This window comes from Pelecanus crispus, chromosome 1, assembly GCF_030463565.1.
Source record: "Pelecanus crispus isolate bPelCri1 chromosome 1, bPelCri1.pri, whole genome shotgun sequence".
NCBI lineage: Eukaryota > Metazoa > Chordata > Aves > Pelecaniformes > Pelecanidae > Pelecanus > Pelecanus crispus.
Window position 1 is genome coordinate 126,785,541 of NC_134643.1, and position 119,292 is coordinate 126,904,832.

Below are 119,292 nucleotides of genomic sequence, written 5' to 3' on the forward strand. Positions count from 1 at the left end.
GTTGAAAGGAATGAGGGATAAAAGACAAAACTTTACCTATGAAATATACCAATGGTTACTAAAAATATAATTTTATGCAATCAGCCCTGCATGTACAGGTGGTGAGTTTTCCAAAACGATTGATGAATCTATCTAGTTTCCCTGCAGACTCTGTATTGACATGTGCTGAGTAAGCTCAACTCATTAAAGCAACTGCAGTAATATGAAGAGAGAGCACGTACTACTGCCTGGGATGCAGGGCATCATCTTAAACTTACTGCAGTTAATGCAGTGCAGGAATATGTCTGGAAGGTGTAAAAATGGTTGTACAGGATGTAGGATGCGTGCTCAATTGCCTGGGAGGTCTCTTCCAATATCTGCGTTGTTAAAAAGCTAAGTTGTTGTGTGCCTAAATGCTTGTAACTCTGCAGAAATAATGCAGATATGAATCAGAACCTCAAAGAATTTGCAAAAATAAGGTAAAACCTGAAATGCACGTGACTTTTGTATCTACTTCTCTTTTAGATTAAACACCCACTGCCTTTACTTACAGTTTTGATTGAAAAGGGGGTTCTGCATGTTCCGTATTTAGGAATCATTTCATTCACTACTACAATAAAGTTTCAACTCACTGTTAGTTGCCTACCCTCAACATAAGCCTGCTCCAGCTGCCAGCCATAAGCCTGAGCTGTAAATATGCAAAGTTTTATCTGTGTTTTAGAATAGTCCTAAAGATGAGCTTAAGGATGTATACTTAAGTCTTTTAGAATAAGAATATTAGTCCTTTACTGCAATTTGGAGGATTGTACTTCAGTCATAGAAGTCCTCAGTGGTGAAGATGATGACATTTGTTTTATAGCTAACTCTGAAAGCAGCAGCTGTTTAAGACATACAGCAACCCTATCCAGCAATTTAGGATTGTAAGTGGGAGACCCCAAATGCAATCCAATTCAGATGCCAGGCTGGAACTACCTATATTTGAATTTGGCCAGGACATATACTTCTTGCAGAAGGTGCCAAGTCATTTCTAAGGGCTAAAGATCTTTTTTATGAGTGCTAGCTGAAAAATTTCAATCAAGATATTTTTTCCAGAAAATTTATATTCTTGAAAAAAAATATAGACCATGAAGAGAAATATTTCTATCTGCAAATTGAACTTCACTGACTCATGTCCTCTCTTTTTTTTTTTTTTGTTTTATTTATTAGTGGGGATTTTAAGTCAGATGGCATCCTCTGTACAGCCTACAGCCAGGGTCTCTCTGTTGCCTCCCTGTGCTGACAGGAGATGTAAATGGTGTACCTTGGGGATACAGCCTGACTAGACATCCTGGTGCGTGTAGAAGGGGTGCTAAGGTACACATTCTCCTTAGACGTAGCAGAAGTATTTCCAACCCAAATATTTTTTTTTTTTTTTAAATGTTCTCCTCTACCCATTTTCACATTTTCTGCAAAAACATTTTTCAACCGAAGTTTGGGCAAGCCTTAATTTTCCTTCCCCCCCCCCCCCTTTTTTTTTCCCCCCCCCCTTTCTGATGAGCTTAGTATTTTATTTTCCAAGACAGAAGAACAGCACACAAGAGCCCTGGCTCTGCCCTCTGCCAGAGGATCTGAACCATCCAGCAACTCCCCTGTTGGCCCCACATGTTCTCCAGGGCCCCAGCTCTCCTACCTTGTGAGTGCTAACACAGTGATTGCCTAACAGTGTTTTACAGAAGTGATATTACTGATATTCTGAACATACACAAATGAGACTGTGGTTCTGGCTCCCTTACATCTGGCTCTTTCATCCACATGAAATTGTCTACAATACTGTAATAAGTATTTAAGTGTTGGTCTGAACATATTACCTCAGCTCCAAGAACTGTACCTGTGATTTTCCATACTTCAGTGTCAGCTCCTCATAAAATATCATAGTGTTTACTCCTTTTCTTTGCATGAGCCAAGTGATATTGCACTGAAGTTACTGTCCTGCATTGTAAAGCTGCAGGCACATCTATCTTGGGAACATGCCTTCATGATTTACATAATGAAAAGAAAGGGATTTTGGTTTCTCAAATCTCCTGACTCATGCCCTGCCTAATAAGGTTCTTGTTTGCCTAGCATTGCTCTGGTTTATGTGATGCTGAAATTGCAGTGAAATGAGGAGCACAATGAGAGCAGCTAGTGCAAAAGCTTAAATTCAGGAAAAAACATTGACATAGACATTTTCTTTTACTGTTAGTTTGTTTTCAAAGTACAGAATTAAAGACCTAAAACATAGTATCACCTGATGTGTGGACAGAAACAGAATTCAAGATGCATATACCTGACATTTGAGGTATGTAAATCTGGCTCCTAGCTGTCAGGTGTTCAAGGTGTGAGAGGGAATAAGTGCTCAGAAGGATAAACATGGACTAAACCAGCAATTTTGAAATGCCTTTTTCTCAAAATGAGGTGGGGGGGAGGGGGCAAGCTGAGCAGGTAGAAGAGGCAGCTTCCCCAGGGAGAGCATGAAGGAGAGATAACTGGCAAAATTCCCACCGGAGCCTCTTTGTTTCTGTTGCCAGTAGTTATCAGCCACCTGCAAAAGGTAAAAAAAGAGAGCACCTTTTCCCCTAATCCAAAAGCCTGCATGTAAGGACAATCGAGCTCTACCGCCTTGGAAACGATGCGATAAGAAGGGCTTATCCAGGACAGGCGATACAATGGCGGGGATCATTCTTATTTCTGTTCTCATCTTCTGGGCAGCCACATGGCAGGGAAAGGGAAATGAAATTACAGGTGAGTGATGCAAACCTGGTCAGAGGACCATGACTGTTATGTAGGACAGCTTAGTTTGGATGTGGGCTACTTCTTTATTTGAAATAAACTGTCCAAGGGGGCCGCTCTCTGGAGAACTGGCAATGTCTCAGTGACCATTTAAGAATCCCGTGTTGATAATTAAACAAAGAAAATCTAACCAAGCCAAAATACAACCTTTGGCCCTAACGCTTCATCCCCAGGCAAAAGCCTTGTCATTTCCTTTGTGCCAGAAATGAATGAGTAGGATCGCTGCTTTGTGTTCAGTAATGTGCAAATTTTTTATGAAAATTGTCTTTAAAATATACTTTGGGAGGAAATTATGTAGTAAGGTACCTGGCAAATTCCTAGAGATGCATAAAATAAAGCTGTAGAAGACATGTTTAACTTTCATCTATGGTATGGGCTGTAATTTTGAAAAACCTAACACAATTGCTAGGTTGTAACTCCTAAATTAAATCCCAATTTGCTCTTAATTTCTGGTTTGATTTATTTAGATGAGAAAAGATCATGATTTTTGGCTGCTTTTTGTTGCATTTTTTTACTTAAGTGGTTTTGCAAGTCTCAGTTAAAATACAAGCTGCATTTCTTAAAGCCTTGCAGACTTTTCTGTTATTCTGTCAAAGTCACAGCTGAAAAAGAGGTTTCTACAGATTGAGGGACAGCAGAACCCCCATTCTAGTGCCATTTAAAGTCACTGGTGTTGACTTTAAAAAGAATTTGGAACACCCAGAAAAATTGAGCCATTAATCCATTTTTCTTCATGTTTTGGAGCCTTTGCGTTTTAAAGCTGAGTTTGAACCTGCTCTCCATGAAGCTGTTCCAAAGGATTACTTTTAAGGTTACATCAAGACAAGAAAGGGGCTTGTCTTTGGCTCTTGCTGTTCTCCAGTGAGAAAAGATTTTGCAGATCCCAGCTCACAATGGCTTTTCTGGCGCCTGAGTAGTGAAGTTTCCAGAATTGCAGCTAAGTCTGTGGCATAAATGCTATCAAGCATTTTTACTGCTGATTTTTTGATCATGCTCGCAGTTCTGATCTGGGTTTGACCTTGAGTTATAAGCAGCCTGCTCCTATGCAGACTTTACTTTCAGCCTTTCCTCTCATGTTTGTTTATATTAATAAAGTATTTGCTTTGATTGTTTCTGCTCTTGCTTAACATAATAAAATTTATACTTTCCCTGACAGTGCTGAAAGCTGGTGGTTGCTAAGATAAAAACCTAAAGTCCAGAGTTGATATGCGTAATGTAGCCCTGCTGATGTCAGGTGACTGCCTTCTCCTGCTTTGCGATTGACTTCAGCTTTGTGTTGCTGGAAACAACAGCCAGTGCATTTTAATTCCTTTTGATAGTGCCATAATCCCATAGATGGGGGTAATGAGAACAGAAAGCCAATTTGCTAAAGAGCCCAAATTGATCTAAGCCACATTGCTCAGCAGGAAACTGCTGTCAGCAAACAATTGAACTCTGTGAGTGTCAAAGCTTGTTTTAAACTGTATGGAAATGATGGATGATGGGTGATGATGGTTGGTGGAGCTGCACCTTTCCCTGTCACCTTCGGTCTAACCTCTTTGAGCGAGGGTATCTTTTTGTACCACCATAACCATATCTCAAACCTTCTCTTTTGGCTTTGGCATCCTCATTCTATACCTAGTATCATGTTTAAGTATGAAATATGATTTCATACGTGCTCTGACAGCTGTAGCTTCTAATTATAAACTGTGTCTAATTCTATGCTGTTTTATTCTCAGTTTCATACCTGTATTTATGTTGCACATTGCTGTAGAGCCTAAGCCAGCTCAGCTGACTTTGGAATTTTTAGCTTTCCAGTGCTATGTCCTCGCTGCAGCCACAGCTCTGCATGGACAACACAGATCTCTGTACTCAGTGGTTCTCTTCCAGTGTCTATTTTGCTCTAGCCATGCTAATATGTGAGCTCTGGAGAAATGGAGGGATCACAGTGACAAGGAACCAGGCTGAGCTCTTCTTCCTTACCTTCCCTACCCTACTCTAATATCATTTGATACTGTAACAATATGATTCCTTAGTTCAATAGTTTCTTTTTCTTGTTTCCATAGAACAAAATTCATCCTGCTCCTCCCACCTTCCCTGATCACCAATAGATGTTTGTGCACTTTCTCCAGATAGAGGCTAGATCCAAAGTGATTTAGGTACTCTTCCCATCCCACTTTGGGTATTTAGCCATTAAGGTCCCAAACTAATTAAAAAAAAAAAAAAAGCTGCAATCGTTCCTCTCCCCCCCATGCCTACATGTCTACAAATATTTGCTGGGATAGATATTCCTGGAGCACTCCTAACACGTGTCAAGGGAATGCTTTACAAAATGCAATGACAGCTACCTGTTTCTTGTAAGGCACTTGTGCCTCATGGGAAGTGGTAATTGATCGAATACATTGGATAAAAAGCAGCCCTTGATCTCTGATTTCTGCTCCAGAACCCACATTTGTTCTCGTTTCCCCTCTCCCAGAGGGATGTCCTGAATTTAAACAGGGGAGGCCACCTTACTTTCTCTGGCTCACTTCACCTCCAGTTCCCTCCGGCACAGTGATATACATGCCACAGCTGGGTACGGGCTTTCATGGTCCTGGCCAGACCTCTATCCCAGCCATTGGGGTCCTCTCCTGGGTCAGGCAGGGTATGGGTTTCAGCCCCCTGGCTTCAGACAGGCTGGGCGTATTCCTTCCTGCCCCTCATGTCCATCTTTTTTCACTCTCTTCTTAAGGACAAAGAACAGCCCTGGTGTTTTTTAATGATGTGAAGGACTTTCAGCTGCTGTCTCTGGAGCTCTTCATGGTCCAGACACAGAGGTGCCCTGCTTCAGGGTGGGGGGGAGGAGGAAGCAGGGAGTGGGATTTTCAGATATGCCCTTATTCTTGATATTTTCCTGCTGACTTGCTCTAAGCAGCAGCACAATACTCTCTGGAGCCTGCTGGGAGGTCTCTTGCTCTCGCGTGCACCCTCTGTAGCACCCCCCAGCATCAAACCCTGCCTTTTGCTGCAAGATGAAGGCACAGATGGGTTAAGAGCAGGGCTGGACTCCCAGGGGCCCAATGTTCTCCCTGGGTCTGGTCAGACAGGAGTTATTTTGAGTTGAGAGGGAAGGCTGGGGGCGGTCCATGGTCAGTCCCAGCTACCCTCTCCTTCCTTCTGCTCTTCCAAAGTGCCCTTGTCCGTAGGGAGGGTGTCTGTGTGTCCTGGTTTCAGCTGGGATAGAGTTAATTTTCTTCCTAGTAGCTGGCATAGTGCTGTGTTTCGGATTTAGGATGAGAATACTGTTGATAACACACTGATGGTTTAGTTGTTGCTGAGCAGTGCTTACACCAGTCAAGGACTTTTCAGCTTCCCACGCTCTGCCAGGTGCACAAGAAGCTGGGAGGGGGCACAGCCAGGACAGCTGACCCAAACTGGCCGAGGGGTTATTCCATACCATGTGACGTCATGCTCAGTATAGAAACCAGGGAGAGTTGGCCGGGGGCCAGTGATTGCTGCTTGGGGACTGGCTGGGCATTGGTCAGCAGGTGGTGAGCAATTGCATTGTGCATCACTTATTTTGTATATTATTATTATTATTATTTTCCCTTCCTTTTCTGTTCTATTAAACTGTCTTTATCTCAACCCACAAATTTTACCTTTTTTTTCTGATTGTCTCCCCCATACCACTGGGGAAGGGGAGAGTGAGCGAACAGCTGTGTGGTGTTTAGCTGCCTGCCGGGTTAAACCACAACACTGTGTCTCCATTTGGGAACTGCACCAAGCAAATCCGTTTTTCTTCATGGCCTTTTGAATATCTAAGGCAGGGGATATCTTTCAGGCTGTTCTTAGTCAAGCAGTTACTAGGATTAGGGCTGGAGGAAGACCTTCTGGGTGATTTGATTGAGCCAGCTTGAGGGACGTATTGTGGCCTATGGTATCTATCCCATGCTTTCTTCTGGACTGTCCTTGCACTACAAATGGATTGTCCTGTTCAAAGCTCTTTTACCAGTCCTGTTCAAATTGCACAGATATCTTTTCTTTAGCTGGAAAGCTAAATATGATAAAAGCACATGATTCCTAAGAACCTGACAGGTTTTCTTTTCTTGAATTGTTTTTACATGTTTCATCTTTTCAGGCAGGAGATAAGCTGTAGAAATAGGATAAGCTGTAGAAATAGGATAAGCTGTAAATATTTTAATTGTATGCTTGTTGTGTATACTATGTTAGCTTCAGTCTGTCTGTTGACTGGCTCTGGTCCCCTCAGAGCTCTCAGAAATAACAATCCTGCCATACTTGAATCCCTGCAGCTAATTCATATTTATCCTTATTAAAGTTTCTTTTGCTTTGTGTAAAGGATGATACAGGCATTTTAATTTTATCCCATCTATTTCCCAAATGGGACACAGGGTGACTCAGCCCCTCTGGCTTCTATAACATCTCATTAGGAGACAGCCTGATGTCTGTGACATGATTGTAGGTTGCTTACTGCTAATTCTTAAACTCCATCTGGTTTTGTTGCTGCTGTTGTTGTTGTTTGGGTTTCTTTGTGGTGTGGTGGTTTTTTCCTGCTCAAGTATTTCAGTTTTAAGTAAAGCATGTGACAAGTCCACTCCTCATCATAACTGGTTTCAGAACTCCAGAAACTGAGTCCTGTTCCCAGACCTGCATGAAATTGTGTAGTTAATGAACTTATTACTGACTTCGTTTATACTGAAGTCAATGCAGCTCTCAAAGGGCCTGGTCTAATATGGTCTGCTACAAATGCAGATAGGCAACATAGGAGCTCCAGGAACACCTTTTGTGTCAGATAGCTGAAAGTCCTTCCCAATGATGCATGAGTACCCAGTTTTACCCTAGGGCAATGTCTGAAGGATGTCTTATTCCAGACATCTACTGTGACTCATCTGCCCATGAGTTCCTTGCCCTTCCTTCCCTTCATAGTCAGTGGGGAAAGATGAACACTTTGGCAGTGTGAGCCTAGAGTGGACGTCTAAAGTACTTGGATGACTCTGCCCTGGAAGTGCCTATTCTGCTCTGCTGTTAATTTCTATTAACATATATTAATTTCCTTCATATTTACTTGAGTTAAATTGCCCTTTTTCTGCTTTGCACCTGAAGGCACTGAGAGCTCTTTGAATTTTCTGCCAATCTGCATCCTTTTATGACTGAAGTGATGCCTATGACAAGCAGTCACTACTTATTCTTTTTTCTGTCTGTTTTCTGAAGCGATGTTCTTCCTAACATCAGCCTTCCTGGAAATCATTCATCTGTGTTGGTTCTGTCACTGCTTTCTCATAACACTATTTTTAACTAGATACTGCAGGGAACTTATGCTCTGAGGTGACAAGTTAGTGCTGATCCCTTTCTTTCCCCTTTTTTTTTTTTTTTTTCCTCCCTAGAAAAAGGCCTCTCTTTGCTAGGGTACCATCTGTGCAACTATAGCCTGACCAAAAATGTGTTTAAAACGGTTGCCTACCAAAAGTCCTATGAAAAAAGCACTTCTTGTGGAGGATGGATACCATGGATGGTGTGCCCCCGGACGTACTATAAAACACAGTATCATACCGTTGAAGTCCCTGAAACCATCACTCTTACAGATTGCTGTGAAGGATATGAGCAAGTTGGACTCTACTGCTCTTTAGGTAAGTTTTAGTCAGATTAATAGTTGAAATAAATGTCTGATGGAAGAGGATTCACTTAAGCTGAGACATGCAAAGGCTTAATTCAGTTCTGGGCAATAGGTTCCTGTTCACTGACATCAGTGAGTCTGCAAAAATCTGCAGTAAACTTGGTCCAACATGGTAAGGAGTAGACATGAAAGACTAATGCTCCTGATTCTTGCTCCTTGCTGTGCCTAGTCACAAATTCACTAAAGTTCCAGGTGAGCATGAAGAAGACACCTGCTTGTTACGCCTACAAGGGCTCATTACTTGTCCTGGTTCAGGCCAATACCTGTGGCAAAGTGCAATAACTCATATAGCCTTGCCTGCTGCTGTGTGTGCTCTGAGCGTGCTTGCATTTACAGTAGGAGCTTTCTTCTCAAAAGTTATTCAGGATGCACGAGGATAACATCTCCTTTGATTTGGAGCAGGGTCAGTTCCCAGGATGCAAAACCAGTTTTGGTGTTAATTTAAAACAACCTGTGACCTCAGGGCAAATTGGTACCAACTGCTTTCCGATCAAAACTAAATTAGGGCCCATTTTCTCAGGGCTTCTTTGGTTACCTAGGGCTATGTTGGAGGTGTGGAAACTGGTGGACCTTTTGGTGGATCTGATCTAACTTCTGAGTTTTAACAAGACTCTGCTTGGGAAGACTTAATCATCTTTGACTCAAGATGGAATCTTTTTCCCCTTCCCACATCAGGGCTACCAATTGTCAGCAAGAAATTGCTAATTTTTAGCAGAAGTCATAGGTGGAAGGGATTCCTTGGGGAAAAGGAACTTTTTTTTTTTTTTTTTAATGGATAAAGCCACATGCTTTTAAGCTGAACAGGCATCTTGGATTAGCTAGGCCATAACTGAACTATTCCAGCATCCAGAAAAGTTCTGCAGGACATAATTTTGTCTCCTATTTTCAGTATGACATTGCATTTTCTCCATTTCCCCTTTTCAAGTTATCATCCTGGGAATTTACATAGTCTCAACACTGTAACAAAAGATTGAAAAGGAAAGGTCTTATTGCAGCCCTGGTCCTCGCTTTGGGTCATAAGACTTGGGTGACTCAGTTCTATGGGAATGTCCCTGAACCTGCTTCTGCATCGGATCATATAATGTGACATGAGAGGGTATGAGCCATATGTCTTGTCATGGGATCTATAAAGAACAATGTGTTCATCCTACTTTTAAGTTACTTCAGAGCATTGGAAAATAAACCTCCAAAGAATTTTTGCAAGGTATTTTCTCAACAGTTACTAGTAGAATATTGTGTCTAGCAGGAAAATTCCTTTAACAGAAAGATGGGAACACAGAAGTGGTCGTTGTGTTTTACTTGTTCTTAAAATGATTTGCTAAAGAAGAGGAATGAAAACATTAATTAGATACAAATCATCCCTCATTTATTGTATCCTGCAATTGTTTGGCTCTGTGGCTGTTGTGGAGTGTCAGCCAGGGCAAAATTTGACCTGCAGGTTACAGTATGTCCAGGCAGTCTTCTCAGACTGGCAATGGACCTGCTGTTGGTAATATGTATTTTCCAAGCAGCAGTTCCATGCTGGGGAAAATCTCCAGGAGATCTAATTAGTGTTGAATAGTCACTTCAGTAAAGTCTTTTTCATATACATACATGTGCATACATACGTGCACATATGTATCAAATGACAAGGCTGAGAAGCAATGGGAGAAAATTGCTTTTTAATTCTGTAGTGCAAGGAAATAGCTGTGTCAGGTAAATGTTGAAGAGTCACTAGCTAGTTATGGTTGCCTCTATTTGCACAAGAAATGCTATGAGTGATCAGGATTTTCAAGGTGTTCCAGAACCTCTGAAAATCAAGACCGTCTTCCTGGGTGGGAAAAAAGGCATCCTGGTAACACTTTAAATATTTTTTCCCAGTGTAATTCTATGCCTTTTAAAAGCATCTCTAGGGATATTTTAGGCTTGAGAGCTGTTGATGAGTTTATTTCACCTAACATTAACAAATCTGTAAATCCCTTGTAAAGCTTAGCTGCAGAATTTCCTCTCTGCCCTTGCCACATTGTTGATGGGCACTCTGGGCAGGTTTGTCTGTGAAATACTGTGGTCACCTTGACTCTTTTTCCTGTCAAAGTTAATTTGGGAATATTTTAAACCATAAAAGGATTTGTATAGCTTCTAGGTGATTTCTGTGTTTACATTATTCTGGTATCTTTGCTTTTCAGTGCATTAGTCATAAATTCTGTGAATGGTAATGCACTGTCTAGACACAGTCTTAAATAAATGATGAAAAGAGAAACTGGAACTGCTGAAATTACTGCACAGCATGCTGTTGAACTACTGTTATTTTCTTCTTAACATTATCCATGCTGACATGCTCTCCATCCTGCTAGGAGTGGAAAGGTCTCCATGACCTTTCACAGTAACCTGCTCCTGGCCACTCCCTGTCTTTTCTTCCTAGAAGGAAACATTTACCCCTGCCTGGCATATGGCAGGCCCCGCTTTTCTTATTTCTTTACTGTTGGGGAAAAAGTGTATATATCATTAGTCAGGTTGCTCTGGTAGCTCTCACTGGTTGCCCATCAATCCATTAGGATAGTATTAGGCACACACAAAAGACTTCAACTTTTTTAAAATAAAAATTGCAAAGTTAAGTGTCTAAAAGTTATGAAGTGCTAGAATTGATTATAAATGTAGAATTAAATAAAACCAATCTTTGTTTCTTTGTGCCTATGCATGCAGATTAGTAAAATCTTTTAATTACCTGATCCTGCCCTGCCTTGCTTCGAGGACCACGTTTCCATGTGGTGCTCAGGGACGATGGAGCCCCTCTAAGGAGCTTCCCAGCAGCGCATCATCCTGGACTCCATGTTCAGTGCATGGTTCAGTGCTCTGTTGAGCCTCTTTCTGAACATAGAATTATTTATCACCTCTTGAGGTGAATCCTAGGGCGATTCACAGACAGCAATTTGCCTTCACGAAGCCTGCGGGAAGGGAGGGAAGTTCTCTGTCTTTCACAGCTGGGCAACTGAGCTGCAGAGAGACTGAGATCAAACCATTCTCTGTGCCCACTCTCAGACACCTAGGGTGTGGTTTTACTTTTTTTTTAAATTTATTTTGATTTTGATTTTCAGAGTGCTTAGCACTACCTTTAACAACTTGCGTAGTTGGAGCACAGAGCCCCATGTCCTCAGTGGTGACTGTGAGCAGTCCCATGGTTACTAAGCAGGTCCCAGGGCTGCAGGTCAGGTTCCGGGACCTGCAAAACCCATGGCTCTGAAAGGTTGTTGCAAGTGTGTTGTATGAGATTTTCCCAACATCCTGCAGGAATTTCTTTTAGGCAAAGACAGGGTCCAATTCTCCAGGCTAATTTCCAGCTGCTTGAATCAATGGTGTGGTTACTTCTCTTGGTGGCTGGTTTGCTGCCCACCTTCCACCTTACTGCATAAGATGAAACCAGAGAGCTTCCTCATCTGCCATCTAACCCTGCTTGATCCCCGGCCAGGGAGCAAACGAGTGCATCAGCATGTGATGAAGGCTGGTTTTTAAGCACACAAAAATATTTTGTGGTAAGAAGGCCCAGACAACCTTAATCCTGGAGGTTCTTAACTTGAGAACACTTAATTTGCAATGTTAAGGCTGCACTTTAATTAGGGTATGCTTTGTGTGCATAGCTTCCTAAGGTTTTTAGAAAAACAGCTGTAAAGTAAAAAACCCTTCATTTTAGGTGCCCATGTAGCTCCTCAGCAGGGCTGGGACCTTGCAGAGCCTGCATGCAAATGTTTGCATGTTGGGTCTAACCACAGCAGCAGGGAGCTGCGGCACGGCTGTCCCCCCTGCTCGGGCTGTCACCAGAAAGCCATGGGACAGCGGTGTCACTGGGGCATGTGGGCAGTATTGCAGCATCCCCCCAGGGTGGGAAGGGGGTGATCTTACCCAGAAGCACGTGTCTCTGGCTGCCCTGCAGTTTCGGTCCCTTGTGTGCCCCCAGCAGCCACAGAAATAGGATTACAGGTGTTGGAGGGTAGGTCTCTGCCATTTCCCCATGGTGTCTGCTTATGGGCCTCCTCTCCAATAGTTGTCTTGTCCCTTTTTGAGCCCACCAAAGCTGTCAGCCTCCGCACCCTCCTGGGCTGACACATTGTGGAAGTTCACTCCCCTTTGGGTAAAGAAGTGCGTACTTTTACCCATTTTATTGTGGGCTCTGATGAACAGCACCTCTGCTTTCACCTTACTCTGCATCTTTGGGATTTTGTAAACCTTGATTACATCCCCCTCAGAATTCTCTCACAGCAGAAAGTCCCAGCCTTTTTAGTAGTGTGTCCTTGCAAGTTGTCTGCTCCATTCAGTTATTCACCCCATGCCTTTCCAACCGCATTAGAATCACAGAAACATAGAATCATTTAGGTTGGAAAAGACCTTTAAGGTCATCGAGTCCAACTGTTAACCTTGCACTGCCAAGTCCCACTAAACCATGTGCCTAAGCACCACGTCTACATGTCTTTTAAATACCTCCAGGGATGGTGACTCAACCACTTCCCTGGGTAGCCTGTTCCAATGCTTGACAACCCTTTCAGTGAAGAAGTATTTCCTAATATCCAATCCAAACCTCCCCTGGCACAACTTGAGGCCATTCCCTCTTGTCCTATCACTTGCTACTTGGGAGGAGAGACCAACATCCACCTCACTACAACCTCCTTTCAGGTAGTTGTAGAGAGCGAGAAGGTCTCCCCTCAGCCTCCTCTTCTCCAGACTAAACAACCCCAGTTCCCTCAGCTGCTCCTCATATGACTTGTGCTCCAGACCCTTCACCAGCTTCGTTGCCCTTCTTTGGACATGCTCCAGCACCTCAATGTCTTTCTTGTATTGAGGGGCCCAAAACTGGACACAGTATTCCAGGTGCGGCCTCACCAGTGCCAAGTACAGGGGGACAATAACTTCCCTGCTCCAGCTGGCCACATTATTCCTGATACAAGCCAGGATGCTATCGGCCTTCTTGGCCATCTGAGCACAGTGCTGGTTCATATTCAGCCAGCTGTTGACCAACACCCCCAGGTCCTTTTGCAATGGGCAGCTTTCCAGCCACTATTGCCCAAGCATTGTTGTGACCCAAGTGCAGGACCCGGCACTTGGCCTTGTTAAACCTCATACACTTGGCTGCGGCCCATCGATCCAGCCTGTCCAGATCCCTCTGTACAGCCTTACTACCCTCCAGAAGATCAACACTCCCACCCAGTTTGGTGTCATCTGCAAACTTACTGAGGGTGCACTCGATCCCTTCGTCCAGATCATTGATAAAGATATTAAACAGAACTGGTCCCAGTACTCAGCCCTGGGGAACACCACTTGTGACCGGCCAACAACTGGATTTAACTCCATTCAACACAACTCTTTGAGACTGGCTATTCAGCCAGTTTTTTACCCAGTGAAGAGTACGACCATCCAAGCCATGAGCAGCCAGTTTCTCCAGGAGAATGCTATGGGAAACAGTGTCAAAGGCTTTACTAAAGTCCAGGTAGACAACATCCATAGCCTTTTCCTCATCCACTAAGTGGGTCACCTTGTCAGAGAAGGAAATCAGGTTCGTCAAGCAGGACCTGCCTTTCATAAACCCATGATGACTGGGCCTGATCACCTGGTTGTCCTGTACGTGCCACATGATGGCACTCAAGATGTTCTGCTCCATAACCTTCCACAGCACTGAGGTCAGGCTGACAGGCCTGTAGTTCCCCGTATCCTCTTTCTGGCCCTTCTTGTAGATGGGCCTCACATTGGCGAGCCTCCAGTCAACTGGGACCTCCCTGTTTAGCCAGGACTGCTAATAGATAATGGAGAGTGGCTTGGCAAGCTCCTCCGACAGCTCCCTCAGTACCCTTGGGTGGATCCTATCTGGCCCCATAGACTTGCGTGTGTCTAAGTGCTGTAGCAGGTCACTAACCATTTCCCCTTGGATTATGGGGGCCTCATTCTGCTCCCCATCCCTGTCTTCCAGCTCAGGGGCATGGGTACCCCAAGATCAACTGGTCTTCCTATTAAAGACTGAGGTGAAGAAGGTGTTAAGTACCTCAGCCCTTTCTTCAGCCTTTGTCACTATGTTTCCCCCCGCATCCAATAAAGGATGGAGATTCTCCTTAGCCTTCCTTTTGTTGTTAATGTATTTATAGAAACATTTTTATTGTCTTTTGTGGCACTAGCCAGATTAAGTTCTAGCTGGACTTTGGCCTTTCTAATTTTCTCCCTGCATAACCTCACGACATCCCTGTAATCCTCCTGAGTTGTCTGTGCCTTCTTCCAATGGCTATAAACTCTCTTTTTTTTCCTGAGTTCCAGCCAAAGCTCTCTGTTCAGCCAGGCTGGTCTTCTTCCCCACTGGCTCATCTTTCAGCACATGGGGATGGCCTGCTCCTGTACCTTTGGGATGTCCTTCTTGAAGAATGTCTAGCCTTCTTGGACTCCTTTGCCCTTCAGGACTGCCTCCCCAGGGAATCTGTCAACCAGGCTCCTAAACAGGCCAAAGTCTGCCCTCCAGAAGTCCAAAGTAGCAGTTCTGCTGACCCCCTCTCCTTACTTCTCTGAGAATGAGAAACTGTATCATTTCATGATCACTGTGCCCAAGATGGCCTCCAGCCATCCCATCACCCACAAGTCCTTCTCTGTTTACAAACAACAGGTCCAGCAGGGCATCTTCCCTAGCTGGCTCACTCACCAGCTGTGTCAGGAAGTTATCTTCCACACACCCCAGGAACCTCCTAGACTGTTTCCTCTCTCCTGTATTGTATTTCCAGCAGACATCTGGTAAGTTAAAGTCCCCCACGAGAACAAGGGCTAGTGATCATGAGACTTCTCCCAGCTGTGCATAGAATATTTTATCCATCTCGTCATCCTGGTTGAGTGGTCTATAACAGACTGCCACCATACTTGCCTTGCTGGCCTTTCCCCTGATTCTTACCCATAAACACTCAACCCTTTCATCACCATTGTCAAGCTCTAGACAGTCAAAACATTCCCTAATATACAGGGCTACCCCACCGCCTCTCCTTCCTTGCATATTCCTTCTGAAGAGTTTATAGCCATCCATTGCAGTGCTCCAGTTGTGCGAGTCACCCCACCATGTTTCTGTGATTGCAACTATATCATAGTTCTCCTGCTGCACAATGGCTTCTAACTCCTCGTGTTTATTGCCTATGCTGCGTGCATGGGTATAGTTGCACGTCAGTTGGGCTACTGATCCTGCCACCTTTTTTGGGGGAGAAGACCTAATTCCTATGCGACCATTCTCAGGTGCTTCTGTGGTTTCTAACACATCAATAACCCTTGCATCTTTGCTGCCATGTGGATCACCATCCCCTACCTCCACTGAGATGGCAGACCGAAGGATCTCGCTAGCGCACTGTCCCTCAAACATTGGCGTGGTGTCCCCAGGCTTATCTCTAGTGAGCCTGGTTTTATCCCTTTCCCCCTTCAAATCTAGTTTAAAGCTCTTTCAACGAGCCCTGCTAAGTCCTATGCAAAGATCCTTTTCCCCCTTTGAGACAGGTGTACCCCATCTGTTGCCAGCAGGCCCCAAGGGAAGCAGGGGTACCCAGAGTTGCATCCAAGCTGTGAGCTCACCAGGGGCCTCTGCCAGCTCTCCACTGATTGCCAGTGTGAGTGCCGACAGGGCAGAGCACGACCACATTGTGGTGCTGATGGTGGGATGAACTGGTTGGAGGTGGCAGTGGCTAAATTTCATTAAGTTTATTCTGAGCATGCACAGACTGATTTTGTGCTTCGAAGGCCATGTTCCTCCATTGTCCGACACCTGTGTCCTTGCTGAATTTCAGCTTATGGCTCCTGAAGATGTTCTAGTGAATGATATTTCTTTTCAGGGAAAGGTATTAAATATTTGTCAAATGCTGAGCCAGCACATGCCCTCCATGCCGGTTAACCCCTGGACAGGCAATTGGGATGGAAAACATCCATCTGAGCAGGTAAAGTCTAGCAATGCTCAAAGACCCCCCAAATGGGGTCATGTGATGAAAACTGTCAGTCTGCCTTTGTAACAGGCTTTGCCAGGAGCTCTTTCTATAATATCATAGATTTGTCTCCACCTTCTGATGCCTGAGACAGATGCAAAGTTTTGGTCCCTGTGTCTCCTGCACCCTCTGGGTGAAACCCAGCCCCTCCAGGTGGAAGGAGAGAGAGGGAGGGGGTTACAGCTGAGCTATTGTTGTCCCTCAGCATCTGTCTTCGGGGAGATGCCCCCATCCTGCTGTCACAGCAGACCCGGCAGCTCTCATGCAGGCAGGCTGGTAACTGAGCTTTCGTTGCTAAGCACTGGGTACTGCATTTCTACTTCTGTACGTTTGTACAAATAATGGAGGAGAGAAGCCTGTACTTTATGTGACTGACAGGGGAGTTGGCTGGCTTGCTCCCCAGTGCTGTCAGTGTTGCTTGGTAGGTGACTGTCCCCAAGATGATTCAAGTGGAGAGCATAAATTGAATTTTCAAAGTGCATCTGTACAATTAGGCAGAAATGTGATGTGAATCCATCCGTTTCCACTGATGCGAAAATGATGACCTTTTGATTTTAGATAAATGGCTAGTGTGGCACTCAGCCAGGATTCAATAGTGTTTTCTGAGATTGCATGTGACTCATTAAATCTTTTACACCACAGTTAAACATGCCAAAAAAATACCCAGATGGAAAAAGCTGCTTTGAACCTCAAACCTGCTTGAACAGCACCTGAAACTCAGAGCTGGAGGGATTTAGATGCTTGTGTCAAGCTTACCAAGATCCACCTGGTTTGAATAGTAAGGAGCACTAGTGACATATTAACACAGGGAAATCCCTTGGTGCTCATGTCTGTGCAAGCTCCCGGTGTGAGAGGCTGCGTGGGAGGCTGGGATGGAGCAATCGCGTGAGACTGGGAATGTGTGGGGGACTCATCTAAGGGCAACTTGGCGTGTATCACACATTATTGTGGCTTTAGACTAGAAATAGGGAAGAGGCTTTCTAGCAGTAGGACCCATTTGGGAGAATGGCCCATAGTGCCACCCCAGAGCCAGAAGCAGAGGTTCCTGGACCATGCTGGGAAGCAGAATAAGACTATTGGGTCTTGCTGGACCCAGAAGTAACTTAAGTAAGATTGAGCAGGGTTTTGGGTTTTTTTTCCTTTTTTTTTGTCTTCCCACTGCAAACCTATGCCTATGACTCAAAATGAACTTTGGAGGCAGAGCTGGTCCTGGGGAAGACTAAGGAGGGCAAGGGCCCTTGGTTTGCAGGCATGAAAGGGCCCACACTAGGCTGCATTAGGTAGCAGGACAAATCCTTCTCCCTGTAGGGCAGCCAGCCCTTCATTGGGGTCAGGGGTGGGGATAGAGTTTCCTAATTTGCTGCCCAGAGCTCTTGTGGGTCTAACACCAACTCTACCTGAAAGATACTCACAGCCCTGTTAAAGCTTGTGCTCATTGACTGTGTGCACACAAAATACGCACACACAGTGTATTGTTATAGAAGAGTGTGGGAAAGTGCTGTCCCATGTATTCTGCATGCAAATCTTTGAAATTACACATGCAAGGAACCTGCATGCTGCTGAGAGGTCTCAACTCAGTGCAATGTTCTCCAGCTTGTGGGTTTTGGCAGGTTTTTCAGTGGAGGTGTGGACCCCCATCGTTAAGCTATGCTTACTTTTCTTAATTACCTTTCAGAGACCCTTGACAAGCATACTTTGGCCCCCTCAAAAAACACAAACCACAGTCTTAAAACCACTGGTCTTAATAGGCTATTTCTTTACGCAAATATGATTGCATGTCCAGTCGATGACTTTAATTGCCCACTAACGAATCAAGATTTTGTAGGACCAAAAACCTGTAGGCATAAAATGAATAGAAAAGAGAAATCTTTTAGGTTGATTGGAAAGACTAGCGTTGAGCATTACTTGGCACTGTGTTTGAGAGCATGGGTGAAAGCAGTGTTCATAGAGCTTAGAAATATTTTCTCTTTTCCTTCAGGGAAGAATATGTGCTGGCACTGAGCCAGGACCATCATCTGCCCTTGGCTTGGGATGTGGTAACCTTCTGCCTTAGCTGCCCTCTCTGCAGGGCTGTCAGGCATGGGCTACCGACCTCCTGGGCTGGCTGGCTGGCTGATAGGGAGCAGGTGCTGCCAGGCTGCAGACGACGGGCTCAGTTCTGATCTCCTGCCCCTCTCTGTAACCCACTGAACTGTACCCAAGAACAGCATTTTGTCTCCACTCTCACATAACGTCTTCAATTACTATAACTAAAGGTTACCTTTGTTGCAACAAAAGGTTAAATGAAAACTCCCGATTTCTAGCTTAGACATTACCTGTTTCCTTTGATCATTGTATATTACTTGGATTAGTCATCTGAGATCGGGCACATTTTCTGTTTTGCAGTGCTTCAATGTCTCCACATTCAGAAACAAACAAAAAACCAAACAATCTATCTATCTATCCACCCATAATTGTTAATGGAAAATTATAAATTCAAAATTTCTGTAACAGAAATGTCATGAACGAGATGATAAAAATCTGAGAACATTTATACTCTTGAAATGAAATAATGGTATTTTAGGCTGCTCTGTTCTCCCCATGAAAATCTCAGAACAGATGCACTTCTAAAATGAGGAGGAGGTGTTTGCTGTAAATTAAATAGCACAATTTTGTGGAAACAATTTTCTATATTTTTGTTCTCAGAAATGTTTTTATTCTTAGCACTCAATAGATCCAGTGTATTTGCCTCAAGACCTGGTATTTGTCCAATGGAGAATATGGAAACATCTGATTATACTTGCACATTCGATACTGAATGTCCAGGGCTTAAAAAATGCTGCAACTCATCCAAAGGAGCAGGCTGCGTGGATCCAATGCCAGAGGGTATGTTACTGATAAACTCAACACTGCTTCTAATAGAAATATGCTTAATTTTTCCTTCTGAGGGTGGGAGTGGTCAGGAAAATTGTTACCATAGCTCTTCATAAAACAAATACGGAAATCTGCCTTGGATCAATTCCAGGATATTCATTTCCAGTACTTGCACCCATGAGCGCTGAACCACGGGTGCTGCGGGTCCAGTGGACCTTGCTCAGGTTTTTCTCCTTCGCTGGTGTCCCTGCCTGCGGCATATGGCAAATGAGGCCATAGCCGATGGCTGTACGTCGGCCCTTCATATTTGCTGAGTTAAAGCTTGCTTCGGTTTCTCAGAGCCTTCCTGTAGCTCTGTCGCTTTCTATAGCATCAGACCTGAGATGACTTGGCTTTTTTATTTTGTACGCTTCAGGAAGAACATTCTGGTACAATGTGACAGTGCTTGTGAAAATGGATTTTAATGAATTAATCAGAGTGGATTCCCACCTTCTGAATCATTCACGCCTTTTGCACTCTATGGTACGTATAAACATAAATGCTCCTGTGTGTTGCTCGTTGTGTCCATGTTTCTGTTACTCAGTAACCATCACTTGCTCCAGCCCAGGAGGGATCTCGTAGTCCTCTGTGCTGGACATAACCTTGCCAGGCAGTCGCTGCCCCTCTGTTCCGCCAGATAATTTTTTGGGGCCGTAATTTATCCTTAATTGGTGAATGTCAGCCTCATCCTCAAGGAGCTCAAGTAACATTGATTTATCAGCTTCTTTAGTAAATTCTTCAGGTCTCTTCTGAGGGCAATTTAAAGACATTCTGAAATATAGGGTTTTTTCCTGCTTATGAATTGCTTGCTCCAGCTCCGGCTCAGTTCAGTTTTGGGTTTATGACCAACAGGGTCTGGATTTCAAGACCTGCAAAGCATGATGTTTTCTGATAAGGAGTTTTGAGTTAAACCTTTCAAGACACAAACCTGATCTACGGCACTGGGATCTACATGGCAGGTGGGCTCAGCAGCACCAGAAGTTTCACTGTGAAACCCCAGGATTATGGCAGGGGACTGTTTCTGGGTCAAGGGCATTTTGTTGTCATTCTTGCCACAGAAGCAGTGCTGGAGGAGACAGCAGGGTGTTGCTTTTGCTGTAGGACCAAGGCTGTGCCTTGTGCATGTATTAGCAGCAGCATTGGCAGCAACGTGTGCACGGCCACGTGACAGCAGCACGGCGTGCCTCTCCCTATCCCCGACATGGCAAGTGGGAAGAGTCTGAAGCAACCAAGACAAACACAGCCCTAGTAGAGGGGTGAGGCACACTTCCCGAAAGGAGGGTCCGCAGGAAGAACCAGGCTGCAAACTAAAGCTGCGCTTAGACAGGGGGGCTTGCTCTGTCCTCTAAGCGGTATTTAGGAAATGGATTGCTGAACTAGGACAAAGACCCTCCAGGCCATAAACCTGAAGCATTTCCCTAGTACATATCACCATGCCATGGAGAAAACCAGGCTTGGATGTGGCCTTTGAAAGGTACCCAAGAGGTCAGTTCCCTGTTTCCCTCCATTTTTATTTCTAGTCCTTCTCAGTTTCCAGCTGGAAGTGGGCTAGTAGCAAAGGAAACCCTTCTCCCATCATCAACTGGCACTGACAGGCAGAAGAATACAAGGTAGCAGCAGTATGGGGACGTTGCATGAATTTACTTCTTCCTCCTACCTGAATTCATGGTTCTCATATCCTAAAAAAGTTCGAAACCCTGGTCCTGTTGCTGTATGGTAAGGAATAGAGGGCAGTGATCTATGAAGACTTTCATATCTTGGTCTAAAGCAAGTTATGGCAAAGTCAAGCACGCAAAAAATAGGAAATATAAACTGAAGCTTTGCAGTGAGCTGCTACTCAGAGGAATGTCTTCCAGGCCCTGTCTGCCCCACTGACTCCTAATGATCAGCCCACCACCGTGTTCCTTGTCTGATCCCTGACTCACAGTTGTGACAGCTTGGTCAGTCCTGGGGTCTCTCTGTGTCTCTTACTCCCAGCCTTCTTGTTCCGTCTCTTGCTTTTCTTCTTTATCTTTCTATTCCCTTTGCCAGCAGTCTTTTTAGTTGCTTGAAATAAGAAGTGTTGGATAGCTTTATTACAGATGAATTGTAATAGCATGTCTAAAGTATATTCTGTCTACTGAGGTATTGATGTTTAAACATTACAAGCCAAAGAGACTTCTTCCTTATCTTCCTGGGTTGCATCCTCCTGCCTAAGCATTTGAGATCTGACACGATGCTCCACACCTCCCTTAGCTTGGCATTACTGTCCTGTAACTCTGCTGCAAAATGTGGTAGTTAGAAGAGCTCACCTTGCATAAATACAGACCTAAATGTTGCCACTTTGCTATGGTTTCTGAACTGGTGCTTTCTACACTCAGATTATGATGATGATCGCTGCATTGGTTGTGCCTCATTGGCATACAGTTGTGCTGATAAAGAAATGAGATACCAAAGTGTTTGTTCCCCTGTTTTCCAGATTACTGGTGCATTACAGCCCTTGAGTGCCTCTGTGTACCATATCCAGAGTAACCGTGCAGAAGTATACACTGGGACAGTGGCCTCCCAGGTTCTCATTGGACTGCATCAGCCAGTTCCACTAGCAGAAGTTTCTTCTTCCTTGAAGGACATTGTGAAGCGTGTGTATGAAGTGATTGACACAGAAGTGCAAGGTTAATTATTATAATCCTGTCACGGGGGGAAGCTTTTTCAGGCGGCTTCATCCATCTTCACTAGGGATTTCATCTGTATGACTATCAATTTGCTTTCAAAAATAGCGTACTGAATCTTGTAAACCTTGCAAATATGTCCCTAACCTATCCATTATAGGATGGAGAGAGTTGTAGTTAGTTAATAATTATTCTGGAGTGAATAGTTTGGAGGGGAATACTCCTCCTTCCTCAATTAAGTTTATTTTCTCCTAATAGCATAGCATAGATCATCTTCATATGAAAAATCAAAGGTGTTCAAAATTTGTAGCACAGTCATTAGTTGTATTAAACAGGCTCTTAAAAAAAGTATTTAAAGTATTCTTGGGAAACAGATTTAGTCTGTTTTTATAGACATGTATTACTTCCAGTAGGTTGCATGAAACAAAGAGTATTTATAGAGTGTTAACTACTGTAGTGTATTACTACCTACTTTTTAAATGCTAGGTAAATATTTAAGTATATTTGGTGTAAATTATTTTAATCGACTTATTACTGTGTATTTATCCGAACATCTTCACTCCTGAAATGCATCCGTAAGCACTGTTATGATTTCTTATTCTGTGTTTACTTTTGAAAACTCAGTCCAACTTTCAGTGAAATCACTGGGTAGATCTCCTTTGCTCTGCCGCTGACACCTCTTAGGTTTGGATGACATCCTGCAACTGTAAGAAAGAGCTGCCACTAACTGTCCTCTTATTCCAGTGAACTGGAGTAAAAAGTGGTACGGTTATAACTGAATGGGGGCTAGTTTCAGGGACGGGCAGCATTCTGATTTCATTGCACCCATGTACACCCCGAATTGCTTCAGCAGAGTTACTGCAGATTTACACTGAATTTATCATATCCAGAGCCTAGTCTACACACATTGCAGATCAGTCTTGATGCTGCTGTCAATATCTGTGCAAGGTGTGTTGTTCTTCATAGATGTCAATGAGTGTTCCTATGTTGAATTCAACACTTGTCCTGAGAAAAACACCTGTGTAAATCTGGAGGGTTATTACAGCTGTGACCCTCAACAAAGACACGGAGATGTCAGCCCTCACCAGCTGAGCCCAAGAAAGGAAGGTAAGAAGCTAGGTCTCACCTTGGGAAATACTGAGAACGCTTCCGCAGGACTATCGCAGGAGCCACCTGCAAGGCAAAGATTTCTGGAGCACACAGTGCCCCTTCTCCTCCTATTGGGAGAAGATGCCACATAAGCCAGCTATTAGCTATTTCTGATTAAAATGCAGTGTATATATTTCAGAGTACCTGGCAGTTTTCTCCTATCTCACCCTCAGCTGTCCTCACTCACCTGCCAAACCCTCTAGCTTCAAACCCTGAGTGCTTCTCAGAGCAAAGTCAGTGTCAGTACACCTCCCCAGCCCCCGGGGAAATATGATTAGTGACACTATTTGTACATGAACTCTCCTTCCCATTTTGACTGTGTGACTGCAGCGGGGACTCAGTGGTTGTGTAATCCCACCCTGGATTATACAGAGTCCTCTGCTGGAGGCAGACGGAGTTTGGCAATGGGTGAAATAATATTTTGCGGTACCAGTTCAGCAAAATATAGGGCATGTACTTACAGCCCGCAGACATCAATGGGCCCGCTAATAGGCTTAAAGATAATGAGATAAATAAGTGCTCATAGATTCAATGCTTTAGTTAGAAAACAAATTTACAATCCTTTAATCTCAAAAATTAAGATAATGTATTACTTTATGCTTTTGTGATATGATAATACGTTTATTTTCACTTCTATTTATATTACTTCTGTTGCTGCTTTTCAGCTGTGGAAAACATTAATGGTATTATTTTGGACTTGCTTTGTTAGGAACGCTTTAACTCTTTGATAATACTATTTTTCTCCTAGGCATGGCAGCATCTACTCCAAGTTCAGCATTGGATCTCATTAACATTAGCAATAGCTCTCCGTCTATAAGTAATTCAAGTCTCTTGTCCATGACTAACCAAGCTACAGATGCTGGGTGCTGTAAGTAACCTTGGCTTTGAATGAATATTGTCTTGCTTTTAATTCAGCCACTTTTTGATCCCTTTGTCCTGGGGCTGGTTGAGTTACATGAGGGTGTTCACAGAAGCTGGTAATGATTTTGGAGTGAATGGAAATTGAAAGAGAGAGGGTCCCCCAACAGGACATTTGAATTGGGGTCTGCAGTGCTGTGACCACTGGAGAAGCCCCACTGTTATTCCCATGGCTACTGGCCTCCTGGAAATGGAGGTGGCTGTACTGGCTTCTTGACCCTCTTGTGCCTGGTGAACCATTCAAGTGCAGGTCCCATCATAGGGCTTGTGCTGGATAATCTTCCAGCGCAAGAAGCCCGCTGGTGAGGGCTGTGCAAGGCCACCACCACTTACTCGCCCTGGACCCAGCTTACTGCATGTCCCAGGCTTGTCCTGGAACAAGGTATGGGAGGATCTGCTACCAACCACAGGAGCTCCTCCTGGCCACAGCCACTGGGATGCGGGCCTCTTGCTTTCGCCTCTGTGAAGATGTTGGTGGGGGACATGAGTCAGGTAGGTTGACCAAAGCTACTCTACACTGGACTTAGCCTTTGCGAATACTCTCCCTGCTATACATGATAGCTGTCTGAGGGACTACGGTGGGAACAAACCCCAGCAGATTTGTCTTTATATGGGTGACTTCAGCCCTTTCAAGGTGAGAGTTGTCACAATGCTTTTATAACAGCATCCTGTTCTTCTTGTGGGAGGAAATAGCTGTAAGTATTCTTTGCCTAGTTCCGAGAGACAGGCTGGATATTCTTGATCTCCATCCAGAACTTCTAATCCAAGCTGAAGCTAGAGGAATTAAACTGAAGTCCCTCTGGAGCAGGGGCAGTATTGCTTTGGGGGCGTTTGGCAGCCACCTGGCTCAGAGGCCTGGAAACAAGTGTGCCCTATTGAAACAATTTAAGAAAACAAACTTCTTTCTCAGGCTAGCTATTAGCATGAAAGAACTGAAGTTGTGGCAGCAACATGCCACGGTCTCTAGGTTAGCATGGGGAATGGTGTTCATCTCACCTGACCCCAGCTGTCTACAGGAGAGGTGTCTACTCTGGGCTCTCTTTCTAGTTAGTGGAGACACACAGGCTCTGCTGGAGAGCAATTAATCCTACCCAATTTAGACACCTCCTCCTCCTTTGAGGAGAGGGATCATCTCTGAAGGCTCCTGTCTTTTCCCATTGATGTGGCAACGATTGCACTGGACTAGAATGGCATAAATAGGTGCACTGCTGCCCACCACTCTGCCCCCAGCCTGTAAAAGCTGGGGTCTGTGGGGTTTTTCCAGGCATAAATCAAGGCAGCCTTTGCCTGAAGAGGTGCATTTTGATGATTAAAGTGACAAGAGGCATAGCAGGTGTCAACATATGTAGGGTACACAGACTGACTATTCCAAACTTACTTCTGTTGCTTGAACCTGTAGCTCACTGGCTGATTATTAGTGTTACTAGAGATTCAACACAAATAAGTATAGTAAAAGGAAATAAAAAGAGTAAGCACCCAATTAATCACCCTAATGGGATTGTTCATGGATGAGGGTACCTGGTACTGTGAGAGGGACAGAATCTGTCCTGATGTAATGTAAAAAGGAGCTTCCCCTACTGATTGTCAGAGTGCTCTAATGGATTTAGAATAGCACAATGCTTTAAACATGAAATGCTGATTTTTCTCTGATGAGTCTTCCTGGGACTGTGATAGATCCCTCTGCAATTAGAAACCACCAAATCTTCAGCGTTACCAGCAACAGTTTCGAAATGTCTTGGCACGTCACTTCTACTTTGAACCACACGTTCCAAGTCCAAGTGTTCAAGGGCAAAGAGATTATACAAAACTTGAAGACAGAGGAAATGAAAATGGATGTGTCTGGACTGGAAGCAGGTGTAATGTATTCAGTAGAGATCAGCTATGAAACCTGTGGAAAAACTAGCATCTTCCATCAAAATGTCAAAACAGGTAAATAGTTACTTAAAAAAAAAAAAGGATCTCTCTCCCCACTCCCCACCCCCCTTTCCTCCCTACTCACTTGCAGTTCAACAATGATCCATTTGGTCCTCCCTGAATTCCATATTCCACCCCCTTCAGCACTTATTCTCTCCTCTACCCCAGCATTTATGCAATCCAGAGTATCAGGCAGCAGAACTCTGGCCTGAGTTGATACAGCAGTGCTGGAGCTGACTCAGACTGTTACAGATTTCAGACTAAGCTAGAATACTTTGTCTTTTTTCTTTTTTTTTTTTTTTTGGGTGCCTGGCACTGCATTCTGCTGCCACCCATCTCCCATCAGGCCCCATTTTTCCTGGTTGACGGCTGTGGCCAGGGAGAAATCCAGTCAACTGGTTTGTCAAGGGCTCAGCTGAGCTAACAAGAGTGCCCAGAGGAAGGCCAGATTCAGTTGAATATTTATGAATTACCAGGATTAAAGGGAATAGCAAGGGCTGTGTAAGAAAGCTTGCAGAATACCTGCATAATTTTATTCAATTATTTATTATTTAGTGATATTAGTTCCCTAAGACCCTGCTGTGTTGATTGAACATAGTTTTGCTTTTCCTTTATCCTTGAATTATTTCCTAAGCCTTCATGCAAATATCTTAAAAAAACAGACAGTGAACTATTTAATACTGGCCACAGTGAGAATGCTCCTGTTTATGTTTATCCATAAGAGGCTTCCCTTTGATCAGATGAGGGATGAATTCAGTTTGGTTCAGAGGGAAATTACTCCCATTGTAGAGGGCAAGTAGGAGGTCTATTGGTTACAGAAACAGGGGGCTGAACTTCAGAGAATGAAGTTGGAGCCCCTGAGAAAAAGAAATGTCCAAAGTTCAGTCCAAAGAGTAACAGCCCCAGATTGTTTGAAGTGGTTAATAGATTCCTTAGCTCTTGGTTTTGGCTCATGTGCTCTGTACGTTATCTGCCAGGGCTCACCAGACAGAGAAGTGGCATGCACTGGTTTTTGTTATTGTTTTCAGTCATACTATCCACACTACCAAGATCAGGATAAAAATAGTAATTGTGACTGGTGGACCAGAGATGAGCTCACAGACAATTCAACCCTGCATGTAACTCAAATGCAGGAGTTATGTAGGGTCAGGTCCACAAGGATATGTGTATACCCAGTTCTCATGCAGTTGTAATTAGGCATCTAAATATTTTTATGGACCAGATGTATGTGCATCTCCTCAATGTATAGGAAGCTTGTAGTAGAATATTGGCTTTATTTTCTTGGTTTAACACCAAACTTTCCTAACCCTTTTCCCTCCATCATCTGAGATTTTGGTCTGGGTACATCAGTTTTGACTGAATCCTTTCCTCTTTTGCTTTATCAGTCTGTGTTTTAATATTGTGTCCTACAGAGGCCAAGATATTTGGTGTTACTCTGAGGATTCTCAACTACAACTTCACTGATGATTTCCATAACGCCAGCAGCTCAGCATATGAAGAATTTTCAAGACTGTTGCTTACAGAGGTAATGCTAAAATATCTGTGTGTAATGTATTTTCTTTTCAATTTAGAATTTATTTAATGTAATACAGGATTTTATGCCTGGCTGGAATATCCCCTGAAAATCATCATACCCTTTCCTATGACCTTTCTTTATAATTAAAACAAAATTCAACTGACTAAACAGATCAAACCCTTGGCCTTATTAACAATGGAGCCAATGAAAATTTTCCCCTACAGAAGAGTAAAGGAATTAAAAATGCAGGCATGCAACAGGGACTCCTTTCCTTGGATCTTTAGTTTGGCAATAAACTCACACTAAATTGACTTGAGGCTTTTTAATGGATTATTGAAATGACATTGCTGGCATTCATTTCAGCACTGTCTTCTCAATAAACATCTGACTGCTATCAAATGTCTTTCTTCTAAAGGAAAAGTGACCGGGTCAGGCTTTCTTCTCCAGCACAGTTCATTACATGCACACATGTAGCGACTGTCCATGTTCAGATGTAACCAGCCATAAAGAAAACTTCAGTCATGAAGTCTGTTACCAGCTCTCAGCTTCCCAAACAGGGCGGGTGTGTTTCAGATGCAGCAATCTCTTACAGTTTGGCTGTAGAGAACAGGGTCCATACAGAGGAATTGGACTCTCCATCCAAAATTAGACTTTCCCAAAACAAAGGGGGACTCATAAACACATGTGAATATAAATCTGAGGAAAAAAACCACAATGGAGCTATACTTTCAAAGGCAGCACAGAAGAGGCATTTGCTTATGTGAAATTGCAAGTTGAACCTTCTGACATGGTTTTATTTCCCATAGCTTCAAATTGTTTGCTTTTGTTGTGCATGAGGATTTTTGTCACTGAATCTTCTCTGAGACTAATGCAGATCTAATTGGCGTCACGATGTTGGGAAGGAAAAGGAGCGTTGACCATCCATGTTGCTTTTGCCTCCTTGAGAGATTGGGAGCACAACATCCCCCCCTCATTTCCTCTCTCCTCTCTTTTTCTTGCCTCCCCACCCTGATCTGAACTTAGACTAGTTAAACAGCTTGTTTGTAGGAATTTTTGGAGCACACTCTGGCTGAATGGGAACAAAGCTGTGTTGCTTTATGGTGCTGCATTGCATGCTCAAAGGCATGCTTTGAGGTGTATGTAGGAACAAAAGGCTCAAGCACGGAGATGCCTTCTAGAGATGTAAGGCAAAACTGCCAACTCCTGCACAGCTCAAATATCAACAGCAGTATGCCAGCTTTAATGTTCAGAGTAACACCACTTGTTCAATTGATGTGTCTACTTACTGGATTGGTAATCAACCATAATTGTGATATTTCCTTGAAGGTGGGCTGTCTCAAACACATTTTCTTGAAGTTATCCACCCCCATTTTTCTTGTCTCTCATCCTGAGATTTCTTTGTTGTTAGACTTGGCTGCAGGCTGGACTTGGACTGGTGAGTTCCCTGGGAGCTAAAGCTATGCCCATACTGGTAAATGAAACCTCCTGAACCACTCTGACACGGACACCGATTGGCACAAACCAGCCTGCATCCATGTGGCTGGGTCTTCCAAAGTTCGGTGGTCACATTCAGATTACTTGTTGGGACTGGTCCCTGGTGACTCTGCCTGGGTACTGCCTGGGGGACTGCTAGGTGGTAGCAGCCAAAATCAAGCCAGAGTCTGCTCCAGCAATAGTGGAGATGACCAAGTTCCAGGGTCTGGGAGTGCAGAGGTGAATATATAGGAGGCTTGGGACAAAAAGCTCACATGACATACAGAGCTAACATCAAGGGTCTGATGCATGCAGACTTACCGGACCAATTCAGCTGTGATGCATGCAAACAGGAGCAGAAGGAATTATGCTCCCTTGAGCCAAAATGAAATTTGTTTTGTAAGACCAGTGGTCAGATGGGTACCATTTTCAAGGGTACCTAGATGCACCAAGGAGACTCACACTTCTCCTTGCCTCAGTAATCTCTGAAAATTAAGATTTCTGAAATACTTTGAAACCTTTCTTTTTACAACATTTTCTACATTGAGCTTATATAAATCTTTAAAATGGTACCACCATAGTTCAGTTATAAAGGAGCTATTCCTGTTGGGTTCCTAATTGTCGATGCTTCTCTCCCTTTGCTCAGCTTGAAAATTCATTTCCAGCCAACATTTCTGCTTTATACAAATCTGGGAAGCTGAAAGTGCAGACCGAATCCCTGCAAGCTGGAAGTATCATTGTGAGGCTCAGAATCACTGTGCAGGACCCCGAGTTCCCAGTCGATGCTTCCACGTTTGCCCTGGTGCTTTCTCACCTGTACAATGGCTCTGCGCTTTTGGTGGATCAGCAAAACACTGCAATAGAAGGTAATTTTTTTAAAAAATTTTGTTTCCAAGCAACAAAACAGGGTTTGTATTTCGATCACGCACAGTATCACCAGCATTTTAATGCAAAATACTTTACAGAGAGACAAAGCATGTGGAGCTTACAGTGGTTTGTTGGAGGGAAAACCACGACATGAGAACTCCTCCATGGGCTTTTGCTCATAAGCCCAGAAGGTTTCAGAAGAAGCAACATTGGCTCTCCCCAGGTACCTGCAGGCACTGCTTCACTCCACTGTGTTTAAGGAGGAGTGGAGCCCTTGATTTCCCTATTAATTTTCCTCTCTGCTCCTTGCGAGCAGTTGGAAGCTTGCCATATCTTTCTCGCACTGAATTGCAGATAGGATTACTGTGGAATATTTGTAGCCTTTAGCATACACATGTCCTCTAGACAGTTTTGTGCTTCAAGGCTGTGGGGCTGTATTTGGGCCAGGGTTTAAGAAATCTAACATCTTCACTATAGAAATCCAGCCAGAGAAATTCCCAAATGTCCTCTCAGTGAATGGGATTAATGTATGGAATTTATGTTAAACCAGGCCTTTGTTTGATCTTCAGTAATCACCATTTTTATCTTCAAAGGACTAAGTTCTGGCTTCAGGTTTCCCAGCTGGCAAATCCAGCCAGAGTTCAGAGAGTTGCCAAAGCCAACAGAATGGGTTATTCTTCTCCCCCAGTGCCTTAAGCCCTTAAAAGTTTATTTACTGTGATCAGGGAGAACTCCCTCTGGAGTTGCAGAGCATATGGAGGTTAAGGGGAACAGGGCAGGAAAACAACAGAAGAGACAAATTGCACCTGAAGCCTATAAATATCACAGTGGTAGCAGATACTGAATTGCAAAATGCTGATGTGTGCCAAAATACTTTACAAACATTATTGATCCTGGGACCGAAAGAGTGGGGAGGAAGAAGGCAATAGCTCTGGACTGTTACTTTAATTGCAGAAAGCGAGGTGGCTTCCAGTAGCATCACACTTAGCCAGGAGCACAGCCAACTCCTCCTTAGGGGTAGAGAAAAGGGGTCTATTTCTTAGGTCTGCCCAAACAAGCATTTGTTTGACAGGAGTTTTCTAAAGTCAAATGTGGAAAATAAGGCCAAGGAGTGCAGTCCATGAAGGAAAGATTTGTATAATGGGCTGTATTGCTTCCTGACCCCTGAGAGCCCTGGGATGTGCCCTTTGGCAGTAAGCCCACACAGCTTGTGCCAGTGGAGAAATGCCACCTGAATCCTCCATGGAGCCTGGCCACCAAAAGGCTAAAAGGTTGGTTTAATGACAGTGTCAGAGCAGGGAATTCAACTTCGAAACAGCAAGGATGAGAAGTCAGAAGGGATAGTGCAAATGAAGGGAGTGGAGCAATTACACCTCTCTTTGTAGACTCATAAATTATTAAGTTTACTGCCATGATAAATAGAGACACTAAAATGGCTGTCTGTTGTGTGAGGCATGGTAAGGAAAGAGGGACGTGTGCTGAGTCAGGTCCAAGATCCATCTAGCACAATATTACATCCTCAGTAGCAGCCAGGAGCCAGTTACTGGAGAAGTGTCAGCATATGGCAAGTGTAGACAATGCCTGTCACTAAAACTCTCTTAGCCACCAACTATTTTCAGCTCCAGGACTCCCTGAATCCAAAGTGATTTCTTTGGGTTTCTCCTCCATGGGTTCCCCGTGAAGTCATGCAAACCTTTAGCATCTGCAACATCATTAGGCAAGGAATTTCACAGATTTTTACCCATTGCATGTACCTCTTACAGGAATAATGGGTAATCAGAGCGAACACAAAGGTGGTTTTTTTATAACTCTTGGAGTAGAACTGTTGGTTGAGGTGTGTATATGGGGAAGCCACTTGCCAAGCATGAAAGGCTAGAGAGATGCCAAGAGTGCAGGAAGAGAGCACAGAGCATGCCTTGGCTGAGATATAATGGTTATAGAGGAAAAAAGCGCAGTGTGTGTGTGCATGTATGTGCATGAGTGATGTACTAGTGCCAGTGAGCGCTGAGAAGAGAACTCAAGTGTTTTGGCCTGATGCGTGACTGAACATGGCCATCAGGGGTGAAGGAATTTGCTTAAAAAGCCATGCTGAGTGATGAGAAAGGAAACTCTCAGAGACAATGGAGCCAGTGAATGTAAGTTATTTGACAATTAGCGTGGGAGCATCTCTCAGATGGTGTTTGAAGCCATCAAGAGTCACAATTACCTCACAGCATAGTAAGGCATTAAGGAGAGTACTTTCATTGCTCATGCTTTAGTCAGTCCTGCATACTTCTGTATTCCCTCTAAGTGTAAGGCTGTAACATAATAGGCTGATGCTGGCCATAGGTGCATGAAATTGTCTAATGGAAACAGTCATGGATAAAACAATTGTCTAATGAGGAAGAAAGGAAAAAGAATTTAAATATTAGCTGGAAGGAAGTAAAAGGGGAAGGCTGTCTGCAAGCAGAAAGATGAATGCGTGTATGCGCATGCACACACCTGCTCTGTGCTTTCTGTTTCTAGAAGGGGACTTTCTTTTGTTTTGGAGAAATAATCACAGTGATTAATCTCTGCATGTTTGCAGAATGAGCACTTACGATAATGCATTGTTCAAAACAATTTTCTAGCCTGTGATCAGAATTATTTGTCCCAAGGCACAGTTTTGAGTCTAGTTTTCTGCTCTCCCTCACTTTACGGCCTTGAGGCAGTGAAGGTGTATGCACAAGGGAGTGCACACAATGAGGGCTCACATGGGATTCAATGAGATTATTCATGTCCAAAGCATTAACTTGGTCTTTGCACATTTGCTGGAACAGGGTGCGAACGGTAATATAAGACTCCAGATCTAAAACCCTCAAGAGTGAAGAGACTTGGCAATAAAATAGGTCTATAACTCCATGAAAGAAGCATCTCTAAATGATTCAGAGCTGCTGAAATTAGACATAAGGAACACCCTTAGAGCATATTTATGCACTGATGAACCAGGATCTCTTTTCTGAGACTGCCAGAAATAGGGTCAGTTTTACAGTATTACCTTGGAGAAGAAATCTTCTCTAAAAAGAGTTTTTGCCCTTAACACTTCCTCTGTTAAGAACTGAAGAGTCCTTCTTGTGGGAGTTACTTGCATTTACTTTTTATTGGAAGCAGAAAATTATTTGGATTAAGTCTTTATTTAATATTCTTTCTACTGGTAGCTAGTGGTAACAGATCTATTCATTACCTGATGTATCAGTAGGTACTGTACACAGAACTTGGTATAATGTATGCTTTCGATATGGCTATAGTACAAACTTACAATATTTTTTTCACTTCAAATAAATATTTACTTCTAAAAAAAATTATTAAAAAAAGTCTTTACCTGGAGAAAATCTATGTCAGAGTACAAGGACAAAGGTTGATTTTTATGTGAGAGAATAACAACACAGTGTTCTGCATCACTGAGTGCTTGGCAGTCAGGTAAATGATGAAAAAGGAAGACCACATTCATAAATTCAAAAATTGAAGAAAGGACTACTTCATGATTATTTCTAGCTTAGTGCAGCCAGAATGGAGGCTGTCTGACCAGTGTTCTGGTTTTGGTCTTACAGACTGGGATGAATGTGCTTCTCACACCGAGAATGACTGCTCTGTGTTTGCAGAGTGTATCAATTTGATGGGCTCGTACCTGTGCAGATGCAAGACAACCATGGATACTAATCCATCCCGACCTGGAAGAAACTGTGAGGGTGAGCAAAAGACTGGCATGTAGTTTCTCTTCACCATGAAAGGTTGGAATAAGTTGTGGTTTTCCACCTCTGCTTTTATTGCAACTGTTTATATAGCACACAATGTGTATATAGATGCACCTTTGCGGTCTCTGGCTGAAGGAGTATATATGATCTGTCTCTGAAAATGAAGGTGAACCTTATATGTGTCTTCAGATTAAATCTCTCTGAGATCCTTCTTGATTAGCCTAATGACTGACTGCTAAGAAACCTGACACGTACTTTTTCCTCTTTTGGTATGTCTGTGGCTGATTTCCTCCCACTGTAATGATCCATGCCCTCCGAACCAGACGAGGAGACCCAGGAATCAAATCTGCTTCTTTGTGTAGGCACAAACCAGATTCAACACTGTTAAAATCAAATATGCTACAATGTGTTAATGAAATATCCAAGACCTGTTTCTGTAACACTATTACACATGGCTGAGCGGTCTCAACCCCGTTTTTAGGTCAGACCCTGGTGCCTCCTCATCCAGTTTGAGGTCCCATTTCAATGTGTGTTTGCTGTGTTGCAGGTGAGATTGTGGACCCTCTCACTGAAACAATGGCTCCTGAAGTAACAAACAGCACAGAATTTGCTCCTGAAGAAGGAAGCCCTACAGCCCCTGCTTCCCCTGCCACCACCGAGATGGTGGCTGCTGTAGGCTCCGAGACGAGCACCGCTGTACACCTCCCTGCTGCACTGCCCGTGGGTGACAAGCAAATGCCCCACGGTCGTTCTCCCACCAGCACTCCTCCAGCCCCTTGGAGAAAAAGCCTGGAACCACAGATGGGCTTTGGCAGGGACAACAGCCCCATGGGGGTTGCAGCCAGCAAGGAACTTGCTGTGAGTGCAGAGCGGCAAGCAGCTGTAACTCCATCGCAGCAAAGCTCTGTGACAGAGGCTTCCCCCGGTGCATCACAGCGAGCGGCTGCTCTCACAAATGCGCCCATGGGCGCAGCTGGGCAAGAGCAACTCAGTTCGCCACTGCTGTTGTCTCCAAATCAAACAGCCTTTGCTACCGCTAGAAATCACACAGCTTTTGGTGTGCCTCAAGCCAAGTCTCAAGGTGGTCCTGGTACCGCTCTGCCGGCCACAGGGGATGCTGGCATTCCCACCCTCAACACCACTCTCAGAGCACATGTAGAGACAGGAAGGGAGAACAGCTCTTGGTCTGAGAAATATGCTGGAGCCCTGGGGTCACCAGCTCTGCCAGGCGCCTCTCCAGCTCCCAGCCCGATGCCAGGCCCAGCCATGGACCGCAGTGAGTATGCGTCCGGCAGGGGCAGGCACGCGTGGTAATTTGGCCGCATGAGAAGCAAAACCTCGCTCCGAGTACAGAAAAATGCACAGTTCGAATCAGTGGTCCTGGGATGAAGGCATCTGAAACTAGTTTGTCTATGTCAAAATTATTTTCTTGCAGGAATTGGCACTTTTTTCTAAATCAGCATGTGTAAGTCATTTCTTTTTCTGATTTGGCAGTTAGTTTTATCGATGTTACATTTCTTCATCTCAAAGCAGATGAAGCAAATCATACAGTGCACTGAGTGTGGCTCATCGAAACATATGCTGCTTGTCCTTTTACCACACATCTTGGTTTCTCCTGCATGCTCTGGCACAAGGTGCTGTGGCAGCAGCCGCCTATAGAGTTACCTTAGAGACCCGGGAAGGCAAACGACCTGCCTTCCTATTCCTCTCAGTGGAGGATGGATTAGGCAGAGCCCCGCAAATCCCCTGTGTGCAGGAGCTGTGTGGAAACCTGTGAGCTGCTTGCTTTTTCAAGAGCTGTAATTGAGAGTAACTAGGCTGGCAGGGAGGGCTTCATCTGTTTGGGTTTGGGTAGATGTTTTGCAGCTAATTAGGGGATTTTTCTGTTGATTGGAGCTGAATCATATTTCAAGGTTAGAGTCAGATTTGGTCTTTAAATTATGGTTTTATTTGGGATAGGAATGCTGCTGTCTGCGCCCATCACTAAATGTATTTTTTCTTCAGTGTGCCAGTGAGTGATACCTATTTCAGTTTTGTTTCTGCTTGTCTTTATTCTGCCTCTCATGCCCTCCACTTGTCTCCGATCCCAGACTGCACTCCCCTCTGCTCTGTTCTCTTCCCCTCCCCTATGATCTCCTGTTCCTGGGGGTCTCTGCTCATCCAGCCCCACTTCTGGTTCTCCCTCATTCCTTTCTCCCTGGAAAACCTCTTTTTCAGCCATGTAAGGCCAACTCCACTGCTTCTCCATCCTCTCTTGTACCACCAGTCCTGATCACCAGTGCCACAGTGTCCACTTCTCCAGCCCTGATAAGCTCTGGGCAGCCATGCCCTGTTCAGCTTTTGTCTTCTCTCTTAGAATCATAGAATCATTTAGGTTGGAAAAGACCTTTAAGATCATCCACTCCAACCATTAACCTAACATTACCACCACTAAACCAATTAAGGGTAGAGTAGTAATTTCACGTTTCCTGGCTTGGTGGCTGGATTATTTATTAGTAAAAACTAGGAATCATTAAGGTTGGAAAGGACCTCTAAGATCATCAGTCCAACCATCAACCCAACACCACCATGCCCAGTAAACCACGTCCCAGAGTGCCATGTCTACCTGTTTTTTGAACACTTCCAGGGATGGTGACTCCACCACCTCTCTGGGCAGCCTGTTCCAATGCTTGACTACTCTTTCCATGAAGAAATTTTTCCTAATATCCAATCTAAATCTCCCCTGGCGCAGCTTGAGCCCATTTCGTCTTGGCCTATCACTTGCTACATGGGAGAAGAGCCCAACACCCACCTCACTACAGCCTCCTGTCAGGTAGTTGTAGAGAGTGATAAGGTCTCCCCTCAGCCTCCTCTTCTCCAGGCTAAACAACCCCAGTTCCCTCAGTCGCTCCTCATAAGGCCTGTGCTCCAGACCCTTCACCAGCTTCGTTGCCCTTCTTTGGACATGCTCCAGCACCTCAATGTCTTTCTTGTATTGAGGGGCCCAAAACTGGACACAGTATTCAAAGTGTGGCCTCACCAGTGCCGAGTACAGGGGGACAATCACCTCCCTGCTCCTGCTGGCCACACTATTCCTGACACAAGCCAGGATGCTGTTGGCCTTCTTGGCCACCTGGGCACACTGCTGGCTCATGTTCAGCCAGCTGTCAACCAACACCTCAGGTCCTTTTCAGCCAGGCAGCTTTCCAGCCACTCTTCCCCAAGCCTGTAGCATTGCATGGGGTTGTTGTGACTGAAGTGCAGGACTCGGCACTTGGCCTTGTTAAACCTCATACAGTTGGCCTCGGCCCATCAATCCAGCCTGTCCAGATCCCTCTGCAGGGCCATCCTACCCTCGAGCAGATTGACACTCCCACCCAATTTGGTGTCATCTGCAAACTTACTGAGGGTGCACTCAATCCCCTCGTCCAGATCATTGTATCTTTTAGTCTGCCTAACCTTGGTGAGACCTGGGAATAGAGCTGGGCAAATAGCTGATTTGGGACCTCAGTGGCCAAATGGAGAAAACAAAGGATTTTGGACTGAACACCATGTTGACCTTAATTGAAAAGCTCCATTTACTGCTTTGCTTTTTTGTTCGCCCTGCCCCCTTTCAGTGTAGGGAAGAGAAAAAAAAAGTGTTGTTTTTTTTTTAAATGAAAACAAAACAATGTTTATTTTGAAAAAAAAAATCAAAATAGCTAATTTTAACTGACAAAAAACCAAAGGTCGTTTTCTTCCATCTGGAAAACAAATTGAAGAATTCTACACAAACAAGTTGAGTTTATAAAAACTTGTTTTCTTTTCCTGATGACTCAAATATTTAGCCATGTGCTTTTGCTGGGAAATAAGCCTGTGAAGGGATTATGCCTGGGCAACAAGAGGAAGAGCCCCCATAGTGGTATCTCACTAGTCCGGGGCAGGAAATTCAGAGGGCAAAAATCCATGTTTGGTGAAGTTTAATATATAGCTCCTCCTTGTGGCAACATCTCTGACCTGGAGGGTCAACCTCAGCCAACCCTTCATAGCCTGTCATGTCTTTTAAATGCTTTTTTTTTTGTTGTTGTTGTTGTTCGAAAATTGTTCAGAACATTTTCCCTCTCACCATCAGATAATCAAATATGGTTTATCTCCTAGATACCTATGTTCACATGACAGACAAGCCATGGCAAAAAGCAATCCCAAATCCTTTGGTGTGACTGGTGGTGGTGAGGGTTCCTTTGGGATCACAAGTATGCTGGGATAAAGGACACCAGCTTTGGTGGCTTGCTTTAAGCAGGCATGACTTTCTCCTCTCCCCTGCAAGGCTTTACTTGATGACTATTTCTTCTTTTCTTCTAGTACCTGTCCCAGCTCAAAGGATTATTGTCCCAGATGTGACTAGAACCAGCTTTGATGTAACATGGTCCACAGAGTTTATGCAGAGCCCTGCTTTTCAATTCTTGCTGCTTCAGAAAAAGCAGCTAATATGGGAGACTAAAACTCCCATAGTATAGGAGTCTGACAGTCTCAGAGCTGGAACGTGGTGCCTTATATACTGTTGAAATCAGGACAGATGTGAGCAGGGAGGAAAGCAGTCTGGTACACCAGAAAGTAAAGACCGGTAACTCGATTCAGAAAAAAACTTAAACGGAATCCTTAGCCAGATAATAGAGTTCTTGAAGTCTTTGGTGAAGACTATCCTATATTCATAGAAAACATTGAGATGTTAGATCTTGGTACGCTAGGAGTGATTCATCTCATCTTACAATACCTGCCTAAAACATAGAAGTCCAATCTCAGGCAGTGGTCTAACCTTCCTCTGAGGTTGGAGGGAGGACCTTGGTGCTGGAATTATTTGGAGGGACTGGTGTCACCCCGTTGCATGTAGAGGGAGCTGGGACAGCTATCTGAGTCTGAGAGAGCAATTCAGGTGCCTGAACATAGCCACAGAGCAACATTTCAGATGCCCCAGAGCATCCAAGACAGAGCTGGCAGATATAAGACCTGCGGGAGGTCTGTGCCCTTCTTGAGAGGCATCCAGGGGCCAGAGAGAGCAGACTAAGGTGGTGGATCCCTATGTTTAGGCATTTGGGGTTTTGGCTACATTTCAGAGGGCTGGCCTTCTGCTGTTACGAGCTGATGCATACCTGTGTGGGCAGGCATGCCAGTGACTGTCACACACTTGTCCATGGACCACAGTCCATGGAACATGTACTTAAATTGTCTTTTTCTTACTTTGCAGCTGTCCAGAAACTTAGTGGCACAGTACGGATAACAAATGTGAAATACTCTCCAGGCTTTAGCAATACAAGCGGTGAGGAATACCAAACCTTTGCACAGCTCTTTGTTGATGAAGTAAGTGGGTAAGAAGGATGTGGTCAGTTACCAGTCTCAATGAAACCACGTGTATGACCTTTTTCCCATGAAGGCTGTAGGCCACATGTGAGTCTTACATGTGAGACCTTACACCCGTAAGGTCTGAGTCCCCCTGACTGTCTGAGACTGCAGGATGAGCTTGCAGCCGTGTTTCAGAGTGAGATCAGGATTTGGGGATTCTCTGGTGCCTCCATTTCCTCTGCTTCTCATACTCAGTTATACTGGCTTATTGATTTCCTCCAGGGATGTGGTGAAAAGTTAATGGATATTTGCAAAGTGCTCTGATATCCTTGCCCTGCACAGCAGCATATTAATGAACAGTATGATTGTTATTACCCTTTGTCGTAGTACCTTAAGGCTGACATTTCTTATAATCATCCTTGGTTTTGTAGCCCCGTGTGTGGAAAGGGAGTGGTTTCTTGCTAAGTCACCTCTGCCCTCACTTCTAATTAGAGTGCAGGATATCAAAGCACATTGTAATATCAGCTGTGCCTTTAATGCTCTCATAATTCTCAGGCATTGCCTTTGACAGCATTACTCTCCTAATTTCTTAGTGAATTTATCAGAAGTTTGTTCCAGCTGGTGTTTATTCAAACACACCTGTGCTTGGAAAAACCACCGGTTATGCTGGGCTGCTTTATTGTCTTCCCTACCTCCCCTTAACTGTCTGTGTTTTTAGAGGCCTTGATAACAGTGATGATAAATCCATCTCTGACAGTCATATGAATTTTCAAATCCTGCAGAAGCCTGCCCAAACTCTCACTGTGTACAGAATTACAACCTGTCACTGAAGTACAGCTGCCCGCAGTGGGGGCACTGACAGCGGCGTGTGTTCGGGCAGAGGTCAGGCCAGTGTGGAGTTAGAGGCGTCTGCAAGGAGGGAAAAGCATGATCCTTTTAGCTGTGCATGATGTTGTCTCGGCTATCACATAAGTTTCCCACTGGTCGTTACTGGTTTTCACTTTTCTGGATGTGTTAGCGGAGTAGAGCTTTCTCAGAGTTGTTTTGGCCCCAAGCTGTCACATCAGAAAACAGTCACAAAATGAGAGTGACGTGATTAGCAAAGTGAAAAGGGAACAATTCTCCACTGACCTCACTCTCATTCAGCATCACTGTCTGCCTGAGGCTATTTTGGAATAGCATAGTATTAAAATGGACTAAAATGAATACAGTTTCTTCATGAGCCATTCAGTCAGATATCTTAATCCAGAAAATAATTGATACAAATATATTTGGAAAATCTGTAAAATGTTTACATAAAGGAACTAAAGTAAGTGTTTGTGTCAGTTTTACCCAGTTCTCAAAGTTTCAGGCAGAAGATGATCACTTGTGATTATAAGGAGCTAACTCCTTTTTCCAGCACACCGGTTTTGTGGGTCAGCCAGCGAGATGAGTTAGTGTTGATTCCATCTACCTCCTAGCCACTGTATATAGGCTATAGTATCATAGCTACTGTACATGGCAAAATATGTTGTGAGTGTTTTATTACAAATGTTGTGTTTTTAGATGTCAAAGAAAAGGGAGTGTAGGAAAACAAAAATATCTGCGTGTTTTCTTTTCAGGTTATAAGGGCCAGAAATTGATCCTTTAAAGTAAGTGAAGAAAGTTTCATGGGCTTTAAAAGCACTGTCAGGTTCCAGTTAAATAAAGTTTGCCAGAGATATTTTTTTTAAAACCCTTAGGAGTCACTATCTGCAATTGAGAGGATTTATAAATCCTAATGTGTATAATGCTCTTTAGCATAGAGCTGCCCCAGCACTTAAGTGCCATGCGGTTTAATTGGCAGCACAGCAAATGGAAATACCGGCCTTTAAATAACGTGTAGATGAGAATGCGGTAAAAACTTGATGTGACAACTTGCACTGTCATTGCCCAGGCTAGTTTCACCATCCTGCTTGCAATGCAACTGAAAAACAACATAGCTAAGGGCAGGAGAGTATTTAGTCTTCTTGGGTTTTGCTCAGCCTGTCTTTTGCAATAGCCAAGAACAACATCATGGCAGCGAGGGCTTGTTCTCAAGAAAATGAATCAGGAAAGCAAAAGGTTTGAATTGAAAATGCATTCACTGAGGTGCATTAAATTCCTGAGTGGAAAAGGTTGTTTTGAATTTGGGTGTCTTAAACTTAACTGGTTGACAAAAAGTGTGAAACTAATAAATGATACTGCCTTATCAAGGTGAACCCCTCATTTGGAAGTGACGGAGCCTTTGTTTGATGTAGCTTAATGCACGTAAAATGATTGCAGTTAAAGCTATCTGAATGTGGAATGAGTGTTGATACAGGGATTAAGGCCGTTTCATTACTGCAGTATAATTTCACTCCTTTTTTTAATTTGAGTTTATCCCCAATTTGGGACATCCTTAAAGCTGGTGTTGGTGGTGGCTGGGCAGATTTGTGCTCTAGTACCTTCTCTCTGAAGGTGCAGCCAAAGCACGAACAGTGGGGAGGGCTTTCTTTCTCTTTCAGTGAAAAAACAGGCTTCATGTAGAGTTCTGTTCAAATTAATGTACCTTTTACTTACTTATTTCCAGTTTCCAGACTGCCAGTACATTCCCTGATCTGCTGGCCATGCAGGCTTCTGTGCAGGTACCCACAATAGCTCCAATAAGCTGCTGACATTTTGCCTGGGACCTATGGCTGGGTGGTCCCAGAAAACCCACCAAACATGCCACAGCCACTCATGGGGTGAGCCTGGCTGCCTGACCCTGACACTTTCCTTTTGCTCAAAAAACCTACTGGCCTTTCCCATCCCATTAAAACAGTTCTAGTGCAGCTTCTGGCCCTGAACTTGGACTTTATCTGCCTCCTGTTTTTTTGCCCGAGTAAGGGACATTCCCTTCCCTCGATGCTGGGTGTTAATTTTGCTCATGTTCTCTCCTTTTCTTGTGGCTTGTCTTCTGGCATACCAATTTCTCCTGGTCTGGCATTGCTAGTGTTCCCTTTGTGTGCTGCAGAAATTGTAGATACAATGATGGATCCCAAGATAATTTATTTGTCTAGTAAGAAAACCTCATACTCAAAGGTATTATATATTGAATATTTCCTTCTAAAAAGTTCACTCTTTCTTTTACTTTTTTCCTAGCCCCACTTCATCAACCATTATTTTGATAACCTAGGGTGTGGTACCTGTTGTGAAATCACATAGCCTTCAGGATAAAGGGTTTTGTAGTGTCACCTAGTGGCTAAATACATACACAGGGAATGTCCCCCGACACTTTTCAATCTCTGAGTCCTGCTTTGTGAGGAAAAACATGAATAAGGACAGAAACAGACCAACCAACCAAAAAAAAAAGCACAGACAAAAAAATTTTCCCAAGCCTTAGGTAAAAAGAAGCACCGATAAAACAAAATCTTCAGGACATAGATGAGAAGGGACTACTGGTGAAATTGGGGATGGGCTAAGAGGATGTCACGGATGTGTGTATTTAATATCCAGAAGTTCAGACAAAAACTACAAAAGATGAAACCTTAGGGCTGACCTCCAACTTTTCAGTACATGCTTGTGAAACAGCAGAAAGAGAGAGGAGAAGGGGCCCAAAAGCCCCCTGGCTTGGTGAAATGGGAGATTTGGGGGCTGGCAAGGACAGCCTGCGGTCTGCCCAGGCTTTTGTAGGGAAGTTAGCTCTTTCCATCCTCCCAGTTGTGCCTGCGTGCCCCATGGGGCACTGCAAGGTTTGCTGTGGGGGACTTCCAGGTGCGTGGGAGCCTATTTCCAGGTGCATGCAGGGGGTTTACCTTTCCACCGAGTGCATGCAACACACATCAGCTCTGGTGACTCAGAAAAGGACTGCAGCATGCCTGCAAAATCTGGGACCATCTGCAGAGCTGGATAATACATAGCGGGCAAGTAGTTAGGGGCTGGGTAACATACAGCAGGCAGGTAAGTCAGGCTTGGCAAGTAGGTGCGCAAGAGCTGTGGTCACCTCGGAGAATCCAGCACAAAATGTGTGATGTCTGTGTGTGGGTGCAAGAGAAATGAGGCTGCTTCTCCCATCGGCTCCCACCGCCTAACCCTTGCCTTGGCTCTTCCCTGGGCTTCCCCTGGTAGGAGTCACCACCTGCACCCCTGAGCATTACACCACTGACATAAGCTCTGCCTTAAACTCATGGCTGAAATCCAGCCCTGCTGCTCCAGATATTTCCTGCAGGAGACGTGTAGAGGAAGAAGGGGTTGGAGGTGACCGCAGCGTAGCCCCTGCCTGCCCCCTTAATTCTGTGGAAAGTTGAGCTAGGGAAGGAAGTGAGTGGTGTACCCTAAAGAGAGGGCCTAAAGCAGAGCAAGGTGCTGGGACAGAGGTGTGACTCTCCTGCGCTGGCCGGCGATGTGCCAGCTCTCACCTGGGCCAAGTGCTTCTTGTCTGGCCCTTATGGTGTGGTTGCTCTGCTGCTCTGTGTATTCCTCCTTGCTGGCATCTCCTAGGAGCCCGAGAGCCATGGGAGGGCAAAGGCAAAGAGCAAGTGTGCTGAGAAATCACAAAAATTTAGGCATTTCTGTGGCTGTTTCCATCTCTCTGTGTCCTGCATTGAAGCTAGTGGCTGCTATGTAGAAGGAAGCTGTGTGTATCCCAGGCTCAGGAGGGTTGACAGGGGTGGCGTGGGATTTGTCCTTTGTGTGCTGCTGGCAGCTGTTCTCTTACTATGGACCATGCAACTCCTGTTGCACTTTTGCTGGCAGTTTCTAAGTGCAATTTTAATACCAATAGCTCAGAACAGCCTGTACTACCTGCCTGATGCAGGCTTGAAAGTTATGTCCCACACTTTCTGTTGCTGCACTTTTTATTTGTGTGGAAGAATTTAAAAAGACTTCCCAGACACATGTGAAAGATAGTAAGAAACACAGAGGGTCTGTGAGCATCTCCTGGAGAAAGGGAGAGAAGAAAATATACAACTGTAATGGAAAAATTCAGGATGTTGATGGATGGTGTCGCGCAGCCTGTGCTTACCCTGGCATCTAGTCTTCAGGTAATGGCTCTGCCTGCATTGTGGTTAGATGTTAGGGCAAGACCTGGCATGCAAACCTGTGTGTGTGCGTGTGTGTATGTGTGTGTGTGTGCCCTGGTTTCCCTTGGAACATGCAGGTAGGCAGGGAGCCCAGCACAGTCTTATCAGGCCCCTTGCCTGGGTGACTAGAGGAAAAGGACTGAGGGGAGCACTTGTGAATGTTTACCAGTTTCTCTTTGTGGTGAGTTTCTCAGAAATAGGTCTATATTTCTGTGTGTAATGTTTTCTCAACAAGTTTTTAAAGCTGAATTAGTATTAGCCTTGTGTCTCGTCTGGGGTTGGTCCCATGAGATGATGCCATCTGATCTGTGTCTGCTCCTCCTGTGGCTGGTGCGGGGCCTGGAGATGAAGGGGAACAATGCTGGAAATGCAAAAGCTGTTGTACGTCTGCCCAGGCTCCTGTATCTGCCCGGGTGCCCTACCCCATGGACTGCCCACCTGTGGGAGGAGCAGGAGATGTTCCCAGGGGCAGCTGCCCGCTGGAGGCACCACCCAGCCTTGGAGGGTGGAAAAAGAAGAGGTCGAACATGCAGCCTCCGTCTGTTTGTCTCTTTGAGAGGGGTTGGTGTTTCCCTCTGAGCTGGATGGTGGAGAGGCTGAGCAGCCCAGCTGCCGCAAAGCTTCACACAGCGTTGCGTTTTCCCGTCCCACAGAAAGCAGACCATCCTGGTCTTCAGTGTGGTAAAGGAGGCTGCTTCGGGGGCTATCATGAATAAGGCTCAGTGTTCTTTGAAGAAGGTGGCATTTTCTTTCTTAGTCTGCTATTGAATTCCAAGGTCACTGGGTACAGACGGTGAATGTTTATTTTATTGATTTCTCTAGACTGCCCTAAGTTCAGCTGTGATTTGCTGCTGCCATACTTTGAGGGTAGCAGTTCCTGTTCAAAACAGTATAGAGCCATCTCCTAGCCCTGCTCTTGGATTCTGAGGGAGGACTGTGAGTCAGGAATGTGTGCCTGAATGAGAGTCAGAATTTGCAGAAGTAATGTGATATTCCCCAGGGAAGACTTTAATTAAATATTTCTGAAATCAAATTGAGGACTGACTTGATGGGAGGTTGAGTTGTGTGGCAGTGCTGGTGGCACTGCTTCTGTTTTCTTTACCCTGGTCCAAGCATTTAAAAAGAGGGATGTTTACACTCAATGATAAGCAGGAGAATTTTGCTTATTTGCCTGGCTCTGGTGAGAAATCACCTGTGAAGAAAGGCTTGAGCGTGGTCTACTCTAAGCTGTAACATATCTGAGCTAAGGGAGCCCTCCAGGATATATATGCAGCATGGAGTATCAGGAGGCCTCTCCACTTCCATTGGCAGCTCCTCGTCTTATTGGGTTGCCCCCTCTCCCTGGAGGCATTTTGAGAAGCAGAACATGAGAGCTTCCCTGCAGTCTCCTCCCTCCCTTGCTGTTACCAGACCTGTGCCAAATGACAGATGAGGTATCTTAATTGCTTAGCTTGTTTAATATTCATGGTTAAATATATACCATATCCTTCAGGTGCTGTAGAGTGGAAATGTTATAAAGAAAAAGGTCAATTTTCTGCTGCTTCCCTCCAGAGTATGAAGCACAGCTGTAATGCATAATGCTCTCTTCTGGGCAGTGCACAAAGCCTAAAATGGAATTGCTTCTATCTGGCCATCTCCACAGGCATTTTGTTTTTATTCCAGGTACATAAATCTCTGGCCCCTGAGGTTCTTCAGCAGGTGGATGCTGGTCTGATTAAAGTGCTGATAACGGGTATTACTAATGGGAGCACAGTGGTAAGTTTCAATTTACTGATTGCAGAAGATGTGGATATCTACTACATCATCACCACTTTTCGTGATGCCTTTGAACACAGCTCCTATTTCACAGTTGACAAGAGCAATCTCTCCATAAACGGTAAGGAGCAGCTTGTGTCCCAATAGTTCTCCAGAGCTAGAAGGGTGATAAAGCCTATTATTAATCTGTATTCTTTGAGGTGAAAGTGTCTGTAAAACAGATGCATGAAAAGCCATTCTCTCTATATATATTGCTCCTGCTTATCCATCCAATAAGCTTTTTCAGAGAACAACAAAAGATGAAATAAGAAGTGAGGTACTCCTAATCCAAAAGGACAAAACCAACTGGTCTTTTTGTCTATAGCTAGCATTAATTTTATAGAGAAGAAGATATGGAGATGTTAGAAACAGTGGTCACAAATTGAGGGTTTTATAAGCTACCAGTGGAAACCCTATAGACAGACATAACTAGCTCTGTTTAAAATAATTTTGAAACACGTTACCCTCTGCTTTGCACTGATAATTTTGCATGTGATAGAAACCTCAAGAAACAAATAAATGAACATGTGAATCCTTCTGCACTGGGAGTATGTGTTTTCCTCTCCCATCTATGTGTCAGGAGTTCAGATGAAAGTCCACACCTTACCAAAACCAGCACAAAGGCTGATTGTACAACTTCTTTTCCTTTATATGTAATTTAAGTTGTTTACAGGAAACATTAGTCTCCTAACTGCTGTTGAATTCTGTTTCACAAGTTGATGTGTCATCTCTGGAAAAGATAGCAAATTCTATATCCTTAACATGATATGTTTGTCCAAAGAATAACATTATAAGCTGTCAATTAGAATCTCACGCAAAATGACTTCCGAAGCATGTATATGGTCTGCCCTGTACATTCTCTTTGCCTGTTACCCTTACAACTGTGAATCTGGAAAGTTATGTATCCCATTAATTAGTAAGATCACGACTATCTCGTGGTAGTGCTTTGTAGAGTGTGTGCCTCCCTCAAACCTGTGCTAAAACAAATGGTTTGTTTCAGGGACAGGTCCCCATAGAGCAGGTGGTTAGCGCTGCTTTCTGAGTCCCACCTATGGTGTTACATCCTTATTTGCACAGTTACAATTAGACCTTGGGGAGGCAAAGGGAAGTAAAGCGTATTTTTCCTTCCAAAAGTCAGAATTTTGGCCAGGTAAAAATTAAGAAAGGAACTAGACTGCAACTTGGACCAGTCACACAAACCTCCTGCTTCACTCATGCCCTGCATTTACTAGCCATCTCCTCAGAAGTGTTGAATGGGGGAGGCAGTTGAGGAAGACCCTGGGGTGAGAAGCGTCCCCTCAGGCTGTTGATCAGTTTAGGAGGATAGGAGCTGTGCGGCAGGGTGCCTACATTTCAGTGAGTATCTGCTGAACATCACTGGTAGCACAGCTCCTGGGGGATTTTGTCAGTGCCCTGCAATTAGCCCTCTAGGCTGTACTGCCAGTGTCCCACCTTTTCTAGACCCAGAAGCTGCCTGACACGTACAGTAGAGTATCACATCTAAGAGGTGTAATCCACCATGATATCATGATGATACGGCCATGCTCCAGTTTCAGAACCATCACATTTTCATTTATACACTCTCCACCTTTGCCTTTTGCTTAAATATACCCAACAGATTATGATGAGTGCAAAAGCGAAGAAGATGACTGCTCCCCAGATGCATTGTGCCATAACACACTTGGGTTTTACCAGTGCAGCTGCAATGAAGGATTTGCTGATGTGCATCCAGAAAGGCCTGGAAGAAGCTGTGAAGGCAAAAAAAAAATTATTATCTAATGGCTAACTGAATGCTTAATGATCTGATCTTTATTGGATCATGGTCACACTTGCCACAGGTCTTTTGTTCATTGTTTTCAGCTGGATCCTAGTGGGAAAATCTTGCAAGGGACTTTAAGTATTTCTGACTGTAATACTCTGTGTACTATATTAATATTTAATGCTGTCTTTGTAAGGTTCTTTTAACAGTTCTGTTTTCTCATATTTGCCACTAAAATTAGATAGGATTGTCAAGATTGTCAGTTATTTTCATTAGCAGTAGCAGAGGAGACAGCAGAGGTAATAGAGAAGGTAACAGAAGGCACTAGGTACGTGGTTTGACCTCTCTATGGCAGCAGGGATGAAATGTTGGTATTACAAACTACTTTTTTGTATGAGCCAATTCATCTAGCTTCTCTATTTCCTTAAATCACTTGTTAGCTGACAAACAATGGGTCTTTAAGCTCCTAAATTCTTTTAGGCTTCTTCAGTAATTTTTTTATAACCGCAGCAATAAGCTACTCTTTGGCTGAAGTCAGAAGTATTTGTCATCTGATACCAACTCAGTTTTGTTTAACCAAGATATTTAGCATTATGGTAATGAGCTTTGGGAAATACAGCTCTGAAAGAGCTCAGACTTTTCTTTTTCTTCCTCTTACATTCAAATCAGTAACTTTTTAATTTGGGGCATTTCTGAAAGCTGGGGAGTTCCAGAGGGATAAAAATATATATATATACAGATTTTACATGTTGCTTGGGAAATAGATGCTACATAGATGTACAACCCATTAAAATTATTTAAGAGAAGTTTGTGCAATGAGACACATCCTTTGTGTTTCACTGCAAATGGAGTTTATTATCTTGGTGCTCTCTAAGTCAGTGGCAAATAAATACTTAGGTTGTTTCTACCAGCAAAGAGCCATGGGGTAACACCAGAGCCTGTGCTGGATGTCAGGTGCTCGACATACATATTGATCTCAACCCATGCTTGCCCTTTTCCCCTGCTGGCTTTCTTCCTGAAACCATTAAAGATTGCTACTAACACATTTGTTCAGCTACCCACTGTGTCTCTCAGGACACATATGTGCAATGTGGGCCTGCTACATGAGGTTTGTACTGCACTCCCCCAAAATGGGTTTTCCAAAGTGCTCAGGGTCATGTCTTTTGCGTACCAACTGGTCACAAATGGGGCCAGGTTTTTAACAAACTCTGCTCCTGTTTATACCTCACATCCAGAAGTGTGCAGTCTCTTACGGTACTAGGCAAAAAAAAAAAAAAACCACTTGGTGAGCAACTTACAGCTGGGGATCTCTTGCAAGCACTGATCTTCCAAAAGCTGTATATATGTGTTTTACAGAAGCACACTAATTATTGCAGCTCTCAGGAAATAAAGGACTTCAGCTTTACTCACAGGCACTTTATGTATCTCTTGTACTCTTTCTTAAAAAAAAGCCACAGATTTGGCAGTAAGTAGACCAGGTTAAAAAAACAAAGTAAGCTAGTTTCCTGCCAGTAACTGTGAGTTTCCTCCTAAGGGTTTGCTCTTACCTTGTAAGATCAATTTGAATCTGTAAATTACAACAGTACCTTTATTTTTTGGCACTCTTCAGCATTTCCTATCAGCCAAGAGGCAACACTGACGGATAAGAAACCTGAACACAACACAGTTTTACCTGCAGCTTCTTTGCAAACTTCAACTCATGTTTCCTCCCCTGCTTCATTGGACTCCTCTACTGCTGAGCACAAAGCTCTGGAGGACACCACATTCTCCAGCGTGGTGCTGCCTCCTCTCATCACGGATCCCGTGTCAACTCCTGATGTTTCTTCTCAAGCATCTCCTGTTCCCCTTGTTAAACCTGCCCAGGCGGTTTCCATTAAAGATGCGGTGAGAGTGTTCTGTGAAATCGAGAAGATCGTCCTTACTGTCCAGAAGAGATTTTTACAGCAGGAGTCTATCCCAGAAACCTCCCTGTACCTGGGGGAGCCACGCTGCAACGTGAGCACCAGCAATGGCACTCACGTTGTGCTGCAGGCGGGCTGGAGTGACTGTGGCACTGAAGTTGAGACTGTAAGTCCCCTGAGCCGGTGAATGCAAGGAAGCCCTGGAACATTTTTTTTTGGTCTTGAGGGTGGGGTAAGGAGGGGAGCAATGGCAGTCTATTAGTTACTGAAATGTTGGACAAAGAAATTTCTTTGGAGAAATAAAACCTCTTCCTGTGAGTGGAAAGTTACCTTGCTGTTTGGGGAGGAGGGCGAGCAGGAAAGAGAAGGGGAATCTTTGGGGTCAGGCAGCAAAACTCAAGGGTTTCTCCGAACTGAGAGTCACTTCCCATGTCTCTCTGGGTTCCCTCTGCAGCTGTCAGAAGCTTCTCTTTTCTTAAAAGCATTTTCATTATCGTATTTAGACAAATGACCCAATTGGTACCAGTAATGGGGACAAAGAGTGATGGCTATATCTTTGGATCCCAAACTAAATGCTATGCTCAGGCCATGCCAAAGTACAGAAATTCCCTTGTGGAGCAGACTGAGGAAGAGGAGGAAGGCTGGTGGATTTTCGTTGTCTCACTGTACGGCAAATAAGATACTAGAGGTTTAATCTGTTTGATTTTTGCAGCCAGGAGAATGGAGAATTCCTAAGCACTTGAAGCTGGTAAGCCTGTAGCTCTATTATATCCCTAGATACACTGATGTTCACAAGTTGTGCTTTCTTCTTTCTGTGTTCCAGAACATGACTAATACCATAGTGAAAACCATCCTTCGGAATGATGTTTCTGTTCAGGGAGTAATCCACCATTTAAAAGTTGCCAGTCCCATTCACTGTGTGTTTCAAAACAATCTCTTGGCTTCCTCTGGATACACTGCAGAAGGGTAAGTAACAACTCTGTCTGCTTTGAAATGCTGTTGTGTGGCTGAGCGCTGCTGCATCGGAAGAATCCCCAGGGACCTTAGATGTATCCAGTGACAGTACTTGCTATGCCAAGTAGTCTGCCATCCTGCGAGTCCTGTGTTCAGGTGATCCCTGCTATGGGCTTCTCTCCTACTCCATCTAATGTGTCAATAGATCCAAGAGCCAACAAGATTGGCAACTGCCTGGCTAAACCATAGAAGGAAAATAAACCTTTGGGAGCTACTGGTACAGGTTCGGGAGCCAGAATTCCTGACTCCTCTTTGCCTTCCTGGGCAATCACGTGTAGCAGTAACAGTATATTCCTGCTTTTGGAACATAACAATGATGTATCTTTTCAACTGATGTAGGCATGCAGACTGCTATGTGGGTGCTGAGGATGGCAATTTTTAACCCCCACACATCCTTATTTGATCAACTTGGAAAAAAGAGAAGATATGTAATGCAAATACTTTCTTATGGAAGGCCCCATCTTCAAGTAAGATGGAAGCTAGTCCACTATTCACAGAAAATCAAACCCATGCTCACAGAAAAGGTGGCAGCACAAGCTTTGCTCTGATGGTGAATGTTCTCCCTTCATACAAGTGCACTTCCTCTCTCTTGCCTAGCACCATGTTTAAGCTATCATCACCAAACCCTCTTTCTGTTTCCTAACCCTCCAGACATTGCCTTTTCCTTTCTATTCCCCCACAAAGCCTTTGTCAGGCCCCTTCTCTCTGAGCTCTATAATTTTCTCATGTCCCTCACTTACTGTTCAGATTTATCCCTTCTCCTTAATTCTTTTGGCTCTTCTCTTCTTCACTAAGCTTTTACTGTCCTTATTTTGAACTTCAAGACAGCTCATAGTCTTGTGCCCCTTCAGCTCCACTCAAATATCTCTCTCAGCTCTATTTGTATTGCCAAGACATTCCAACCTTTGGCTTTTCCCACTTGCATTTCCATGCTCCCTACTTTCCCAACTAAAAATTCAATGCATTTTCACCCTTTCCTCTTGAACAGTGTCCTAACATCCTGGACTGCAGATAACTCTTCACTACTTGCATGCACAAGAGGTGGAGAAACAGGCACTGATTTATAGAAACACACAGTCAAATCTGTGGTCTTTAAAGGAGGTTAATTGTTGTTTCAGACTTTACACCATCTTTGAGGATTTGCATGGATCTGGACACTTCAGAACAGAAATGCAGTTGTTTATTGGAAACTCCCCAATACCAAAAAATTTCAGTGTCTCTGCCAGTGATGATGTACTGATTGAAGTGGGGATCCAGAGAGCAGACAGCGAGCTCAAGGTGGTCCTCACTGACTGCTGGGCAACTCCAACTAATAATTCAATGGATCCCCTCTCATTTGCTTTTATCAGCAACAGGTACAGCAATGCCACTTGCAAATAGCATGTGCCATACCTTAGATCCTCCAGTGGTGCTGACTACTGATGTGTTGCATTTTAAATGCCTTTTATGTTTGTTCTCATCATTCATATACACTGTGCCCTACCATTCTGACCGGTCACACCTTCTTTGAAGAAGGAAGGTAGGTATGAAAAGAAAATGTTTTCAAAGGGTAATGTGATAGTTGTTTGAGTTTGGTTCTCTTCCCCATAGTTTTGTAAAGGAATTTGTACTTTTGGCCTGAAGAAATAGGTGGGTTTGGCAGTCAGTAGTGAAAGAACATTGAAAAGTGCTTTATCTATTTCTCTGCGGTTCAGAAATTACCAAGAGCTTATGTGAATCTCATCAATGAAGGTGTAGGTTAGTTGATTCCTATGTGTTGTGACTCATAGACAATATTAATGCAGCCTCTGGTAAAAGAGGAGGTTTGTTCCTGTCTGGATCCCTGATCTCACCCTGATGTCATATTCCCTGGGCTCACCCACCACCTTAAAATACAGGATAGTCCTTTTGCTCAGTAACAAAAGCTATTCCTTTTAATATCATGTTCTTCCACTTTGTGTTTAGTGCAGCCAAGTTTAAATCCTTCTTTCTGTCACTCTTTCCCTTCTTTTCCGACTCTCCAAGCCCTTCTCAAATTTCCTATTCTATTTGGACGCTGTGAGAATAAAGCAGCAAATAGCCCCTTATCACCCCTGCACTGCTGGAGAGTTGCTTCATGGCGGGTCTGGCTGTGGCTTTCTAAAGGAGCCTTACAACCTCAGTTATGTGCTATAAACACAACATGCCTTCTATAGCCCTAGCTGCTATGTATGTTTTTTTCTCTTCCTTTTCAGCTGTCCCATCCCAAATACGTACACCACACTGCTCGAGAATGGGAATTCAAGCAAAGCGCAGTTTAAGATGAAAATTTTTTTCTTTGTCAACAATTCTGTGGTTTACCTACACTGCAAAATACGTATTTGTATGGAGATACCAGGAAGCACCTGCAGGACGGTAAGTGTTTTGCGCCGATATGCTATTTTTCTCCGACATGCCATATGCAGTCCTGCTATAGAATTGAAGGAGTAATATTTCCAAACAGGGTTTAAAATAGCTCTTGAAGTTTTCCTTCATTCTCTGCTGAGAGCAGAGTGGAGTGGGGAAGAACTGCAACCATATGGAAGTGTCTGCCTTTCTTCCTGTTCCTCATCCTCACAGTTAAAAGCATGGAGCTTGCACAGAAATGGGGAAATCAAAGTTGGGGAACCTGAGAACCAAACATTTCGCCTCTGCATAGGGGTTGCTATAAGGCAATGAACAGAAGTCACAATGAGATAGGCTGTTCAGAAATGTGTCAGCTCAGGCGGACGTGTCACAAAAAAGCAAGAACCCATGCTGGCAGTGTCAGCAGGAAAGTCTGAGTAAATTGATTTGGGATGTTTTTCTCTCCTTTTTTTTCCCCCTAGAGATTTACTTCTCCAAGTGAGAGTTCAGGTGCCAGGAAAGGAGGCTCATGGCATTAAGTTTCTAGGGCTGTCACTCTAATAGAGTTTATTACAGCTTTTTAAAACCCCATTGCTTTTTAAAGCAATAAACCAAGCAATGTTCTGATAACAACTTCAGTTTCTAATTGTCTGTGCTCCAAAGCATTGCTTTGTTTCTTTTGACTTCTAAGTAAGTGATACACAATGCTTCATCTAAAAATGTGTTGCTACCATAGAAATAAGAAAAAAATAGGTTTTGCTGATGGCTTTTTTTTATTATTGTTATTTATAGCAGACACACAGGAATTTACTCTCCCTCTGCCAACCTTCCTGGCTCTTTTTCTATCAAGGATGTTTTCATTAGAAGTTTGGTGTTCCTCCATTGTTTAACACTTTCCTCTAGCTCTAAATAACTCAGTTTAAGCCCATTATAAAGCAAATGATCTCTTCCTAAAAGATTAAAAATGGCTAGCAGAAGATAGTTGCTTCCTTTCTCAAAGCATAAAGCTTCCTCCAGAGTAAAAAAAAAAAAAAAAAAAAGTAGGAACAGGAAACATGACTGACAGATGGAAAGATGCCTCTGGTTTTCACAGCTGAATTTGCATGTTAAAAATGAGTGCTTCAGCAACCCCCAGCCTTTGCCCTCCTTTGGAGGAGGTGTTGCCCTCCCCGAGTTCACTGTGTGTCCTGCACAGCTGAGGAGGGACATGGTAGGTGCAAGGCAGGGGAATAGAGCGATAAGGACAGAGACTGCGTGGGCTGGTATGGCTGCTGTAAGGAATCCAACAGTTGGTTTGCTAGGAGCTGCTGCGTTTGCTGTCAGAGCAGGCTTTAGCTGCATGGCTTAGAGTTTAGGAAAGCGGTTAACTAAAGGACTGGCTTTGGTCTGAATTACAGAGGTCAGTGATAGGGTAATTTGGCTACCCCAAGATGAGGTTTGATTAAGATTGACATTTGCAGTAAACAAGGCACAGCAGAGTTAATCAGCAAGGCCCTCCTCTTTCATATATTCTATATTATTAAATTCTATGTTGTTCATATATATATATGAGAGATATATTGTTCTTTCTCCTATGCAAAATTTACCCCCTATGAAAAGTTAGTGAATTCAGTATCTTAGATTGAGATTAAGATGTTATGTGGAGAAGACAGGTACTAGGCTCATCTACACTGGATGCCAATGGCTTTTACAAAGAAGGGAGAGGGAGCTGCAGGAGGTGCAAAGATCAAGGAAAACTGGAGCAAGAATAGAGTATATTTGGAAATAATGTGAGATGGCTGGGAAGTGCCCAGGGTCTGGGATCTGTTCCTCTGATCTCTCTGCTACTCTGGAGAATACGGGCTTGCTTCAGGGCATATTTACTTCAGCTCTTTGCCCACAAAATTGAGACTGACATCTTGTATTATTTCTTCTCACCCAGTATTTTTATTCCTTGTTTTCTTGGTGGAAGAGAGTAAGGTGCTCTAAAGTTTAGAGTAGAAAAACCTAGACAGACTGGGGAGCAATGTAGTAAGAAATGAGTAAGAAACTTGAATTTGAATGGGAAGAGGAGCGATGTGCCACCACCATGCATATGTTTGGTGGAAAGTGGCTACTCCATGGCCATGTGGAACCAAAAAATCTGAACCGTGCTACCAAGGAAGTGTGCAGAAGATGAGTGTGCTGTGTATTCTGCAAGTGCTGCTCACACAAAGCTAAAGCAGCTAACCCCCAACATTTCACAGGGCAGGGCTTTCAAACTAGTATTTCCAGATTAGTAGTTCACATGTCACTGAAGAGTTGTGCGTTGCTTCAAAATGACGTACAGCTCAGCAGGGGCTGAAAGTTGCAGCTGCTTTCGCTGGTGCTGGTTGTAGTATCTGCTGTGCCTGCCATGGGCAGTAGAAACATCCAAACAAAAATGCTTGCAAAACCCTGGCATATAGAAATAGAGAGAAGTTTATCCTCCCATAAGGTTTCTCTAAACCAGAAAGTTAATGAAAAGAAAGAGAGCGTCTGTGTGAAATGTCTGTTCACAGCAGTGTTTTCCAGTATGACAAATTATGGATTTTATACTGATGTGTCCCTAATGCCATTTCTTTTGAACTTGCATTTGGTGCTCATTTCAGTTTAACGAAGCATAACATTAACAAACAAAAGTCCCAATGAGTGAGAATAGCACTGGGCTTTCACATGCTCATCAGAAGGCTTTTGTATTTTTAATTAGTAAGCCATATAACTTGTTGGGGTTTGAACTGATTGTTGCAGAGATGCCATGCGGTTCGATCCCTGAAGACTGGTGAAACCATCGCTACGTACAGAACATCCTGGGGACCCCTATGTAAATCGGCTGGTGAGTTATGAATAGATGCTTACAGAAAGGGGACACAGAATAACTATCTTTTCAAGATTCTTTTTCACTGGCAAAGGAACCTGAAGACCTGTGATACAAGGTTTTCTTGCCCCTCTGCATATTTTTCTGAGGAGCAGGCATTCTTACTGAAGCCATGTGGCAGTGTGGAAAAGCATGTGTGCTCCTCGGTGAAGTGACTGTCAGATTGTCAAGAAAATGTAGATAAAGTGCTCCATGTAGCTATTTGCACAGGGTAGCAAGTACAGCAGCCACAAAATCAAACAGTTGTTACAATTGTAAAGTATGAAAGCAGCTTGAATCTTTTAGATTGCAATCAGTTTTTCAAGTATTTAACACTGTTGCTAGACCACAATTATATTGAGGTCTGAAGTCCAAAATCAGAGAAGAAAAGAGACTGTATTGTTGTGTTTCCTTAGACTCCCTGGTATTGACTTCATTACTATCGTGAAGGAAAGTGGCAGAGCACAGCTGATGGACAGCACCTTGGTTAATCTGGTGGAGTGGTACAGTACAGGCTAATAGAGAGCGAACACCAGCGCTGTGTACAAGCATGGTCTAATTTGTTATGCGTCTGCCTTTTTTGCATTTATCCCGAGTGATGTTTTCAAGGCCACCTGTGGCCTCTGACATTTTCAGTCATTTGGCCTCCTCCAGCCATTTGCATTCATACCTTATTAACGTAAAACACTCATTGAGAGTATTTGTACACACCAATACCAGAGTTTTAACACATGGCTACTGTGAATAGACAGAAGTCACTCCCTTGCCTCCTACTGGTTGCCTGTTTTGCCAGTCACTTAACACTCTTTTGACTGTGGATGTAAGTTAATGCTGGACTATTAGTGGGTTCAGGGTATTTTTTTCTCTTCTGCTGTGATGGTCAAAATGTTCTTTTGGACCTAGAAACTGGCTCTGACTTAGCATATTGTATTTTTCCTCCATTACATGCAAGTATTAGTCTGTTAGAATAGGCCTTCAGTGTTCATTTCTGAACTAGTTCTTTTTTTAAAACTTAGCAATTAGTACAGCTTTCTTTGTACAGCACTTATATCGAGTAGGTCTCACTCCCATTTTCACTGGAGACCCCAATGCATTTCTAATACTGAAAAATGATTGTTAACACAAAAGGAACTCTGGTGAGGGGAGCTTTATATGGGTTGTACTACATCGATTCCTAGGCAAAGGTGGCACTACTAGATGTTGTCTCCTATTTCCAATTTGAATACTTACATTGAATTTTAAGTGTGAGGCTGGACCTAGACAGTGATACGCATCTCTGTGTTGAAGGAGACAACATGAATTATGATGTCAGGTAAGCTGCAGTGAAACATGAAAAAAGCTTTAACTGCTCTGCCTATACTGCTTAGCCACATGCTATAGCAAAGACCACTGACACATATCCTCAAGAAGGCCTGTTCTGTCTGTGGCTGGCTACAGGCTGCCATTTCCACTGTGCGTCTTCTTTTTTATTGCTTTGTTTCATACTGAAATTCAGAAATAAGCCTAAATATGTTATGCAGCACTGCTTTGGCCTGTCTTGGAATGACACGCCGCACGTCACGTAGCTTGGACACCGCTATTGCATACCTCTGTGGCTGCCAACAGTGCCCTTCGGCCAAAGATCTTGTCTCTAATTACAGGCATGGATGCATTAATATCTGCCTTCTGCGCAGCTCAGGTACTGCACAAGTGCTTGGCTAAGTAAGTGCTGTCCTGAAAATGTATGCAGACAAATAGATGTTTTTGTAGGTTCATCAAGTATTTACAAGAATGAATTAGAGGTGTGCAAGAGTACATGTAAAACATGGATAGAAGCATAATGTTAAAGGAAGAGGGAGATCTCTGCTGACTAGAATGGGAGCTTAGAGACCCAGCACACATGGAGAATCCTTCCCCAAATACTTTGTGTTTAAAAAAGTGTTACATATCAGATAAAAGCAAATCAAGGGGTTTTTAATCATCATAGATGAATGAGGGCAGGATTAAGATGGGAGAATGCTTCACCTCTAGGGTCATTCTGAAAGTAAGGCATCATTTCAAAAAGTCATTAGTACTGACACTTTAATTCTTATTTTAACAGAAAATTGTAGAGCCAAATTCCAAAGACACATCACACTTATGTCTGCAGGGACTCTACACTTGTATGTAAAAAGAGAACTTTGACTGTGGCTCACAGACATTTCCATGAGAATCACCCTCCCTAAAAGGCTGAGACACTTCTCTGTCACAGCTCTGTGCTTCAACATGCATGTTGGCTAATTTGTAGGCAAGGCTTGTTTCTTACCCCAGGAAAAGATTGAGGAATTTCAAAGTTTTTTTCTTTCATCTCTTGGGCTTTTTTAGCATCTGATTTGAAGAGAGAGAAGGAGGCTGGGATGGGAGTTGGATACATCATCCTCATTGCCTTTGCTGTCTTTGGTTTTGTGCTGGGAGTTGTGAGCCTTCTCATTTTCCAGTACCAGCGAAAGGCGGGAAGATACAACTTCAGAATCAAGTCTGACAACTTCAGCTACCAAGTGTTCTACAATTAGTGACTTCCAGGTTACCAGATGTAAGTCCTGAATTATGATCTGTTACTTTTTTTAGCTGTTTATCTCTTCCTGAAACGGTTACATACTTGCAGAGGAGCAGCCTCTGTTTAAGGGTATTTGAACCTCCTGTCCTGTTTGCTGTGGGTGAAGGTCATAGAAGTAAGAATGAAATTCCTACTATTCTTGCCTGTTTTCAAATGCTGCAGACTACAGAGGAGGAAGACAACCTTCTCTTTTTCATCTTCCTTCATAGCTTCATTCTCAGTCAGAGAAAAAGACACACCACTTTAGAAGAACACCAATAACTGTTTCCACAAAAAGTATATGACTTTTGGGTTTGGATCATGGATTAACATAATAAAGGAGAGAAACTTTACCACTCTCTTTATAAATCTGCTTCAGAAGCTAATTTGCTTCAGAAGATATCCCTTTCTGCAAAAGCTTGGGTTTAATTTTTTTTTTTTTTTGAAAGGGTGTTTTTCAAGAAAATAGTCAGATGTTAGACATAAAGAGCTTGAAATGCTGATAATGCATAAGTAGTGCTTACAAGTGCCTGCAGAGAGTCTGAAAAGACAGCTCTGAGGAGTGTGAACCAATACCAAACACTCTGCTTCTGCAGCTTGGGAATTTAACACTTTTCCAGAATACCAGAGGATTCAGCACTTTTTCTGTAAAATGAACGTGTTCTAGCTGCTCACCACCATTTGTATGTTTGCCCTTTTAAGAGGAGGAGAGATAGGTGAGAAGGCTGGCTTGCTGAAAAAGAGCACCTAACATTGCTTCACAACTCCAGGATGTTCACTGCAGACCTGATTGGATTTTGTTCCTGAGAACAGGCTTATTTGACGTTGTTACCAGAGTTAGTCAGTAACTCTCTCCTGATGGAGGCCTTGTACATGACAATGCAGCTGCCGTGACCACAGTAAATTCACTAGACTCATCATGATGGTATTTGCAGATAATTTAGTCTGCCTCACTAAGTACAATAACGCTTAATATATACCACAGAGAAAGGACAGGGAAGCCTGTATCCCAGCTATCTGCTTGTAAAGTCTTGAATAGTCACTATTAGCTCTATTTCCCCTAGTCTTATATTACAGAGACCACCCTCTGTAGTCATCTATGGGCAGCTCCTAGGAGATGGCTGTAGGTGAGGGTGCTGCTCTGATTGCTTCCCAAAGGCTGGGCAGGGTTGCCTGTTGGCAGCCCAAAGGGAAGGTGCCCAGGGCTCCTTGGTACAGCTCCAGCAGCTGTACAGTTCCATCAGTGATACAGATCCCACGAGAGAGCCATAATCCAGCATAAAGGGCATATCTAGGTCCATTAATTTAAAACCTATCTATGAAGCCTCTGAGTCTATCTACAGAGAGAAGAATGGCTTGTCTTCATTCATCATTCTGCTCTCATGAGTGGTCACAGGTGACTGCAATACTTGATAGTAATGGAAATTCTGGAGTTGTGCAATGAGGTGGTAGCATAAAGGATATTGTCAGGCTCATAACACTTATACATCATGTTGGAGTCTCAGCTAATGGCTCCTTTTAGATGCTGGAGCTACTCAGCTCTTCTTTCCTATGCATTTACTTTCTTTGGGAGGTAGCTGATTACCTTTCTCAGTCATGATTAGTTTGGTTTTTATTTTTTCTAGTTGGATCTTGTCTCATCACTGGAGAACTGAAGCTTGTCTTCACTCAGCATTTGGATGGTCATGACTGGTTGCAACACTGACTCTTCCAAATTAATGTCACTTATAAAAGGCTTCTATCCCCCCTCTTTTTGATTTTTTTTTTTTTTTTTTTTTTTTAAGCAATCGGGATATTCCTGTTGTCCTAAGAACTGTTTGTGACTGCACCTCCAGGTTGAAGTGAATTTTGGCAGTTTTTTCCATGGATAAAATAGAAGGGAAAAAAGAAAGACTTCATGGTTCTCCATTCAAGTTCCGAGATTTGGCTCTCCCACTGTGCCACGTTGCTATGTGTGCATCTTAGCATCACTTGTGCCATTACTATTCACAAGCTGCATGCTTCTATAAATATTCCAGGAAGTAAATCAGCAAACCCTTAGAGGGATCTCCTTTTCAGTTAGTGATTCACTATTTACTTAAGGTGAGGTTGAAACTTTGAGCTGCAGCAATGCTGAAGACCTAATTGTGCAATGCCTTAAGTATACAGGAGCTGGAGAGCAAGTTTGGTGGGTTGATCTGAGCTGGACGCCAGGTGCCACCAAGCCGCTCTATCAATCCCCTTCTCAGCAGGACAGGTGGGGAGAAAATGAGATGGGAAAAAAAAAAAACCAAACCCTCGAGGGTCAAGATAAAGGCAGTTTAATAAAAAAAGCAAAAACAAAGGCCACACATGGAAGCAAAAAAAGAAAACAAAGATTTTATTCTCTAATTCCCATCAGCAGGTGATGTCCAGCCACTCCCTGGGAAGCAGGGTTTCGATACACGTAGCGGTTGCTCCGGAAGACAAATGTAAATAACGAATGCCCCCCCGCCCCTTCCTTCTCCTTTCTCTTAGCTTTTATTGCTGAGATGACATCATATGGTATGGAATATCCCTTTGGTTGGTTTGGGTCAGCTGTCCTGGCTATGTCCCCTCCCAAGATCTTGCCCACCCACACCTACTGGTGAGGGGGAGAAATGTTGGAGAGACAGCCCTGATGCTGTACAAGCACTGCTCAGCATTAACAAAAACACTGGTGTGTTATCAACACCTTTCTAGCTACCAATACAAAGCACAGCACAGAGGGCTTCTGTGGGGAAGATTAACTCCATCTCAGCTAGACCCAATACAACAAGTATTGGATTTGCTACCAAATAAAGAAAAGGCACCATGAATCTGGGGCTTAATCTACTCAGAGCGTTCTTCAGCTTGAGTTTTGACATTTGATTGTAAATTTTTTAATCAACAAGGACTCAGTGTAAAAAAAAAAAAAAAAGAAAAGAAAAAAGAAACTATTTTTGCTACTGGCAGCCCATGTTTTTCCAGATAAGTCAATTAGTACCTACGTATTCTGTTTAACTAGACCACAATGATTGTGCAGTCAAGCCACAGAGTGTGCTGCCCACAGAAGTGAGAGCACTCCAATTGCAACAGAATAGTTATAAATTTGAGCTGAATTTTGCCTGGCTGCGAGACCCTACCCGTAGTACAGCAGCAAAGGTTTAGTTTACATGCTCCACTGGGTACAACAACAGTCTGTTCAGCTGGATAAACTGCAACAAAAATCTTTTGCACAATCTAAGCATCTCCTGCAGGACTCTTTCCCGGGGTGCTCTTCTCCACTCTGCTGCCCCAAACCTCCCCTTCAGTCAGCATGTTAGAAGACGGAAGGTAAAGTGGTGGTAGCTTGTCCCCAGCACCCCTTGGTTCTGACGGCTGCATGCACTCCTCCTACACAGTGATGGAGTCTGCTGTGTCTGGGTCACATGTAATTCAGGAATTTACAGTGAACAAGCTAATTCCTCTTTAAGCTCAGTGGACACCATTATAAATAACTCTTAGTGGAAATTGGTCATTAACTTGAACTCACAAATACTCTTACCAGTCATGGAATTTAGGTACTGATTTTTTGGTACAGAATAGCATTGGAAAGCTGCTTTTCTACCCCCCTAATCCAATTTCTGTTAGGTAATAAGATTACTGGGTAAAGGACTTCTACATTTTGCAAAAGCTTGTACCAATTGATCTTAGAGGTTATATATACACCTTTTAAATTCATCAATAAATTTGCATTCTGCTTTTGATTCAAGTGAATCCATAAGGAGTAAAAATCTTTGACTTGTCTTTTCCTTGCTGAAATATCAGTTACTAGATCATGATATAAAAAAAGATCCATTTGGTTGCAATTCATTAGTGAAACTGCAAATTATCTGCAATCTTAGAGTCTGATGAACATAACCATTAGCTTTTTATTAAGTAGGAATCTCTTAACTTTTGCTCAGTTTGCTCTCAAATATGTAATGTGTTTGCCTTCTGCACACAGTGAAAGGATAAGCTATTTTACTATAAATACGTTTTCTAGGTTTTACTATTTAGTACTTACAATCCCGAACTGCTTGAAAGTGGCAGGACTAGAGATTTGCCTGTTGATTTCAGTGGAGCTATGCCATTTACAAAAGCTGAGCACTAGTCTTCTGGATGAAATGCAAAACAGTAGCTTGTATTTGATACCTTGCATGATCAGCAGGAACTGCTATTATGACTGGGTCTGTTTAGTGGAGTTTTCATGTCTTAATAAAAGCACTTGTATCTTATTGTTGACTTTTGTATTGTTATATTTTCTTTTTACGATTTAGTCACTGGTATTAAGATGTACATTGTGTGGGTGTGGCAGCTTCTGAAGAACTGTTCGAGTATCAGTATAATGTTCAAACATCACTCAAAACACAATACATGACCTTATCCGAACAAATGGACCACAATTACCAACAACTTTACCTGCGTACACTTACTAAGGGTCTCTTTCTTCAACATTACAAAGGACAAACATATTTTTAGTTTCATGCTTTGTAGCAAAGATGACCAAAAAAGTATTCAACATTCCCAGTCCAATAATAGTATTGCAGCAACGTGGTGATCCGATCTGCAACTAGTGTCATACCAGCCTCCCTGGGCACTGGATTTGTACAGTTCTGACAGCTGTTCCAAAAGCAGCATATTCAGACCTTGCCTTCAATGAAGCTTACCCTGATGGCATTACTGGACTTGTCTGGACTGAGTGTGAAAAGCAGGAAAGTGCACCAGCACCTGCTCCAAATGCTTCCTTTCTCATCCCTGTGCAAAAGCGTTGCACAGCTGTCACCCATTTTCTTTACTTGTAATTTTTTTCTGTGCTGTGTTTCAGTGGCTAGCAGTCACTATTTTCTCAGTGCTGTGTCCCTTTGTGTCTCCTTTTCATTCTAAGGCACAGAACAGATTGTTCAGTTGAGGTATCACAGAATCACAGAACGGTTTGGGTTGGAAGGGAACTTTAAAGATCAGTTAGTCCAACGCCCCTGCCATGTGCAGGGACATCTTTCACTAGATCAGGTTGCTCAAAGTCCCATCCAAACTGACCTTAAACACTTCCAGGGATGGGGCATCCACAACTTCTCTGGGCAACCTGTTCCGGTGGTTTACCACCCTTGTTGTAAAAAATTTCTTCCTCATGTTCAATCTAAATCAACCCTCTTTCAGTTTAAAACTGTTGTGCCTTGTCCTGTCACTACAGGCCTTGGTAAAAAGTCTCTCCATCTTTCTTCTAAGCCCCCTTTAAGTACTGAAAGGCTGCAACAAGGTCTCCCCAGAGCCTTCTATTCTGCAGGCTGAACAACCCCAACTCTCTCGGCCTTTCTTCATAGGAGAGGTGCTCCAGCCCACTGATCATTTTTGTGGCCCTCCTCTGGACCTGCTCCAACAGGTCCATGTCTTTCTTCTACTGAGGACCCCAGAATGGGATGCAGTACTCCAGGTAGAGTCTCATGAGAATGGAGTGGAGGGGGAGAATTACCTCCCCCAGCCTGCTGGACACACTTCTTTTTATGCAGCCCAGGATACAATTGGATTTCTGAGCTGCAAGTGCGCATTGCCAGCTCATATCCAATTTTTCATACACCAGTATCCCCAGGTCCTTCTCTGCAGGGCTGCTCTCCATCCATTCCTACCGCAGTCTGTATTGATACTGGAGATTGTCTCAGCTCAGGTGTAGGAACATTCACTTGGCCTTGTTGGAATTAATGAGGTTCACATGGACCCACTTCTCAAGCCTATCAAGGTTCCTCTGGATGGCAGCCCTTCCCTCTAGTGAATCAACTGCACAACTGTTGTGGTTTAACCCGGCAGGCAACTAAACACCACGCAGCCATTTGCTCACCCCCCTGCCAGTGGGATGGAGGGGACAAAAAAGGGAAAAAAAGGGAATAAAAACCCCAAGTAAAATTAGTGGGTTGAGATAAAGACAGTTTAATAGGACAGAAAAGGAAGGGAAAACAATAACACTAACAATAACAATAATAATTATATACAAAATAAGTGATGCACAATGCAATTGCTCACCACCCAACAAACAATGCCCAGGTGGTTCCCAAGAAGTGGTACCTGCCCTGGCCATCTCCCCTGAGTTTATATACTGAGCATGATGTCATATGGTATGGAATAGCCCTTTAGCCACTTTGGGTCAGCTGTCCTGGCTGTGCCCCCTCCCAGCTTCTGGCTGAAGAGTCCTTGACTGGTGTAAGCACCACTTAGCAACAACTAAACCATCAGTGTGTTATCAACATTATTCTCAGACTAAATCCAAAACACAGCAATATGACAGCTACTTGGAAGAAAATTAACTCTATGCTAACGAAAACCAGGACAACCACTCAGCTTGGTGTCATCTGCAAACTCACTGAGGGTGCCCTCAATCCCACTGTCTCCATCATTGATGAAGATATTAAATAATATTGGTCCCAGTATGGACCCTTGAGAGTCACCATTTGTTACTTGTTTCCACTCAGACATTGAGCCATCGATTGTAACTCATTGGACATGGCCATCCAGCCAATTCCTTATCCACCTAACAGTCGATCTGTCAAATCCATATCTTGACAATTTAGCAGCAAGAATATTGTGGGGGATGGTATCAAAGGTCACTTAAGTCCAGGTGAATGACATCCGTAGCTCTTCACTTGTCCACTGATGCAGCCACTCCATCATAGAAGGCCACTAGATTAGTCAGGCATGATTTGCCCTTGGTGAAGCCATGTTGGCTGTCTCTAATCACCTTGCTGTCTTCCCTATGTTTTGACATATCTTCCAGGAAGATCTGCCCCATGATCTCACTGGGCACAGAGGTGAGGCTGACTGGTTGGTAGTTCCTAGGGTCCTCTTTTTTACCCTTTTAAAAAATGGGTGTGAAGTTTCTCTTTCTTTAGTCTCTGGGGACGTCACCTGATTGCCATGACTTTTCAAATATGATGGAGAGTCGCTTGGCAACTACATCAGCAAATTCCCTCAGGACCCTGGGATGCATGTTATTGCGTCTCATGGACTTATGTATATTCAGGTTCCTTAGGTGGTCTTGAGCCCGATCTTCACTTTCGATGGGAGGGACTTCATTCCCCCAGTCCCTGCCTTGAGGTTCAGGGGCTTGAGAAATGTGGGAAGAGGGATTACCATTAAAAATTGAGGCAAAAAATTTGTTGAGTATCTCAACCTTCTCCATGACGGTTGTCACTTGTTCTCCTGTCTTATTTATCAGCGGGGGACACATTTTCTTTAATCTTCCTTTTCTGACCAGTGTACTCGTGGAAGCCCTTCTTATTATTCTTTGCATCCCTTGCCAAATTCAGCTCCAACTGTGCCTTAGTTTTCTGACCCCATCCCTACACATCTGGGCAGCATCCCTATATTCCTATATTCTTCCCAGGATCCATGTCCCTGGTTTCACTGCCTGTGCATTTCCTTCTTACACTTTAATTTGACAAGGAGGTCCTTACTCAGCCATGCCGGTCTCCTGCCTTCCTTTGCTGATTTCTTACATGTGGGAATTGAGAGCTCTTGTGCTCTAAGAAATATGTACTTAAAGAGTGGCCAGCTCTGTTCAGCTCCCTTATCCCTGAGGGCAGTTGCCCAGGGGGTCCCATCCACTAATTCCTTAAAAAACTGAAAGTTTGCTCTCCTAAAATTCAGTGTCCTGGATCTACTCTTCACCTGGCCTATATACCTCAAGATTGTGAATTCCATCAGGGCATGATCACTGCAGCCCAGGCTGCTGGCAATCTCAACATATGTATTTAGTTCATCCATGTTGGTAAGCAACAGGTCTAGTAATGCTTCTCCTCTGGTTGAGCTGTCTATCACCTGGATTAAGAAATTATCCTTGATGCACTCCAAGAGTCTCCTGGATTGCTTACATCTTGCTGTGCTGCTTTTCCAGCAGATATCAGGGTGATTGAAGTCTCCCAGCAGGATCAGAGCCTGCAAGTATGAAGGAAGAATGCTTTGTCAACAGACTCCCCCCTTGATCAGGCAGCCTGTAGTAAACACCAACCACAAGCTTTCCTTTGTTGGCTTGGCCCCTAATTTTTGCCTATGAGCTTTCAACCTGTTCATTATTGTTTTTCAAAGGTAGGTCTGTGCAGTCAATTAATTTTTTTACACAGACGGCAACCCCCTCACCCCTTGTTCCTTGCCCGTCCCTTCTGAATATTTTGTAGCCATCGATTACAGTGCTCCAGTCATGTGATTCATTCCACCACATTTCAGTGATAGTGATTAGATCGTAGCTTGCTAGCTGCACAGTGACTTCCAACTCCTGTTTGTTACCCATGCTATGTGCATTGGTATAGAGGCACATAAGCTGGGCTATGGACCGTGTAACCTTTTTAGAGGAACACATGCTAATTCCTCTGAGGCATTTCCCAGGTGTTTCCTGTGAAGGAGGAAATGCATGAGGTATATTAGGATCCATTTGTCTCTACTCTTTCACCACCTCTGCTGCTCAGGCAAGTTTTGGTGGCTTTGGAGGGCTCATTTTAGATTGCTGTGGTCAGTTCCCCACATCAGTGATCAGGCAATTTCATCAAACAAGTAGTTCTGAGACCAAGGAAAAATCTTCTAGAGGAGCAGCACTGACCACCTCCCCTTTCCAGTCTGGTGCTGCCCACCTTTTGCTCCGTTAAGGAAGCACTGGGTCTAGATAATTATTTGAGAAAATGGATGAAAAATATGTAGAAATGAAGATTTAGTTTTGACCTTTTACATTGTTTCCTAAGAAGCACTTTAGACCAGTGCTATGCGTGCCTAATGTCCCTGTTGTTCACTGAGAACACAACACTGCTGACACCTGATGCTGACACCTGATCGTTATTCCTTTCTCTCGTATTATGAAGTTGACAAACTCTGGTCCCAGCGGGATTGGGCAAAAGCTGAGATAAATGGAAAATTTCCTTGTCCATTAAAATATAAAGGAGATGACTTTTTAACGCCTGTTTGGAAAGTTTTCTTGTAGGCTGCGGAAGGAAACAAGTTAAAGGAACTGAAAACGTTTAGTTGCAATTGATCTGAAAACACGATGTTGGCCACAATCTGGTAGAAAGCCTAGAGCACAGAGCCGCCTAATGGCTTCTTTGATTTGCTCCATAACATCTACTCTGCCTGAGGGTCTGTCCTGCAGGGCTTGTGGCAAACCTACAGCTGAGTAGTATCCTCTCTGTAGAGGTACTACCTTTCTTCAAGACTCCTCTCTTCTTTTTTGCAGATTTCTCTTCTCTCCTTGCTATCCTCTGATCCTAGCAGGCCCGCTGCTGACCATACTTCAGTTTAGAGTTTTCAGGGAACCTCTGCCTATTTCTTCAACTCACCTCCCTCTAGCTGTGAGGACAACTACCACCTTGTGCTAAAGACACTCTTGGGTACATAGTCTGGACGTGACACTGTCTGCCAGGGGGTAACACAGGAGACTCGTCAGTGCAGCACCTTTCCACATGCAGCAAATTCTCCTCCTGCCCTTCTTTCCCAAAACAGAGATTTTTCCTCCGAAATCCACAGAAAGAAGAGTTTCAGAGACTTAACACAGACACAAAGGCTTATACATTAAAAACAGTCATAACACAAGTATAAAAGGAATTGAGAAAAAGCCAGAACATCTGGAGATGGCAAGGAAAAGAACAGTAAAGGACCAAAACAATGAAGTTCAAATACTGTATGGAAGTGTCAGTTATAAATCACTGGTGTAGTGCTTGCAATGGATCCCAAAATGTCCACTCACACTATCCTCTTTAAATCAGCTGGTGCTCAGCCCTACCTATAATGAAAGCTATAAAAGTATTTGGGTGGTTAGGGTAAATGCGTGGTGCTGCTTAGAAACTGGATTTATTGAAATAATAACTGTAAGGAATGAAAAAATATAGTAGTTTTATCAACCTGCCTTTGTGTGTGTTTGGGAGTGTGTTAGACAAAATTCAGCATGTTTAGGTATACCGCAATTATACAGTGCAGAGAGCTTGATTTGATCCCACCTTTCTCCCTTTTTCTTTTCCTGTCCTTTCAGAGAAAGTATCAGTAGAAGTGTTTTTTCCTATGCAAGTTTCTCACATATAAAAATATTTGATAACTTCTGGAAAATTGCAAGCATTTGTAGGCACAGATGAAATAATAAACCCTTATTTAAATAGTGATTTTCTCCTTTTCCTGCTTTATTATGGTAGTAATCAGTTTCAAAATAAAAGTGGCATTTCTCTTCCATGATCTTTCTGTTTAATCCTGTAAAGAACACAATCTCTTGACAGTTGTTGTGGTTTAGCCCCAGCTGGCAACGAAGCAACACACAGCTGCTTGCTCACCCTCCCCCGCAGTGGGATGGGGGACAGAATCAGAAGAACAAAAGCAAGACAACTTGTGGGTTGAGATAAGAACAGTTTAATAATTGAAACAAAATTAAATTATTATTATTAATAATAATAATAAAAAAATTGTAATGAGAAGGAAAACAACGAGAGAGAGAGAGGGAATAAAAACAGGAAAAACAAGTGATGCAATTGCTCACTACCTGTTGACTGAAGCCCAGCCAGTCCCTGAGCAGTGGTTGCTGCCCCCCAGCCAACTCTCCCTGGTTTCTATACTGAGCATGACGTCATATGCTATGGAATAGCCCTTTGGTCAGTTTGGGTCAGCTGTCCTGGCTGTGCCCCCTCCCAGCTTCTTGTGCACCTGGCAGAGCATGGGAAGCTGAAAAGTCCTTGACTGGTGTAAGCACTGCTCAGCAACAACTAAACCATCAGTGTGTTATCAACATTCTTCTCCTACTAAATCCAAAACACAGCACTATGCCAGCTACTAGGAAGATAATTAACTCTGTCCCAGACAAAACCAGGACACAGTTGCTTTTTTTTTACTGTTTTGTGTCTGCTCTTGCTACAGATAACTCTGAGGAGGATCAGAACCTAAGGACAACAAGAAGAGAAAATATGCCCCAGCTAGTTTATTGATGGTGCGGTGACTATTTGGCACCTTGCCACATGGGACATTTTACTCATTCCTCACCTGGATGGAGCCATTGGGAAAATCCAAGGGAAAAATAGAAAAGCTTCATATAAGCATTGAGGAGTGTTGGGGAACTCCAAGTATTGTGGCGTTATGGAGCTACTTTCACGGATATTTGGAAGTGGATCAGGCATGGTGCAGTAGGTTATGGGGTAACAGTATTCTCAACAGGCTGACGCAAATCCATCCCAAAGCACCAAGAGACCTTGCTCTCTCCAGGACTGTGAAGGTGACTGAATTCCAAGAAAAGACTGCCTGACAGAGACATTTGGGTAGAATTTTCATTTAGGTAAAATCTTTCCAGAAAACAATGTCACTATATCCTTGGGAATGTGCTGGCAGCTAGTAACAGTATTGACAGTGTGGGTTCTTCATGGCTTATGTTCAGTAATACTTAAATTCTTCAAATGCACTCAGGAAATGTCTGACTTTGCCTCTTGCACTGCCTAGAGCTTTGATACAAGATGTTAGCCACAAACAATGCTCCCATTTATTAGCTACCTTTGGCATTTGGCAATTTGAAAGGATGAAGGAAGTGCTTCACGTCAATATTTTGAACAAATATGGCTATTACTAGTACATGAAGATAGAAGGGTCTTGTGTTTGTTCTAGTGCCAACCTTGAAACTAATTACTGAATGTAATAGCTCTCAAGCTTAGCCTAGCATATTTAATAGTGCACTTTATCATACATGCTCAGTGAGAATGTAATGTTGTCCACTGAGTTAGTCAGCAAAGAATGTGAAAATATGGCTGAACTGGAATCTGGAATGGGATGTTTACTGAATCCAACTTTAATTTTTACAGAATAGCTTTTGCAGAGCACAGGACCAAACCAAATGCCACAGCTCTTGTCTATGTCAGTCTATGTCTTGTCTAAGGCATAAGTCAGGAGTACAGTTGAACAAGATGCTGTTGGCTTCTGGAGGTGTTTTCTTTATGTCCCAGGAAGATTTTCAGCTGGTAGTTGTTTGAGGTTACATTTTGAAGTCCATTTAAAAATCAGCTGACTTTTTCTCAGGAGGTACTAGATACTGCTACCAATTTCCTGAGTTTCTCAGCATTGTAGTGAGGTGGGTGTTGGTCTCTTCTCCCATGTAGTTAGCGATAGGACAAGAGGAAATGGGCTTAAGCTGTGCCAGGGGAGGTTTAGGTTGGAAATTAGGAAAAATTTCTTTACGGAAAGGGTGGTCAAGCATTGGAACAGGCTGCCCAGAGAGGTGGTGGAGTCACCATCCCTGGAAGCGTTCAAAAAATGGGTAGATGTGGCACTTTGGGACATGGTTTAGTCTAGTCTACCCTTAATTGGTTTAGAGTGGACTTGGTAGTGTAGGTTAATGGTTGAACTGGATGATCTTAAAGGTCTTTTCCAACCTAAACGATTCTATGATTCTATGATTTATTTGACTACCTGTTCTCTTCCTTTTCACTTGTTTGGCTACAGCTGTGACATCTTATTCTTAAACAGAAGGAAGGCACCTCTGTTGTCTTACAGGTGTATGAGAAACACCACCTTGTAAAGTCTAATCTCTCTCCTGAAATGACATCTAACTCTCACCTGACCTCTATGAAAGCCAAAGTCAGTATGCCAGGATGTCCAGGCTGTGGTTCTTGTCTTATATCCTGGATGTCCTATATCCTGGACTTCTCTTATGAGACAGTACTACTGAAGATAACGTACTATCCCTCTTCTGGTACTCCCTAACAGAGACATTGGAGGCTGCATGACCTCCCTGGGAAGATACATGTTTAGTAACTTTCAGGTTTGTTATTTCTAGCACTTCCCCCAGAATTTGTTTCTTAGACTGATATGGGTATTTTCACTGAGTAAAGCCATACACATCAGAGAAAGGAACACCTGAGATGGTCTATGCTATTGACTGACTGCCTTCCTTTGTTGTAACCACAAATGGTAGTGTCTTCCAATTGATATGAGCAACCGATATTTGTACCATGTCTCGGTATAGTGCATCTTTGCTTTTACTGATTTCAATTCCCCAGCACAGCAGCGGTGCTGTTCATATTCATTCAAGTGCTGTGACTGCCTCAGCCAGTTGTCACTGAGAGCGTTGCCTCACAGAAGCCTTCATTCAGGCCTGTGCAGGCATCTGCTCAATTATTTCATGGGGGTAAATGAAATTTGAAATTAAGAGTAAGAAATGCAGTTGCACGTAATGTGATGGTGCTGGCTTCTTGCTGGAGTTCCTGCTGCTTTTGCAGATGATGGATGAAGCAGCAGATCTGATAAAGGACAGAACAAGCCTTTAAATTCTTTCTGTGATTGTATGGCTTATTTTTCCTTTATTAAGGAACATGTGTTAGTGACTGTCAGCTGAAGAAAATGTATCTGTGCTCTAAGCACACTTGCTAGGAGGTTGTTTTCTTCCCTAGTCCCCATAAAGATACAAACAGAACTGTCTTTTCTTTTAGAGCTTCCTCAGGGAGTAAGATGGACCCTGCTAACCTGCTTCTGACGGAATCACTTATTAATAGCAATATTAATAACTATTAATTCCAAGCGACAAGAGTCAAATATGATTTGGGTGAGTGTTGAGCCATGGTTTCTTCCCAAATTTCCTCTCAGGCAATGTAGTCTTGATCCTCTCCTTCTTCCCTCACGTGTACCTTGTGCCAACATAATGGAGTCAGCCACAACATTCCACCATAGTAATGGATGATGGGAAAAGCCCTCAACAATCCTGCTTTCAAGCTATGCCATGAGGCATTTACACTTCTCAGCTCCCAGAGCAAGCAGAAAAGAATGTACTGAAGAAAAACCAAACACAGATTTGCAGTAAGATCAGAACTGGCACCTACACTTTTTTCTCCTTAACTGAATGCAGGTTCTGACTTTTGTAGGTTAATTTTATAGGTTTGACATTAACTTTTAGGTAGCATTGCTTATTTGGACAGCCCATATAGTGAAAATTGGAGTCAAGTTTGTAAAAATACTTTCCCTCAGCCAACAAATCCTGCAGTTAACTAGGAAACCTATGAAGAAGTACACTTCGAAAGTACTTGTATTATTGCATTTCTTTAAATACCCCGGGTGTTGTCTTTTCTTTTACACTTGTATGTAAATCTTTCCCCATAAATATTTTTCACATGCTGTTTGAGTCACTAACAGGATAAGCGTAGGTTAGAAGGCAGTTTTCACCTCACTATTAGCACTGCAAAGTGAGGTGTACACTCAGGATTATACAATGAAGGAGAGGCTCCTTCCTTGGCTTATATCCCCATTCCCTTCCAACTCACCCACCAGTATAATTTTCCCCACCCCTGTTACTTAGCAAGAGCTGAACAGAGAGCTGTCAGCAGCTTGCTGCAAGACTAATTCAGAATGATCTGGTTTGTGCAGCCAGTTCTCACCTCTTGAGACTGAGTTCACTGTTCCTTTAATGTCTTCAACAGTAACTAGAAGAAAAGTCTGATAGAAATGCTAAACAAATGTTACTAATTTGTGTTACAGTAGAGCAAGGAGGCCAGGCTGGCTGTGGAGTCACTGTGCTTGGTGCTGACACTTTGTAGGACATGACTGTCCCCTCTCCAAAGAGGTTTCAGTGTAAAAATTGACAGTGGAAGAAATAAATCTGAAAAAGATTTATGTTTATTTTTAAGCCATACAGTAATGTCTCCCATACAGTAATGTGTCACATCATAGAAAAGGAAGTTACTTATCAACAGATAGTGTTCTTTGTGGTTTATATTTCATATGTGCATATATTTCCTATGTACTTGTATACTGTAAATACACATATGCCATGCACCATAAAGACCTTAGCACTGAGGCTTTTTCATTTCAGCAACTTCTGGACCCACCTCCCCTTATGTTCCACACAAAGGGGCATACACCACACTCCACCCCAACTGTTTTACACACTGTGGTTTCTTTTCACCTGCAGAAACCTGTTGATCAGAGAGACAGGTGGTGAAGAGTGAGTAATAAATGTGTATATGGACAATGCATCTCAAAGTACTCTAGTTATCAGTAGGTAACCTTTTCTTCCTTACTTGAGGGACCATTTATGATTCATTCACACTATAGGTACAGCACTCCCTTTTTAATCCATCTGGAGAGGAGGGGTTCATTTCAGAGTCTTTAGTGAAAGGCAATTGTGAGAACTTTCTGCCAAATATTAAGTCACATTGATATAGCTCTGAAATGGTGCACTACTGGATAAGGTGAACTAAAAGACTAAGCGTCTGTGCTATACTTGTACATAGAATCATAGAATCGGTTAGGTTGGAAAAGGCCTTTAAGATCATCCACTTCAGCCATTAACCTAACATTACCAAGTCCACCACTAAACCAATTAAAGGTAGAGTAGCAACCCCACGCCTCCTGGCTTGGTGGCTGGATCGTTTATAATGAAAGTAAAAACTAGGAATCATTAAGATTGGAAAGGACCTCTAACATCATCAGTCCAACCATCAACCCAACACCACCATGCCTACTAAACCATGTCCCAGAGTGCCATGTCTACATGTTTTTTGAACACTTCCAGGGATGGTGACTCCACCACCTCTCTGGGCAGCCTGTTCCAATGCTTGACTGCTCTTTCCATGAAGAAATTTTTCCTAATATCCAATCTAAATCTCCCTGGCGCAGCTTGAGCCCATTTCGTCTTGGCCTATCACTTGCTACATGGGAGAAGAGCCCAACACCCACCTCACTACAGCCTCCTGTCAGGTAGTTGTAGAGAGTGATAAGGTCTCCCCTCAGCCTCCTCTTCTCCAGGCTAAACAACCCCAGTTCCCTCAGTCGCTCCTCATAAGGCCTGTGCTCCAGACCCTTCACCAGCTTCGTTGCCCTTCTTTGGACATGCTCCAGCACCTCAATGTCTTTCTTGTATTGAGGGGCCCAAAACTGGACACAGTATTCCAGGTGCGGCCTCACCAGTGCCGAGTACAGGGGCACAATCACCTCCCTGCTCCTGCTGGCCACACTATTCCTGATACAAGCCAGGATGCTGTTGGCCTTCTTGGCCACCTGGGCACACTGCTGGCTCATGTTCAGCCAGCTGTTGACCAACACCCCCAGGTCCTTTTCGGCCAGGCAGCTTTCCAGCCACTCTTCCCCAAGCCTGTAGCATTGCATGGGGTTTTTGTGACCCAAGTGCAGGACCCGGCACTTGGCCTTGTTAAACCTCATATAGTTGGCCTTGGCCCATCAATCCAGCCTGTCCAGATCCCTCTGCAGGGCCATCCTACCCTCGAGCAGATCAACACTCCCACCCAGTTTGGTGTCATCTGCAAACTTATTGAGGGTGCACTCAATCCCCTCATCCAGATCATTGATAAAGATATTAAACAAGGCTGGCCCCAAAACAGAGCCCTGGGGAACACCGCTCGTGACCAGCTGCCAACTGGACTTAACTCCAATTACCACAACTCTCTGGGCTCGGCCACCCAACCAGTTTTTTACCCAGCGAAGACTACTCCCATCCAAGCCATGAGCTGCCAGCTTCCTTAGGAGAATACTATGGGAGACAGTGTCAAAAGCTTTGCTAAAGTCCAGGTAAATGATGTCCACAGCCTTTCCATCATCTACCAGGTGGGTCACCAGGTCATAGAAGGAGATCAGGTTGGTCAAGCAGGACCTGCCTTTCATGAACCCATGCTGGCTGGTCCTGATCCCCTGGTTGACCTGCACTTGCCTGTCTGATCAGTTACAAATTGTGGGTTCTTGAGTGAAATTTGTATGTCAAGCAATGGCCCGCAAAGAATTCCTCTGTCCACTCTTAGTGCAACAGGATGCCTATAGGGCCAAGGTTCATACCAGGACTAACAGGAATGTCAGCTTCATCTTACATAAAATGCCTGAGAGAAACAGATTCTAGTACATACTGTAACACAACTTCTGTGTTGTCAGTCATTTAATGAAAAGTCCCAAACTTGAATTCATTCAGTGGAATGGCTGGTTTCACACCATGACTGTAACACATAAATCATAAGGAAGTGTTGCAGCTTTCTTCTCAAAACCAAACAAGGGATTTTCTTAATATAGGAACATAGTATTATTCTTAAAGATTCTCTGTTTCTGTTCACCTACCACATAGCAAGAATTTCAACCTACAGCTCTCCCCAACTTGTATTGCTATTGTAGAAGTAAATAAACAGGATACATATCCTCATGTTGTTTAATCACTTGAATTTATTTGGCTGTTAAGATTTCTTCAGGGAAATAGAAAGTTTTCCAAGTGTTTGAAATTTCAACATACCAGTTGTCTACCTCTTGTAGTACCAATTGCTCTGCTGCACTCATTCACTTGAAAGATATCTTTGGCAGAAGTGGACAGATTTCTAGTCTCTAAGTAGTGTTATTCATAATCTCAGGAACTCTTTTGTGCAAGTACTTTGAGCCAGAATTCTAACCACTCAGTTTCTCTGTTAATAAAATCAGGGAAATGAAGCTTAGAGAAACCCTTGGGGCAGATGCATTATGAAATATAGCCAAATCATGTTAGTAAAATGTTCTGAAAATCTCAAATGGCAGGTGCTATACAGATACAAACTTGTAACTTGTGTTTCACAGTCCTTAGGCATTGAAGCCAAATGACTTTGCCAATGTCAGCACTGGCTTGGAGGGCTTGGAGTTTGCTCTGCTAATTGTTAATATTTTTAATGATTTAATATTGTTTTATCTGCTAGTGATCATAGATACTCTTGTTATCCTGTGCATTCTACACTTGAAATGTTTTCCTGACTCAGCTCTGTGTTGTCAAGCTGTAATTCAGCAGTACCTGCTTGATTGTAAACACGTGCTTATGGCCTTTCCTCCTTACTTAAACACTTCAATGCCTTGCTAAGATGTGATCCTCACTATCAGCAATGTGTTGCCATGCAGGTTATCTAGATCCCTGAAGTAGCTATGGCATCATCAGTAAACTGGTATGCCTTTCCAAAGTCATAGCGGTAACAGTGAGCACAGGGCATTCAGTACTTCTGCTAAACTACCAATGTTTCAAAAAGCAGCAAAATGCTTAAATACTTGAGGGATTCAAGAGGAGGTCTGTAGCCATAATTAGATTAAAAAACGCAATCTGAAGAAAAGTTTCAGGTATTGTGCCTGATGTTTGGTTTGCACTTTCTCAGGCTTATTTCTTTTGCAAGGTTCATATAGGAATTTGAAGAAATTTTTTGAAAGAATTGATGCTTTAGAAAAGGATCATTAGCTAAATTTGCTTAGAATTGGATCTCTTTACTGCATCAACTCTTTCTGGGAATATCCTTGCTAGATAAATATGCCAGCTTAGTATATATGTATTTTAAAAGCTATGGACAGATAAAGCTGGTGGAGAAGGTCTCCAAAGTCAGAAGGTAGGCTAGAAATTTATTAAATTAATATCCCTCTGGAGAGAAAATCAGACCAAAGGAAAGAAATTGAGGAAAGAAAAGAGCATGCTAAAGAACTGAGACACAAAGAAATAACAGCAGGGGACAAATCTTAGTCATTGATCTCCCACTGGAGTCTACAGAGGAAGGCAGTAACAAGGAAACAAAGCTTTCTATTATATTCAATCCTGAAACTGAACAAAACAAGAATATAGGTCCCATCCTGCTCCCACTAATTCTGGCAGGCCCCAGAAGAGTAATTTGCATTCCACCTAAGCCCTTGCTGTTGTCATGTCTGACTTGCAAAATGGTTCCTCCCAAATAATGTTGGAACAGGCATGGATAGCTGAAGCCTAGCTGCCCTTGCCTTGCAGTTATATTAACCTAGAAAGGACCTTGATGGCTTCGAGTTGCCCCAGAGCAACATCACAGGCAAATCAAGTCATTCCTTAAGCTAAATCACCCTTCACAAACTTACACAAAGCACTAAAAAATTGGCTATCCTGGTTGGGATGGTAGCAAGCCAAGGCTGTTTAAACTATCTGTACCCTATTCACAAATGTCATTGACTTCTTGTTGCCACAGCTGTGTTGCATAGGGTCATTTTTTGTGTAGCTCTGGAGTACAAAAAGGGATTGTGCTGCCATGCCAGGTATATTGAGCAGTCATTAGAGGCAATTACTTTTTTTCAAAATCCACAAAGCTTGGGACTGTTATTTCATAGGGAGTAAAAAAGCAGCTGGAAGCATTCAATAATCCACATAAATTTGCCACTAATTATAGTTATTGGCATTGACATTCTGTTGTGGTACTGAGGATCAGCAGAGGGGTGGGAGAGTCATATCATATATTTATATAGATGTGTGCACCTTCAGGGTAATGCGTGCTGTAATGCATATAATATTTATATTCGTACAATTATATGAATCACTTATTATCTCATTTTTGCGTATGCTCACTCCTTTGAAGGTGGTCATTATGTTGTCATTCACCTGATCTATGCCTTCATTTACTTCCTGTATTTAAGGAGGAAAGAGCACAGACTTTCCCTGGGATGGTTTCTATATAATGTCTACCTGTCTAGAAAAAAAGGCGGTAGCTGTCTTGTTGCTAGTGAGAAAAAGTAATAATTATTTGTGAAAGAAAAATTAAACTAGTGAAAGAAAATTTAAACTAACAATCTGTGGGTTCCTCTGCAGGCTGGACTAGTGAGAAATACAGTGTCAGTCGCTCCACCTGAATGTTTAGCAGGGAGCAGCTCCATGCAGCTATCTGGGGGGGGATCCAACACAGACTAAGAACTCAGCTGAATTCCAAGGGTGTTCAAGCAGGGAATATTTAGCTGCTACACGCAGTTGGTTGAGCCAAAGGTATAGAGTGACTTCTTGGAAAGAAATTGCTTATGTAACACAACAACTAATTAATGTTCAGCATTTAGTCCTCAGGCAAAAGAAATCCCCACATACTCTTAGCATGAGTGTGTTTTATTCATGATGGTCTAATCTTCTGATTCTGGTCCGGAAATCTAGATCTCTCACATGTTGGTGAGACAATGGAAAAGGCATGATTGGAGCCTTTCTCTGCAAAAATCAGAGAAAAGCTTCCACAAATGTCTTCTCTGAACAAAAAGAGATAACACATTCTCACCAGTGACATCTACGCTTGTAAATAAAAGTGGGCTAGGTAGAGAGTTGACTCACTAAACCTCTGATCTTTCACAGTACTTAACTGTTAGCTCACTCCCTGGTTCTCTCGAAGACAAACCTGCTCTAGAGGGATGAGCTGTAAGCAGTGTAATTTTGAGTCAGCTGTTGTCCCTGGTCTTGGTGTCCAGGAGCAGTCCATAGATTCTATTTAGCAATATTTGTGTTGATGGTGATCTTTTGACACCTCCTTTTCTTTTTCACTTCCCATTTCTAGAAAAACAGACTCCTTTTCTGTAAAACCTTGATCTTGTGCCTTCTATGCAGCCACATGAAGCTAATCACAGCTCTTTAGGAAAAAGGCGATGGAAGGCTGGAATCCTGATCCTGACTGTGGTGGTGTTCTCTGCATTGCTTTGTAGCAGAGCTAATGCTTTTTGATGAAAGATGTGTAGGTATGAAAAAGGGTAACCTAAGATGGAGCAAGGTTTTCTTGCACAGTCATTGCCTGTTATATAAAAGAAAATTATCAACATAGAGGGGTCCCTGGCAAAAATATTGCTCCATGGAAAGGTCTTTAACTTTTTTTGCTGGCTTCAGAACAGAACTGTTGAAAAAAAATCTGTTTACATGAAAAGAAACACTCCCTGAGAAGTGCACTGATTTCACTGAAATTACCAGGGAGAAGTTATCACATTTCTTTCCAAAATACTGTCAAGTAGGTTTTATTTTGCCTTTATAATTTTGCATTTTAGATAACATTGCTATTTAATACAGTTGGGAAATCAAAGTATTTAAACTCAGACAAGAGTCAAAACAAGATCATTCAGCCTTACTGCAAACAAAAGTTTCCTTAAGACTGAATTTTTTTTTTTCAGAACACTTTGTATCACAAGTTCTCTGGAGAGAGTTAACATTTTGAGTCCTGAGTCAATGTGAGATAGAAGTTTAAAGTCTTGAAACAACACAGAGATTCCCGTGGCTCTCATGCCTGCTGGGACTTTTGGAAATGCTGAGCTCAAATAATCTTCAAAATTGTGTGGCTGACTTCTATGCAATAAGTCTGGTAAGAGGAGAAAGTGAGTTATAAAATACCCTTCTTAAAAACATCATGAAACACTATCTGTTGCAAAAAGGTGCTTATAGAAAGAGTTCTTTGTTCCAATATGCAGTAGGTGAAATAAAAGAGTTGATCATGGGGGTAAATACAGAGTATCAGAGTTCTGATTTTGGACTGTGTTGGTGGAACAATTAGAACTAGCTCAAAATGTTTTTTGCACGGTTGCTGGTTTTGCACCAGGATTTGTTTCACAGAAGACACTGAAGCTGCAACATGACATGACAGCCTTGCCAATCTAATACCTGAGAGCTGCCAAGAAGGGCCATCCCACCCTCTTTGCTAACTGTATGCCTTATGTGCCACGCAGTTGTTTCAAATTCCATGATTCTGTGGCCTCATGGAGAGTCAGTTCAGCTGGCAGATACTGCTGAAAAGGATCCTTCAAAAAAGATGAAAAATTGTTCAAAAAGAGCTTTCTGATAAACTAACTTGATCAACTCCCTCTTGTGGCTGCATTGTTCAACCGATGCAAAACCAGACAGCAGGGGAGCATACAGCCCCTGTCAGCAGCAGTTTCAACTTTGCTATAGCGTTGAACCACATGCTGAATGTAAGCAATCTCCTCTCTGTTTGCTAATCTTTGCAGCATAAAAAAACCTGCCCCCCCAATGAGCAGTAAGCCACAAGCTTAGGATGTATACATGTTCATACATGTAGTATACTCCCTATGCAGTAGTCCCAGCAGCTATCTTTTCTTCGAAGAATAGCAATTTAAATAGCCCATATGAAGAAAGTAAATCTTCATTTTGCAAATAGAGGATGGGGCCATATGTTCAGGGTCTCAAAAGATGGTTGTGGCAGACCTGGAAAATTACCCAATTTTGGAGAGGCCCAGTTTGATGTTTTAATCAGGAGGTTCTTCTGAGGCTCTCCATGACAGCTATGTCTCTGTATCCGTTGGAGGTTTGACATGCTATATAGAGTTACAACTGTCATGCTACAGAATTTAGATCTTCTTCTACACATGGGAAATGTCTCAGTGATGCTAGGAAGTCCTATTTTGGAGAAAAAAGAAAATATTTCAGAATTAGGAGAATGAAACATGAAGAAGGAACAGAGCTGTCGGAGCAATGTGTGTCAGTAGCCACATTGACAGCAGCCTGATCTCTCTGTCTACCATCATATTTCTCTTAGTTTGTGAGAAAGGCATTTGATTCCATGGAGCAAGCCTCCAAGACAGGAGGATCTTCCTTGGGAGTCACTGTTTCAGTTTTGGATGCCTGCTCTATGTAATGAAGTTATATTGTTATTGTTGGCAATAATCCCTGGCTGAGCACCGTCTTTTGAATTCTGCCCTGGAACCCACAGCTAATTTCTTAATTCTTATCTGTAGTTTATGATTAACATGGATATTTGTTCTCTGGCAGGGGTCTATTTGAACATGTTTCTGAAGCAGACACTGTGTCAGTGATGCTGCTTTGTGGAGAACTGGACTTTCTTGTTTGGAGTAATTTTCTCTTCTTCCTTTTCCTGCCCAGACCGATGGGGACAATTTTTCTACACAGCTTTATGCAGTGCTGTGTTAGAAATTCCCTGATAGTGCTATAACCAAATTGATGCATCTGCACACCACAGAAGAAAGTAAAGAAATGTTGCTAATGAAGTCACAGAAGCAGCATAGCCTCATTAGTATTACAGTGCTACCTTTTTTTAAGGACTAATTATCTGTAGTAGAACATCAAGATTAGTTGGGCTTTCCTGATTCTGGTTCTAGAGCCACCTTGGCTGGTCCTATGCCAGGGATCTCTCTGTGGAGTACTACTGGGTGAGGTAGACGTATTCTCTGATGATCGTGCTTTTGTTTTCGTGGCCTGCCCAAACGCAGAGCATACCTCCCCTCTCCCGGAAGATAGACCTCCTCTCCTGCACAGAAAGCTTCTCTCTATTTTCTGCTACGCTTGTTTCCAGAGTAGAGCATTTTCACAAATCCATGACATGTCTGTTTGGAAGCCACAGTTTCCAAGTTACATTGTGAACTCTGGTTATTGATTTGTTTCAGATGCGTCTCTGATTCTATATCTGTGCTCTTTTGCCTGGTATTTTGTACTTCATTTCTCTTCCATTTGCTGTTTCCAGGATAATGCAATGCAAGTCTGGGAATGAAAATGTGGGTTTCATCTCATCAGAGCTAGTTAAAGCACACTCATTACCTCTGCATCTCTCTACTCAGCACCATGCCTCATTAGCCCTCCACAAATGGGACTATACTTTGCCAACTTTAAACAGGAATAGTTTCTAGGAAACCCATTTTCTTTCATTGCAAGCCTGGCATTTCTTGTCTGACGGCACTTAGGTTTTTTTAAAGCCTCAAGCTCCCACAGGAACATAGGGCTTCAGCTTTCCTAGTTCTTCTGTCCTAAATTTCCAATCATTATAATGCAGCAAAAAGTATCTCAACATGAACTTCAAAGTTCCCCAAATCTAGGAGGCAAAAACCCCTCTTACGCTTGTTTGTTTCCTTTTTGTTTCTTTCATTTTTTTTTTCAAGTCAAGATAATGATTTTTCTTAGGCTGATTGGGCTGAGCTTTGCATAATTAGGTATGGGGAGATGGAAGCAGAAAGAATTCAAGGCTCCTGTGAATTGTTTCTCAGAATTAGGTATTTTGTGTGTGTGTGATTTTGTGGTCAGGGGGCCACAAAAGTGTCTTAGATACCTGGGATTGTCCTTCCCCTTCCCTCCCCCCATATTGCACTGAGCCCCAAATAGCCAAGATGTATGCAATATGCTGCTTTTTAGTGGGTCTTTGTCTTCACAAAGCACACTATAGAATTGTCTCACCATCTATGTAATAAGGATGTGGGCTGTGCATAAAGCTTCCTGTGATTCATTGTCAAGGAGTATTGACTGATCATTTAAAAAATGGTAGCATGGTTTATGACATGAAGGCTCACAAAGAACTTTGTTTTCTGTAGTTCCTCCACACACGAGCAGGAGGACAGCAGGCCCAAGCATGTCTTTACTGAAGTATAAGTGAGCCTTAGTGAACACGAACCTTCTAAAGGTATCTGGAAGTCCTGCATAGCACAAGAGAAAAATTTCCTTCCTTCTTATCAACTGGATTGTTCAGGGGCTTGCCAGTTAGGAAATTTTTATCTTAATCATGCTGTGTGTAAATGAATGCCCCCAGCCCTCAGCCTGTCCATGTCTAAGAGAGGTCTCACACCACATAGCTCACATGGTGTGCTAAAAAGCAAGCAGATTCTCAGAGTTGTCCCAGTACCCATGTGCACGATATCTATATTGGTGGAACTACATGGCTGCCATATTCCATGAAATGCCGCCTGTACACTGATTTCCTATTGGGGTGAGGGGCAGGAATACTGCTTTACCTCCCTCAGATTCCTTTCTACCAAATGTTAAGAGGCAATGGGGAAATCCAGCTTGTTCCAACCAGGTCTTCAGTATGGATGATATGGGAGCAGGGACCCTGTTGGAACATGGTGTGTTGTTTAGGTCTCTGGCCAAGACAGCTTATACTCTTTGAATGCCTAGTGCTAATATAATCTAATTTCCTTATATCTGATTAACTTTTAATGCTCCTCAGCATTATTTTTTCTCTGGAACACTATAAAGCTTCATGGCAAATAAGCTTTGAGTGCACTTTTAAACCGATACACTTTGAATGTTTTTGGACTTTTGTAATCAGTAGAAAATATGTATCATATCTGTGTTATTTGGAATCACACCGAATTAGAAATGCATGAAACGGTTGCAAATAGGAGAGTTGTCAGAAAAAAAAATTCTCTCTGACACTGACATTACAAAATTAGAAGGTAGTTCTTCTGGAAGCAGTTTTGGACAAGGAAGAATGTCACTTCTGTTCATGATTAATGATATGGCAAACATGCAATAAAAAACTAAGACACAGTCCTGAGTTAGTATATAATAGGTTGATATTGGGAAAACCCCAGTGATTTCTACTAAATAATACAGCTTTACATTGTTGTCCTGGTTTCGGCTGGGATAGAGATAATTTTCTTCCTAGTAGCTGGCACAGTGCTGTGTTGGATTTAGTAGGAGAAGAATGTTGATAACACGCTGATGTTTTTAGTTGTTGCTAAGTACTGCTTATGCTAGTCAAGGACTTTTTCAGCTTCCCATGCTCTGCCAGGTACACAAGAAACTGGGAGGAGGCACAGCCAGAATAGTTGATCCAAACTGACCAAAGGGCTATTCCATACCATGTGACATCATGCTCAGTATAGAAACTGGGGGGGGTTGGCCGGGGAGCAGCAATCGGTGCTTGGGAACTGTCTGGGTATTGGTCGGTGGGTGGTGAGCAATTGCATTGTGCATCACTTGCTTTGTATATTATTATTATTATCATTATTATATTGTTATTATTATCGTTACTATCTTACTTTATTTCAGTTATTAAACTGTTCTTATCTCAACCCAGGAGTGTTTCTCACTCTTACTCCTCCGATTCTCTCCCCCATCCCATGGGGGTAGGGGGAGTAAGCGAGCGGCTGCATGGTGCTTTGCTGTGCTGGGGCTAAACCAAGACAATTGTTCATGTGGGGTAAACTCTCTGAAATGAGATTCACACATTAAGTAATTGAAGAGAAAATTCAGTGATAGGACACTTACACAAGTGTAGTTGTAAATTATACAGAATGTCAGCTGGAAATGTCACTGACCCACAGCTAGTATTAAAAAAAAATAATAATCTATCCCTCCAGCAAAACCACCTTGAGTCACCGTAGAAGGCAGGAGGGTTTGAACGTCTTAAATCCATATTGTGGCTGCACTTGTAACAGTGCAGGTACATCCTGCTTCTAACTAAGGCTGTTTCAATTACAGGCATTACTGTATGGGAACAGGTTGATTACAGAGCTCCTTTTGTGTTATTCTAAGAAGATGGTGGAACAGGTTTTCATTTTTAACAATGATGACAGTTATGTGGCCTCACAGACTTTCTTATACATGTGGAAAGTACAGTTCCTACCTAAAAAAACCCTTTTCTTTCACTCCCAAGACCCACAGAGCAGTAGACATCCTCACTGACAGTACTGATACGTTTTCGGAGGTTCTTGGATATGTTAGTTCAGTACTACAACACGATAAAAGAAGTTAAAAATAGTACTATCCTCTTCCACTGAACTGTGATTTCCCCAAGAAATTCCATCTTTCACTAATAAATGGGCAAGTGAGAGTCTGGAACTGTTTGGTGATGGCTGGCAGAAGGAACCTTAGAAAACTGAGTACCTCAAAATGGGTTGTTCATCTTTCAGCTGAAGTAACTAGCATTTCTCCCCAATATTTGCTGCTTATGATTCAAGTTGGCTGAGGGGCTTGATGCCCACAAGAGTTTTGTTTTTCTCTCCATTGTATTCTTTGACTTAATAAAAGATACTGCTTTTGCCAATTCAGCTGTCCTCTGTATTGCTTTCAGCTTCATCCTCTTTTTTTGAGAAGCTAAGGCCTTGGTAAACATGGGCTTTTAATAACATGTTCTTAAGCAGATGGAAATTAATTTCTTAAGGGTTTTTTTGCAATGTAAAGTCCCGAGTCTTTAAGCATCCCAAAGGAACACCAAGGTTTTAACAAGTGAACTATATGGCGTTTCAATCTTGTTATTTCCTTTTGTGTCTTCACCTCTTACCTCTAGGCATAACCTGAGTTTCCTCACAAGCTTTGAAAGATACGTGTAAGAAGTAGGTGGTCAGTCAAATCTTGAGTTTATAGGTTGGTGAGATGAGTCAAAAGGAATTTAAAAAATTTGAAAAGGGTCACCAGTTTGAGACTGGGAACTCTCATATCTTTAAGGTATGTGGTAAAACTTGTTCTGCATTTGCCAGAAAGCAAATTTTATGGTAAAATATATGGCAAGCTGAATTAAGAGTTAGTTTGCTTTTGGGCCATAAATTGTCACAAGTGTAAAAAGAGAAACTGTGGAATTGAGCCTGCGTAACAGGGAGGCTTACCTGAACCTCAGCTCTGGCAACAGGTTGTAATGAAACAATGAGCCACCCTACTGTATCTATTCCCCTGAAAAAATAGAGGTCTTTCTTCCTTTCTTTTTTTTTTTTTTTAAAGTTAATATGTTATTTGCTGTATGTTAGTAAAAATGGGCTTGTACTACTAAATCGGAACTTGGTTTGTCCTTTTGGTTCATAAAGGACTTCTTTCATACAAGTTAAGTGTCATTGTACACTAAAAACCAGTGGTGTTCTTCTAAGGTAGTTAAAAACCTGACTTAATAGACTTTGCAGCCAATTTCCTATGACTATCATTTCATAGAAGAGGATCCTGGTTAAGAAAGGTAGGGAGTGGCATATGCTGCCCTTTCATTGATAGGGACAGAAGGGTCTGGTTTGCAAGAGCATTGATGCTCGTACATTGTTTGCAGATGAGTAGGACCTGCAGAGGTCATGGGAGGGGATTAGGTCCAAACACTACCCATGTGTGCAGAACCCTACCACCATAAGTGCCCAAGCTAAGTATGTGTTAAGGACTGGTGTTAGGCTAATGGGAGTCCAAGACAGAGAGAAGCCTGAAGACACTGACCTCCTGAGTAAAAGGAAGATGGGCTTTCCAGTTATTTATACAAGAGGAAATAGCTCATACGCATTCTTTAAGTATTTCAGTTGAAGCTGTAAACAAGTGATTGCTAAGAAAACATCTGACTTGACAGTCAGGAGGTCCTACATCAAACAAAGCACAAAGTTGAACTCTGCTACCTTACACCAGAGAACAACAATACCCTTTCTTGGGTTCATTTCACGGACTATTTGCCTTCATCTCACTTCCCTGTCAAAGTAAAACCAAAATGAAACTAATTTTAGAACACATAACTGCTGGTACAAAATCTAGAATCCGTGTAGTTGTAGATATGCCAGGTCTCAGCGTATCTATAAAAAACTTGAAAAAATTTCAGATAAATAATAGTCCTCCTTCTTCAGACCTTACTCTGCTCCACTCCACTCCACGCCACTCCACTCCAGACAGGGAGTGCAGGAAATTTAAGTACATTCACTGCTCTTGCTGTGCCAGCACTGGTAGCATCCCCCAGAGAGGCAGGTATTAACTCCTGGTGTGCTGCAAAATAAGAGGGAGCCCTTTCCTTTTGCAAAGGACCACAAGTGCTCTGTCTGTTTAGCAGCATTCCTCTGCACACAGTGTGGCTGAAAAAAATTTAAAAAAACTCACTGAAAATGATTTAATGAAGACTTTTATCAGCATAAACCTCAGGCAGGAAAGGGTATTAAAAATACGACATAATGTAAATGTTTAAGTCCTTGATGAGCCCACAGGCACACAGAGGCCTGGGGTATCTGTAATCATTTGTCACTGAAGAGGAGGAAGGAGGGTATGGTATCAGTGGGGTAAAGTTGTGACCCAAAGCAGGTGACCAGCAGTGACTGCCCGTATCAACTGCCTATAGGTAGGAGGAACTTAGCTGCTAAAGAAAATGTGGAGAAACTCAGCTAAGAGTCACAGGCCTGGTTATCCAGTATTTTCCACCTAGTTCAAAAAGGTGAAGTAGCAGAGATTTACAACCACTCCAGCCTCTTTACAGTGTTGGAGAACCAAAGGCGGATGTCTGTTTGGTGCATTTCTAGCAATTTGCTATTCTAACGCAATAAAAATACAAGTTTAGAACTGAATACTTAAACATATACTCCTAAATAATTAAAAATACAGGAAAATGTGGAGGAAAAAGGTTGTATCTCCTGATTAGGGCAAGACTTTTAGACTCAAGGCTCCTCTGTTCTCTGTCTTAGTCATGTATTGCTCAGGCCCAAGGTTGTTAAAATATTCTGCCTGTGAATATCCTGATCAAAAAGATGTTCAGGTGTGATGCAGTGCTCACTGAATTCTGTCTTTCCTTTTGACTCACTAGCCTTTGGATCACATTTAGACTTTGTTCCATTAAAGAAAAGCAAGCATACTTCAACAGAAAACTTTGGAATTTATTATAGAACAGGTCAGGTGTGAGAATTTCATTCCATTGGCTGTGATCCCACTTGTGTAATGGATTACCTGAGGCTGAGATGTAACAATGCAGCCTCACCCCTGTTTAAATTACTGAAGTCTTCAATTCAAAATATCAGTTTAACAAATGGAAAGAGTACTGCAAGGAGGTGAAAACTCAACATGGGGACTTGGAATTACCGTTGGCATTTCATTTTCTCTTTTTTTCTGTGTAAGTTAAAATCTATTTGATTATTTGTCATTACTATATATTCAGAGGACGTTCTTGAGATACATTTGAAACAGTAATCGGGGGGGGCTGGGTGGATGAAAATCAATATAAAATGAAATAACATGCAATATTTACAGTGAATTTTTTTTTTTTTAATTTCTCTTGAACGTGTAGTATTTCAGCAGGTATTTTAGTAGGGACATAGAGTTGTAAGTAGAAAAAACAATGAGAGCAAAGTATTTGGAAAACTCTCACCAAAAAGATGAAACATGCAGTGTCTGACCAGATTTTATGACTTTTTTAGCTTTAAGCTTAGTTATGAGACCAATAAATGATCTATTTTGCCAATTTTTCTCCCATGAGAGACTCTTTAGGAAGAGACTCATAAGAAAGCATGGACTAGGTTGTATTAATTATGCTGTGTTCTCACTGTACTGCAAGAGTTTTTTGAAATAGCATCTACAAATTCAGAAGGCTGCATTATTTTAGTCTTGCTGCCTAATTCATGTCATTCAGTGCAGATGAATATAAGTTTCTTGAGTGATCAGTACTTGCTGTTAATAATCCAAGGATTACAAGCATGGGGTCTTACAATTCAAGCTGTATTGGGATGCAGAAAACTTATCAGTCTGTAAGAGGAAATTTGCAAAATATGTGTTGTTACATTACAAGCTTTTATGTATACAGCAAATTATATGAAAACACCACTTTGGTTTTAAAGGTAAGTAGAGTCAAATGAAGTTACTTAATGTAGTTCTTAAGAATTTGATAGAGCTATACCAGTATTCCCTCTCTGAGAATCCTTCAAGTGTTATAACCAAAGTTTTATAACCAAAGCCTCAGGATGATAACTCAGTGTTGCTAAGGAGTATTATTAACATGAGACAGAAGGCTATGTCTGTGTTTTTAGTAGGAAAAAAAACACTCCTAAAAACCAAGATTGAATTACTTGAGCAAGCAAATGAAATGACCCCAAATTAGCCTGAGTATTTAATCACAATGGAAAAAGGATTTGATTTTCCATTTAAAGACATTTCAGAAAAGTTAGAAGTGTTGTGATCTTCATACCTGCAAACTAAAGTAGTTATGATTTATTCATAGTTAGAGATACAGGTAAACACAGGAAAGCAATGAATTTTCTCACATGATTATTAAGATTTAGGATGTCAACATAAAGATATGCACAGAAAAACCTTTCTTTCCTACCTGAAATCCAGCAAATAAGAATGAAATAATTGCCTTGCAAAATAAAGAAATTGAAATAATAAAGTATAAAAAAAGGGCTGAGAATAAAATTATGCTGAAGAAATGCATTCCATTAATTTATAATTTCCTCTGTTAAATCTCTAGACATTTTAGTTTAGAGAGCTCACAGACTTATTTAGGTTGGAAAAGAACTTTAAGATCAAGTCCATCCATAAAAATAACACTACCAAGTCCACCATTAAACGATGTCCCTATGTATAAGAGAAATCACATATAGAGGAAGAAAATAACATTAAAAAATAAAGATTATGAGGACTAACAACAGCAAACCATATAATAAGGTAATATGAATCTCTACAAATACACAGAAAAAAATTATTATCAGGAAATCAGTAAGGTAAGGTGCTCGTTAAATCTGTGCAAATAAAAAGGAAATACCGTGCAAATCTCATGGTAATTAGGAATACCAAAGGAACTGAGTAATAGCAAATAAGGCAGGAAAAGAAAAAAAAAATAAGATGAGAAAGAGAAAACATGTTATCACAAAAAAAAATTATACGCGCAAAACAATAAAAGCACTTAATATAATTACAGGGCAAATACACAGAACGAAAAATTCCACACTTGGGGTGACTGCAAACTCAACAGCGAGTCCCCACACCACTGCCGCTGCCATGGGCACAGCGAGTGGCAGTGCTGCATCCCTGTCTCTCAGGCCCAGCTCGGAAGCAATGAGCCACACCTCCTCCTCCTCATCCTCTTCCTCCTTCTCCTCCTCTCCAGCGGGCTCCTCACCTGTGACTCCCAGCCCGCAGCGAAGCAGCACCAGCGGGACTGCCGAGGTGAGCTTGGCCACCACATCCCACCCATCCACGGCACTCGCGTCCTCTGCTTCTGGTGTTACAAGTGTTGGGTCGGGCACCCTGAGGCCAGAAGCCACGACGCACAGCCAGGCTCCCAGCGTATTGAGTCCCAAGACATCGGCATCAACCTCCGCGACCTCCATGGCCTCTGCTACCACCGAGGCCAGACTTTACTCCACAATGGCCAGCGGTCTGGAGACCCAGGCAGTGCGGCTCAACTCCACACCTCTTGCGGTGGGCCAGGCCACGGCGGAGGCCTCCTCGTCTTCCACGCAGAGCCCATTGCCTTCCTCGGACACCAACTCAGCGGCTAGCCATGCCACAACTCCTCCCAAAGAAGGCCAGCCTCCCACCGGGAACCAGGGCAGCGCCATGACGGCTGAGCCCAATGCCAAGACGTCCCTTTCCCTCCCCAACACATCGCTGGAGACCCCCTCCATGACGGGGATGCTGGGCGGAGAAAAGAGGAAGGAGACTGCGCCCACGATGCCAGCTGCGGAAGGGAGCTCACTCGGGGTGTCTGCCGTGAGCGAGGTGACCAGCCCCGTCTTACCAACAACGAAGACCCACACCACTGCTGCCGCCATGGGCACAGCGAGTGGCAGTGCTGCATCCCTGTCTCTCAGGCCCAGCTCGGAAGCAATGAGCCACGCCTCCTCCTCCTCATCCTCCTCCTTCTCCTCCTCTCCGGTGGGCTTGTCGCCTGTGACTCCCAGCCCGCAGCGAAGCAGCACCAGCGGGACTGCCGAGGTGAGCTTGGCCACCACATCCCACACATCCACGGCACTTGCGTCCTCTGCTTCTGGTGTTACGAGTGTTGGGTCGGGCGCCCTGAGGCCAGAAACCACGACGCACAGCCAGGCTCCCAGCGTATTGAGCCCCAAGACATCGGCATCCACCTCCGGGACCTCCACGGCCTCCGCTACCACCGAGGCCAGCCTTTACTCCACGATGGCCAGCGGTGTGGAGAGCCAGGCAGCGCGGCTCACCTCCACACCTCTTGCAGTGGGCCAGGCCACGGTGGAGTCCACTTCGTCTTCCACGTGGAGCCCCTTGCCTGATGCAGACACCAACTCAGCAGCTAGCCATGCCACGACTCCTCCCAAAGAAGGCCAGCCTCCCACCGGGAACCAGGGCAGCGCCATGACGGCTGAGCCCAATGCCAAGACGTCCCTTTCCCTCCACAACAAATCGCTGGAAACCCCCTCCATGACGGGGATGCTGGGCGGAGAAGGGAGGATGGAGACTGCGCCCACGATGCCAACTGCGGAAGGGAGCTCACTCGGGGCATCTGCCGCGAGCGAGGTGACCAGCCCCGTCTTACCAACAACGAAGACCCACACCACTGCTGCCGCCATGGGCACAGCGAGTGGCAGTGCTGCATCCCTGTCTCTCAGGCCCAGCTCGGAAGCAATGAGCCACGCCTCCTCCTCCTCATCCTCCTACTACTCTTCCTCCTTCTCCTCCTCTCCAGCGGGCTCCTCACCTGTGACTCCCAGCCCGCAGCGAAGCAGCACCAGCGGGACTGCCGAGGTGAGCTTGGCCACCACATCCCACCCATCCACGGCACTCGCGTCCTCTGCTTCTGGTGTTACGAGTGTTGGGTCGAGCGCCTTGAGGCCAGAAGCCGCGACGCACAGCCAGGCTCCCAGCATATTGAGTCCCAAGACATCGGCATCCACCTCCGGGACCTCCATGGCCTCTGCTACCACCGAGGCCAGACTTTACTCCACAATGGCCAGCGGTCTGGAGACCCAGGCAGTGCGGCTCAACTCCACACCTCTTGCGGTGGGCCAGGCCACGGCGGAGGCCTCCTCGTCTTCCACGCAGAGCCCATTGCCTTCCTCGGACACCAACTCAGCGGCTAGCCATGCCACAACTCCTCCCAAAGAAGGCCAGCCTCCCACCGGGAACCAGGGCAGCGCCATGACGGCTGAGCCCAATGCCAAGACGTCCCTTTCCCTCCCCAACACATCGCTGGAGACCCCCTCCACGACGGGGATGCTGGGCGGAGAAAAGAGGAAGGAGACTGCGCCCACGATGCCAGCTGCGGAAGGGAGCTCACTCGGGGTGTCTGCCGCGAGCGAGGTGACCAGCCCCGTCTTACCAACAACGAAGACCCACACCACTGCTGCCGCCATGGGCACAGCGAGTGGCAGTGCTGCATCCTTGTCTCTCAGGCCCAGCTCGGAAGCAATGAGCCACGCCTCCTCCTCCTCATCCTCCTCCTTCTCCTCCTCTCCGGTGGGCTCGTCGCCTGTGACTCCCAGCCCGCAGCGAAGCAGCACCAGCGGGACTGCCGAGGTGAGCTTGGCCACCACATCCCACACATCCACGGCACTTGCGTCCTCTGCTTCTGGTGTTACGAGTGTTGGGTCGGGCGCCCTGAGGCCAGAAACCACGACGCACAGCCAGGCTCCCAGCGTATTGAGCCCCAAGACATCGGCATCCACCTCCGGGACCTCCACGGCCTCCGCTACCACCGAGGCCAGCCTTTACTCCACGATGGCCAGCGGTGTGGAGAGCCAGGCAGCGCGGCTCACCTCCACACCTCTTGCGGTGGGCCAGGCCACGGTGGAGTCCACTTCGTCTTCCACGTGGAGCCCCTTGCCTGATGCAGACACCAACTCAGCAGCTAGCCATGCCACGACTCCTCCCAAAGAAGGCCAGCCTCCCACCGGGAACCAGGGCAGCGCCATGACGGCTGAGCCCAATGCCAAGACGTCCCTTTCCCTCCACAACAAATCGCTGGAAACCCCCTCCATGACGGGGATGCTGGGCGGAGAAGGGAGGATGGAGACTGCGCCCACGATGCCAACTGCGAAAGGGAGCTCACTCGGGGCATCTGCCGCGAGCGAGGTGACCAGCCCCGTCTTACCAACAACGAAGACCCACACCACTGCTGCCGCCATGGGCACAGCGAGTGGCAGTGCTGCATCCCTGTCTCTCAGGCCCAGCTCGGAAGCAATGAGCCACGCCTCCTCCTCCTCATCCTCCTACTACTCTTCCTCCTTCTCCTCCTCTCCAGCGGGCTCCTCACCTGTGACTCCCAGCCCGCAGCGAAGCAGCACCAGCGGGACTGCCGAGGTGAGCTTGGCCACCACATCCCACCCATCCACGGCACTCGCGTCCTCTGCTTCTGGTGTTACAAGTGTTGGGTCGAGCGCCTTGAGGCCAGAAGCCGCGACGCACAGCCAGGCTCCCAGCATATTGAGTCCCAAGACATCGGCATCCACCTCCGGGACCTCCATGGCCTCTGCTACCACCGAGGCCAGACTTTACTCCACAATGGCCAGCGGTCTGGAGACCCAGGCAGTGCGGCTCAACTCCACACCTCTTGTGGTGGGCCAGGCCACGGCGGAGGCCTCCTCGTCTTCCACGCAGAGCCCATTGCCTTCCTCGGACACCAACTCAGCGGCTAGCCATGCCACAACTCCTCCCAAAGAAGGCCAGCCTCCCACCGGGAACCAGGGCAGCGCCATGACGGCTGAGCCCAATGCCAAGACGTCCCTTTCCCTCCCCAACACATCGCTGGAGACCCCCTCCACGACGGGGATGCTGGGCGGAGAAAAGAGGAAGGAGACTGCGCCCACGATGCCAGCTGCGGAAGGGAGCTCACTCGGGGTGTCTGCCGCGAGCGAGGTGACCAGCCCCGTCTTACCAACAACGAAGACCCACACCACTGCTGCCGCCATGGGCACAGCGAGTGGCAGTGCTGCATCCTTGTCTCTCAGGCCCAGCTCGGAAGCAATGAGCCACGCCTCCTCCTCCTCATCCTCCTCCTTCTCCTCCTCTCCGGTGGGCTCGTCGCCTGTGACTCCCAGCCCGCAGCGAAGCAGCACCAGCGGGACTGCCGAGGTGAGCTTGGCCACCACATCCCACACATCCACGGCACTTGCGTCCTCTGCTTCTGGTGTTACGAGTGTTGGGTCGGGCGCCCTGAGGCCAGAAACCACGACGCACAGCCAGGCTCCCAGCGTATTGAGCCCCAAGACATCGGCATCCACCTCCGGGACCTCCACGGCCTCCGCTACCACCGAGGCCAGCCTTTACTCCACGATGGCCAGCGGTGTGGAGAGCCAGGCAGCGCGGCTCACCTCCACACCTCTTGCGGTGGGCCAGGCCACGGTGGAGTCCACTTCGTCTTCCACGTGGAGCCCCTTGCCTGATGCAGACACCAACTCAGCAGCTAGCCATGCCACGACTCCTCCCAAAGAAGGCCAGCCTCCCACCGGGAACCAGGGCAGCGCCATGACGGCTGAGCCCAATGCCAAGACGTCCCTTTCCCTCCACAACAAATCGCTGGAAACCCCCTCCATGACGGGGATGCTGGGCGGAGAAGGGAGGATGGAGACTGCGCCCACGATGCCAACTGCGGAAGGGAGCTCACTCGGGGCATCTGCCGCGAGCGAGGTGACCAGCCCCGTCTTACCAACAACGAAGACCCACACCACTGCTGCCGCCATGGGCACAGCGAGTGGCAGTGCTGCATCCCTGTCTCTCAGGCCCAGCTCGGAAGCAATGAGCCACGCCTCCTCCTCCTCATCCTCCTACTACTCTTCCTCCTTCTCCTCCTCTCCAGCGGGCTCCTCACCTCTGACTCCCAGCCCGCAGCGAAGCAGCACCAGCGGGACTGCCGAGGTGAGCTTGGCCACCACATCCCACCCATCCACGGCACTCGCGTCCTCTGCTTCTGGTGTTACGAGTGTTGGGTCGAGCGCCTTGAGGCCAGAAGCTGCGACGCACAGCCAGGCTCCCAGCATATTGAGTCCCAAGACATCGGCATCCACCTCCGGGACCTCCATGGCCTCTGCTACCACCGAGGCCAGACTTTACTCCACAATGGCCAGCGGTCTGGAGACCCAGGCAGTGCGGCTCAACTCCACACCTCTTGCGGTGGGCCAGGCCACGGCGGAGGCCTCCTCGTCTTCCACGCAGAGCCCATTGCCTGCCTCGGACCCCAACTCAGCGGCTAGCCATGCCACGACTCCTCCCAACAAAGGCCAGCCTCCCACCGGGAACCAGGGCAGCGCCATGACGGCTGAGCCCAATGCCAAGACGTCCCTTTCCCTCCACAACAAATCGCTGGAAACCCCCTCCATGATGGGGATGCTGGGCGGAGAAGGGAGGATGGAGACTGCGCCCACGATGCCAACTGCGGAAGGGAGCTCACTCGGGGCATCTGCCGCGAGCGAGGTGACCAGCCCCGTCTTACCAACAACGAAGACCCACACCACTGCTGCCGCCATGGGCACAGCGAGGGGCAGTGCTGCATCCCTGTCTCTCAGGCCCAGCTCGGAAGCAATGAGCCACGCCTCCTCCTCCTCATCCTCCTACTACTCTTCCTCCTTCTCCTCCTCTCCAGCGGGCTCCTCACCTGTGACTCCCAGCCCGCAGCGAAGCAGCACCAGCGGGACTGCCGAGGTGAGCTTGGCCACCACATCCCACCCATCCACGGCACTCGCGTCCTCTGCTTCTGGTGTTACGAGTGTTGGGTCGAGCGCCTTGAGGCCAGAAGCCGCGACGCACAGCCAGGCTCCCAGCATATTGAGTCCCAAGACATCGGCATCCACCTCCGGGACCTCCATGGCCTCTGCTACCACCGAGGCCAGACTTTACTCCACAATGGCCAGCGGTCTGGAGACCCAGGCAGTGCGGCTCAACTCCACACCTCTTGCGGTGGGCCAGGCCACGGCGGAGGCCTCCTCGTCTTCCACGCAGAGCCCATTGCCTTCCTCGGACACCAACTCAGCGGCTAGCCATGCCACAACTCCTCCCAAAGAAGGCCAGCCTCCCACCGGGAACCAGGGCAGCGCCATGACGGCTGAGCCCAATGCCAAGACGTCCCTTTCCCTCCCCAACACATCGCTGGAGACCCCCTCCACGACGGGGATGCTGGGCGGAGAAAAGAGGAAGGAGACTGCGCCCACGATGCCAGCTGCGGAAGGGAGCTCACTCGGGGTGTCTGCCGCGAGCGAGGTGACCAGCCCCGTCTTACCAACAACGAAGACCCACACCACTGCTGCCGCCATGGGCACAGCGAGTGGCAGTGCTGCATCCTTGTCTCTCAGGCCCAGCTCGGAAGCAATGAGCCACGCCTCCTCCTCCTCATCCTCCTCCTTCTCCTCCTCTCCGGTGGGCTCGTCGCCTGTGACTCCCAGCCCGCAGCGAAGCAGCACCAGCGGGACTGCCGAGGTGAGCTTGGCCACCACATCCCACACATCCACGGCACTTGCGTCCTCTGCTTCTGGTGTTACGAGTGTTGGGTCGGGCGCCCTGAGGCCAGAAACCACGACGCACAGCCAGGCTCCCAGCGTATTGAGCCCCAAGACATCGGCATCCACCTCCGGGACCTCCACGGCCTCCGCTACCACCGAGGCCAGCCTTTACTCCACGATGGCCAGCGGTGTGGAGAGCCAGGCAGCGCGGCTCACCTCCACACCTCTTGCGGTGGGCCAGGCCACGGTGGAGTCCACTTCGTCTTCCACGTGGAGCCCCTTGCCTGATGCAGACACCAACTCAGCAGCTAGCCATGCCACGACTCCTCCCAAAGAAGGCCAGCCTCCCACCGGGAACCAGGGCAGCGCCATGACGGCTGAGCCCAATGCCAAGACGTCCCTTTCCCTCCACAACAAATCGCTGGAAACCCCCTCCATGACGGGGATGCTGGGCGGAGAAGGGAGGATGGAGACTGCGCCCACGATGCCAACTGCGGAAGGGAGCTCACTCGGGGCATCTGCCGCGAGCGAGGTGACCAGCCCCGTCTTACCAACAACGAAGACCCACACCACTGCTGCCGCCATGGGCACAGCGAGTGGCAGTGCTGCATCCCTGTCTCTCAGGCCCAGCTCGGAAGCAATGAGCCACACCTCCTCCTCCTCATCCTCTTCCTCCTTCTCCTCCTCTCCAGCGGGCTCCTCACCTGTGACTCCCAGCCCGCAGCGAAGCAGCACCAGCGGGACTGCCGAGGTGAGCTTGGCCACCACATCCCACCCATCCACGGCACTCGCGTCCTCTGCTTCTGGTGTTACAAGTGTTGGGTCGGGCACCCTGAGGCCAGAAGCCACGACGCACAGCCAGGCTCCCAGCGTATTGAGTCCCAAGACATCGGCATCAACCTCCGCGACCTCCATGGCCTCTGCTACCACCGAGGCCAGACTTTACTCCACAATGGCCAGCGGTCTGGAGACCCAGGCAGTGCGGCTCAACTCCACACCTCTTGCGGTGGGCCAGGCCACGGCGGAGGCCTCCTCGTCTTCCACGCAGAGCCCATTGCCTTCCTCGGACCCCAACTCAGCGGCTAGCCATGCCACAACTCCTCCCAAAGAAGGCCAGCCTCCCACCGGGAACCAGGGCAGCGCCATGACGGCTGAGCCCAATGCCAAGACGTCCCTTTCCCTCCCCAACACATCGCTGGAGACCCCCTCCACGACGGGGATGCTGGGCGGAGAAAAGAGGAAGGAGACTGCGCCCACGATGCCAGCTGCGGAAGGGAGCTCACTCGGGGTGTCTGCCGTGAGCGAGGTGACCAGCCCCGTCTTACCAACAACGAAGACCCACACCACTGCTGCCGCCATGGGCACAGCGAGTGGCAGTGCTGCATCCCTGTCTCTCAGGCCCAGCTCGGAAGCAATGAGCCACGCCTCCTCCTCCTCTTCCTCCTCCTTCTCCTCCTCTCCGGTGGGCTTGTCGCCTGTGACTCCCAGCCCGCAGCGAAGCAGCACCAGCGGGACTGCCGAGGTGAGCTTGGCCACCACATCCCACACATCCACGGCACTTGCGTCCTCTGCTTCTGGTGTTACGAGTGTTGGGTCGGGCGCCCTGAGGCCAGAAACCACGACGCACAGCCAGGCTCCCAGCGTATTGAGCCCCAAGACATCGGCATCCACCTCCGGGACCTCCACGGCCTCCGCTACCACCGAGGCCAGCCTTTACTCCACGATGGCCAGCGGTGTGGAGAGCCAGGCAGCGCGGCTCACCTCCACACCTCTTGCGGTGGGCCAGGCCACGGTGGAGTCCACTTCGTCTTCCACGTGGAGCCCCTTGCCTGATGCAGACACCAACTCAGCAGCTAGCCATGCCACGACTCCTCCCAAAGAAGGCCAGCCTCCCACCGGGAACCAGGGCAGCGCCACGACGGCTGAGCCCAATGCCAAGACGTCCCTTTCCCTCCACAACAAATCGCTGGAAACCCCCTCCATGACGGGGATGCTGGGCGGAGAAGGGAGGATGGAGACTGCGCCCACGATGCCAACTGCGGAAGGGAGCTCACTCGGGGCATCTGCCGCGAGCGAGGTGACCAGCCCCGTCTTACCAACAACGAAGACCCACACCACTGCTGCCGCCATGGGCACAGCGAGTGGCAGTGCTGCATCCCTGTCTCTCAGGCCCAGCTCGGAAGCAATGAGCCACGCCTCCTCCTCCTCATCCTCCTACTACTCTTCCTCCTTCTCCTCCTCTCCAGCGGGCTCCTCACCTGTGACTCCCAGCCCGCAGCGAAGCAGCACCAGCGGGACTGCCGAGGTGAGCTTGGCCACCACATCCCACCCATCCACGGCACTCGCGTCCTCTGCTTCTGGTGTTACGAGTGTTGGGTCGAGCGCCTTGAGGCCAGAAGCCGCGACGCACAGCCAGGCTCCCAGCATATTGAGTCCCAAGACATCGGCATCCACCTCCGGGACCTCCATGGCCTCTGCTACCACCGAGGCCAGACTTTACTCCACAATGGCCAGCGGTCTGGAGACCCAGGCAGTGCGGCTCAACTCCACACCTCTTGCGGTGGGCCAGGCCACGGCGGAGGCCTCCTCGTCTTCCACGCAGAGCCCATTGTCTGCCTCGGACCCCAACTCAGCGGCTAGCCATGCCACGACTCCTCCCAACGAAGGCCAGCCTCCCACCGGGAACCAGGGCAGCGCCATGACGGCTGAGCCCAATGCCAAGACGTCCCTTTCCCTCCACAACAAATCGCTGGAAACCCCCTCCATGACGGGGATGCTGGGCGGAGAAGGGAGGATGGAGACTGCGCCCACGATGCCAACTGCGGAAGGGAGCTCACTCGGGGCATCTGCCGCGAGCGAGGTGACCAGCCCCGTCTTACCAACAACGAAGACCCACACCACTGCTGCCGCCATGGGCACAGCGAGTGGCAGTGCTGCATCCCTGTCTCTCAGGCCCAGCTCGGAAGCAATGAGCCACGCCTCCTCCTCCTCATCCTCCTACTACTCTTCCTCCTTCTCCTCCTCTCCAGCGGGCTCCTCACCTGTGACTCCCAGCCCGCAGCGAAGCAGCACCAGCGGGACTGCCGAGGTGAGCTTGGCCACCACATCCCACCCATCCACGGCACTCGCGTCCTCTGCTTCTGGTGTTACGAGTGTTGGGTCGAGCGCCTTGAGGCCAGAAGCCGCGACGCACAGCCAGGCTCCCAGCATATTGAGTCCCAAGACATCGGCATCCACCTCCGGGACCTCCATGGCCTCTGCTACCACCGAGGCCAGACTTTACTCCACAATGGCCAGCGGTCTGGAGACCCAGGCAGTGCGGCTCAACTCCACACCTCTTGCGGTGGGCCAGGCCACGGCGGAGGCCTCCTCGTCTTCCACGCAGAGCCCATTGCCTTCCTCGGACACCAACTCAGCGGCTAGCCATGCCACAACTCCTCCCAAAGAAGGCCAGCCTCCCACCGGGAACCAGGGCAGCGCCATGACGGCTGAGCCCAATGCCAAGACGTCCCTTTCCCTCCCCAACACATCGCTGGAGACCCCCTCCACGACGGGGATGCTGGGCGGAGAAAAGAGGAAGGAGACTGCGCCCACGATGCCAGCTGCGGAAGGGAGCTCACTCGGGGTGTCTGCCGCGAGCGAGGTGACCAGCCCCGTCTTACCAACAACGAAGACCCACACCACTGCTGCCGCCATGGGCACAGCGAGTGGCAGTGCTGCATCCTTGTCTCTCAGGCCCAGCTCGGAAGCAATGAGCCACGCCTCCTCCTCCTCATCCTCCTCCTTCTCCTCCTCTCCGGTGGGCTCGTCGCCTGTGACTCCCAGCCCGCAGCGAAGCAGCACCAGCGGGACTGCCGAGGTGAGCTTGGCCACCACATCCCACACATCCACGGCACTTGCGTCCTCTGCTTCTGGTGTTACGAGTGTTGGGTCGGGCGCCCTGAGGCCAGAAACCACGACGCACAGCCAGGCTCCCAGCGTATTGAGCCCCAAGACATCGGCATCCACCTCCGGGACCTCCACGGCCTCCGCTACCACCGAGGCCAGCCTTTACTCCACGATGGCCAGCGGTGTGGAGAGCCAGGCAGCGCGGCTCACCTCCACACCTCTTGCGGTGGGCCAGGCCACGGTGGAGTCCACTTCGTCTTCCACGTGGAGCCCCTTGCCTGATGCAGACACCAACTCAGCAGCTAGCCATGCCACGACTCCTCCCAAAGAAGGCCAGCCTCCCACCGGGAACCAGGGCAGCGCCATGACGGCTGAGCCCAATGCCAAGACGTCCCTTTCCCTCCACAACAAATCGCTGGAAACCCCCTCCATGACGGGGATGCTGGGCGGAGAAGGGAGGATGGAGACTGCGCCCACGATGCCAACTGCGAAAGGGAGCTCACTCGGGGCATCTGCCGCGAGCGAGGTGACCAGCCCCGTCTTACCAACAACGAAGACCCACACCACTGCTGCCGCCATGGGCACAGCGAGTGGCAGTGCTGCATCCCTGTCTCTCAGGCCCAGCTCGGAAGCAATGAGCCACGCCTCCTCCTCCTCATCCTCCTACTACTCTTCCTCCTTCTCCTCCTCTCCAGCGGGCTCCTCACCTGTGACTCCCAGCCCGCAGCGAAGCAGCACCAGCGGGACTGCCGAGGTGAGCTTGGCCACCACATCCCACCCATCCACGGCACTCGCGTCCTCTGCTTCTGGTGTTACAAGTGTTGGGTCGAGCGCCTTGAGGCCAGAAGCCGCGACGCACAGCCAGGCTCCCAGCATATTGAGTCCCAAGACATCGGCATCCACCTCCGGGACCTCCATGGCCTCTGCTACCACCGAGGCCAGACTTTACTCCACAATGGCCAGCGGTCTGGAGACCCAGGCAGTGCGGCTCAACTCCACACCTCTTGCGGTGGGCCAGGCCACGGCGGAGGCCTCCTCGTCTTCCACGCAGAGCCCATTGCCTTCCTCGGACACCAACTCAGCGGCTAGCCATGCCACAACTCCTCCCAAAGAAGGCCAGCCTCCCACCGGGAACCAGGGCAGCGCCATGACGGCTGAGCCCAATGCCAAGACGTCCCTTTCCCTCCCCAACACATCGCTGGAGACCCCCTCCACGACGGGGATGCTGGGCGGAGAAAAGAGGAAGGAGACTGCGCCCACGATGCCAGCTGCGGAAGGGAGCTCACTCGGGGTGTCTGCCGCGAGCGAGGTGACCAGCCCCGTCTTACCAACAACGAAGACCCACACCACTGCTGCCGCCATGGGCACAGCGAGTGGCAGTGCTGCATCCTTGTCTCTCAGGCCCAGCTCGGAAGCAATGAGCCACGCCTCCTCCTCCTCATCCTCCTCCTTCTCCTCCTCTCCGGTGGGCTCGTCGCCTGTGACTCCCAGCCCGCAGCGAAGCAGCACCAGCGGGACTGCCGAGGTGAGCTTGGCCACCACATCCCACACATCCACGGCACTTGCGTCCTCTGCTTCTGGTGTTACGAGTGTTGGGTCGGGCGCCCTGAGGCCAGAAACCACGACGCACAGCCAGGCTCCCAGCGTATTGAGCCCCAAGACATCGGCATCCACCTCCGGGACCTCCACGGCCTCCGCTACCACCGAGGCCAGCCTTTACTCCACGATGGCCAGCGGTGTGGAGAGCCAGGCAGCGCGGCTCACCTCCACACCTCTTGCGGTGGGCCAGGCCACGGTGGAGTCCACTTCGTCTTCCACGTGGAGCCCCTTGCCTGATGCAGACACCAACTCAGCAGCTAGCCATGCCACGACTCCTCCCAAAGAAGGCCAGCCTCCCACCGGGAACCAGGGCAGCGCCATGACGGCTGAGCCCAATGCCAAGACGTCCCTTTCCCTCCACAACAAATCGCTGGAAACCCCCTCCATGACGGGGATGCTGGGCGGAGAAGGGAGGATGGAGACTGCGCCCACGATGCCAACTGCGGAAGGGAGCTCACTCGGGGCATCTGCCGCGAGCGAGGTGACCAGCCCCGTCTTACCAACAACGAAGACCCACACCACTGCTGCCGCCATGGGCACAGCGAGTGGCAGTGCTGCATCCCTGTCTCTCAGGCCCAGCTCGGAAGCAATGAGCCACGCCTCCTCCTCCTCATCCTCCTACTACTCTTCCTCCTTCTCCTCCTCTCCAGCGGGCTCCTCACCTCTGACTCCCAGCCCGCAGCGAAGCAGCACCAGCGGGACTGCCGAGGTGAGCTTGGCCACCACATCCCACCCATCCACGGCACTCGCGTCCTCTGCTTCTGGTGTTACGAGTGTTGGGTCGAGCGCCTTGAGGCCAGAAGCCGCGACGCACAGCCAGGCTCCCAGCATATTGAGTCCCAAGACATCGGCATCCACCTCCGGGACCTCCATGGCCTCTGCTACCACCGAGGCCAGACTTTACTCCACAATGGCCAGCGGTCTGGAGACCCAGGCAGTGCGGCTCAACTCCACACCTCTTGCGGTGGGCCAGGCCACGGCGGAGGCCTCCTCGTCTTCCACGCAGAGCCCATTGCCTGCCTCGGACCCCAACTCAGCGGCTAGCCATGCCACGACTCCTCCCAACGAAGGCCAGCCTCCCACCGGGAACCAGGGCAGCGCCATGACGGCTGAGCCCAATGCCAAGACGTCCCTTTCCCTCCACAACAAATCGCTGGAAACCCCCTCCATGACGGGGATGCTGGGCGGAGAAGGGAGGATGGAGACTGCGCCCACGATGCCAACTGCGGAAGGGAGCTCACTCGGGGCATCTGCCGCGAGCGAGGTGACCAGCCCCGTCTTACCAACAACGAAGACCCACACCACTGCTGCCGCCATGGGCACAGCGAGTGGCAGTGCTGCATCCCTGTCTCTCAGGCCCAGCTCGGAAGCAATGAGCCACGCCTCCTCCTCCTCATCCTCCTACTACTCTTCCTCCTTCTCCTCCTCTCCAGCGGGCTCCTCACCTGTGACTCCCAGCCCGCAGCGAAGCAGCACCAGCGGGACTGCCGAGGTGAGCTTGGCCACCACATCCCACCCATCCACGGCACTCGCGTCCTCTGCTTCTGGTGTTACGAGTGTTGGGTCGAGCGCCTTGAGGCCAGAAGCCGCGACGCACAGCCAGGCTCCCAGCATATTGAGTCCCAAGACATCGGCATCCACCTCCGGGACCTCCATGGCCTCTGCTACCACCGAGGCCAGACTTTACTCCACAATGGCCAGCGGTCTGGAGACCCAGGCAGTGCGGCTCAACTCCACACCTCTTGCGGTGGGCCAGGCCACGGCGGAGGCCTCCTCGTCTTCCACGCAGAGCCCATTGCCTTCCTCGGACACCAACTCAGCGGCTAGCCATGCCACAACTCCTCCCAAAGAAGGCCAGCCTCCCACCGGGAACCAGGGCAGCGCCATGACGGCTGAGCCCAATGCCAAGACGTCCCTTTCCCTCCCCAACACATCGCTGGAGACCCCCTCCACGACGGGGATGCTGGGCGGAGAAAAGAGGAAGGAGACTGCGCCCACGATGCCAGCTGCGGAAGGGAGCTCACTCGGGGTGTCTGCCGCGAGCGAGGTGACCAGCCCCGTCTTACCAACAACGAAGACCCACACCACTGCTGCCGCCATGGGCACAGCGAGTGGCAGTGCTGCATCCTTGTCTCTCAGGCCCAGCTCGGAAGCAATGAGCCACGCCTCCTCCTCCTCATCCTCCTCCTTCTCCTCCTCTCCGGTGGGCTCGTCGCCTGTGACTCCCAGCCCGCAGCGAAGCAGCACCAGCGGGACTGCCGAGGTGAGCTTGGCCACCACATCCCACACATCCACGGCACTTGCGTCCTCTGCTTCTGGTGTTACGAGTGTTGGGTCGGGCGCCCTGAGGCCAGAAACCACGACGCACAGCCAGGCTCCCAGCGTATTGAGCCCCAAGACATCGGCATCCACCTCCGGGACCTCCACGGCCTCCGCTACCACCGAGGCCAGCCTTTACTCCACGATGGCCAGCGGTGTGGAGAGCCAGGCAGCGCGGCTCACCTCCACACCTCTTGCAGTGGGCCAGGCCACGGTGGAGTCCACTTCGTCTTCCACGTGGAGCCCCTTGCCTGATGCAGACACCAACTCAGCAGCTAGCCATGCCACGACTCCTCCCAAAGAAGGCCAGCCTCCCACCGGGAACCAGGGCAGCGCCATGACGGCTGAGCCCAATGCCAAGACGTCCCTTTCCCTCCACAACAAATCGCTGGAAACCCCATCCATGACGGGGATGCTGGGCGGAGAAGGGAGGATGGAGACTGCGCCCACGATGCCAACTGCGAAAGGGAGCTCACTCGGGGCATCTGCCGCGAGCGAGGTGACCAGCCCCGTCTTACCAACAACGAAGACCCACACCACTGCTGCCGCCATGGGCACAGCGAGTGGCAGTGCTGCATCCCTGTCTCTCAGGCCCAGCTCGGAAGCAATGAGCCACGCCTCCTCCTCCTCATCCTCCTACTACTCTTCCTCCTTCTCCTCCTCTCCAGCGGGCTCCTCACCTGTGACTCCCAGCCCGCAGCGAAGCAGCACCAGCGGGACTGCCGAGGTGAGCTTGGCCACCACATCCCACCCATCCACGGCACTCGCGTCCTCTGCTTCTGGTGTTACGAGTGTTGGGTCGAGCGCCTTGAGGCCAGAAGCCGCGACGCACAGCCAGGCTCCCAGCATATTGAGTCCCAAGACATCGGCATCCACCTCCGGGACCTCCATGGCCTCTGCTACCACCGAGGCCAGACTTTACTCCACAATGGCCAGCGGTCTGGAGACCCAGGCAGTGCGGCTCAACTCCACACCTCTTGCGGTGGGCCAGGCCACGGCGGAGGCCTCCTCGTCTTCCACGCAGAGCCCATTGCCTGCCTCGGACCCCAACTCAGCGGCTAGCCATGCCACGACTCCTCCCAACGAAGGCCAGCCTCCCAACGGGAACCAGGGCAGCGCCATGACGGCTGAGCCCAATGCCAAGACGTCCCTTTCCCTCCACAACAAATCGCTGGAAACCCCCTCCATGACGGGGATGCTGGGCGGAGAAGGGAGGATGGAGACTGCGCCCACGATGCCAACTGCGGAAGGGAGCTCACTCGGGGCATCTGCCGCGAGCGAGGTGACCAGCCCCGTCTTACCAACAACGAAGACCCACACCACTGCTGCCGCCATGGGCACAGCGAGTGGCAGTGCTGCATCCCTGTCTCTCAGGCCCAGCTCGGAAGCAATGAGCCACGCCTCCTCCTCCTCATCCTCCTACTACTCTTCCTCCTTCTCCTCCTCTCCAGCGGGCTCCTCACCTGTGACTCCCAGCCCGCAGCGAAGCAGCACCAGCGGGACTGCCGAGGTGAGCTTGGCCACCACATCCCACCCATCCACGGCACTCGCGTCCTCTGCTTCTGGTGTTACGAGTGTTGGGTCGAGCGCCTTGAGGCCAGAAGCCGCGACGCACAGCCAGGCTCCCAGCATATTGAGTCCCAAGACATCGGCATCCACCTCCGGGACCTCCATGGCCTCTGCTACCACCGAGGCCAGACTTTACTCCACAATGGCCAGCGGTCTGGAGACCCAGGCAGTGCGGCTCAACTCCACACCTCTTGCGGTGGGCCAGGCCACGGCGGAGGCCTCCTCGTCTTCCACGCAGAGCCCATTGCCTTCCTCGGACACCAACTCAGCGGCTAGCCATGCCACAACTCCTCCCAAAGAAGGCCAGCCTCCCACCGGGAACCAGGGCAGCGCCATGACGGCTGAGCCCAATGCCAAGACGTCCCTTTCCCTCCCCAACACATCGCTGGAGACCCCCTCCACGACGGGGATGCTGGGCGGAGAAAAGAGGAAGGAGACTGCGCCCACGATGCCAGCTGCGGAAGGGAGCTCACTCGGGGTGTCTGCCGCGAGCGAGGTGACCAGCCCCGTCTTACCAACAACGAAGACCCACACCACTGCTGCCGCCATGGGCACAGCGAGTGGCAGTGCTGCATCCTTGTCTCTCAGGCCCAGCTCGGAAGCAATGAGCCACGCCTCCTCCTCCTCATCCTCCTCCTTCTCCTCCTCTCCGGTGGGCTCGTCGCCTGTGACTCCCAGCCCGCAGCGAAGCAGCACCAGCGGGACTGCCGAGGTGAGCTTGGCCACCACATCCCACACATCCACGGCACTTGCGTCCTCTGCTTCTGGTGTTACGAGTGTTGGGTCGGGCGCCCTGAGGCCAGAAACCACGACGCACAGCCAGGCTCCCAGCGTATTGAGCCCCAAGACATCGGCATCCACCTCCGGGACCTCCACGGCCTCCGCTACCACCGAGGCCAGCCTTTACTCCACGATGGCCAGCGGTGTGGAGAGCCAGGCAGCGCGGCTCACCTCCACACCTCTTGCGGTGGGCCAGGCCACGGTGGAGTCCACTTCGTCTTCCACGTGGAGCCCCTTGCCTGATGCAGACACCAACTCAGCAGCTAGCCATGCCACGACTCCTCCCAAAGAAGGCCAGCCTCCCACCGGGAACCAGGGCAGCGCCACGACGGCTGAGCCCAATGCCAAGACGTCCCTTTCCCTCCACAACAAATCGCTGGAAACCCCCTCCATGACGGGGATGCTGGGCGGAGAAGGGAGGATGGAGACTGCGCCCACGATGCCAACTGCGGAAGGGAGCTCACTCGGGGCATCTGCCGCGAGCGAGGTGACCAGCCCCGTCTTACCAACAACGAAGACCCACACCACTGCTGCCGCCATGGGCACAGCGAGTGGCAGTGCTGCATCCCTGTCTCTCAGGCCCAGCTCGGAAGCAATGAGCCACGCCTCCTCCTCCTCATCCTCCTACTACTCTTCCTCCTTCTCCTCCTCTCCAGCGGGCTCCTCACCTGTGACTCCCAGCCCGCAGCGAAGCAGCACCAGCGGGACTGCCGAGGTGAGCTTGGCCACCACATCCCACCCATCCACGGCACTCGCGTCCTCTGCTTCTGGTGTTACGAGTGTTGGGTCGAGCGCCTTGAGGCCAGAAGCCGCGACGCACAGCCAGGCTCCCAGCATATTGAGTCCCAAGACATCGGCATCCACCTCCGGGACCTCCATGGCCTCTGCTACCACCGAGGCCAGACTTTACTCCACAATGGCCAGCGGTCTGGAGACCCAGGCAGTGCGGCTCAACTCCACACCTCTTGCGGTGGGCCAGGCCACGGCGGAGGCCTCCTCGTCTTCCACGCAGAGCCCATTGCCTTCCTCGGACACCAACTCAGCGGCTAGCCATGCCACAACTCCTCCCAAAGAAGGCCAGCCTCCCACCGGGAACCAGGGCAGCGCCATGACGGCTGAGCCCAATGCCAAGACGTCCCTTTCCCTCCCCAACACATCGCTGGAGACCCCCTCCACGACGGGGATGCTGGGCGGAGAAAAGAGGAAGGAGACTGCGCCCACGATGCCAGCTGCGGAAGGGAGCTCACTCGGGGTGTCTGCCGCGAGCGAGGTGACCAGCCCCGTCTTACCAACAACGAAGACCCACACCACTGCTGCCGCCATGGGCACAGCGAGTGGCAGTGCTGCATCCTTGTCTCTCAGGCCCAGCTCGGAAGCAATGAGCCACGCCTCCTCCTCCTCATCCTCCTCCTTCTCCTCCTCTCCGGTGGGCTCGTCGCCTGTGACTCCCAGCCCGCAGCGAAGCAGCACCAGCGGGACTGCCGAGGTGAGCTTGGCCACCACATCCCACACATCCACGGCACTTGCGTCCTCTGCTTCTGGTGTTACGAGTGTTGGGTCGGGCGCCCTGAGGCCAGAAACCACGACGCACAGCCAGGCTCCCAGCGTATTGAGCCCCAAGACATCGGCATCCACCTCCGGGACCTCCACGGCCTCCGCTACCACCGAGGCCAGCCTTTACTCCACGATGGCCAGCGGTGTGGAGAGCCAGGCAGCGCGGCTCACCTCCACACCTCTTGCAGTGGGCCAGGCCACGGTGGAGTCCACTTCGTCTTCCACGTGGAGCCCCTTGCCTGATGCAGACACCAACTCAGCAGCTAGCCATGCCACGACTCCTCCCAAAGAAGGCCAGCCTCCCACCGGGAACCAGGGCAGCGCCATGACGGCTGAGCCCAATGCCAAGACGTCCCTTTCCCTCCACAACAAATCGCTGGAAACCCCCTCCATGACGGGGATGCTGGGCGGAGAAGGGAGGATGGAGACTGCGCCCACGATGCCAACTGCGAAAGGGAGCTCACTCGGGGCATCTGCCGCGAGCGAGGTGACCAGCCCCGTCTTACCAACAACGAAGACCCACACCACTGCTGCCGCCATGGGCACAGCGAGTGGCAGTGCTGCATCCCTGTCTCTCAGGCCCAGCTCGGAAGCAATGAGCCACGCCTCCTCCTCCTCATCCTCCTACTACTCTTCCTCCTTCTCCTCCTCTCCAGCGGGCTCCTCACCTGTGACTCCCAGCCCGCAGCGAAGCAGCACCAGCGGGACTGCCGAGGTGAGCTTGGCCACCACATCCCACCCATCCACGGCACTCGCGTCCTCTGCTTCTGGTGTTACGAGTGTTGGGTCGAGCGCCTTGAGGCCAGAAGCCGCGACGCACAGCCAGGCTCCCAGCATATTGAGTCCCAAGACATCGGCATCCACCTCCGGGACCTCCATGGCCTCTGCTACCACCGAGGCCAGACTTTACTCCACAATGGCCAGCGGTCTGGAGACCCAGGCAGTGCGGCTCAACTCCACACCTCTTGCGGTGGGCCAGGCCACGGCGGAGGCCTCCTCGTCTTCCACGCAGAGCCCATTGCCTGCCTCGGACCCCAACTCAGCGGCTAGCCATGCCACGACTCCTCCCAACGAAGGCCAGCCTCCCAACGGGAACCAGGGCAGCGCCATGACGGCTGAGCCCAATGCCAAGACGTCCCTTTCCCTCCACAACAAATCGCTGGAAACCCCCTCCATGACGGGGATGCTGGGCGGAGAAGGGAGGATGGAGACTGCGCCCACGATGCCAACTGCGAAAGGGAGCTCACTCGGGGCATCTGCCGCGAGCGAGGTGACCAGCCCCGTCTTACCAACAACGAAGACCCACACCACTGCTGCCGCCATGGGCACAGCGAGTGGCAGTGCTGCATCCCTGTCTCTCAGGCCCAGCTCGGAAGCAATGAGCCACGCCTCCTCCTCCTCATCCTCCTACTACTCTTCCTCCTTCTCCTCCTCTCCAGCGGGCTCCTCACCTGTGACTCCCAGCCCGCAGCGAAGCAGCACCAGCGGGACTGCCGAGGTGAGCTTGGCCACCACATCCCACCCATCCACGGCACTCGCGTCCTCTGCTTCTGGTGTTACGAGTGTTGGGTCGAGCGCCTTGAGGCCAGAAGCCGCGACGCACAGCCAGGCTCCCAGCATATTGAGTCCCAAGACATCGGCATCCACCTCCGGGACCTCCATGGCCTCTGCTACCACCGAGGCCAGACTTTACTCCACAATGGCCAGCGGTCTGGAGACCCAGGCAGTGCGGCTCAACTCCACACCTCTTGCGGTGGGCCAGGCCACGGCGGAGGCCTCCTCGTCTTCCACGCAGAGCCCATTGCCTGCCTCGGACCCCAACTCAGCGGCTAGCCATGCCACGACTCCTCCCAACGAAGGCCAGCCTCCCAACGGGAACCAGGGCAGCGCCATGACGGCTGAGCCCAATGCCAAGACATCCCTTTCCCTCCACAACAAATCGCTGGAAACCCCCTCCATGACGGGGATGCTGGGCGGAGAAGGGAGGATGGAGACTGCGCCCACGATGCCAACTGCGGAAGGGAGCTCACTCGGGGCATCTGCCGCGAGCGAGGTGACCAGCCCCGTCTTACCAACAACGAAGACCCACACCACTGCTGCCGCCATGGGCACAGCGAGTGGCAGTGCTGCATCCCTGTCTCTCAGGCCCAGCTCGGAAGCAATGAGCCACGCCTCCTCCTCCTCATCCTCCTACTACTCTTCCTCCTTCTCCTCCTCTCCAGCGGGCTCCTCACCTGTGACTCCCAGCCCGCAGCGAAGCAGCACCAGCGGGACTGCCGAGGTGAGCTTGGCCACCACATCCCACCCATCCACGGCACTCGCGTCCTCTGCTTCTGGTGTTACAAGTGTTGGGTCGAGCACCCTGAGGCCAGAAGCCGCGACGCACAGCCAGGCTCCCAGCATATTGAGTCCCAAGACATCGGCATCCACCTCCGGGACCTCCATGGCCTCTGCTACCACCGAGGCCAGACTTTACTCCACAATGGCCAGCGGTCTGGAGACCCAGGCAGTGCGGCTCAACTCCACACCTCTTGCGGTGGGCCAGGCCACGGCGGAGGCCTCCTCGTCTTCCACGCAGAGCCCATTGCCTTCCTCGGACACCAACTCAGCGGCTAGCCATGCCACAACTCCTCCCAAAGAAGGCCAGCCTCCCACCGGGAACCAGGGCAGCGCCATGACGGCTGAGCCCAATGCCAAGACGTCCCTTTCCCTCCCCAACACATCGCTGGAGACCCCCTCCACGACGGGGATGCTGGGCGGAGAAAAGAGGAAGGAGACTGCGCCCACGATGCCAGCTGCGGAAGGGAGCTCACTCGGGGTGTCTGCCGCGAGCGAGGTGACCAGCCCCGTCTTACCAACAACGAAGACCCACACCACTGCTGCCGCCATGGGCACAGCGAGTGGCAGTGCTGCATCCTTGTCTCTCAGGCCCAGCTCGGAAGCAATGAGCCACGCCTCCTCCTCCTCATCCTCCTCCTTCTCCTCCTCTCCGGTGGGCTCGTCGCCTGTGACTCCCAGCCCGCAGCGAAGCAGCACCAGCGGGACTGCCGAGGTGAGCTTGGCCACCACATCCCACACATCCACGGCACTTGCGTCCTCTGCTTCTGGTGTTACGAGTGTTGGGTCGGGCGCCCTGAGGCCAGAAACCACGACGCACAGCCAGGCTCCCAGCGTATTGAGCCCCAAGACATCGGCATCCACCTCCGGGACCTCCACGGCCTCCGCTACCACCGAGGCCAGCCTTTACTCCACGATGGCCAGCGGTGTGGAGAGCCAGGCAGCGCGGCTCACCTCCACACCTCTTGCGGTGGGCCAGGCCACGGTGGAGTCCACTTCGTCTTCCACGTGGAGCCCCTTGCCTGATGCAGACACCAACTCAGCAGCTAGCCATGCCACGACTCCTCCCAAAGAAGGCCAGCCTCCCACCGGGAACCAGGGCAGCGCCATGACGGCTGAGCCCAATGCCAAGACGTCCCTTTCCCTCCACAACAAATCGCTGGAAACCCCCTCCATGACGGGGATGCTGGGCGGAGAAGGGAGGATGGAGACTGCGCCCACGATGCCAACTGCGGAAGGGAGCTCACTCGGGGCATCTGCCGCGAGCGAGGTGACCAGCCCCGTCTTACCAACAACGAAGACCCACACCACTGCTGCCGCCATGGGCACAGCGAGTGCCAGTGCTGCATCCCTGTCTCTCAGGCCCAGCTCGGAAGCAATGAGCCACGCCTCCTCCTCCTCATCCTCCTCCTTCTCCTCCTCTCCGGTGGGCTTGTCGCCTGTGACTCCCAGCCCGCAGCGAAGCAGCACCAGCGGGACTGCCGAGGTGAGCTTGGCCACCACATCCCACCCATCCACGGCACTCGCGTCCTCCGCTCCTGGCATTACGAGTGTTGGGTCGAGCGCCTTGAGGCCAGAAGCCGCGACGCACAGCCAGGCTCCCAGCGTATTGAGTCCCAAGACATCGGCATCCACCTCCGGGACCTCCATGGCCTCTGCTACCACCGAGGCCAGACTTTACTCCACAATGGCCAGCGGTCTGGAGACCCAGGCAGTGCGGCTCAACTCCACACCTCTTGCGGTGGGCCAGGCCACGGCGGAGGCCTCCTCGTCTTCCACGCAGAGCCCATTGCCTGCCTCGGACCCCAACTCAGCGGCTAGCCATGCCACGACTCCTCCCAAAGAAGGCCAGCCTCCCACCGGGAACCAGGGCAGCGCCATGACGGCTGAGCCCAATGCCAAGACGTCCCTTTCCCTCCACAACAAATCGCTGGAAACCCCCTCCATGACGGGGATGCTGGGCGGAGAAGGGAGGATGGAGACTGCGCCCACGATGCCAACTGCGGAAGGGAGCTCACTCGGGGCATCTGCCGCGAGCGAGGTGACCAGCCCCGTCTTACCAACAACGAAGACCCACACCACTGCTGCCGCCATGGGCACAGCGAGTGGCAGTGCTGCATCCCTGTCTCTCAGGCCCAGCTCGGAAGCAATGAGCCACGCCTCCTCCTCCTCATCCTCCTCCTTCTCCTCCTCTCCGGTGGGCTCGTCGCCTGTGACTCCCAGCCCGCAGCAAAGCAGCACCAGCGGGACTGCCGAGGTGAGCTTGGCCACCACATCCCACACATCCACGGCACTTGCGTCCTCTGCTTCTGGTGTTACGAGTGTTGGGTCGGGCGCCCTGAGGCCAGAAACCATGACGCACAGCCAGGCTCCCAGCGTATTGAGCCCCAAGACATCGGCATCCACCTCCGGGACCTCCACGGCTTCTGCTACCACCGAGGCCAGCCTTTACTCCACGATGGCCAGCGGTGTGGAGAGCCAGGCAGCGCGGCTCACCTCCACACCTCTTGCGGTGGGCCAGGCCATGGTGGAGGCCACCACTTTGTCTTCCACGCAGAGCCCCTTGCCTGATGCAGACACCAACTCAGCGGCCAGCCATGCCACGACTCCTCCCAACGAAGGCCAGCCTCCCACCGGGAACCAGGGCAGCGCCATGACAGCTGAGCCCAACGCCAAGACGTCCCTTTCCCTCCCCACCATCTCACTGGAAACCCCCTCCACGATGGGGATGCTGGGCGGAGAAGGGAGGATGGAGACTGCGCTCACAACGCCAACTGCGGAAGGGAGCTCACTCGGGGCATCTGCCGCGAGCGAGGTGAACAGCCTCGTCTTACCAACGACGAAGACCCACACCACTGCTGCCGCCATGGGCACAGCGAGTGGCAGTGCTGCATCCCTGTCTCTCAGGCCCAGCTCGGAAGCAATGAGCCACACCTCCTCCTTCTCCTCCTCTTTCTCCTTCTCCTCCTCTCCAGCGGGCTCCTCGCCCGTGACTCCCAGCCCGCAGCGAAGCAGCACCAACAGCACTACCGAGGTGAGCTTGGCCACCACATCCCACCCATCCACGGCACTCGCGTCCTCCGCTCCTGGCATTACGAGTGTTGGGTCGAGCACCCTGAGGCCAGAAGCCACGACGCACAGCCAGGCTCCCAGCGTATTGAGTCCCAAGACATCGGCATCAACCTCCGGGACCTCCATGGCCTCTGCTACCACCGAGGCCAGACTTTACTCCACGATGGCCAGCGGTCTGGAGACCCAGGCAGCGTGGCTCAACTCCACACCTCTTGCGGTGGGCCAGGCCACGGCGGAGGCGTCCTCGTCTTCCACGCAGAGCCCATTGTCTGCCTCGGACCCCAACTCAGCGGCTAGCCATGCCACGACTCCTCCCAAAGAAGGCCAGCCTCCCACCGGGAACCAGGGCAGCGCCATGACGGCTGAGCCCAACGCCAAGATGTCCCTTTCCCTCCCCACCAACTCACTGGAAACCCCCTCCACGATGGGGATGCTGGGCGGAGAAGGGAGGATGGAGACTGCGCTCACAACGCCAACTGCGGAAGGGAGCTCACTCGGGGCATCTGCCGCGAGCGAGGTGACCAGCCCCGTCTTACCAACGACGAAGACCCACACCACTGCTGCCGCCATGGGCACAGCGAGTGCCAGTGCTGCATCCCTGTCTCTCAGGCCCAGCTCGGAAGCAATGAGCCATGCCTCCTCCTCCTCATCCTCCTACTACTCTTCCTCCTTCTCCTCCTCTCCAGCGGGCTCCTCGCCCGTGACTCCCAGCCCGCAGCGAAGCAGCACCAACAGCACTACCGAGGTGAGCTTGGCCACCACATCCCACCCATCCACGGCACTCGCGTCCTCCGCTCCTGGCATTACGAGTGTTGGGTCGGGCACCCTGAGGCCAGAAGCCACGACGCACAGCCAGGCTCCCAGCGTATTGAGTCCCAAGACATCGGCATCCACCTCCGGGACCTCCATGGCCTCTGCTACCACCGAGGCCAGACTTTACTCCACAATGGCCAGCGGTCTGGAGACCCAGGCAGTGCGGCTCAACTCCACACCTCTTGCGGTGGGCCAGGCCACGGCGGAGGCCTCCTCGTCTTCCACGCAGAGCCCATTGCCTGCCTCGGACCCCAACTCAGCGGCTAGCCATGCCACGACTCCTCCCAACGAAGGCCAGCCTCCCACCGGGAACCAGGGTAGCGCCATGACGGCTGAGCCCAATGCCAAGACGTCCCTTTCCCTCCCCACCAACTCACTGGAAACCCCCTCCACGATGGGGATGCTGGGCGGAGAAGGGAGGATGGAGACTGCGCTCACAACGCCAACTGCGGAAGGGAGCTCACTCGGGGCATCTGCCGCGAGCGAGGTGACCAGCCTCGTCTTACCAACGACGAAGACCCACACCACTGCTGCCGCCGTGGGCACAGCGAGTGGCAGTGCTGCATCCCTGTCTCTGAGGCCCAGCTCGGAAGCAATGAGCCACACCTCCTCCTTCTCCTCCTCTTTCTCCTTCTCCTCCTCTCCAGCGGGCTCCTCGCCCGTGACTCCCAGCCCGCAGCGAAGCAGCACCAACAGCACTACCGAGGTGAGCTTGGCCACCACATCCCACACATCCATGGCACTTGCGTCCTCTGCTTCTGGTGTTACGAGTGTTGGGTCGGGCGCCCTGAGGCCAGAAACCACGACGCACAGCCAGGCTCCCAGCGTATTGAGCCCCAAGACATCGGCATCCACCTCCGGGACCTCCACGGCCTCCGCTACCACCGAGGCCAGCCTTTACTCCACGATGGCCAGCGGTGTGGAGAGCCAGGCAGCGCGGCTCACCTCCACACCTCTTGCGGTGGGCCAGGCCATGGTGGAGGCCACCACTTTGTCTTCCACGCAGAGCCCCTTGCCTGATGCAGACACCAACTCAGCGGCCAGCCATGCCACGACTCCTCCCAACGAAGGCCAGCCTCCCACCGGGAACCAGGGCAGCGCCATGACGGCTGAGCCCAACGCCAAGACGTCCCTTTCCCTCCCCACCAACTCACTGGAAACCCCCTCCACGATGGGGATGCTGGGCGGAGAAGGGAGGATGGAGACTGCGCTCACAACGCCAACTGCGGAAGGGAGCTCACTCGGGGCATCTGCCGCGAGCGAGGTGACCAGCCTCGTCTTACCAACAACGAAGACCCACACCACTGCTGCCGCCATGGGCACAGCGAGTGGCAGTGCTGCATCCCTGTCTCTCAGGCCCAGCTCGGAAGAAATGAGCCACGCCTCCTCCTCCTCATCCTCCTCCTCCTCTTCCTCCTTCTCCTCCTCTCCAGCGGGCTCCTCGCCTGTGACTCCCAGCCCGCAGCGAAGCAGCACCAGTGGCACCGCCAAGGTGAGTTTGGCCACCACATCCCACCCATCCACGGCACTTGCGTCCTCCGCTCCTGGCATTACGAGTGTTGGGTCGAGCACCCTGAGGCCAGAAGCCACGACGCACAGCCAGGCTCCCAGCGTATTGAGTCCCAAGACATCGGCATCCACCTCCGGGACCTCCATGGCCTCTGCTACCACCAAGGCCAGACTTTACTCCACGATGGCCAGCGGTCTAGAGACCCAGGCAGCGTGGCTCAACTCCACACCTCTTGCGGTGGGCCAGGCCACGGCGGAGGCCTCCTCGTCTTCCACGCAGAGCCCATTGCCTTCCTCGGACCCCAACTCAGCGGCCAGCCATGCCACGACTCCTCCCAAAGAAGGCCAGCCTCCCACCGGGAACCAGGGCAGCGCCATGACGGCTGAGCCCAATGCCAAGACGTCCCTTTCCCTCCCCAACACATCGCTGGAGACCCCTCTCATAATGCATTTCATGAAATCAACATATATTATTCCTTTCACTGTAACTTGCTGTGAGTATTTCAATATGTAATACTATATTTAGTTTTCTAGATTGTGTTATGAATTCAGGTTTCTATTTGCCTAATTTTCTCTGATTTCATTTGTAATTTTTAGGTTTTTAGAATATGTCTTTTGAGTTGGGGATATGATGCAGGAATACGAATACTGCAGCAACTGAGATTTCCAAAAAGTGCAGCTCTAGTTTGTAGTTGTGTTCACAGTGACACACCTTGTGTTTACGCAGTGTTTTCTTCAACAAAGAGTATATGCAGTGCAGTTATGTTTCACGGGTAAGGTAATAGTATTGGGAACTTTAACTGATGTTGGTTATTTGAGTTTTAAAATTCCCGTCTATGGAGTATTAGAGGCAGTTCGTTCCTTGGGGGAATTCCTCCAAATTTCTTTGTGCTAACTCCCTTCTTTTTCGTTTCAATAGTAATTCTCTTCTAGTGAATCTTTAGTTTTAGCCAAGTGGCGCTCTGCCTACTACACAGAAAACATATTTATGAATCTTACTTCATTTTATAATGGCTTAAAAATTAAAGCAAATATGGAAATGAGGATAATGCATCCTTTTTCTATTCTGCACAAAAAAAAAAAAAGGGATAGATTTTCATTTTTAGAGCATAATAGTATTCTGTAGTTGGAATACAAATCTACGGGGTTAATCCTACCCTGATTTGGAGTTTTAGTGCTCTCATGGAATTCAATAGGAGATATGCACACGCATGATAAGGTTATAACTTGGTCTGTCACAACTTCCACAAAATCATTGCAGAGACTTTTTTTTTCCTTAGGCAATCAGTTGTGCATTAATACTGTATTCCTTGAAGACACACAGACTATAACTACAAGTCTTACAGGAATTTCCTTTTTGCTTTTTAGCTCCTATCACTTTCTCCATACAGCTGGAGAACGTGACCAGTACAATGATACAGTACAGCTGGAAACCTCAAGGTGGCAGAAGAGACAGTCCTTACAGCGCGCGTCTGCGGGGAGGCTCTCATGAAATAAAGAGAAGCCTAAATGAAACAAGCACTGCATTTGAAAATCTGCTTTCTGATCATGAATACCAAGTATCTGTGGATGTTTCAACTTGCTCTAAGAATGTCAGTACGTCCCTGACAGTTCGGACAGGTATTTCCTCAGGAACCTTTTCTTTTTTCCATTAGCGGACTAGCACATACATGGCCTGAAGATGAAGCCCTTTGTCACTGAGCACCTACCCAGACATGAATAAGCTATATACTGAAATGAATATATACTGAAATGAAGGGAGGCCAAACTTTCAGACACTAAAAGCCTGCAATTTTTTTGTAAGGCTAAGATACAAAGCCTTCCTTGTTCTCCTGCCGAATTCAAAACTTCACTGAACTAGAACTACAGTGGTTCAACATGCCAGTCTCTCCCATCTCCATACTCTTTAACTGCCAAGCCTGTCCTGCTCCTGCATCTTCACATGCAAGTTGTGCACTTTTGGGTTCCCTGGCACATAGCAGCCAGCAGGTTTAAAGCCACAGTCCTCCTGTAGCCACTTAGCCTAGGAAAGCCCAGAGCCCTGCGTCTCCTACTGCTTGTTCACTTTGCAAATCTCACCTTCTTCTTCAGTAGAAGCAGCAGCTGCTGTATGGCAAATGCTTACAGTAGGATATGTCAGCATAGTGAAGTTCACAAGTGAAATACCTATTCTATTAGCTGGAGTCTTGCACTGTCCTCCCATGGGACAGTATCTCTGATTCTGGGAGCAACTGTGCCTGGTACATGAAGCGACGTGTTGGAAGGAGCAGAGTCAATGCGCTGCAGGTCAAGGGCAGGCCTCTTGCAGGGACTGGTGTTCAAAGCTGCCTTGCTGTGAGGCACATACCCCAGGGGTATGGTGGTCCTTCCCCTTCACATCGTGTAACAGCTTGTCCTCTTCTTTCAGAGACACATCAAGTAAAATGTGAGGAATACAGCAGTCATGTGGTACAGAGTATTTATGAGTTCTATTGGGGCCAGCTGTGGTGCAGGGAGTTAACCTGTCTACATTCACCTCTGGTCAGCTCTGATCCTTAGAGGTACTTAGCTGCGGAAGCATTTTTAAACAGTACCTATACCTTGGCTGGTTATTCTGTCTTTAATATCTCCACAGCTGCTGAAGTCTTTGATGGAACCACTCGGATTATCAATGAAGTTTTCATACCTGAATATCAGAACAAATCAAGTAGAGCATTTAAGGAATTTGAAACTAAGTTCATTGAGGAGGTATTTTGCTTAGGAATTCTAAACCAAAATTTCTTTTCTGTTGGGCTCTTCCTAATGTAAATAATCATGAGGATCTGGGTACGAATAATCTTAACTGTGGATAGGAAAGACTGTGTGATCGTTAAAAACAAAGCAGTACTTATTAAGGCCATACTTCTCATTTATATTGTTGTCCTCTGAGGCCCTGGTTTAAATGAAATTCTGTCTGGAAGTTATACATATTCTCCTACTATGAGAGATGCTTCTAAATGAATTGTGGCCAGTATGTTCCTGTAACAATTCTTTATGTTAAAGGAGAAAAATAGATAATAACTTAAACTTTTTACCTTGCAGATAGAAAAACATCTGCCACAGAAGATCCTAGAATTAATAAAGGAAAAAAAAATGCATATCGTAATTAATAGCATCAAGAATGGCAGTGTGATTGTGGTCTTCAACATTGTGTTGGATGTAGGAGAAAATATAACAAAACCAGAGATTTCAGATGCTTTTACAGGAGCCCTTAACATGAGTACAGAATTGAAAGTGGATCTTAAAAAGACTCTTATAGAAGGTATGAATTTGTTCGTCACTGTGAATTCAAGTAGTAGTGTATATTTCACTGACAATAACATCCAGTGAAATAGAACTTAGGTGGGAAAAGGCAATTGCAAATAGTATTCTTTTTATCTCTTTTTCCAATGCTGACTTAAAACCTTCCTCTTTTTCTGTTTTGTTTAACTTCACTGTAGCAAGGAATAGTTGTCAGCCAGGATTAAATGACTGTTCCCAACATGCTACCTGTACTGCTGAAGGAGCAAGTTATTCCTGTCAATGCAACAGAGGATTCACGGATAACAGTCCCCGAGTTCCAGGGAGAGTTTGTCAGCAAAAGCAGCATCTACCTTCACGTAACTGCTTTATATTCTTTTTTTTTTTTAAATAAGCTTTAAAAAATTGCATATAAGCTCGTTTCCCTCTCCTGGCCCTGGGGATTTTATGTGAGAATGGGTACCATAGTTAACTATTTAGGCAAACAATGGAAGCGTATTTCGTGGGCTTGTTTTTTGAAAGTTGTTTATGAAAATAAATAGCATAAACTTGGTGAAACTCTAAAAGAAATTCTACTTACTGACTCCAAATTGCTATTTTACAGAACAGATAACTACAGCCCCTCCAGAAAGTACTACAGCAAGATTTACAGGTTCCACAGCTAATGCCATTTTCAGTACCACTTCTGCATCAGGACCTTGCAGTAAGTAAATATTTAATAACGAATACCAGAATAAAAATTATCCAAGATGAGTTATTAAAATCAGATACAATATTCTTGTTCATCAGTCATATCAGCTGTGAAGTAAAATCTCTGGATGTAACTTCAGAAAGGGAAGCCTGGGAGAAACACTGGAAATACATGATTATACAAATATCAATTAAGGCAGTTTCCTACACCTTGGTAAAGCCCTTCTGGATGCAGTAAGGTTCCACTGGATGCCTACCACCAGTGATAAACCACTGTGATAGGTGATTTTTCTTAATGTTTTTTTGAAGCATATTTATTAAATGCCTATCTACTGCTCTAAA

The 119,292-nt window shown here is 47.4% G+C and overlaps 1 protein-coding gene across 1 annotated transcript; it reads left to right on the forward strand.

Annotated features, from left to right (window-relative positions):
* The first annotated feature begins 2,663 nt into the window (after positions 1–2,663).
* Positions 2,664–58,015, forward strand: UMODL1 (uromodulin like 1). The gene is made up of 21 exons (XM_075713672.1): positions 2,664–2,739; positions 8,148–8,390; positions 19,096–19,257; positions 19,661–19,767; positions 21,743–21,935; positions 22,899–23,039; positions 23,830–23,949; positions 25,674–25,928; positions 27,326–27,438; positions 29,549–29,768; positions 33,339–33,476; positions 34,030–34,758; positions 38,686–38,798; positions 45,482–45,695; positions 47,232–47,369; positions 48,982–49,439; positions 50,097–50,239; positions 51,406–51,642; positions 52,501–52,660; positions 55,379–55,463; positions 57,828–58,015. Exons 1-21 carry the CDS (start codon positions 2,664–2,666, stop codon positions 58,013–58,015), a joined length of 4,233 nt encoding a protein of 1,410 aa, XP_075569787.1.
* Positions 58,016–119,292: the final 61,277 nt, after the last annotated feature.

Excerpts from the sequence above, each read along its gene's own strand:
- UMODL1 (XM_075713672.1), top strand. The coding sequence starts at position 2,664 with ATGGCGGGGATCATTCTTATTTCTGTTCTCATCTTCTGGGCAGCCACA. Across the intron at positions 23,950-25,673 it reads AGCTACAGATGCTGGGTGCT|ATCCCTCTGCAATTAGAAAC; the intron begins GTAAGTAACCTT and ends GGACTGTGATAG. Across the intron at positions 27,439-29,548 it reads CAAGACTGTTGCTTACAGAG|CTTGAAAATTCATTTCCAGC; the intron begins GTAATGCTAAAA and ends CCCTTTGCTCAG.